Source organism: Mercurialis annua, linkage group LG7, assembly GCF_937616625.2.
Source record: "Mercurialis annua linkage group LG7, ddMerAnnu1.2, whole genome shotgun sequence".
Classification (NCBI taxonomy): domain Eukaryota; kingdom Viridiplantae; phylum Streptophyta; class Magnoliopsida; order Malpighiales; family Euphorbiaceae; genus Mercurialis; species Mercurialis annua.
The window spans coordinates 46,246,508-46,388,031 of NC_065576.1; the positions used below are offsets into that span (position 1 = coordinate 46,246,508).

At 33.1% G+C, this 141,524-nt stretch overlaps 17 protein-coding genes across 22 annotated transcripts in view; 9 read left to right on the forward strand and 8 right to left on the reverse strand.

The window, feature by feature from the left end:
* The window catches only part of LOC126656242 (type II inositol polyphosphate 5-phosphatase 15-like), an 8,519-nt gene extending 5,385 nt beyond the window's left edge, over positions 1-3,134 (forward strand). For both annotated transcript variants that reach the window (XM_050350754.2, XM_050350755.2), the window contains 3 exons: positions 388-511; positions 1,126-1,486; positions 2,240-3,134. In XM_050350754.2, coding sequence (XP_050206711.1) covers positions 388-511; positions 1,126-1,486; positions 2,240-2,599 — 845 coding nt within the window. In that variant the 3' untranslated portion in view covers positions 2,600-3,134. The remainder of the gene's footprint in view (positions 1-387; positions 512-1,125; positions 1,487-2,239) is intronic.
* Positions 3,135-3,432: 298 nt separating this feature from the next.
* On the forward strand, positions 3,433-6,177 carry LOC126656244 (2-alkenal reductase (NADP(+)-dependent)). The gene is made up of 5 exons (XM_050350757.2): positions 3,433-3,867; positions 3,972-4,152; positions 5,178-5,344; positions 5,450-5,532; positions 5,634-6,177. The coding sequence occupies exons 1-5, from the start codon at positions 3,634-3,636 to the stop codon at positions 6,010-6,012; spliced, it is 1,044 nt and encodes a 347-aa protein (XP_050206714.1). The 5' UTR covers positions 3,433-3,633; the 3' UTR covers positions 6,013-6,177.
* Positions 6,178-6,514: 337 nt separating this feature from the next.
* On the reverse strand, positions 6,515-12,368 carry LOC126656243 (acetolactate synthase small subunit 2, chloroplastic). The gene is made up of 12 exons (XM_050350756.2): positions 11,997-12,368; positions 11,512-11,725; positions 11,084-11,167; positions 10,779-10,847; positions 10,558-10,641; positions 10,062-10,232; positions 9,246-9,332; positions 8,785-8,889; positions 8,563-8,685; positions 7,978-8,130; positions 7,518-7,583; positions 6,515-6,884 (listed from the first exon to the last, which is right to left on the reverse strand). Exons 1-12 carry the CDS (start codon positions 12,260-12,262, stop codon positions 6,801-6,803), a joined length of 1,506 nt encoding a protein of 501 aa, XP_050206713.1. The 5' UTR covers positions 12,263-12,368; the 3' UTR covers positions 6,515-6,800.
* An 11,751-nt stretch (positions 12,369-24,119) lies between these two features.
* LOC126655464 (uncharacterized) lies at positions 24,120-33,412 on the forward strand. Its single transcript, XM_050349666.2, has 15 exons — positions 24,120-24,392; positions 24,799-25,462; positions 25,547-25,859; positions 27,079-27,225; positions 27,317-27,405; positions 27,525-27,617; positions 28,342-28,468; positions 29,130-29,194; positions 29,275-29,449; positions 30,034-30,228; positions 30,356-30,403; positions 31,098-31,244; positions 31,373-31,455; positions 31,905-32,020; positions 32,997-33,412. The coding sequence occupies exons 2-15, from the start codon at positions 24,888-24,890 to the stop codon at positions 33,080-33,082; spliced, it is 2,259 nt and encodes a 752-aa protein (XP_050205623.1). The 5' UTR covers positions 24,120-24,392; positions 24,799-24,887; the 3' UTR covers positions 33,083-33,412.
* A 1,674-nt stretch (positions 33,413-35,086) lies between these two features.
* Positions 35,087-45,619, forward strand: LOC126654901 (sister chromatid cohesion 1 protein 4). The gene is made up of 15 exons (XM_050348901.2): positions 35,087-35,786; positions 36,683-36,944; positions 37,457-37,554; positions 37,665-37,714; positions 38,149-38,198; positions 38,326-38,437; positions 38,596-39,466; positions 39,570-40,007; positions 40,191-40,335; positions 40,857-40,993; positions 41,265-42,376; positions 42,994-43,027; positions 43,895-44,000; positions 44,352-44,481; positions 45,220-45,619. The coding sequence occupies exons 1-15, from the start codon at positions 35,663-35,665 to the stop codon at positions 45,316-45,318; spliced, it is 3,768 nt and encodes a 1,255-aa protein (XP_050204858.1). The 5' UTR covers positions 35,087-35,662; the 3' UTR covers positions 45,319-45,619.
* Positions 45,620-50,175: 4,556 nt separating this feature from the next.
* Positions 50,176-52,007, forward strand: LOC126654508 (stearoyl-[acyl-carrier-protein] 9-desaturase, chloroplastic-like). Its single transcript, XM_050348396.2, has 3 exons — positions 50,176-50,405; positions 50,611-51,118; positions 51,203-52,007. Exons 1-3 carry the CDS (start codon positions 50,353-50,355, stop codon positions 51,761-51,763), a joined length of 1,122 nt encoding a protein of 373 aa, XP_050204353.1. The 5' UTR covers positions 50,176-50,352; the 3' UTR covers positions 51,764-52,007.
* Positions 52,008-53,291: 1,284 nt separating this feature from the next.
* On the forward strand, positions 53,292-55,988 carry LOC126657510 (pre-mRNA-splicing factor 38). The gene is made up of 6 exons (XM_050352209.2): positions 53,292-53,679; positions 53,784-53,905; positions 54,146-54,236; positions 54,321-54,450; positions 54,578-54,648; positions 55,410-55,988. Exons 1-6 carry the CDS (start codon positions 53,390-53,392, stop codon positions 55,852-55,854), a joined length of 1,149 nt encoding a protein of 382 aa, XP_050208166.1. The 5' UTR covers positions 53,292-53,389; the 3' UTR covers positions 55,855-55,988.
* An 822-nt stretch (positions 55,989-56,810) lies between these two features.
* On the forward strand, positions 56,811-61,803 carry LOC126657509 (beta-glucosidase 42). Its single transcript, XM_050352208.2, has 13 exons — positions 56,811-57,160; positions 57,255-57,321; positions 57,906-57,964; positions 58,062-58,137; positions 58,624-58,698; positions 58,774-58,861; positions 58,969-59,194; positions 59,692-59,807; positions 60,357-60,571; positions 60,650-60,684; positions 60,765-60,867; positions 61,030-61,135; positions 61,250-61,803. The coding sequence occupies exons 1-13, from the start codon at positions 57,035-57,037 to the stop codon at positions 61,470-61,472; spliced, it is 1,515 nt and encodes a 504-aa protein (XP_050208165.1). The 5' UTR covers positions 56,811-57,034; the 3' UTR covers positions 61,473-61,803.
* A 2,864-nt stretch (positions 61,804-64,667) lies between these two features.
* On the forward strand, positions 64,668-71,387 carry LOC126657511 (beta-glucosidase 42-like). 2 transcript variants are annotated; one of them, XR_008789578.1, is made up of 10 exons: positions 64,668-65,665; positions 66,172-66,238; positions 66,338-66,396; positions 66,492-66,567; positions 66,780-66,854; positions 66,925-67,012; positions 67,121-67,346; positions 67,573-67,688; positions 68,073-70,754; positions 70,839-71,387. XR_008789578.1 is itself a non-coding variant. In XM_050352210.2 (9 exons), the coding sequence occupies exons 1-9, from the start codon at positions 65,525-65,527 to the stop codon at positions 68,167-68,169; spliced, it is 945 nt and encodes a 314-aa protein (XP_050208167.1). In that variant the 5' UTR covers positions 64,668-65,524; the 3' UTR covers positions 68,170-71,387. The 2 variants fall into 2 exon arrangements, 1 of the variants encoding a protein (XP_050208167.1); XM_050352210.2 differs by having other exon boundaries at positions 68,073-71,387.
* On the reverse strand, positions 68,210-71,177 carry LOC126657508 (receptor-like protein EIX2). Its single transcript, XM_050352207.2, has one exon. The coding sequence runs from the start codon at positions 71,175-71,177 to the stop codon at positions 68,304-68,306; it is 2,874 nt and encodes a 957-aa protein (XP_050208164.1). The 3' UTR covers positions 68,210-68,303.
* Positions 71,388-71,978: 591 nt separating the features above from the next.
* On the reverse strand, positions 71,979-75,038 carry LOC126655186 (pentatricopeptide repeat-containing protein At3g02650, mitochondrial). Of its 4 annotated transcripts, none has more exons than XM_050349224.2 (2): positions 73,130-75,038; positions 71,979-72,436 (listed from the first exon to the last, which is right to left on the reverse strand). In XM_050349224.2, exon 1 carries the CDS (start codon positions 74,913-74,915, stop codon positions 73,158-73,160), a length of 1,758 nt encoding a protein of 585 aa, XP_050205181.1. In that variant the 5' UTR covers positions 74,916-75,038; the 3' UTR covers positions 71,979-72,436; positions 73,130-73,157. The 4 variants fall into 4 exon arrangements, with proteins under 4 accessions (XP_050205181.1, XP_050205180.1, XP_050205179.1 ...); XM_050349223.2 differs by having other exon boundaries at positions 71,979-72,457; XM_050349222.2 differs by having other exon boundaries at positions 73,119-75,038.
* A 195-nt stretch (positions 75,039-75,233) lies between these two features.
* LOC126655188 (uncharacterized) lies at positions 75,234-75,999 on the forward strand. Its single transcript, XM_050349226.2, has one exon. The coding sequence runs from the start codon at positions 75,303-75,305 to the stop codon at positions 75,849-75,851; it is 549 nt and encodes a 182-aa protein (XP_050205183.1). The 5' UTR covers positions 75,234-75,302; the 3' UTR covers positions 75,852-75,999.
* A 289-nt stretch (positions 76,000-76,288) lies between these two features.
* LOC126655187 (stearoyl-[acyl-carrier-protein] 9-desaturase, chloroplastic-like) lies at positions 76,289-78,918 on the reverse strand. The gene is made up of 3 exons (XM_050349225.2): positions 78,697-78,918; positions 77,673-78,177; positions 76,289-77,092 (listed from the first exon to the last, which is right to left on the reverse strand). Exons 1-3 carry the CDS (start codon positions 78,831-78,833, stop codon positions 76,532-76,534), a joined length of 1,203 nt encoding a protein of 400 aa, XP_050205182.1. The 5' UTR covers positions 78,834-78,918; the 3' UTR covers positions 76,289-76,531.
* Positions 78,919-85,939: 7,021 nt separating this feature from the next.
* Positions 85,940-88,418, reverse strand: LOC126657579 (acyl-[acyl-carrier-protein] desaturase, chloroplastic-like). The gene is made up of 3 exons (XM_050352287.2): positions 88,257-88,418; positions 87,647-88,154; positions 85,940-87,561 (listed from the first exon to the last, which is right to left on the reverse strand). Exons 1-3 carry the CDS (start codon positions 88,298-88,300, stop codon positions 87,001-87,003), a joined length of 1,113 nt encoding a protein of 370 aa, XP_050208244.1. The 5' UTR covers positions 88,301-88,418; the 3' UTR covers positions 85,940-87,000.
* Positions 88,419-96,352: 7,934 nt separating this feature from the next.
* On the reverse strand, positions 96,353-103,488 carry LOC126656555 (chromatin assembly factor 1 subunit FAS1). Its single transcript, XM_050351145.2, has 12 exons — positions 102,801-103,488; positions 102,290-102,389; positions 101,951-102,098; positions 101,747-101,870; positions 101,127-101,494; positions 100,720-101,028; positions 99,783-99,864; positions 99,564-99,701; positions 98,725-99,138; positions 98,419-98,556; positions 98,164-98,209; positions 96,353-96,704 (listed from the first exon to the last, which is right to left on the reverse strand). Exons 1-12 carry the CDS (start codon positions 103,272-103,274, stop codon positions 96,538-96,540), a joined length of 2,508 nt encoding a protein of 835 aa, XP_050207102.1. The 5' UTR covers positions 103,275-103,488; the 3' UTR covers positions 96,353-96,537.
* Positions 103,489-119,930: 16,442 nt separating this feature from the next.
* Positions 119,931-121,338, reverse strand: LOC126654952 (protein HEADING DATE 3A-like). The gene is made up of 4 exons (XM_050348956.2): positions 121,077-121,338; positions 120,859-120,920; positions 120,511-120,551; positions 119,931-120,433 (listed from the first exon to the last, which is right to left on the reverse strand). Exons 1-4 carry the CDS (start codon positions 121,335-121,337, stop codon positions 120,210-120,212), a joined length of 588 nt encoding a protein of 195 aa, XP_050204913.1. The 5' UTR covers position 121,338; the 3' UTR covers positions 119,931-120,209.
* Positions 121,339-137,018: 15,680 nt separating this feature from the next.
* LOC126657719 (protein FLOWERING LOCUS T-like) lies at positions 137,019-139,048 on the reverse strand. Its single transcript, XM_050352464.1, has 4 exons — positions 138,821-139,048; positions 138,171-138,232; positions 137,448-137,488; positions 137,019-137,350 (listed from the first exon to the last, which is right to left on the reverse strand). Exons 1-4 carry the CDS (start codon positions 139,025-139,027, stop codon positions 137,127-137,129), a joined length of 534 nt encoding a protein of 177 aa, XP_050208421.1. The 5' UTR covers positions 139,028-139,048; the 3' UTR covers positions 137,019-137,126.
* Positions 139,049-141,524: the final 2,476 nt, after the last annotated feature.

Here is a 141,524-nt window from a genome sequence, read left to right on the forward strand (position 1 = left end):
TCTGAAATAAAGTTATCTATTGACTGTTAATCCTTGTTTAACATTACAGAAGTTTTATTAATTCTAAAAAATGAAAGTAGACTATAAAAAAAATATGTTAATAGTTTACAAAGATAATTAGGACATTATATACTAATATATTTAAACACTGTCTGTGGAGTTTGGGTCGGGTATTGGTCTGCCAAACACTAAGCTATATTCTTGGGTATGATTACTCCTTTCCTGCTTTCGACTTTAAGCAGTAACGGGTAGCCCTTACCCAGTCAACGCGATTATTACCCTATTTGACTGGCTAGGGTACTTCTTGCTACCTTCTGATGAGGTTTTATGCAATTGACAACATGAGAAAATTGCAGAACTCCAATTAGAATGAATGATTTGTTGCAGGATATGATTCGGGTGAAAAAAAGCGTGTCCCCGCCTGGTGTGACAGAATACTTTACCGTGATAGCCGTTCAGCTAGAGTGTCTGAATGCAGTTTAGACTGTCCCGTTGTCTCTCTCATATTACAGTAAGTTTTTGGCAAGTTTGTTTTATCTGGCTTTGAGTTCAAATGATGCCTGCAAAAGATGTTGCCGTCATCAATCTACTTCTTTATTTGTGAATGCCATCTGCGTGCATTGTTAGTTGATTTATCATCATAGAGTATGTATGTGCTTAGGGGCGTAACTGAGTCGAGCAAACTCGCGGGCTACTCGGGATTGACTAAAAAATCAATCGAAATCGACTCCATTAATAATCGAGTTATCGAATTTGGCCTACTTGAGTTAATTACTAAGGCGGGCTTGAGTTTTAAAATACTCCACTCGATAAACTTGCAAGCCTAATCAAACTTTAGTTACTTTTCTACCCTTTCTAACTCTCTCTCTCTCTCTCTCTATATATATATATATATACAATAATATGTTTATTTTTATATTAAACTTTAATTTTTAAATATTTATACAGGTAATGGAGTCGAGTTCAAGTCTCGAATATTTTTAACGAGTTTGAGCTCTTAAAATAAAGCTCGATTGAGCTCGAGTTGAGTTTCGAGTTTTAGATTTAGAGTCGAGTCGAGCTTGGCGGTGTTTTGACTCGTTTACACCCCTAGATGTGCTCATATGTTTTCTGTTCATTGAATAGGTATGATGCTTGCATGGATGTGACCGATAGTGATCACAAGCCTGTACGTTGTACATTTAGTATTGATATTGCACGAGTTGATGAGTCAGTGAGGAGACAAGAGTTTGGTGACATTATCAAATCAAATGATAAAATTAGATGCATTCTTGAAGAACAGTGCAAGATTCCAGAAACTGTTGTGAGCACGAACAATATTATCCTTCAAAACCAGGATACAACCATTTTGCGTCTCACAAATAAATGTGGACAAAAGGATGCTCTATTTAAAATTATATGTGAAGGTCAGTATACCATTGATGAAGATGGACAAGCATCAGATCATCATGCAATAGGTTCATTTGGCTTTCCTCGGTGGCTTGAGGTAGACTCCCCTACCTGGAACATTTAGTTTTTAAGTATATGTGAATGAAAGCAAAAATCTCATGTTTGTTCTGGTAAAAGAATTTGAAATCAGCTGTCCATGGTTTTGAATAAAAGGCCATTACATTACATCAATGCCGTTTTTTAAAGGATTTTAAAAATTAAACATCCGCTACCGTTTTTAGTGCTATCTAGTTGTTATTACGTTTTTCACAGGTAACGGCTGTTATTGAAGCCATTACCTTCAAGTAACAGTGCTGCACATAAAAAAAAATGTTGATATTTTGTTTTTTCATATATTGTGTGATGAATATATTATATTCTAGTTATATTTTGTATTTCTATCATGGGCATATTTTATTTTATTTTGAAAACGATAATATATAATTTATTATACAGTAGAATAATGAATTAAGCATTTATATATTTTTTATAATTTTTTAATTAGATATTTGAATCACCAAACTTCATTCCACCGTTTAAAAATATGTTAATTCCACATACTTTACATTTTTGTTTTAAATTGCGCATTGGTTGACTGCTAACTAACATTACAGCCGTTACTGATACGCTTCCATAACATATGGCTGCGATCACGATTGCGGCTGTTACTGCGATTTAAATCCATGCAGCTGTCCTGCAAAAGACATCCACTTGACTTTTCATTATGTTTCTTGGATTTGTTAGACAAAAGAATTACAGAAGTAGTGCATTATTGTTGACAATAATTTGAAAAATGTGCTACTTGAATCAGGTCACTCCAGCAACTGGTGTAATAAAACCAGATCACATTGCAGAAGTGTCTGTTCATCTTGAGGATTTTCCTACAGTAGAAGAGTTTGTGGATGGCCTCCCTCGAAATTCTTGGTGCGAGGATACTAGAGACGAGGAAGCTATATTGGTGATTAAAGTGCGTGGTGCAAACAATACAGTGGACTGGAAAGACCATCGCATCCGTGTGCGCCACTGCCGTTCAGCGCGAACAGCTAAGGTTGACCCAAAGTCGAATGGCTCTGGACAAGTCCAAGGGAATCTTCTCCCTCGGTCCGATTATCAACAACTCAGCGGTGCCTACGACGTAGTTGACCGCCTTCGTAACTTGCATAGTCCTTGATTTGGCATGCAGTGGCTGAAGTGTTGATTGAAATATTGTCAACAAAGGATCATTCCGCTCCTAAAACTTGGAAAAAGGGATTAAAAGCGTTCAAATTTGTGGTTTTGGACAATTTGATGTCGGACTTGATGGTCAAAAGAGTAAACTGATCGAAAATTGACAAGTTGTGGGTGTTTTTGTCCAAAACTACAAACCTAGACCCTTTTGATCTGTTGTCTGAAGTTGAAGGGGCAAAAAGAATCTTTATTGATTCCAGATTGTATTTAAAAAAGGGCATTGGTACAAAATTGATGTAAATTTAGTAGCCATGTGGTGTGGTCTGTTGGTTATAGGTTTATATGTGAGTATGTGTAGTGCCTGTAGTTTTGCACCTGAGCAGTTTGTTCTGGGAGCAACTTTGCGAGTGTACAGTAAAAGGAATTGCACAGAGCTTCATTCTTTTTTAAGTAGACTGTATTTTTTTGCAAGAGCTTGTTGTTTCTGATTTGCTCCTCAAGTTGACGCATAAAGAAATTAGAATCTGGTTTTGTGTTGATGTGATTTTTTCTTTTGAGGAATGTTTATGTGATTATTTACTGCTACATTACTTTCAAATTCCCTTTTGAGCTCATGCAACTATGAACTAACTTTTCAGTTTTTGGTTACAGTATCATATTTTTTATAAAATTTTAAATCATATAGTTTTTAATTTTTAATTTTAAAATTTAAAAAATCCGAGCTAACCCAGTTGAATCGGTCCAACCATGAATTATTGATGAAGCCGGTTCGTTCTCCGGTCCGGTTTTAAAACATTGGTTTAAACGTATCATTATTCATTACAAATTAGGTGTAACTAGGCGGATTAAACCCGTATTGCTTATTTTTGCGTCCCATAAATGTATTGATGTGAACTTGTTTAAGCTGAATTCAGATCCATTTAACGTGTAGCGTTTAAACACCATTGGAGACAGACAGACTGATTTTCTTTAAATGCCAAATTATTTGATCACCAAATTGCCATAAACCAAACACATTACAGTTACAGTGAATCGTGAATGGAAGAAGAAATGGTAGAGAATAAGCAGGTGACATTCAAGGATTACATAGCAGAAGGTCCCCCAAAAGAGACGGACATGGAAGTTAGGGTTAGCAAAATAGAGCTGAAACCGCCGGAAAAAGGAAGCGGCGGTTTGTTAGTGAAGAATCTGTACCTGTCTTGTGATCCGTACATGAGAGGTCGTATGCGAGACTATCATTCCTCTTATATTCCTCCATTTCTTCCTGCTCAGGTTCTTCTTCTTCTTCTTATTATTATTATTATTATTATTTGATCTTGATGTTTAATTATGCTGTATTTTTGCTGATTTAATTTTATGTATTGAATAAAAGCTAGCCTATACAAGGATTTGGGATTTCGAAGGTGTTGGCTTCTGATAATCCTGATTATAAGGCTGGAGATTTGATTTCCGGATTTACCAGTTGGGAGGGGTACAGCTTTATTTACAGCTTCGATCGATTGAGAAAAATTGAGCAGGATGAACATATTCCTCTCTCTCTTCACCTCGGTCTTCTTGGTAATCATATTGTTATTGTACCTAGGGGTGTGCACCATTCCGGTGTAACCGAATTAACCGACCGAATCAAAATATTAATTTGATTCCATTTTTATTAATTTTGTTCGGTTACGGTTTTTAACTTTAATAAGTTTGGTAAATCGGTCCCGTTTGATATTTGGTATTAAAAAATTAATTTAACAATACCGAATTAACCGACTTGTATATATATTGAATGTAAATTAAGGTATTTTTACAATATTTTTAGGATATAGATATTAATTTCCCCTAAAGTTGTATATTAATTACAAACTAATACTAAAACGATTTTTTTTATTTTTTTAATAATTAATTTAATTGAAATTTGGTTGTTTGGTTAACCGAAACAACCTATTATTTTGGTTCAGTCATGGCTCGGTTTTCATATAATCACATTTCGGTCCGGTTATAAAAAAATGTACTATTAATTTTTTTTACAAGAAGTCCATGATTTTGCCAATTGTGCTCAATATATTCACATGGAAGTCTAATTGATAAAATAGAATATAATTTAATTCTTAAACTTTTTTTAATAAATTTATCTATGATTTTTAACTTTTTTTAGAAAAATGAATATATAAATGTTTCAAATATTTTTATTTTCTTTTTATAATTTATTCATTATTAACTAAAATTGTTATATTATGAATTAATTTAGTGTAAAAATAAATTTATACATTTAATTAAATTAAATTTTAACTAATTAGACTTTTTGATTAACAAGTGTATATATTACCAATGAGCTATAGCTTAAATGGTATAAGCCCTAAGCAGCAAATTGCTAGGTCGTGGGTTCGATTCCTCCCACAAGCGCTCCCCCCTCCCCAATTATCAAAAAAAAAAAACAAGTGTATATATTTGCCAAGATTCTCATAAATGAGAATTAAACTAATAATGTTTTTATTATAAAAAAAAAAGTTCTTAATACTATAAGCTACATGACAAACAACCTATAATCTTGATAGAAAAATACATTTTTTTTCTATTATTAATGTAGCTTCTTGCAGGCATGCCAGGTTTCACTGCTTATGCTGGATTTTATGAGGTTTGCTCCCCTAAGAAAGGAGATTATGTGTTTGTGTCTGCGGCTTCTGGAGCTGTCGGCCAGCTTGTTGGCCAATTTGCCAAGCTACATGGCTGCTATGTAGTCGGAAGCGCCGGGACAAACCTAAAGGTAAACTTTCTTTCGACGGTCATCAAACACATTTATATATGTATATATATTAAGTGAAAAAAGCATTAGTATTTAGAGGTGATGCAATAAAAAACAAAACATCAGGTTGATCTTCTGAAGAATAAGTTTGGATTCGATGAAGCTTTCAACTACAAACAAGAACCAAATCTTGATGCAGCTTTGAAAAGGTTAGTATGCTTTTGAAATTTCAAAGTAAATGATGTTTTTCTACCTTTTAGAGGTCTCAAAAGTTGTAGGATGTGATAGCAATTTTTCGGCTTCCGGGCAGGTATTTCCCACAAGGGATCGACATCTATTTCGATAATGTGGGCGGAGACATGCTCGATGCTGCATTGCTGAACATGAGGATTCATGGCAGGATCGCCGTCTGTGGAATGATTTCTGTGAACAGTTTGTCCGCTGCCCAAGGGATTCACAATTTGTTCAATCTTATAAGCAAACGAATTAAAATGCAGGGATTCTTGCAAAGTGATTACGTGCATTTGTATGAACCGTTCCTTAAACAAGTTAGCGACGACTACAAGCAAGGGAAGATTGTTTACCTTGAAGATATGACTGAGGGATTGGAAAACGGTCCGGCTGCTTTAGTCGGATTATTTTCCGGTAAAAATGTCGGTAAGCAAGTTATCCGTGTAGCTCGTGACTGATTATTTGTACAATAAAAATTCACTTTCGAGCCTCTTAACTTAATTTTAAAAATCAAAGGGTCCAAATTCGTAATTTTAGACCAGTTTAATCCTTAATATGATGTTTGCTTTAGATCAGTTGTACCAAATTAGAGGAGTGAAATAAATGTTTGTTGGATTCTTTTATTTGGTCAAGCTAGTTCCATTCTTGGACATGCCAAATCCTTCGTCTCAAGTCTGTTTGAGTGTACTGATATTTTTAATCCGATCTTGCGGAACAATATATTATTTTTCTTACACCAAATGAAAGTTCAATGACTACAAAAATTTAGTACTCATTATTATATAAGAAAAAATATGATGTGACAAGATTTAATTGTCATGCAGAGTTAATCTGACATGAAATTACTAAGGAACTTCACAGTACTTGTAATTTTAAAGTTCAGCACCTTCTTTCTTCTTTTCATGATTCAATCTTAGCGGTTTCGACTTCTCATAACAAATTAAAAAAAATTAACCAAAATGAAATAACAAGTGACTCTTAATACCCACATTTACACACTACAATTAAGTAGACAGAGACTGCAATTATGGCAAGTTACACATTACAGTTCCCTTTATAAGTTAGTTACACCCGGGAAGAATGAAGGGGAATTGCTATTCTAAATTTTCAACACAAGGAACATTCAATGGTACATTACAGAACTCGAACATGGGAAACTTGAGCTTTCCCTTATATCTATACGAGACGAAGCAAAGCAGAATAAAACAACCTACTTGTGATAGTCCCCTTTGAATGTCGTCGAATATCACAGTGGAAGAGGATATCCACGAAGGTATGCAGAATCCACCCCTGATTCTCGCACCAGAGCAATCCTTCCAGTTCGTGCCACCTTCAAGCACAGAGAGAGAAGAAACAAGATAAAATAAACAGAACACTAATAATCATACACAAGGCATAGACTATGTATCTTCATAGTACAAATTCATATGTTCGTTCCAATATTTTAAAAACTGAACCGCTGGCTGAACTTGTGAGGCTAGCGATTCCCAGTTGAACTGGTCAACTGTTGGTTGAGTAAAATCACGTAAAAAAATACTAAACCTAGCTTGTATGGTTTATGCCCCCCTTAGCAATTTTGGTCAAATATCAAGGAATCCAAGGTTAAATTGCCCAATAGCAAGAAACTTAAGGGATAGCTGGACCAGCCAGCTGGCAGGTTCCCGGTTCAACCGGTGAACTGGCCGATCCTGTTCTTTAGTCACTGGTCCGTACAACAAATTTAATAATTCTAATCAACTAGGAATTTATCTAAGAGGACTAGCATGCAGCTGCAACATAGTCTACAGAGCACATTTAGAAACTATCGTTTAGAAAGGAGATAAAGAAACCAACAAATGGAAGCACCAAATGGTTTAGAAAAATCTCCAAACTAGTTCTCAGGGAAGCTTAAGGAGCAAGAAAAAGGTTAAAATTTCCATATTCAATATAATGTAACTAGGGAAAGAAGAATTAGAGGACAGACCTCACAAATCCCAAATGGCTCTAATACTGTCTGCAGGGCAGCCATCTTGTTTAAATCTCCTGTAAGCTGGAACAGAACAAACAGTTTGATGACCAGTAACATGACAGAAATAGACAATAGTAGTAGCGGACTACAGCAACCGATTAAAACATGTACCCAAAAGTAAAGTAGAGCTTTTGCTAATAAGTGTTTCGACTGAGTAATTTTTAGTTTTTTTAAGAGCAATTTTGACTCTTTTTTTTTGAGTCGAGCAATTTTGACTTTAATCACCACAATTTGATCTAATTACCCCTTAAGCAGTTCAAATCCCTTTGTACACCTATTTATGCACCATAACAGAAACATAAAGTAAAAAAATCTCGAGCTCAAGCCAATTGACTTATCACCCAACTATTGATAAAAGCTGACAGATCACAAGTAAAAGGTGTAATATAAGATTGGTTATTTAAGGATCAATTACCTCGAGGGTAATTGTGTGATCAGAGACATCAACAGCTTTTGCCCGAAATATGCTAGCAATATCTAGGACTTCCCTCCTAGCAGCAGTGTTAACGGCTATTTTAATCAGCATCAACTCTCTTTCTGCAAATGGCAGATGTGTAATATCACATACCTGGAAAACCACCATGCATGCTGTGTCATCAATTTGCTTGATTGGTAGTTAAGTAAGTAGGTCAATGATAACCGTGGTAAATAATAGTAGCAGAAGTGTAATGGATAAAAGTCCATTCTAGCTAAGCTTCATTTGATTAACTAGTAATTAGCTCTACCAAATGATCTCTTGAGATTAAAAAACGCAAGATTCCCCAATATATAAATGAAGAATATTTTAAGGATGTGCTCATAAAATTGAGGAAGCTATCTCATCCAATAAGAATTCTCAATACGCTATTGTTTTTGTTTATAATTTGATTATTTTAGAATCTTGGCATACAAAACCTTCAATAGTATCAGCCAACCTGTGAATATAACTGCCCTTTTGCTCAATATGATTGCACATATTACCTGAATTTTCTCATAACAAGTTAAACTAACTGCCCTTTACCTCGTGCACATCTATCAACTTGTGAAGATAAAGGACCAACTTGCTAATTGACTCGTCAGTTCCAGGAACAACAGTTGTGATACGAGAAAGTTCCTCTCTTTCAGCAGGGCCCACAGCAAGACTCTGAGAATTGAAATGGGACAAGGAAATAACAATGATGATAAAAAGCGAGTAAGGATAAGTTAGAAAAGAAAGTTAAAGTTGAACAGAGACTTCACTGACCTGAATGTTATAACCTCTTCGGGATATAACCCCTGTGATCACATTGAGAACTCCAGGAAAGTCGTTCACAAGCATCGATAATGTATGTGATCGAAGTCCACTTGACTGAAATGTTGAATCAATGAAGAAAATGCAGTACTTATGAGGATGGAATTTAAGGCAACTACTGTTATACTGCCAATTGATAACACTAATTATGACAGCTTCATACTCGGATCATTGAAATTGGGTTAGTATTGCAAATGGCCAGCACATCTACCATTAAATAACTTAGGGAACTAAACGTTCACACACAGCATAAACTTCCAAGACGACCTTGCTTTTCAAAAGCTTGCATCTGATCTTAGTGGCATAAGCAAGTTATTTGTTTACTCAATTTATGCACCTTGCACATGCTAATACATGGTATCTCTTACAATGAAATAACCTGATAAGGATCTTTCAAGGAATCAGAGTCTTACATCTTGGTCATAAATAACACCCCAATGAGCATCAAGAACTTTATTCAACGAGAAGTCATCATAAGGCTCCACAGGATAAACATCGCCCTTCAGATGAAAAACAGAGGGAATAAACAAAAATGGAGTCTCAGTCAAAAAGAGAAAATTTAAAGATGGTATAGTAGACACGCAATATAAATTAAGATACAGTACAATGATATGGACCATCTTACAAACCAATATTCAAGTTCTTCCATAAGATAAAAGCGGAAAAAAATACAATACTTAGAATCAGAAATACATAACCATCCCTCGAACATTTTTCTTTTCCTTTCTCCCTCTTTTATCGTCAAAATTGGGACACCAAGTTCTGCAACTTTATATGAATATTAACAGAAAACTTCAACTTACAACCCAAAGGAAATTCATTCTGGGATGCATTCAAAGAGTATGAAAAAGTTGAAACTGCATCCTTAAAATAAACAAAGAATGAAGTTCAACCATGTGAGTAAATATTGAATCAGATATCACTGCTTCGGGATTTTCAGACTGTGGAGTTAATGATTTTTTTCTTGGATCAACAACAGCTACTTATCATCCTACCAAGGATGTTCTTACATGAAAATGATGTTTGATAAAAAAAAGCCGTCCTTCCCACAAACCAATGATGTTTTGAGATTAGTAGAACACAGATATTAGGCTAAAAAGTGCAGTAACAGTTTATTGTAAAGTGTAACATATTTAGGCATTATACTTGGACATAATTTGTTCGAATGTTGAGAAGGATTAAATGAGCATGTAATATTTATCCTGGTACTAGAATTAATACGTAAATACCTTTGAGGGGGAAATGGTAATTTTGTTAAGTGGTCGTCCACTTGATTTGTCGTCAGCGGGATTATTGGAAAAAGCATCTCCAGGCTGCATCCTTTCAAGATCAGGATATGAAGATGCGGAAAATCTCCAAAATGGAGCAGTCTCGCCCATCCTTTCCCGTCTCAAAGCAATCTACAATTAATACAAATTCAAACTTCATTAAAATATATCTTTGTCTTGGATTAGCTTATTCTGAACTTAAATACTAGGACATGAGGAATAGCCCCTTTTACATGCATAAATATCTTTCTAGATATTTTTTTTTCTAATTTCAGGTTATCTGTGGCCTAGAGACAACTCAGTATACACTTCCTTACAATTAGCCACCCTTGGTTTTGCTTATTAAATTAGAACCCAAAGAAAAAAAATATATTATCCCCTTCACTGTTGTTAGACTCATCCGATTTGGTTCATGTTCTATTTTCAAATTAATAGCATTTCAAGACAGATATTGTACCTTTCCAGTTCTACTAAGTTCTTGAATTCTGAACTTGCTCAGGTTCCTTAGAACAGCAGCCATCTTCCCAGGGTCTCCAGTTACCTGCAACGTCCAAAAGGGTGGCATAAGCAGACTACAAACAATCACAGCCCAAACAGATCCTAGTAAAGATAGTTCAATAATAAAGTTTACAGCTCCTCAAAACAATTAATATGCACTGCGGATCTAAATAAATTCACCTCAATGGTCAATGTGTGCTCTGAGGTATCAACAACTTTTGCTCTAAAGATGTCCACCAGCCACATGATCTAAAGTTCAAAACCAGTTACAAAAGAATCAGACACTTCAACGCAGAATTACTTAGAAGCGCCAAAAAAATGTATATTTAAATTACAATACATTCCCAATCCATAACTTGCAAGAAATTCATAGGCGGACATGCTCGATTTTCCATAAAGGATAGTACAATTGAACAGCTTATCTTATATTAGCGCAAGCACTCATTTTTCCAACAGCAAGAACAAACTAAATGCTACATTAGTACCTCGGGACGAGTAACTGGATCTGCATTGAGTTTGATTAGCATAAGTTCGCGTTCTACTTGCGATTCCTTCGAGATGTCTTCGACCTAATGCAATAACAAATGTCCACAATAAACAATCAGAAAGTAATGCTCATGAGAGGAAACTTGAATTATCCTTAAGGTCAGATTGACTGCAGTGAATAAGCTTTTAAGGTAGCACGGACATGGACACGAGGAAACGGAACACTTGGACACGGACACAGCGAAACGGTACTATTTTAAAGTTTTCTATGTAAAAATGAAGTTCCGTGTCTGAAATCTCAAGTGTGTACAATATTTCTGAAACAGGACACATTGATTGAATAAAGTGTAATTTTGGCCTTTATAGTAAAATTTTCAAAGCCCTCTACAAAAGTTAGAGGTTATCAGGGGATGGTTTAAGATTGAACCTTGATGACATTGACAAGCTTGTTAAGCTGCTCAACTACTTGTCTCAAAACATTATCAGTTCCACGAACAACTATAGTAAACAAAGCCTTGTCTTTGTTTAGACCGACTGCAAGAGACTCAATGTTGTAACCCCTTCTCGCAAAAACACCAGCAATCCGATTTATTATTCCGCTTTCATCGCCGACAAACACGGATATAGTGTGCCTCTGCGTCCTGAAATTCATCAGAAAATTAATTTATCAAGTAAAAATTACAACAATTCTTACTTAAAAGTTTAAACACTGAACCAGCATTCAGAAGAACACAGCTCTTTGTCCACACATAAACAAATTATAAACCAATAATTAATTTAATTACAGAAAAACAAACAGAAATATTCTTCCCTATGAAACTGCATTTAATTTACGAACAATAAAATAGAAGAATAAATTTAAAAAAAAAGTTAAAAAAAATACAGGTAAAAGATACAGAGAGAGTGACTGACTTGGAGGTTGTAGGGGCGGGAAGAGGAGCTGCATTTGCGATATGATGATGACTGTGATTGTTATCTCTACTAATAGTAGCTGAAACCTTGGGCGGAGCATAAGCATTCCCGGCGGCGGCGGTCGGAGTGAGGAGGCGGAGGTGTGGGAAATGTGAAGCGGTAGAAGAGGCATTTCTAGTAAAAATAAGTTTAAAAGAAGATGAATGTGAGTGGTGCTGAGTTGAAGTGAAATGATGAAGTGAGAGAGTTGTAGTGGCGGCTGCCATTTTCAGAGCTTAAACTGAGACTGTGACGGTGGCTACTACTACAGTTCTATCATCAACTCCGCCTCCAATCTCACGTGGCGTTTGGCGCACACACAAACTCAAATAAATTAGTTTTCTATTTATGTGTATAATTAATCTCGTTTTATTCTCTAATTTGATTAATCAAATGTTTTTGTTTTTATGTAATGAAGATAAACATATTTAATCAGACTCATGAGAAAATGATAAAATTGGCCCAAAATGTCGACCTACTAAAAAAACACAAAAATTTATAACAAACGGGTGACATGTCGCTCACATAACATTAGTCCAATAAAAAAAGAATTTTACTATATACCACCCCTATTTACTACTGCCCTTCCAAATCACTTATTTGCCCTTTTAATTAAAACATAATAATTTTTCCTTTTAACCTAATTCGAATACCGAAACAATAATAGCTGATTACGATTCCAATTTGTCGGAAAACGTCTCCTCTCAGGGGAGACAGATTCTGGAAATATCTTCATAAAAATATTGAAAAAAAGAATTAAAAATTTAAACAAAAATTTATCGTATGCTTTCTGCCTCTTTCTCAGTTAGATTCCGACATTTTCACTCGAAATTTTTGTTACTCATTTTTTGTGTTTGAATGTAAGTTGAAAAGGATTTAAATATGAATTTTAGAACTAGGGTAAGGTAAAAGGGTATTTAAATAAAATAAGGGGCGGTACCTAATAATTAAAGAGCGGTATTTAGTAGTACACTAAAGAAATCGAACAAAGGATAAAAACAAACCTCAATTGACACGAAATATCAAATAGGCCTAAGGTCGTGAAAAGGGACAAAAAATCCAATAGCTGCTAAAATGGATTAAAATATCTAAAGAGAGTCGGATCCCCCCCACCCCCAAACTATGCAAAAATCGGATCAAATCACCCTCTATTAATCGGAAACCACTTCACTCCAACCACTGACCGTCGCACTCACTGAAAATTTCCGATGTTTTTTTTATTTCTTTATAAAACAGGAGAGTTTATTGCACATGCAATGTGAAAGTGGGCGAGGGTGCATGAGGGGTGTGTTTGACCAGGTTTGACATGCGTGGGTTTTATTTTATCAAACCCTTAGAAGTTAGAAAACAAATGGAACATGGTCAAAAACGTTTGCAACTGTATTTGAGAGATCAAGGACGTATAATATGGAAATATGCACCGGAAAACAAGTTTAAAGATGGAAAAGAAGTTATAGACCGTAGGTATAAAATTTCAAGGAGAAAATGCTCCATATAAGTATAAAAAAGACAAGAAAGTGGGGAAACTTCCATTGAGTTGAAATGGAAGTTTTGGACGTGATACATGAAGCAATAATACGTGGAAAATGGTTGCAGCATGAAGGTTTACAGCACGACGTGGGTGTTGGAGTTCCATGATGGTGAAAGCTTCGTCAAGAGGTTCTAAGACAACCGCAAGGAGTTGGAAGAGGTTTTAACTACCACTATATTCTCTACAAATAGAAGAACACTTTATAATTTTCAACCCCTGAACAAATCCACAAAAAACATAGCCCAACGACAAAACACCCACAAACACTAGTGTTTTTTTTATTTTTCTAACAAACACATTCACGAGTTGAATTCAATCTATTTTCAACATTTTCATTCTTTTTTACTTAGCATAATTTGGAGTACTTGGTATAAGGTTAACTTAACCCCAATTGCTAGATACAAAGTCAAAATTAGATAAAAATTGGAATTCACTTCCTAGCACGCCTGCAATCCAACACATTGTTACGGTTTTTTTGTTAGAATTGAAAAACACCAATAATTTTGGCATGCCCAGTGAGACAAAATTATGTTTAAATGCCCATGTACGATTTTGAATAAGAAAAAAAATAGTTGTGTCTCCATAGTCATCTTATATCTCTAACGTTCGGTATAGTTTCATGAGAAAGAAAATCAATTCTATGTTCAAAGAGGTAATGCCTTTGAAGGACAGTATGTTCAAGATAAAGTACAAACGTATGAAAGAAAGATATTGGATGGTGCAGGTAAGGTTTCGATGAGAAAGAAAAATAGGTTAGGCAGCTAGGTATAAACCTTGTATTATTTCCCAAATAAAAAATAATTGGCCTGAATAATTTTCCATTATTCTTGTAAGAGTATTTATACAATTACATATTCCTATTTATAGTAGGACGGCTATTGAGAATGTTAAAGATATATGGTAAGATGGCCATATAAAAAATTAAATAGGAGGATTACTACTAGTATATCAACAACAACATATTCAATTCCCCTCGAAGGTTGCCACTAGGATTTCAATGGGTATCAGAGTTTAGTGCTCTTCTTTGTGCTCAATTATAAGAGCTATTTGATCAAATATAATAAACAAAAATTTGCCAATTTCTCTTTAACATTCTCTTGATGGAACTAAATGCACTAATTGGAGATATTATATAGAGAATTATCTCGATATGGAAGGAGTAAATATTTGAAGAATATAATCCATTTTAGCAACATTGTACATGTGCCAAACAAATGTGAAAAACTTTGGAAAACTATAACGAAGGAACTACTCAAATAAAAAAGAAAAAAATTCAAATGTTTCTCTAATATAATGCAAATAACGCGAGGAATTATTCATGATGACAACTCGACTTTTTGGCATAATTGCAAACCTTGTGAAGCTTAGAAAGTCTTTCAACCTTGCGGATATCAACGCCCAAATTCTAAAATCACTTCCTCTCCGAGAGTGGAAAGCAAAGATGACCGCAATTGAGGAAGCTCATGATTTGTACACTACTAGAAAACAGCTGATTAGCGACGGAATTTGGCGACGGATGCCAATTCCGTCGCTAATCAGCTGTTTAGCGACGGATTTAGCGACGGACTATGTCCGTCGCTAAATCCACCATGTTTAGCGACCGATTAATTCAATTCGGTCGCTACTTTTGGAGGGAACATGGCGGGAACGGAGGCGCCAATTTGCTTTGGTACATTAGCGACGGATTATTTACGTCCGTCGCTAATTTTGTAAATTACCGACGGATATAGAGTTCCGTCGGTAAATCATCCCTTAATGAAACGATGCGTTTCATTAAGGGTTATGTTTTTACCGACGGAATTACCGACGGACTAGTTCCGTCGGTAAAACCTTAACCTAACTTACCCACTTCCTTTTTTCTCACTCTCAGACTCTCTCTCTCTCTTTTTTTTTCCGCCGCTCTCCCTCTCCTTCTCTCCTTTTCCGGCGAAATCACTCTCCCTCTCCGCCCTCTGCCCTCTCTTTTCCGGCGAAATCCCTCTCCCTCTCCTTCCCTCTCTTTTTTCTTCACCGACCGCCTCCTCTCCTCCCTCTCTTTTTTCTCCGCCACCACTGCTCCTCTCCGGCGAAAGCATTCCGGCGCCATTTCTCTCCCTCCTCTTTCCGGTGAGTTAGTTTATATATTTTAATTGTTTTGTTATTTGTTTAATTATATAATAAAGTTGTATTTTTTTTAAATAGAAACCGCTGCCTGCCGCCCTCCGCCGCTGCTGACCTCCGGCCACCGGTTTTGTCCGCCGCTGCCAACCTCCGATCACCTCTGCTGTCCGCTGCCAACCTCCGATCACCTAGGTTAGTTTTTTTAACTTCAATTTTCAATTTTGATTATTATTAAGTTTAATTAGATTAGAAATTAGTGTTATAATTAAATTAGGTTATTCTAATTGTTTTAAATTAAATTACACTAGTTTATTTAGAGTAGTTAATTAAAGTAGAGATTAAATTATGTGTTTATTATAATTAAAAGAGATTAATTGAAATTATTAATATTTAATTTTGTTTAAAAAATATTAAGTTAGGTTTGTGAAAATTAGGTTAGTTTTAGTAAAGAAGGTTAATTTTTTTAAATGATTATATATTATTAGGCTAATTAAATTGTTGAATGGTGGGTTGAATAAATTATTATTTAGGTTAAATATTTTATTAGATTAATTAATTTGTTATAAAATTAAGTTAGTTTATAAAACTAAGGAACCTATAATTTTAATTTAGGTTAATTAATTATGTTAATTAAATAAAATTAGCGTAATTTATTATTAGCTAATATACTTAATTTGAAATAATTAAAATAAAATGATTTGTTGTTTATGTTGGAATCGAATATGTATTGTTTGCTTGCAGGATTTCCCTGAAAAATGGGTGATGCTCATTTTTAGGGGAAATGCTGCCGGATTTTCGTTAAAGATATTATATCTCTTAGAAAATTTAAAAAAACGTATCTTGATAAAGTATTAATTTGTATTGTTATGATAATCTGATCCAAAACTATTAATGTAGGTTTGTTTCTGACAATTGCTGATAGCCGCTGATCATAGCCATTGTTGTTTGTTTACATAGCTTATCTCCTATTTATTGCGGTTCTGCTCTTCAACAAGTAAGTATTACTGCATTTTTGTATTTCATTTTAATTAGTTAGAGTAAATTGAATAACTGTGCAATTTAATTAACAAAGATTTTATTCACACCGAATAAAATCTTACCTAGCCGTAGAAACCCGTCCCGTGTGTTCAAGAGATTGAACGACACGGGATTGTACGTGTGTACAGTTCGTAAAACTGCTGTCGTCTGCGTAATTTGATCACGAAAAAACATATATGTATGGATATGGTATAAAAATATTCGGTAGTTTTCTGGCGTATGTTCTCCGGGTGGCTATTTAATATAGGCTGTGTAACGCTTATTCCTTACGGAATATATAATTAGCGTTACACACCCTATATTATGTAATGCACCTGGGGAACGACGCCGGAAGGCTGCCGAATATTTTTTCCGTATTCATGCATATATCGTGATCGAATTATGGGGCGCCAGTTTTGCGAATGGGATAGGACCCTACCCTTTTAGCAGTCAATTACATTGACTTTGCTACTGAGCTTATGAACCAGTACCTAATTGTACGTCCTCCAGAAATGAATCCAGACCGCAGCTGGATGTATACGAGGCATGACAGAGGCTTCCTGCCGCCAGATTTTTTCCCTAATCTTGAAGAGTTCGTGAATTTTGCTGTGCAACATCCCGAGTGTATGAATGGAGAAGAGATAAAATGCCCCTGTTCTAGGACAAAATGTAGAAATACGAATTTTCGAGATGTCGAAGTTGTGAAACTACATGTCTTGCAGTCTGGGTTTGTTCCAGATTACTATGTCTGGATTCACCACGGTGAGGTGAATGTCCCTCCTGTTGTTCAGCAGCCGGTTAATGAATACGATTACTATAATGAGGGAGGGGGAGATTTAAACTCCGGTCAGAGAATGGTTATTGATGCTGCTGGTCCTGAAGTTTTTGAGGAAGAGACCCCGAATGAAGAAGCTCAGAAGTTTTTTGATATGATGAGTGCGGCAGAAGAAGAAATATGGCCCGGAAATAGCAGACACTCACCCCTGTCCGCATCTGTTGAAATTTTGGATATTAAGTGTCGACATCAGGGGTCGATATCTTTAATTGACGACACCTGCCGTTTATTACAAGAACTGCTTCCAGAGAACAACAAAATGCCGAAAAATTTTGCTAATATCAAGAAGCTGGTGAAAGGTCTCGGGTTGCCGGTTGAGGTTATTGAGTGCTGTTTGCACAACTGTATGATTTACTGGGGGGAGGACGAGGATTTAACCCACTGCAAAGTTTGCACATTTCCTCGGTGGAAACCTGTTACGAAAAGCAATTCGGCCAAAAGAAGGGCTAACGTTCCTTATAAAAAAATGTTTTATTTCCCTTTAACTCCGAGGCTGCAAAGGTTGTACGCTTCCAAAGCCACGGCTAAACATAAGACAGTTATGGTATGTTTTTAATATTAATAATCGTGTTAAATATTTTGTTTATCTATTAATTAATTTGTTCATTTCATATAATAGACTGAGGAGCTTGGTCGAGAGCCCACTTTGGCTGAGTTGCATGTTCGGTTGCACCTGACCAAAGCAGATCGGACTGTCTTTGTTGACAAGAGATCAAAGGATAAAAATGTAAGTTTATTTAACCTTAAGTGACTGTTTAATATGACTTATATATAACTTTAATTATATAGACGTTGTTTATAGGATGTTTACGTGTTTGTTGTGGGTGTTGTGATTGCTGTTACTTATAGTTGAACAGAGTGTCTGTAGTTTTTGCAGGATGTCCCTGAAAAATGGGTGATGATCAAATTATAGACAAAATGCTGCCCAATTTTAGTTAGAAATGTAGGTTTAACTAATTTAAAAATTTGTATTTTTTAAATCTCAGGACCGTTTTCAGGCAGAGCTTGCTGCAGCAACACAGTCTCAGGCAGCTGGAGAAGGGAGTTCGTCGACTCCAGAGCCGATCGACGAGAACGAGCTGTTTTTGTCTCTCGAGGCAGTCAAGAAGCAGCGAGTCTACGGTATTGGATCGGCTTCAGCATCCTACATCGGCCAGAGCAGCGCTAGCCGATTGCGCCGCGGCGGATCATCCCAGCAGGGGAACGTTAGTACTGAGGACATAGAGCAGCGTATTGCTAGGGAGGTTGAGGAGCGGCTCGAGCAGCGGATTCGTACTGTGGAGGCGGGTTTCGAAGAGCGGGTCGAGCAGCGGATCCGTACTGTGGAGGCGGGTTTCGACGAGCGGATCCGTACTGAGCTTGCGCGGCTGATGACTACACTCCCACCCGAGTTACGCCCGCAGTTCCCACCACCCCCACCCCCTCCTGCTGATGACACCACCAGTTTAGAGTAGGCTTCTGATACACTTGGACATATTTATGTTTTTTGTTCGTATACTTTAATATTAGTGTTTTTTGTATGCTTTTTGACGTTTATATATATATATATTACGGATTTGGTTATATATATTTATTGTTTCTTATGTATGTGAATGGTATATTTAACAGGTCTAACGAATAACAGAAAAAATATGAAAATAAGCCGTAAAAAAATAAAATTTTGCCAAAAATAGGTAATTTAGCGACTACCTGGTTTAACTTTAGCGACGGATTTTCCGTCGCTAATTAAACATGACACGACTGTTTCTTGCAGTTGGCGACGGAATTTTCCGTCGCCAATTGAAAGAAACAGCGACGGAATTGGCGACGGAATTTCCGTCGCTAACTTAGCGACGGAAATTCCGTCGCCAATTCCGTCGGGAAATTGGTCGGTTGGCCGACCAAATTCCCGACCTCCTGCCTCCAACTTACCGACGGAATATTCCGTCGGTAAGTTGGCGACAGACAGTCTTTTGGGTCGCTATTACAATTAGCGACCCAAAATTTACCGACGGACCGAGTCCGTCGGTAATCCGTCGCTAATTAGCGACGGATTTCAGGTGTTTAGCGACGGAAAAATCCGTCGCTAAACACCTGTTTTCTAGTAGTGGTATACCCTAAGAACCGATGACATGATCAACAAGTTACTCATCCATGACATGAGCTACGTCAAGATCAATCAAAAAGAGAAGTCAAGCAGGTATGGCATTGCTTTTAAAGCCTTTAAAAAGTGACTTCAACTTGAAGAGAATAAGATGGAAAGTGATGAACATGAGATTATGAGGCTCACGAGAATAATGAATGAGCTCAAGTGTGGAAGAAACATGCCAAAGGGCAATCACAAACGATCATCCTCCTCAAAAGGGAATGCTACAAGGGATTTAAAACATCATGGTATAGTGGTTCTCAATCCAAATATAAAAGTTAATGCGATGAAAGGTCAGCCTATGTTTTATGGCAATTAAGGTCACACGTCACACGAGGTGCAATCTACTCATTTTGTTAGTTGAGAAAATGTTGCTTTTGATGCCTGTATTGGGGATATTGATAATTATAATATAACATGTTTGATGAGCTTGCTGTAAAATGTGGTGATTATCATGCCGAGAGGATTTTTTTAAAAAAAAATGAAGGTTAAAACGCTAAAAATGAGATACTTATTTTGGAAAAGGAATTTAAATAGCGTAAACCCTCCAATGAAGCACTTAAATCCTTTTTAGAATCTATCTCTAAGAGAAATATAAATGTTGACATTTTGACTAAGGAAAATGAAACACAAAAGAATAAAATTCTTGATTTAAAAAAATCTATATCAAGATCTCAAAAAAGAAAGGAACGTTTGGATACAATTTTGTATCTCAAAGAAAATCGACCATATAATCTGGACTTGATTATAATCAAAATGCTTATATGTGACTAAATTTTATAAGCCTCTTTGCCTCAATTTTTTTTATAGAAGTCCCTACCAAGGTGGTCAGCCAAAAGGGGCAAAGAAAATACATGTTTCAACTTCCAAGCCTGAATTATCCTTCGTTAATAAGCATACGAGTAGCAAGGGTACAAAACCACGTAGACATGATTATGCTTCTCAATGTAATTATAAATGGAACAAGAAAGTCAAACAAGAACTTGCATGCTCATGCATCCTCACGTGCTTATAATTGTTCACATGTCTTTAATTGTTCGTATGAGCTCTCTAGAGCCAAATCACCTTAAATGTATTGACATGTGAGCCATATAATTCAATGTGTTTAATGTATAAAATTTGGTCATAAAAATGTTAATTGTTATGTGAGAAAAGTCCAATTGAGGTTGATTTCATTATAAAGTGTCCTTCCAAAAACCCAAAATTGTTTGGATATTCATGTGAACTGTATTTGTTGGCGTTCTTGATGTCCGGACTTGAGAAGGGATGCATCAAAAGAAAAATATTGGAAAGTGGCAAGATTAGTGACTTCATATGATTCTTATTTTTAAATTATATATCATCTTACCATTTTTTTCTAATTTTTTTAATTAGGAGTGGGTGGAGATTTCAAAATCAATTTATTTCTTATTTAACTTAGCTCTTATAGCATGTCGATGTATGTGTATAAAATGACCATATTGAGTTTTTGTTTAGTGTTCTAATGATCGAGACAAAAATGTTCGATCTTAGTGAAGCTAACAATTCTTTGATTGATTGAATGTTTATTGGTGATTTGATATCAGAGTTAAATTAATGGCTAAAAATATCAATGAACAAAGGATCACTTTACCCCTTGAACTTGACACAAAGTATCAAAAAGGTCCAAATTAGCAAAAAAGGTTCACTTTTACCCTGAAATTGTCAAATTTGGTAGAAACCTCCCCCCCACTCTCACCTAAGAGAGTGAGATACACTCTCTGGTTTTAGTGGTGGTTTTTTTTCTAAGTGGTTTTTAGTGGTAAAAGTTTTAAAATAATCCTAATTCTTTTACTATTGTATAAATTAGTCCATAATAATTAAAAAAAAAAACAATTTAATTTTAAAACTTTACATATCAAAATTATATTAATTAAAAATATAAAGGACCTTTTTGCTCTTTTTACAATTTTCTTTTTAAATTCTGATGAGCAGCTGTCAGAAATTTTTTCCGGCAACTGCTCATCTTCAAACGAACCCATATCTGGAAACCCAGATATGGGTTCGTGTTCGTCTCTCATCTGAGAGATGAACTGAGTTCGTCTCAAAAAGATGAAGTTCGTCTCTGAGTTCATTTTTTGGCGGGATGGCGTTTTGGGCGTTTATTGATGGGTTCGAGCGGTGGTTGATGGGTTTTTTGTGGTGGTTGATGGAGGAAGAGTGGTGGTGGAGGTAGAAGAAGAAGAAGATGAGTTTTAGATTGATTAGGGTTAAATATTTAATTAGATTAAGTTAATTAGGGTTAATTAGAGTTAATTATTTTAAATTTAGAATCTCACTCTCTAATTAAGGTGCCACATCAGCATAGGGGTGTCTTTGAACCGGTTTTGCCAAATTTAGAGTAAAAGTGGTACGGTTTTACTAATTTAGACGTTTTTGATATTTTGTGTCAAGTTCGAAGGGTAAAGTGATCATTTGTTAAAATATCAATCATTCTTTCGTTGTTTTTTTTGTTATTAATTATCTCACATTCTTTTTAGAAAAATAATTAAGAACAAAGGATCACTTTAGCCCCTGAACTTGGCACAAAGTATCAAAAACGTCAAAATTAGCAAAACGGGATCACTTTTACCCTGAACTTGTCAAAATTGGTACAAAAACCACCCTCCCCACTCTCACCTAAGAGAGTGAGATACACTCTCCAGCCCTAGGTGGTTTTTAAAGGCAAAAAGCTTAAAATGATCCTAACTTTATTAACTCATTTTAAATTAATACCAAATAATTAAAAAAAATACAAATAAATCCTTTTCATTTTAAAACATTATATATCAAATTAATGTTAATTAAAAACATAGAGGACCATTTTGTAATTTTTACAAAAAAAATTATTTTTTTTTTTAAAAAAGAATTACCTCCGGCGAGGAGGAGCAGCTCCTCCTCGCCTGAGAAGAGGAGCAGTGCTCCTCTTCTCAGGCGAGGAGGAACTGCTCCTCCTCGCCTGCTCCTCGCCTGAGGATTGCTCCTCAGGCTGAGGAGCAAGGAGCAGATCTGCTCCTCGAAAAAACGAGGAGCAGATCTGCTCCTCGTTAACGACCCACCGCGCGGTGGGTCGTTCAAAACAGACCCACCGGTGGGTCTGTTGTTAACAGACCCACCGGAGGGTCTGTTATTAACAGATCCGACGTCGGGTCTGCTGCAAACAGACCCGACGTCGGGTCTGAAGTTCACAGACCCTCCGGTGGGTCTGTTAACAACAGACCCACCGTCGAGTCTGTGTTTACAGACCCGACGGTGGGTCTGTTGTTAACAGACCCACCGGAGGGTCTGTTGGTGGGTCTGTAACAACAGACCCACCGGCGGCGGGTCAAGAACAGACCCGCCGGTGGGTCTGTTTTTGAAGAACAGACCCGCCGGTGGGTCTGTTCTCCTTCAACGGATTGGCCGGAAATTTTTCCGGCCAATCTGTTGAAGGAATTAAAAAAATTTGAAAATTTTGCTATTAGGGAAAAGATTCAAAAAGATCCCTGATGTTATTTACTTTAATTAAAATTTAATTAGAATTAATTAGTATTTAAGTGTGATTAATTAGAGTTAATTATGATTTTTAGTAAACTCACTCTCCAATTAAGTGCCACGTCAGCACCGAGGGGGATTTTGAGCCGGTTTTGCCAAGTTCAGGGTAAAAGTGATCCGGTTTTCGCAATTTGGACGTTTTTGATACTTTGTGCCAAGTTCAGGGGGTAAAGTGATCCTTTGTTCAAATAATTAATGTCGTATTTATAGCTTATATTTAGATTTCTAGGGTTAGGTTTAGGGGTTGTTAGGTTAATTGGATTAATTATTAATTTTTTTTTAACAGAAGGTTATTTTAGATTAATTATTAATTCATTCAAGTTAATTTTTGAACTATATGGCAAATCATTTTGGTCCAGAAAGGTAGCAAAAAGAGTTTTATGGGTTATAAACTTTTAATTTTTATATAATGTTATTTTCAATTCGACAAATTGACCCATATATCTATAAAGTTTTGTGATTAGTTCCATTTATCAGATTTTATAATTCAATCTTCCAAATCTGCCGCAACACATCAACTTGCTTGCTTAGTTTTTTCAAACAGACTAAAAACTCGTCACTCAGATAATTTATTTTTTGAAACATCTCGTTCTACATCAAATTAACAGAAACATATTCTAATATTTATAATTTGTTTGATATTGAGTTATATATTTTAAAAAATTCTTAGTCAAGATAAAAAAAATTACAAAAATTTTGTTCGTTTAAAATCTCACATCATAAATAAAATAAATCAAAATATATGTTTAAATTTTCACATCTTAAATGAAATAAATTAAAATAGATGTTTCAGTCAATATATTTTCTAATACTTTTTACTATTCTAAAATTATTTTGATATTTTTCTTATAATTTATTTTCAATTTATAGGGCAAAATTGTTTAAATTTACAATGTGCTTATAATTATATGATTAAAATGTTAAAGTTAGGGATTAGCCTAAAATAATAATACTAGTATATTCTGAAATGGTGCTCCAAACATAATCACGACTGAGAAGAGCATGTATGACCAATTCCACCAATCAGCATAATCAACACCGTACACAGCAATACTAGAGTTTAACCTTTACTTCCATCGGAACCGGAACTGGAATCGGAATCGGAATGCAACGGCAACGGCGGCAGACACACTTCTAATAATAATTATACTGATTATAATAAGGTGGGAGAAAGATTTGTTGAGAAGGGGACAACTCGCTCATTCCTGCAACTCAGCTGTATGTATCTTCATTTGTTTATTTTCCTGACTCAGTGAGTCACCGAATCACTCGGTTACCCCAATTGCTTGTTTTTTTTTTAATTTGTTTACATGTTAGTTACTTAAATTTTAATCCTTATCTGATTGCATTTTTGCCTATATATTTCAGACATGTAGTTCGTGTATGCAATTATACCAGTAACCCTTCATGTGTTTGGTTTGCACACTTTATAGAAATTGTTTTTAATGGCTTAATCAATCCCAACGTTGGACTTTGTCTCGTTTTTTTTTTGATAATTGGGTGAGGGAGAGCGCTTGTTGGAGGAATTAGGAATTGAACCCGACAATGCTGCCTTGCGCTTATGCCATTCGAGCTATAGCTTTAGACATTCTCTGGTTGCTGATTGTTTTTTTCCGTTTTGCAGAGGCTGGCTAGCTTTGCATCAGCAATGTCACTGTCTTCATTTCTTCTTAGAGACTAGAGTTTATAGTAATAGTATTGATACTAATAATAATGGCTTCCCGAGCAATCTTGGGGAGGAAGAGAAACCTCTTCAATTTTCTTAATCAACCTCAATCGACATGCCTGATTCGTAGCTTTTCAAGTTTCAAGCGTGGGCAGCCACCCGAGCTGAGCGGCTCACGGGCATCTGGATGCGTTGCCAGTGTCGCTCATCCACCTGGAAATACAGACACTAAATATGGCGAAGGGCCTCCACCTTCTGACACTCCAGCTATTTTAGGTTCTCTTAGGTACACCTCTGTTGGATTTTCGAATCTAACTCATAATACAACTGGGAGAGCGGATTTTACTTCTTCCTTGGGAATTAGGTGCTTTTTACAGTCTCTTCGGTTTTCCTCCACTGCCACAGCTGGTCAGCCTGAAGAGCAGGCTGCTTCTAAACAGAAGAAAGAAGCTTCACCAGAGGAGTGTGATGAAGCTGTTGAAGATTTGACTGAGGTTAAAGCCAAGGCAAAAGCTAAGCAGGTGCAAGAACCACAAAAGAGTTCTAAACCTATCTTGCACAGAATGTGGGCTATGCTTCTGGGTATTGGTCCTGCTTTGAGAGCTGTTGCTTCAATGAGCAGGTTCTAACTATATTCTTTCTTGATTTTTACTTTGAACCACTTCAAGTCATTGATTACTTATCCATCATTCTCATCATTCTCCAGGGAGGACTGGGCTAAGAAGCTGCGTCATTGGAAGGATGAGTTTAAGTCCATGATGCAACACTATTGGCTGGGCACAAAATTACTATGGGCTGATGTTAGAATAAGCTCAAGGCTACTGGTGAAACTTGCCGGTGGAAAGGGTCTTTCTAGAAGGGAAAGGAGACAACTTACGCGCACCACTGCTGATATATTTAGGCTAGTTCCTTTTGCTGTTTTCATCATAGTTCCATTTATGGAGTTTTTACTTCCCGTGTTTCTGAAACTATTCCCGAACATGTTGCCGTCGACCTTCCAGGACAAGATGAAAGAACAGGTAGCAACTCTCTCTCTAAGCAATGATATCCCTTCAAAGGCAATATCAACAGCTTTGCAGGAGAATCAGTGATCGAACATTTGAAGGAGAATCTATATTGATAAAACACACTGAACATTCATGATTAAGATTAACAGATATTATGTTCCCAAAGACAGTCCTGATTTTTTTCTAAATACCCAATGTCATGCTTTTAAAATCTAGGATTTAAGTATCTTGTCCATAGTTGTCAAATCGAGATTCAAATCGAGAATCGAAATGCTTGATTAGTGAATCGAGAATCGGGAATCGAATCGAACGAATCGTAAGATTCAGTTTATAACTTTAATATCATTTAAAAATTATTAACTTGCATAAATTATATGTAAAATTTTCTATATTTCTGAAAATATGAATTATCTAATTATTTAACACATGAAAGTCCTATTAATTTCAGCAAAAGTGTTTGACAAACTTACTATTCTAGTGTTTTTATTTGGAAGGGTTATTTTGATTTAAGAAAGTCAATGATAAGTCACATGAGAAACTCTTTGCATATATTAAAATTGTCTTGTTTTCTTTTATATATTATGGTGTATGAAAATGCATTATTTGAATAATTATTTTTCATCAATTTTTTTATTATTTTTTGTTTAATTTAATGACTTGTAGTAAATCGCACGAATTGTAGATTCATTAAGATTCATTACGGATTCGGTAGATTCGGCATAGATTCAGTTCAATTTGAGATTCACTCAGGGATTCGAATTGATTTAGGGGTGAATCGAATCAAATCGTACGATTTTGATAACAGTGATCTTGTCATTTCATAAGAGATGAGGCTACTGATTTACTACTTTATTTTCCCTTCTTTCTTGTTGTTTGTCGCTGTTACAATTATAATTTGCAGAATTATCCCAACTATGTTAACATAAGAAGTAAAGCAGGTCAGACTGGCATCATCTCTTCTTTTAATCCTTATTGGGTCAATTTTTTTGATTGTAAATGCTCTTAATTTTTCTATTTCTGTTTTTGGCTTATCAAGGAATTTGAGAAGGGCTATGCTTGCATTTTGAGAACATTTTAGCACATATTAATCGTCCAGATATACATATGTACAACATTTTGACATAAATTAATTGTGCAAATATACATCTAAGCATTCTTATATTTCTTTTGGGTGTATGGACATTCTTTTATGAGGAAGTGCGTTGGCCTCATGTAAATGCTTGACTTGTAGGAAGCACTGAAAAGGAAGCTAAATGCGAGAATAGAATATGCCAAGTTTCTTCAAGAAACTGTCAAGGAAATGGCAAAAGAAGTCCAGAATTCACGGAGTGGAGAAACCAAGCAAACCGCTGAAGATCTTGATGAATTTATGAACAAGGTAATTTTGTTCTGGTTCATTTGTCCCCAAAAGCTGGGATTTCTTTTTATGACAGAAGTTAATCTTAGGCTCCATTTTCCGATGTCAATAGGCTAGAACAGGTGCACGCGTCTCTAATGAAGAAATTTTAGGCTTTGCCAAGTTATTTAACGATGAGCTAACTTTGGATAACATCAGCAGGTTATTATGCGGCCACTTCCGTATTTTTAGATTTATTTTTTCCACTTACATGATCTTGTTTGCTCCAAGTATATTTGGGACTTGATAATCAATTTCTGAGTTATAATTGTTAAATACAGGCCTCGATTAGTAAACATGTGCAAATATATGGGTATAAGTCCATATGGAACAGATGCATATCTGCGTTATATGCTGCGGAGGAGACTGCAAGAGTAAGATGCATTTCTCTTAATTATCTTTTGATTGGATTTTTTATAAGGTTTGGGCACATTTAAGTTTCAGATTACTGAAAGATTCCAGATTATTTGATTGGTAATTAATTTATCAACGATTCTTCTGCCTTACATGTATATCTTTGTTTTGTGGTCAATGTAAGTTTGGCTGTTTAGTGTTTACACTTCTCTCTTTTTAATAAGTTTTTGTTTGTTTTTCTTCAATTAAATTATTTGCAGTTCAATTTCTATTTATCTTTTTTTATTATGGGCTTCAAAAGTGCTACAAGAAGTGGATAATGTGTACCCCTTTTGTGCCTTATGAACAAGTGGAAAATCCATGCGTGTACAATGAATAGGCCATGTTCAACCAAATTTTTATGCTCAAGGCAAAGTTTTGATTTCTCATGTGAAACAAACTAGTTACATCTTTGTATTTTCTTGCATGGAGATAATTTGCGTTTTACATCAAAAAATGGTGTGAAATGTTCGATGTTACCCGAATACCAAATGAAACTAACCAATATTAGAAGTAGACATTCTGGTCATTTCTTATATGATTTGGAATTGGTTTTGGTATTGATGGAACTCTGCTTGTTCTTGTCTTATTAGATTGGAATATTTAAATTTTAACAGGGTATTTTTGCTGCTTTCTTAGGGTTCTGGAAGTGTTACAAAATTGGGGAAGTCTTAATACCAGAAATTAAATAGTTTGAATTTGCAGGATTAAGAATGACGATAAGATGATACAAGCTGAGGGTGTGGAGTCCCTTTCAGAAGGTGAGCTTCGTCAAGCTTGTAGAGAGCGAGGATTACTTGGATTACTTTCTGTGGAGGAAATGCGGCAACAGGCTAGTATTTCTCAGTTATTATCATCTGTATCTTCCAACTTCCTCACTTAACCAAAGAGCTTGATTTTTGCACATTAAAAAGACGTGTGAAATTTTAATTAGAAAGTTGCGTCGAAAATGGAGGCCTGATTTTTAAAGCAATATGTTGATAAGCATACTTTTGCCTTATTTTCCAATGCTAGTTCTGACAAAATAAACTTGAGGCTGTAACCATTCTTCTATTAAGCAGTACATAACAGTTTAATATCTTGTTACAGAAAAAGAAAAATTATGGTACAACTTTCTTGCTTATTTAGGTACCTTGAACTTCTAACGTTCTCTGGTGGCCTTACTTTAAATTTTAATTGCTAATGAAATGCATTGTAATCTTGAAACATTCTTGAGAGTTCTTGCCAGAAAATGATCAAAGGTATCCCCTTTTCGTGCAATGAATATGCCAATCTACTAACAACTTCATAAAGCCTCAAGCGGTCAAGCTTATAACTGAAAGTAGACTGTTCACATGTGCATTTTGGAAGTGATGATCATAACTCAGTTTTATTAAATGCTATGCCCATAACAAGTAAACTTTATATCTTGCTATTATTATAATTTATTCGTCATGATGGATGGAGGTAGGGATTATTTTGTCATGGAATGTGATGAAAATCTGTTTTTGCAGCTGCGTGATTGGCTGGATTTGTCTCTAAATCATTCTGTTCCATCTTCCCTGTTGATTCTGTCTAGGTAACTCATTGTTTCACGTGCTCATTTCTGAACACATTGTAACACATCTTACTTTTTCTAATTTTATTTAATTTCTGCAGAGCCTTCTCTGTTTCTGGAAAAGTTAAGCCAGAAGAAGCTGTTCAGGCGACTCTCTCATCTCTTCCAGATGAAGTTGTGGATACTGTTCAAGTCACATCCCTGCCATCTGAAGATTCCGTTTCAGAAAGGAGAAGAAAATTGGAGTTCTTAGAAATGGAGGAAGAGTTAATCAAGGTTGATATGCTATATTTCGTTTGCTTGATCATTTTGTAGCCTATTCTTCTCAAGCAATCACATGCATGAAGTTTATTTTCTCCATTATAGGACTCCTTGGAGTTGTTACAGATATATGCATAGTCTTTGTGCGTCGGCACTAAGAGAATTCATTCTTTACATTGGCTCTATGCTGAATGCATTCCATCAATGCTCAAAAACTTTAGCTTTCTTTTCTGCTCCCCTTTACTTTGATCATTATCCTATATTTGCTCCTTTTCAAATCATTGGAATCTCAAACTTCAGCCTGTAAAAGCATTGATATTTCTATTAATGAGAAACAGAGAATGTCTATTATTCACTAAGATTTCACTTAGTAAAACTTGGAAGAGTACAGTCCTTTCCTCAAGAGCCATTGGCTATGAAATCTTGCTCTGAGATCTCGAATTAGCAGTTGAAGTTGCAAGATATCACTTTTTAGTTGTTACCATTATCTTGAGACTTGTTTATGCTGATTATTAAGCTTTTATGTTGCTTGTTGCATTCGTACATAATTTAGATGCTTCATTTCTCATTGATTACTGTTTCTAATTTTTATTATTTAGGAGGAGGAAGAGGAAGAAGAAGAGGAGCAGGCCAAGATGAAGGGATCTGTTGTTAGCCAAGAGGATGTGGCTTTGAAAGAAATGACTGTTCCAACAGCTAGAGAAGCAAGCGAACAAGCAAGAGCAAAAACATTGGAGAAGCATGAGCACCTTTGTGAGCTAAGTCGTGCGTTAGCTGTTCTAGCTTCTGCATCTGTAAGGACTGAAAATTTATTTAGTTATTTATGGTTTTCACTGTAATGAAGTTTATTTAGTTTTTTTTTCCGACAAAAATAAAATCTAGTCAGGCTCTTTACTTGTTTTTTTTTTCTACATAATGCAGTCTGTTAGCAGAGAGCGTGAAGAATTCTTGAAACTTGTTAAGAAGGAGGTATAATAACTAATTTATTTTGGTATTTGCATTTTAGTTTTAAAGTGCTTATAATGTGTTGGTTAATCTATTTCAATTGTTCTCTTGATTATTTTGATAAACTAAGGCTACATGGGTTGCTAAGATATGGTAGTATTCATATGTTTTAGCCAGTTCAAGATGCCATCTATATTTTCGATTGCATAATGTTTTATCTACGAGGACCTTTTTGTCCTCTCATTTTTGGAATCTACCATCACCTGTATGTTTCAGTTTGCAAATTTAGGTCCATAAATGTCGTGGTATCAAGTTGTTTATATTCTCTGGGAGTGAACCCCAGTGAATTATGCAAAAATATTTTCAAATCTCAACCATATTTGATGTTTTATGCTGGTTCTGGGAGATTTAGTGTTTGATGCTTCCGAGTAGTCTCCATAAAGGATATTGTCACTTCATATTGTCACTTCATGTTCTTACTAATGTTTTTGGTGCTAGCTTTGCAAGAGTAAACTTCATATTTTAAATTGTGTTAGGGGCATTGGGGTCATCTTTATGACTGACCAGAATAGTACTCGACAGATCAGTATTTATGGTTGTTGATATAGGCCACTGTTCAGTGAATATTTTGTTTTTTGTCATTTGTTTATCTACGCTAAGTCAATTGTATTTTCTATACCTGTTCTCTTTCTTCCCTGCTGTGTTTGTTCATATCCAGATTGACCTGTACAATAATATGGTGGACAAAGAAGGGACAGAAGACGAGGAAGAAGCCAAGAAGGCATACAGAGCTTCCAGAGAGGAGAGTGACCAAGCTGCTGAAACTCCCGTAGCTGATAAGGTTTCTTCGGCACTGATTAACAGGGTAAGCAACTCTTGATACATCTTTATTCTATTAATTGCTCTTTGCTTACTATTTTCATTTTTAATTATAAAATGCAATGCATTTATTCATCTGTAAACTGTAAATATATCTATTTGCATAAATTTCAGGTTGATGCTATGCTTCAAAAGCTTGAAAAAGAAATTGACGATGTGGATGCCAAAATTGGAGATCGGTGGCGCTTGCTTGATAGGTTTGTTTATGGCTTCTTGGTGTATTGATTGGTCATAGTCTTGTAGCAAAAGCCAAAATGTGCATGCTCAGGGAATTTGCACCTGGAAATATTGATAGACTAGTAAATACAGAAAATTTAGATGTCGATAATGTTATCAACAAAGGTTCATTTCACTCCTCCAACTTGGCAGAAAATATCAACAAATTTGCATTTTTTTGATAAAAAAACACCCCATCTTGTCAATTTTGGGTCGTTTTTTACTCCCTAATTTGACGTCTGTCTTGATGGTCAAAGGTGTAAATTGATCCAAAATTAACATGTGAATATTTTTGGGTTAAAAAATGCTAGTTTTGACATTTTTGATTTTTTGTGCCAAGTTGGAGAGGTCAAATGACCTTTGTTCATATGATGTTTTCTACCCCCCCTTTTCAGAATTCCATATCTTACTTGTTTCATTATGATGCCAGGGATTATGATGGAAAAGTGTCTCCTGAAGAGGTTGCATCTGCTGCTATGTACCTGAAAGACCATTTAGATAGGGATGGTATCCAAGAACTTATCAGCAGTCTCTCCAAAGATAGAGGTCAGTCACAAAATTCTCACTCTTGTTTGTACTTCTTGCTACTACTGTTGCCTATAACTTTGTGGGGAATTATATGGAGGGTCAATCATGAGCAGACCGGCAGACCCATAGGGAGGATAAATCATATTGTAAAGTTTGGTTCTGCATTTTCTTGCCAATTATTGGACATATTGCTTGATGTAACGTGAAGATGAGAACATTATTGATATATTACGGCTATAACTAATATACCAGTGCCTTTAAGAATGAGCAAAGGCTCACTCGTGCGCCAGGGTCAATTAACTTACATTTAGAAATTTATTCAATTAGGGGCAATACTTTCTAATATTAGATCAATTAATTCTCAAATTGAACAAAATGAATGTGTTCACAGGCCGCGATGACCTAATTTGGGTTAATTAATCTAAAATTATAGAAAATTGTCCCTAATTGATTCAAATTGCTGAGTTAATTGACCATGACTCACAAGTTTAAGGACCACGATAGTCCTTTATTCCTTTAAAAATTATCAAAATATAGTTGTGTAGTCTTCTTTTCCGAACAAAGGATCGATGCGTCCTTGAACCTGTGCATCAGGATCAATTAATTCACACTTAGCAATTTTAATCAATTAATGATAATACTCTCTAATCTTTATGTATTAACCCCCAAATTGGATCATCACATCACGTGAACACATTCATTTTGTATAGTTTAGAGGTTAATTGATCTAAACTTAGAGAGTATCGTCCCTAATTGATTAAAATTGCTAAGTGTGAGTTAATCGATCATGATGCACAAGTTCATGACCGCGATTTTGCTCCTTTTTTTATATCTTGTCCATAATGTAGAATATCAAAAAGATAAATTTCTTTGTATATAAAATGTTTGCTAAATTAAAAGTCCTAGTCTTCAGTTATTGACATCATTTATCTTTCTACTTTATAACCACTAAAAGCACAATTTGCTGTTGCTGGACTTTGTTTATGTTGAACAGAAGGGAAAATTCTGGTGGAAGATATTGTGAAATTAGGCAGTCTAATGGAAGAAGACGATGATAGAGCTGACGAAGGAAAAGCTTAGAGAGCAACTCGCTGAGTTGGTAATTATATAAAAAAAATAACTCGCTGAGTTGGTAATGTAGTATTTCCCATTCTTGCTTTGAACTGGGATTTTTAAAGATGTTGAAAGCAAGGAGGGAAAAAAAAAAAAAAAACAAAGTGCGCAAAATTGCGATATTAGCACTCACACACTGAGTCGACTCATTGTTAATATAGGGATGGTTTTTTGAGAGTAAAATTGTGCTGCAAGATTGTAATGTCATATTTAGTGAAAGAAAATCATATGGTAATAAGAGATCTTAATTGATTGGATAAATAAAAACATATACTTGCTGCTGCCCCTCAATAATAAGTTACTACTATATGTTTTCTTGTTATTTCCATATACAGACAATATAAAATTGGAATGCAGAAACTAAAATACACATTGGACACCCACCGGAAAGGCTGAAGTCAAAACATAATAAAAATTGAGAAAAACAAAACTGCATCTATTATTTTAGTTTTTGAATTTTTAAAATAGTATTTTAACTTTTAAAAAATATCCTCTCACATAAGTACTATTATTTATTATTCAATTATTGATGTACTAAATAAATAAATATAAATTATTTAAATTTTCTTGTCCTATTAATAAAGAATTTAATGATAGTATATATATTACTGACATATATTTATTTATTTAGGATTAAATTTATAAATTTAAAATTTATTAATTTATTGTGATCTAAAAAGAATTAAAAAAAAAACTCCTTTGATGTGTTTTTGAAAAATGACAAACTATTTTTAAATTCAAACATTTGCTTATTTTATTGATTACGACCATTATAATTTTATGGCCTAATGTCTTAAAAAAAACCCCGACCTTTTAGCCCCTTTTCAATCATATCCTGACGTTAAAAATTTGTCAATTTTACCCTATTTTGCATTTTTGTGTTTCAATTGTACCCTGAAAAATTAAATTAACGTCTTTTGCGTTTGGAATTTTTTTTAAAACATTCTCCATGTCTCGCATATATTGATTGTATATTTTTAAAATTTATTTAAATTTAGTTAAATTAATTAAGAATTTAAATTAGTGTTAATTTGATTATGGTTTTTAGTTAGTTTTTAAAAATAAAGGACTTATTCGTACTTTTTTGAATAAAAAAGAATTTAATTTCATGTTTAGACTTAATTAATTGAATGATTTCATCATTTAAGTAAAAAAATTAACAAAAATTAAAATATTGAGGTACAATTGAAAACGGAAAATTCAAAAGTGGGTAAAATTGACAAATTTTCAACGTCGGGGTGGAATTGAAAAAAAGTTTAAAGGTGAGGGGTTTTTGAGTGATTAGGCCTAATTTTATTCAGTTTAAAAGGTTTTTTTATAATTGTCCCAAGTTTTAAATTTCATTTTTAAATTCAAACATTTGCTTATTTTATTGATTACGACCATTATAATTTTATTCAGTTTAAAAGTTTTTCTTTTTATAATTATGTCCCAAGTTTTAAATTTCATTTTTAAATTCAAACATTTTTGTTTTTATTTATTGTGACCAAACTTTCATAATAACTCATTTTAAAAGTTAGACAATATTTTTAAAATTTGGTTGTAATTGATAAAAATATCAAAATTTGGATTTAAAAATAAATTTCAAAGTTTTGGATTGTAAAAATAAAAAAATGGTCATAATTAGTAAAAAAAAAACGCAAGAATTTAGGTTTTAGAAATAGTTATACATTCAAAAAAATAATATTAGTATAGACTAAAAAAAAAGTCGTTCGATATGCGTAAAGGTGGAGTTTAAGCCCCCGATTCTCCTCAACCAGTGGTTTGCTTGATTTAGTAAATGCATAATAATTTTCGTTAACTGCTAACCGCTAACAACTAACATGGAATATGTTTATCTCTGATTTGAAAAAAAAAAAAAGATTCCGACCGCATTTTTTTCTTGAAGAATATAGTTTAAGTGAGTTTATAGTATTTTTTTTATGAACAGTTGTTATAAATAAAAAAATTAAGACAACAGAAAGTACATTTATTTCAGACCCTTTTTGAAAATTAAACTCTCGTACTCGTACTCTCCCAAATTTTTAAGTTGGACGGCTTTTAGATTTGGCTTCCTTTTAATTCAAATCTAACTTCTTCTTCTTCTTCTTTAAATGTTTCAACAACATAAACCAAATTCTAATTCTATCTCCCTCGCATCGTTCCCGCTGCTATTCTAGGGTTTCATCTTTCAAATTTTCATTCCCTATCCACTAATTATACTCCACTATAACCAAATGTAATTTAGGGTTTCCCTCAATTCCCCCATTTCTGTCGAATTTTACTTTTCCTCTTAACTTAACTTACTGAATTTCGATTTTTCGTTCCGTTTCTATACCATACTTTCTAACTTAGGTTTTTTTTTTTGTAAAATTAATCATTATAGCAGGTCCCTAGGGTTTCTGTATTTGTTCAATTACCCCAATTTCTCTCGGTTTCTTCAAATCTTAGAGGTTTTGTTTTGGTGTTGTGAAGCTGGATTATCTAGCTTTATGTTGATTTACAGTTACTGGGTGTTAATTGTAGAAGTTTTTGTTGTACAAAAAGGAATTTTCCTATAAGGAAATAATGTTTTATTCCCAGTTCATATTGGCCAAGAAAGGGCCTTTAGGGACTATATGGATTGCAGCTCATTTGGAGAGAAAGCTTCGGAAGAATCAAGTTGCTGATACTGATATTGGTATCTCTGTAGGTCAGTTAATCTCTATAAAGCTTCTAGCTTTTCGCCCGTTTATTTATATTTTCCTCGTTCTCTATGGACTAAGTTTAGGAGTAGGTTAGGTCATTGATTGTATTGTGGAAATTTAAATTTTAATGCTGGTATTTTTACTGTTTAATTATGGTTAATTGGATAGAATAGAGAATAAATGGCGCATTTGCGAAATTTTTTAACTACAAGCAATGAAAATAATCTAACTTTATTAGTCAATTGAGGCAGTTTTATTTTGTTCTTGTTACCTCATTGCTGCTGGAGCTACCTACATAACTTTATGCGAGACTTCTGAAATTTGACTTTGAGGTTACTACTTTATTTACGTAAATACTGAGTAATTTACTATTGATGGCAAGCTTTAGACAATTTTATGGCTTTGACGATTTTGCCCTTTTCCCCTTCAATAACTAAGACCCTTCCATCGCAAATGTTAACATGATATATCTTTCCTGTATAACGTTGATGTCTCTGTCAGTAATGCATTATTTTAAAGTTACCGGCATTAAATCTTTTATACATAGAGACTCAACTTAACTAAGCCTTTTATTTCAAGTTATTCTGGATAAAAACTGTAAACACGGATACAACTATTATTATTATGTCACAAAATTAGTTTGTCCTATCTCATTGCTGTGGAACTCTATTCCTGAATACATTTTATGATCGTGATTTTTTTCCCTTTATTAAGTGTGAATTTTTTCTTCATTTTTTCAGTGTGATTTTTTTTATATTAGGCATTTTTCCACACATGTTAAAACATCTTGTTTGAATGTCTATTTGTTCTCTAACTAGTGCCTTTTCTTTTTGTGGTATTAATATTATTAAGTCTTCTCTTAACTTGTCTAATCCCGTTTTCTTTTTCCTTCTTTTCACAGATTCCATTCTTTTTCCTGACGTGCCAATTGCACTTAGGTTGTCCAGTCATCTTCTGCTTGGAGTGGTCAGGATATATTCTAGAAAGGTTAATTACCTTTTTGATGACTGCAGTGAGGCTTTGTTAAAAATAAAGCAAGCTTTTCGCTCCACTGCAGTTGATTTACCACCAGAAGAATCTACCGCTCCATATCACTCCATTACATTGCCTGAGACTTTTGATCTGGATGATTTTGAGCTTCCAGATAATGATATTTTTCAAGGGTTAGTTAAGAAATCAGAATTTTTTAGCCTTTAAAGCATGTTTTTTTTTTTGGATCATGCTTTCTATGTAGAGATGCCATTATTAGTGGTGGAACTAATCATTATCATGTGAACTAGTTTTGTCTTTGGCGTCGTAGATCACACTACATACTTACATAGAGGTTGTAGAGCTATCTCAAACACAATCTGATCACGCTTTAATCCTAGACTAGTTGAGATCAACTAATTGCTCATTCTCCCTCTTAACTTGTTATTTAGTGCTACATCTTTAGAAATGTATCCACTGTTTTGCAATTTTTCTGCATCATCGTATTTTTACACTCTGCAGTCTTTGCTCACCCTTTCCATATTAGATCATTATCTGATTTATCATGCAACTACCCCAAAATTATTTTATTTTTTCTTTGTGAGCTTTTTAGATTAGTTGCCACACCATAGAATTTCTGCTAGAAACTTTATGTTCATAGAAGATTATTTGCTCTTTTGCATGCTAATGTTTTGCTGTCCTGCAGTAACTATGTTGACCATCACGTCAGTACAAGGGAGCAGATTACACTTCAAGACACCATGGATGGTGTGGTTTACTCCACATCACAATTTGGTTTGGATGGTCAGTACAAGCTCTTTCATCTCCTTTATTGGTTGTGCATTGCAATATTTACTATTATCATACCACCACAGTTTCTGAATGCAATTCTAAGATATTAAATCTTTTTTCAGAGCGCTTTGGTGATGGTGACACTTCTCAAGTTGGATTGGACCTTGAAGAGGTAATTTTGTTGTACTGGCTATCTGGGAACTGGGTTGAAAATATATTTATAGATTCCTAGAATTGGCAAACATGGTTTTATTCATTGTTGCATATAGATGTCGCTAAATTGACCCCCTCATCCTGCCGCCTGCATGGGTGGCTTAAAGTCTTTAACTTTTTGTGATTAATTTGTTTAGAAGTTGTTGGAAAATCCAGTATCAATTTCTTTTCCTTGTTTAGTTAATGCATCCGTTTTCTTATCCAATAACAATCACTTAATTTAACTTTCGGCTATTATAGTCAGCTTCTTCTTTCCCGAAAGATTTTCGGCTTCTTAAGATTCTGTTCTTAAATTTGTTCTTTCTTGGCTTTCGCCAAGTTCCCATGTCATTAAATCATATAGTATAATATTATGACATCAGTTTATTCTCTTTTTTCGGCTGATCAAAACAGGACCTATTCCTAGACAAGGTGGAAGCAATGGATCATGTTGTGGTTTCTGGGTAAGACTTCAATATCTATGTTATTAATATTTGATTTGTCTCTTAGACTGCTTATTAATAGTGTGTTTATTTTCAATTTTACTTTTACCCTTTGTTATGAACCATTGGTCATCTTCTTTGGTTGCAGAAATGATGCTCAGACTTCTGCTGAGCTAATGGAGCTACCAAAAATAGATGCAAGTCATGAAAGGATGACTGAATATTTAGAAGACATGCCACTGAATGGTACTAGAAACAAGGTTGATATGGATATCCAATATGTCTTCTTGCTAAAAATCAATGAATCCCCTTCTTACTGTCTTCCTTTTGTTTTCTATTGATTTTTTGTTTAACCGGTGTTTTTGTTATGGCAAAATAGTTCTTCAGTCTGACAAAAGCGGTTTGCCATTGTGAATAGATTGAAGATCTTGCATCCAATTTGGAGGTCATTGACTATGCTCAGGCTCCATCTACTCCTGGATTAGTGGAAGAGCCTAATGTGTCTAGTTTTAAGGAGCGTCTGGTATGCAATGATCATTTAGAGTTAGAAGAGCACCTTGTAAGAGAATTAGGAGGGATGGAGATCTCAGAAAATGCCCCCAGTAAGTCGGATTATAATGGGAATGGTGTAATGGATTTGTCTCTGGCCGATCATCTAAATCATGATACTTCTGTGTGTACACCTGTTGAGGAGCACAGCTGTCTTGATGGTAAAATCAATTTAGAAGTTCTAGGGGGTGAATTATTTTCTACAGTAAAGAGTACCGAACTTAGCCCAGCAGATGAGGCTGTTAGAACACTTGACGAGTCACACAAGGTGGAAGATAAAGATAAAGTTACTTCATGCAATAACGAACAGACTGCAATGGATCTGACGGGTCGAATAAATAGAGACTGGGAGGAAGACTTTGAAGAAAATGATGTTGAATTTGCTAGTAAAATCGAAGAATCATTCTGTGATGGAGAAGCAGTCGTTTCGACTCCTATTCATTCATCAGATTTACCTAGTGCGCTGGAGTCTGTCAGTGTTAAATGTCAAGATCGCCTGGTAAACGAGGATACTGAAACATTAAATGGCCATGATAATAATGAGCCTACGGCATCTACTTACATAGGTGCGCTTCGGCCATGCAATTCTCACATGGGTCATCCTGATACATTATCAGGTGAAGTTAATCACTCTGTGGTTGCTTCTGATCTAGAAAAAGTGGATGATGCACCATTGTCATCAGAGATACTTCAAAGGGAGGAAAGTTTTCATGCTTCTGGAACCTCCACTATGGTGCAAGGTTAGTTTTGCAAAATACCAATGGACCTAGATTTAATTAGTATTAGGTGTATATTGATACTTACTATTTGGTTCTATCTATTTGAATTATTTTTTCTGGTTAGGTGGAGAGTGCCATGTGGTTGATGGCGTACAATCAAAGGAAAATCGGATATCTGAGCCCAATTTAAATGGAGAAATTCAAGCAGATGGGGAAAAGCATAATGACCAACCAGTTAATGCAACATCAAATGATAACCAATATGAACATTTGAATAGTTCGTCGACTTGTGAATTGCCTGCACCGGAAAAATTACTTTCTATACCTGAGATGCTAATAGAAGAACCACATGATTTGCTTGTTGAAATACCTGATAAAGATTTGCATGAAAGGAGTGATGGAAGTGGTGCTGGGACCAAAATTTCTGGAAAAAAGCGTAGTTTCGCTGAAAGTTCAGTAACTGTTCAGAGTTTAAATTCAGTTGAATCATTTGGACTGAGCAGATCAAAGAGAACTGTGGATTCTATTCCTGATGATGATGACTTGCTATCTTCTATATTAGGTATGGGATTCTATCCTGATTCTTTAAAACAAGCGCATAGCTTGTATTGAATGAACCAGGAAAGAAGAAAGAGAAGTTTCTTAATTCCCTTTTATGTAGATCTTATGTTACTAGCCATCTGCATTGTATAATAGGCCTCCAGAAATTAACAATATTATTCACCAAATGAAGTTTTTGTTTCAGTTGGTAGAAAGTCTTCAGTTTTGAAATTGAAGCCCACTCCATCTGCACTTGAGGTGCCATCTATGAAACGCGCTCGCTTGGCCTCTAGACCAAGTGCACTAAAGAGGAAGGTGCTTATAGATGACTCAATGGTTTTGCATGGCGAGTATGTGACACTTTACTTTTGTGTATATTACAATTTATCTCTATTTGAAATATTAAATATCTAAGTTAATAAGATAGAGTGTTGGTGGTCTAATTGGCTGGGAATGAAGAATGTTTCTTTCAAAAACCAAACTTTTGGAACTAATGTAATTGAAAGTTAGTACTTATTATAATGTTTATATATGTAGTGATTCCTTATTTCATTTATGTTATCATCAAATTTTAAATAGTTCTGTGCAATATGATTAGTTGTGGATGTCTTTGAAGAGGGTATGTGTCCCTTGCTGTGCCTTTTGGCTGCTAGTCTTACAATGTTTGTCTGTTCCAAGTATTAATTGATTTTGCTAGCGGGATCCAGCTGATTGCTATTTTTAAGTCTCCTTGGATTCCCTGCTATTTTTAGTACTGGTTTTCCTAATCAATCAATTTTGGCATGCCAATTTCGTTCCTATAGCATATTTTGTCTTAGATTTTATACTATGTGGAAAACGCTGATGAGATTTCCTTAATTCTTCCTTGAAGTACCATACGCCAACAATTGACAAGTACTGAAGACATACGCCGCTTACGTAAAAAGGCGCCTTGCACACGCAGTGAAATTTTGACGATTCAGAGACAGTTTCTAGAAGAAGAAATTTTTAGTAAACCAGTCCTAACTGGTGAGTTCATTATTCAAAGTTGGTTTGCTCGGTTGCCTCTTCTTTTCGTTTTTTTTGACCCAATGCCTTCTATTTTATTTTGTCATTCTGCTTACTGTATGAAATTTCTATAAGCTATTGGTCTTTGTGGTCAAAATTAACTTACTTCAACGATGATTTCATTCTTTTACATTCTCTTACATGTGATATTACCTTCGATTTTTTTTGATAGGTATGTTTCTTGACTACCTATAAAGTCGTAGAGCTAACAGAGGTCTTTGTGGTCTTTCAGGTATATCAGCAGATCTGACATGCTTGCATGGTGAACCATTTGATTTGAGTGGAATCAAGGTTTGTGAAAATGATGATAGTAACATGGCTTCTTTGGAAGTTGTAAATGGTGATCATTCTGCAAGGCCGGTGATTATGCAAGATTGTGAAATAGAAGGGGCAGAATCTGTTGGTTGCAGAACTGACATTGATGGACAAACCTTTGCAGTTCCCATTCAGAATGATAATAAGAAGGATGAAGGCCATGAAGGATCTTGTGCTGTTGATAATCAAGAGCAGATGAATGGTATCGCTGAAATAGTTGATTATGGAAATTCAGAACTTGAACATTTGAGTGAAACAAGAGATATGAATATACTGAATGCAGAAGTTTCTGGTGCTACAAATTATTCAATTCTGGGGGTTGAGCCGTCCCAGAATGAATCAGTTCCTGGAGATATTTGTGAAGTGCCATATGGTGTTGTTGATCAGTTAATCATCATGGAGAAGTCAATAGGCACGGATGAACTTATGCAGGTGGATCTTCTGACCACACCATCTGAGAAGATTGATGATCAATTGATTGAGGATGCTGCTTGCTTGAGGAATTTGAGCAATGATACAGGGCTCTGTGGTACTGAAGTTGTAGACAACTCTGCAGAGAATTTTTTTGCTGTTGAAACTGATATGGGGGCAGGGAAAGAACTTCTGTTGGGTGAAAGCAAAGTCGGTGCATCAGATGAAATTAGAGGAGATGAACTGGCAGATGGTTCTGCACCTACTGATGGCGCAGATACTTCTCTTGCTAATGCATTTCCTGAAAATGGGGGGTGCATTAATTTTAATGGTGTAAATATTGATCAATGTTTTGAAGAGATAGAAAATGAAAAGCATGATGTCCGTGGTGATGATGAGGGCCTGGGTGGGAGCACCTTAGGCAGTGATGAAAAGGACCAACCCTCCAATCATTTGTGTAGTAATGAAGCTAAAATAAATTCAGTAGAATTTGATAGGGATTTCAAGAATGCTTCAATGGGTGATGGAGATAATACACTGTGTCAACTAGTTGATCAGCCTAGCGACATGGATACACAAAATGCTCATCTCGGCCATTTTACTGCTGGAGAATGTGATGTAAGTGTCAGTTATCATGTTATTTTTCTTTCAAGTATCTTGCAATCCTTGGTGGGTTTATTTGATTTCTTTTTCACCCATATGTTCTTATTTCTCTGTCTTTCACAAGGTTCTCATGTAGTTTCTTTTATGTGTGCAAAGTATATCACATATATCTGCAGATGCAGCAATTGCATAAACCTTCGCCCATTTTATGCCTAGTTATTTTTTAGAGAGACATTTCACTTAATGGTAACTAAGGCTATTGATTTTATAATTGTTGATTCATGCATTGGCTTTTTTTTCCCCTTCTGCTAGTAGTTCTTTTGAAATACTTATGGTCCCGTGACTTCGTTTTTGTTCTGATTAAGCAACTGCAAAATGCTTTTCCATTTTTCTTTGGTTTACCTTTAGCTGAGATACTTATGGTACAAGGCTGCAACAAAAAAAATGATATTCATGACTCTTGTTTTTAAAGTTTAGTATTTGTGTCTAGTTGTTATTTGCTAAAAATAGAACTGTCATCAGAATGATAATGATTGCATCTACTGGTTATAGTTATTGCACTGATGTCTCATTCTGATGCTTGATGTGTATAATTCTTCCACATTGCCTAATATGTAGTTTGCATGGTGCAGGACATACAAAATGTTGGATTTGCAAATGACACAGGTTGGCACCTCTTATTGCTGTGTTTCTGACTTTGTTCTTTTTACCTTTTTCCTTGTAAACTGCTTGAATAAATTCCTCGCTGATTTTTTTTTAAATGAAAGGCTGCACCTTGAGCAATCTACTTATGGAAAGTGAAAATTCACCAGATACACCATGGTAGCTAGCTAGCAGTCTCATCTGGAAAATTACTTATTTTCTCACACACATTAGTTGTGTGCATTGTGGTGCCTGTTTAATTTTTTTTTGTAAAAGGACATACCCAAATGAGCTGCAAAAGAGTCTTGCCGCTTTATAACATTAATGCAAATGACATGGAATATCAATTAGGTCCTCTACCTATCTATCATAGTTGTCTCCGGTGATTCCTTGAATCAATAAACCACAATTCTTTTCTAGACGTTTATTAGAAGTGACGGTAGCGTTATATTGGATTTCTACGTCGTGTGAATATTTAATACACAGATCTGATTAGGTTCTAACAGTTGAAGTAGTGATAACAGTTGAAGCAGTGAGCGTTATCATTTTGTAGTCCAAGTTCATAGAAAATATGATTACTAAGGATCCCTCCTATAAGTCCTTCAATTGTATTGGTTGACTGCATTAACTGTGAAAACTATTTAATCAAATCACCCCATGTAATACTAATACCTGATTGAACAATAAGATTTAGTTCACAAACAAAAAAAGACAACTTGCAATGTTTTAACCCTGTCAGGCATGCAACTCTTCTCCTGCTTCAGATATGGTCACAAATGTTTTATCAGGACACAATTTAGTTTTTAATGGTTCATATAGAAAAGCCCATTTTCCTCCTTGATGTGTTCATTTGGAGATTTTAAAATTAATGTCCTTTTTATCCTGTTGCAGATTTTTTGAATGTAGACGATGATGAAGTAGGTGAAGATGATGAAGGATTGCCAGACGCCGAAGATAGTCGCCTGCTTGAAAATAGTGGGTGGTCTTCCCGAACCAGGTTTGTATGCTTAGAATTTACTTTACCTATTACAGCAAGTGGGTGAGCATGGTGTTAGAAGTCCCTTTTTTTTTACTTTTGGCCGACAGAGAGTGCAAGTATGTAATGGTATTTTAGTGATTGACTAGTTTGAGTTTTCTTGTCTGCTTCACCTACTTATCTTAAAAGTTAGAATAGAAATTGGAATCTGATTTTTAGATCCAAGGTGTTTTTATCCGTTCCGGTTTTCATTTCCAAGGCATGCACAAAGAGTCCAAATGTTCACAGTTGATTTTTTTTTTAATGATGCATTTAGTTTTCCTTGATATATAAAAGGCTGCATTAGACTGATCATAATTTTGTTTCTTGCAGAGCTGTTGCGAAGTACCTTCAAACTTTATTTGACAAGGAAGCAGAACATGGAAGAAAGGTTCTGTTAATGGATAACCTACTTACTGGCAAAACTCGCAAGGAAGCTTCAAGAATGTTTTTTGAAACTCTGGTACATTTCTTAATTATCTTTTAAGTTGTTTCTTTTTGAAGTCTGCAGTGGTAGCCCCCCCTAAAATTTAGTATAGGCTGTATTGTGAAGTTCTTACCTAGACCTGGCCCCATATGTACGTTTTTTATGGATCCAACCAATTAAATGTTAGAAAATCAGTAGTGACAAAAATATGTAAGGTTATCTAACATCCATTCGGTTGGGTCTAAGAATAACGTATGGACCAGGTGTAGGTAAAAATTTCCCTTTATGAACATAAGAATCATGTAGATGTGTTGATTAGAGTTGGAATGTACTACATCTGAGATATTCGAGATTGCAAGACGATTGGTGCTTAGCACCTTTATAGGACTTGACGGCCTGGTGGGATAAATATTTAAAGATCAACAAAGGTTCATTTCGCCCCTTCAACTTAGCACAGAAGATCAAAAGCGTCTAAGTTCGTGGTTATGACAAAAACACTTTTAGTTTGTCAATTTTGGATCTTGGTTTTTATCCTAATCTAATGTTAGTCTTGATGGTCAAAGGTGTAAACTGGTCCAAAATTGACAAGCTATGGGTGTTTTGTCTGAAACAACGAAATTGCACTTTTTGATCTTTTGGGCCAAGTCGCAGGAGCGAAATAAAACTTTATTGATATAAAGATTGTGCTGCTCTTAGCCATGATGGTCCGGTAATATATCCTTAATATTGCACGGCTATACCGTGTTTACAAAATAAATTCTCTGTAATTCGCAGGTTCTTAAAACAAAGGATTATGTCCATGTTGAACAAGCGAATCCTTTCGATAACATCAATGTAAAGCCACGAGCAAAGCTAATGAAATCAGACTTCTGACGGCCTTGTGTAGGAAAATTCAGATACATTCTGTAAAAGTTCTCCCATGTAGTGCATAGAGCTGGAGATTTGGTCTGTCATTAGATTTTTACATTTCTTCTTGAAATTGCTCTTATACTTCGATAATGTAACTGGTAGATTAATAGGGGCTAAGGTTGCAGATGCCACCATGTCAATTATAACCAACTTGTTGTAATGTAGAGAGCATTTGTGTAAATATTATGTGTAAAATATGATCCTCAGCAAGTATAGATGCTAATTTAAATCTTAATGTCTGTATAAGTAATAGTTATTTATCAAACTTCTGTCATTCTGTCTTGAATCAATTCGTGCTTAAATTTATATATTTATGCTTGAATTATTTAAAATCAATTATTTTTCCCCCAGTTGCCATAATAACCGGTTAGGCCTTAATACCTCAAGCTGAGAGTCAAACTATATCTTAATCTATATTTAAAGATGCTCTTTTCTTTCTCTATATAAATGACTGGTTGTCATTTAGTTAATATGGATGAATAACATTTTCACATTTAATATTTAATATAAGTAATATCGTATATAAGCGGATTCTATGGGGATGGAGATGGGATTTTTACGGGATGTAGACTACACTCTCTGTTTCCTACCCATCTCCGTCCGTGGATGGAACGTTGAACTTTCTCCACGAGGTTGATTAATGTGATTTCATGCCTCATTCGGGGTAGATTTTCGTGTCATTGTCATTTTTCGTGTCATTGCCACCATGTCAATTATAAAACATAAAATTTTCGTGTCATTGCCATTTTTAAGAGTGATGGACCAGGTGGTAATAATAAAGTTGAAATTCATCAACATGCTATTATAGTCTTCAAAACGACGTGCAGTAAGTGCTAATAGCGAGGTTTAATCTAAGTGGTTAAGGCTCCAGTGTATTTCTGAAGTTTCTGTTTCGAGTCTCAGTGGGGCCAGTGGTTTAAAATTAATTTAAAATCTGAAATTATAACCACTAACTGCTAAGTAATTAGATTCGATTTCTGTAAAAAAAACGCTTATTTTGTGTTGTAGTTGGAAATATGATACTGAAAAGGGTGTGAAGGCAAAATGAAGTCATGATTTGGAAGTTGAGTAGAGATGCAAATAGAGCATATCCAGGGTTTACTCAACTTCATATTTTACGTTTGTCCTGTCTACTCATTAGTTTACTTTGTTGCTGTCCTAGTTCATGCCCCTAAGAGAGTGTGTATCTTCTGAAGTTGGTGAGCCAAATATCTTTAATTGTCACCTGTTTTTGTACAATATCTTTTAAAAATTGAGTTCTTTATGTTAGACTATAGTCAATGGATTTAATGCATTTTTTAAAGCAGGATGGGGCAAGGTGGGGGTGCTGTCCCTTTCCAATTTCGAGATATCCAAAATCGACAAGTATTGAATAATTATTTTAAAGCCGATAGAATATCCTTTTTTACTGAGCCGTGTTATATGTTGCTTGGTTTAAAAAGAACTTAAAAAATGAAACAAACACGCCGTTCGGTCTAAAAAATAGTCAAACAACACAGTTCGACCGCAAACATTTCATGCTCCATATGAATAAAACTTAGTATAATTCTATCAGTGCCACTTAATATGAAAATAAATAATTTTATTATTTAGATGACATAGGAAATAGCTAGAATAGGAGAAATAATAGAATTAAATTCGAGTGTTTAATTATTCCATGTATTGATTGTGCCATGTCACATTTACAACAAACTAATGAACATTTGGAATTTTTTTAATTATTATTTAATTTTTTTATTATCAACTTTTTTACATGGCTAACGCATCAATGGTTTGTTGCACGAGTAATGTGACGCAATAGTTGCGTGTGATAATTTTTTCCTTAAATTCTGATTACTTTGTTGGTGGGAGGAAATTAATTAATGTAGCGTCAACGGAATTATGAGTTGGGAACTTGGGATTATTGGTCCATTTCTTTCTGGACCATGTTGTTCAATTGTTGGAATAATGTTTGAATCAAGTGGCGTACTTGACTCCATTTTTTGTTAGTTCATCATTAGTGTTTATGAATGTCAATGGAACTTTAATTCTTTTCCTGTGGCTGCTATATTTGAATTTTCTTGTATTGTATCTCTCCGTTCCGATACGGTTGTCTATTTTTAATAAATTATAATTCTTTATACTGTCCCTATATAGTGAATGAGTTATAATATTTAGTGAAGGGTATAACAAAAAAATAATAAATACTAATAAATTTATAAAAATCAAAAATATTAATTGCATTTTTTAAATTTGAATAAAAATAGTAAAATAGATAATTATTTTGAGACGAAATAAATATATAGCTTTGCTACGAACCACGGGAACTTTGAAAAGGTTACACTTTCTTGCTTCCAAAATGTTTCATACAGTTTGAAAATTGAAATCCTTAAATATTCATATAAAATGTTTCATATTGTTTTAGTATGAAACTAGACATTAATTTCCCATAAAAAAATATTTTTTATTCTAAAAAAAAGATCCTATAAAAAAATCTTAAAAATTATATAAATGAAAAAATATAGTCAGCTATTCATAAATTTTATTATTTATATTGCTCACAATAAAATTGTGCTTTTTATATTGGATTACCTTATAATTTCATAGTATTTATAATTACAATGTTTATTTCAATTATAATAAGAAAAGTTATAAATAATCCATTATTTTAGGAATTTAAATTTTGAATAATTTATTTAACAATTATTATAAAAGTATTATAAACACATCTAATATATACAAAATTTAATAATATTTATAAACACATATTATTATTTATAAATTTTATTTTTATATCGTTTCCGTTTCCGTACTACCTAACAACTTTATGGACGATCCAATAACAAAAAAAGTGGAATATTGAGAATATGAATTGTTGAATTGGATTTATTATTTTCTTGCATTGACTTGATCTAGTTAAGTTGCATACCTTCCTTTCCTAGTTGTTTCTAATTTATTGCTTCTCACTTTCTTTCTTTTTTCTTCCACTTGCTTTTCTCACTACCAAACACAAATTATGCTTTTTTTTTTAAATATTATTAAACATTCCATCAACTTACATCCTTCTCCTATAATTCAGCTTCTGCAGCCCCTAGTTTTAATTTTCTAATTATCACATATTGGTAGCCCTCAAATTTTTGTTAAAGATATTTGTATTCATAAACTCTAAATCGGTACAATTCGACCATTAAATTATAAAATCAATAAAAATTGCTCTTTCATACTAGATTTATTTACATATATGTTAACAAAGTAGTTGTTCTATGTTGATTTTACAAGTTTAAGAATCGAACTTTACCGAAATAAAATAAATATAATTATAGTTCAATTGATATAAATGTTGGACGACATACTGCTAGATCGTAAATTCAGTTTTTCCGACAAGTGCTCTTCCATTTCTATATACTTAAATTGATTACTAGGGATGGACGGGAGAAACTGAGGCCTCGCTTCGCTTGGTTCGTTTTATAGCAATTCCCGGGAAGTTAACTTCCTGGGAAATATAGTTTTTGGGAAGTTAACTTCTCAGCAAGTTGATAAATATTGTTTGTTTTGATTTTTACTTTCCGGGAAGTACGAAACTAATTTTTGATTAAAAGACAAAAATATCCTATGATAATTTTTATATAAATTTAAAAAGAAAAAAAAAAGAAAAAGTTAAGGTTAAATTAGGATAATACAACAAAAGTGCTAGGTAAGTTCTACTTCCTTGGATTTTGCTAGGGAAGTTACTTTCCTAGTTAAAGGGAAGTCAACTTCCCGGGAAGTAAAATGTATAAATTGAACCAAGTAAAAAATATTTGCTACTTCCCGAAAAGTACAACTTCCCTAGCCTATTTACCCCCAACCAAGCGAGGCCTGAATTTAATCATAAACATATTTATAGAGAAATTTGCAGAAAATACTCCGTTTTTCAAAATATTTGTAAAAATACTCCGTTTTTTGAAAAATTATTTGTCTACCTTTTTTTTCAAAAAATTTATTTTTTTACTCCGAAATTTATTTTTTTACTCTGAAAATTTTGTAAAAATACTCCGTTTTTTTTAAACTGTTTGAAACTGTATTATAAACGGTTTCAAAGATGTCAAAGTTTTTTAAAAATACTCTGTTATAAACCATTTGAAACTCTATTAGAGACTGTATTTGAAACCGTTTGAAACTCTATTTTTATAAAACCGTTATAAACCGTTTGAAACTCTATTAGAAACTCTATTTGAAACCGTTTGAAATTCTATTAGAAACTCTATTTGAAACGTTTTTATAAAACAGTTTCAAATTGTGTTTTTTGAAACTGTATTTGAAACCGTTTAAAACTCTATTTTTATGAAACCGTTATAAACCGTTTGAAACTCTATTATAAACTGTATTTGAAAACGTTTGAAACTGCGGAGTAAAAAAATAAATTGCGGAATAAAAAAATAAATATTTATTTTTTAGGTACGCTTATAAACTTTCAGTTTTTGAGGTAAATTTACAAATATTTTAGTTTTTTAGGTATTCTCCTAATTAGCCCTTATTTATATTGTCAAATGAGTATATCAAGACCGTAGCCTATTTATTTATCCCCAATCAAGCGAGGCCTGAATTTAATTATAAATATATTTATATTGTCAAATGAGTATATCAAGACCGTAATCTTAAATACATTTTAATTGGCAACTGAGCATTATGAAAACTTAATTAATCACAAACTGTCAAGTGACACTTATTTCTCAATTAATTTATAGTTATTTAGTAATAATATCTGGAGGATATTAATAATTCATTTCATTTATTTAAATGAAAGGAGTGTTGTGCGGCTGTCCCGACCAGCTGCCACGACCCCAGCCTGCGGGAATTTGCTGCTGCCAAATATTTAAATTTTCACAAGTTGACGGTAAATAAAACTCAAATTATATCTCATTTCTCAAACTACTTCCTTTAAATATTCATCATCCACCGCTTCTCTTCCTCTGCACTCACTGCCCTATTTATATATCATTTACATTTATTCATCACAAAGTCAAATCAAACTTAAAAATGCTGCTCAAGCTTCCCAAAATTTCCATGGCCTACTCCACTTCTGCTAGCAGGTTGATTACTCACTAATTTTTTCTATTCATCATTGCTTTAACTTTTTTCTAAAAGAATTTTCGGAAAAGAGGACGTTTGTGCGATGAATTGAACCCACCAACTTTAGCAGCGTTTATACCATTTGAGTTATAGCTGGTTGATTTATTGTTTTAACTTAATTAGTTTATGTTATTGTTTTAATTTTGAATTTGATTTTGATTTCAGGCCGGAAAGTTTGACGGCGGATAAGCGCTACCGCCCTGCCAAACAAGTGCATTTTCAGAAAACGCATTCCATGCCGCCGCACAAGGCGGAGGTTTTCAAATCCTTGGAGAGTTGGGCTGAGAATAATTTACTGGCTCATCTAAAACCTGTTGAAAAATGCTGGCAGCCGCAGGAATTTCTTCCGCAGCCTGATTCTGAAGGATTCTACGAGCAAGTGAAGGAATTACGGGAGAGATCAAATCAACTTTCCGATGATTATTTGGTGGTGCTGGTCGGTGATATGATTACAGAAGAGGCGGTTCCGACGTATCAGTCGATGCTGAACTCGCTGGACGGAGTAGAAGACGAGACAGGTGTCTCCCTTACTCCATGGGCTATCTGGACTCGAGCTTGGACTGCTGAGGAGAATAGACATGGTGACCTTCTCAACAAGTATCTCTACCTTACGGGTCGGGTTGACATGAAGAAGATTGAAAAAACTATTCAATATCTCATTTCCTCAGGAATGGTAATGTACTCTGTTCTTCAATTTAGCTGATTAAATCATTAATTCGATAAACTGAAATTAATTAGTTATTCGGTTAATTATCAGGATCCGAAATTTGAAAACAACCCGTATCTTGGATTTATGTACACCTCATTCCAGGAGAGAGCAACATTTATCTCACATGGCAACACTGCCAGATTGGCTAAACAGCAGGGAGACGTCAAACTAGCTCAGATTTGCGGGACCATCGCGGCAGATGAGAAACGACACGAGACCGCTTACGTGGAGATCGTCGAGAAGCTATTTGAGGTTGATCCGGACGCTACAGTTTTGGCATTCGCCGATATGATGAGAAAAAGAGTCCAGATGCCCGCGCACTTAGTGTACGACGGCGAAGATGATAACCTGTTTAAAAACTACTCAGGTGTGGCCCAGAGAATCGGAGTTTATACCGCGAGAGATTATGCGGATATTTTGGAGTTTCTGGTGAGAAGATGGAAGGTGGAGAAGCTGACAGGGCTATCCGGCGAGGGACGTAGAGCTCAGGATTTTGTATGCGGGTTAGGATCCAGATTCAGAAAATTGGAGGAAAGAGCTCAGGAAAGAGCAAATAAAGAAGTAACTGTTCCATTCAGTTGGATCTTTGGGAGACAACTCAAGGTTTGACGGGTCGGGTCACCCGGCTGTTGAAGATATAAATAGTTATTAAACATTTATAATGTACAATTTTAGTTGTTGCTTGTATGTAATTAATAATGCAGAGTACTGTTATGTTTGCTTTGAATCTGTAAAGAACTTACATATTAATTGTTGTATGTGTGCAGAAATTGGATTAGGCTGAATCTATGACTGAACTCATAGTGTTTTGTAGTATTAATATTGGTGATATAAAATTGATGATTTTGTTTGATCTGTATATAATTTAGTTAATTAAAATTTTTTCTTTTTTAATTATCTATGAAAATAGAAGATAGTTTATAAGTTAGACCGTCAAAAATAATAAACCGACCTATTAACTCCAAGAAAGTATAATAGGTAACATATTGATGTACTTTCCGTTTTTTGGTTGTTGTCCATTTAAGCAAAATTGTATTACGATAGTGTTTTTTTTGTCTTAAATTATATATAAAAAATACTACGCATTAAAAATGATACGGATATCAATCTAATCTGTTTTGTTTCAGGACTATTTATAACCATTTATGGAGTAGTATGTTTAGCAATAAATATACAATAAATGAAGCATTACTTTAAATTTTAAATACGAGCATTAGTTTTTGGACAGTGAAAAGTGGGGTAATTGATCTGGAGTATTTAAACTATCACATGAATTGTATGTTGATGGTCAAATTTTAATTCACTTTAATTTGATTATTAAAGTTTAATGTATTTTAATTAAATTATTAAGTTTTGATTTTATTTCAACGTAAAGAGTTCTGGCCAAAAAAGCCTTCTTGGCAGTCGAGTCTTATTTATTTTTTTATCTAAAAATTTGACATATATATAATTTAGTCAAAAAAAATTCCGCTTAATCGATATGATCTATAAATACCGTGATTTTTTTCTAAGAAAAGGGATTGCAATGTGGCGAAATTCGATTGCCACACTAGTATTTTAATCTCTATGGAATTAAAATTTAAGTTTAATAATCAAAATAAAACAATCAAATTTCGATCACTAAATTACAAAAATAATAGTTTACAGACACGGTGAAAATTATTTGTGAAAACAAAAAAAGTTACCCTAGCTAGTATGTCTATTTAGCAGAGTTGGTGAGGCATATAACATTCTCCCCCAAGCATTTCTTCAATTGGGTACACCATATATATATCAACTATAATATACCCTCTAATAAATAATACCAATGAATTAATAATTCTAATAATTAATAAAAATTTAGGGAAGCAATTTTAATATTACGTCTTACTTAATATTTAATAAATTTAATTAATAATTTTTTGATCCACCGTATATATTAATGATTAGAGGGTTGACTGTATAAACATCTTTTTTTTTTCTTAATTCATAAGATATTTGAGGATATTTAATGCAAAATTTTCATACTACAATTTTTTCTTCAAGAGAGTCACCGACTTTCATTTACTTAGGCCCTAGTCTTGGGCCTGGGTTTAGTCTTGGGCTTAAGGCTCTGGATTAGTCCCAGTTCCACCTACTATCTTTAATTTTGATTTCAGTCCCCTCCCTGCATCTCTTCGATTAGGGTTTCTCCCTCGTCCCTCTGAAGGACGAACTGAATTCAAAATTCGATAAAAAATTTGAATTGAATTAAATATGGCGAACAGGACCGATCCAACAGCGAGGAGTATAAGGGGAACTAATCCCCAAAACCTAGTGGAAAAAATTCTCAGATCAAAGATTTATCAGAACACCTACTGGAAGGAGCAATGCTTCGGATTAACCGCCGAGACGCTCGTCGACAAAGCCATGGAGCTCGACCATCTCGGCGGTACCTTCGGCGGCAACCGTAAACCCACACCTTTCATGTGCCTGGTCATGAAGATGCTCCAAATCCAGCCCGATAAGGAGATTGTCGTCGAGTTCATTAAAAACGACGATTATAAGTATGTTTTTATTCTGTTATATATTGTTTTTATTGTTTTTATTAATATATTCAAGCTATTTAAATTGAACTGTTATATAAATTGAACATTTATGGAAATGGCAGATACGTTCGCATACTAGGTGCTTTTTATTTGCGTTTGACGGGGACTGATGTTGATGTTTATCGTTACCTTGAACCTTTGTATAATGACTATCGAAAACTGAGGCAAAAATTTCCTGAAGGAAGTAAGTCTTTGCATATTCTGCTTATTGATTTAGTGACTAGGTAGCACTGACATGGGGAAACGGGACACGGACAATATGAAACAATGTTATTTCAAGGTTTCCTATGTAAAAAAATTGAAGTTTTGTGTCCGAAAAAGTGTCCAAAACATTTCTGTAATGTGTAGAAGGAAATGTCCGTGCTACCTAGTTTAGCGACTGTTGTAACACTTTAATTGCTAATTTTCTTTTATTTGCTGTCAGAATTTGCATTGACTCATGTTGATGAGTTTATTGATGAGCTTCTCACTAAAGAATATTCCTGCGATATTGCTCTTCCTCGTATTAAGAAAAGGTTATCATTTATTCTCTTACTTGTTTGCTTAATCCTTTATTTTTTTATTTTAAGTTTTTAAATTTTACTTGAATTTATGTATAGATGGACTCTAGAATCTCTTGGTACTCTTGAACCTCGAAAGAGTGTGTTGGAAGATGATTTTGAGGAGGAGGAAGAGAAAGATGACATTGACCAAACTGATGATGCTCTCGACAATGGGGCCGATGATAGGGTATGTGTATTGTGTTCTTCAATCTTCACCTCCCCTGCTTTCACTTTGTAGTTTTTCAATTCTCTTATCGTTTTCCCTCCTGTGCATTTTGGTACAATTTGATGACATGCTTGTGACTTTTTGACAGGACTATTACCATGGGAGAAGTCCCACGCGAGAAAGGGATAGGGACAGAAGGCGTGACAGCCATAGACACAGGTACTATGTTCATCTTCTTCAGATTTCAAATTTCATCATAGCATATCATGTCATGTGAAGTCTATCCGGATTAAAGAATTTTCTACAATTTTCTTCTAATGGGCATTTATTCCGGTCTTGTGATAGAATATATTGTTTGTATGTAGTGATTAAAATTTAAAGACGGCTTTTATAAGTCTTGTTATTAGTTAACAAAAAATGATAGGATAAAGCCTGATAGAATACATATTATAGTCTGTTTATTTGTCCATAGGAGATCTTGGTATAAAATCATTAAGTGACTTTTTCCTACATGTATGAGTTCCTCATATATTGTTTCGACTGCAAGATTTAATCATTATTTTCCAATTTTGGTTCTCAAGGTATTTTCTGCCATCTTAAACTGTGAGAAGATTGGGTAGAATCGCTTGTTAGAACTGTTGAAAAACCAAGTTACTTTTTCCTTTTCTATGTTTCCAAGAGTGGTAAAAGATCTTGGTGGAAGCTATTGTGCTGATTTTTGTTTATTTATGTAATTCATATATCATGTTTCAATCGTGGCATTTATAGCCATTGATGGTTCAAATAGCTTCCTATATCGATATCTAGTGATCCTGCCAGGTTTCTCTGTACTGGCAGTGTGCAGTGAGAAGTATGATGGATCAAACAATCTTATGTTATCTGTAGTTTCTGTTCATTAGTGTTCACATTGGCCTTTCAGGCTAAAATGATCCTCTGTGAAATGAGAAAGTTTATGTTTCTGGCTTTGCGTCTTTACGCAGGGATCGGGATTACGATAGGGACTACGAGCGTGACTACGACAGGGATCGAGGACGGGGACGTGATAGGGATAGAGATAGGGGCAGGGATAGGGAAAGGGATAGAGACAGGGACAGAGACCGATATTATGTGAGAGATGAAAAGGATTACGGTCGTGATAGGGAACGAGAAAGAGAGAGGGAAGGTAGAGAGCGTGAGAGGCGGGATAGGGATCGTGGTAGACGAAGGAGTTACTCGAGGAGTCGAAGTAGAAGTAGGGATCGGAAGAGACGTGAGCATAGCAGCAGTCCGAGGAGGAGGGGAGATGGAGCAGAAGAGCCAAAGAAAAAGAAGGAAAAGAAGGAGAAGAAGGAGAAGAAAGAGGATGGTACCGACCACCCGGATCCTGAGATTGCAGAAGCTAATAGGGTTAGGGCCTCGCTCGGGTTGAAACCTCTCAAGTTATAAATTTTTACTGGTGGCTGGGGTGAAAATGGGGGGAAGCGTGTAATTGTTGTGTGGTGTAGTAACTTTATGCTGAAACTACAGCTTCTGTTGTACATACATATTTTGAGGGAGTGTCGACTGATTGCTTCTTTTCATAGCTGAGTTTGATAGGAGTAACACATCATCTACTATAAATGTGCATGTTTAAAGTTTTTTTTGTACTAACAAGTTTGTTTCTCATAAAATTTGGAATTAGGTATGTTTTTTAAAAAAAAAAAGAACTTTTAATCTAAATAGTATAATAAATTTATTCTATTTAATTTACACTGTCAATGTATTGTAATGTCAATCTATGCTAAAAAAATAATTCATGAAACTACCAAAATAGTAATTTAATTTTTTTTGGAAAATGAATAATTCATTAATCGGAAATGACTACAAGAATTTCACATATTATGTATATAAATTATATCTTTAGATATGTTAGATATTGTGGCAATTGTTTCACTGAAAACTATAATACTCCCCATATCTTTACGTATATAAGACTTGTTCCTTATAGTACATATCTCATAAGGTATTTTTGGAGCGGATTTAGTTGGAATTCGATTCAAACTGCAGCAAAAAATGCATTACGGTATACTCATGGAGTCATTAATTAAAGGGATAAATTTGATAAATAATAACTAAAATCACATTAAAATTTTAAATGGAGTCGTTAATTAAAGGGATAAATTTGAAAAATAATAGCTAAAATCACATTAAAATTCTAAATGAAAAACTAATTAGAGACAAATAAGTTTTGCTAAATGGACAATTAAAAAAGAACGGAGGGAGTATATAAAAACATTAGAAAACGTATTATGTAAAACAATTTACGTAATTAAATAATATCTAAGTTGTTTTAACATTAATTACATCCACTAATTATATAATCACATATGATAATTATATATTGCAAATGCAAAAAAGGCTTTTCGATGAGATGAGAAGTTATTAACTTATTACATTACATCACATTTACACAGCATAGCAGTGCGGTTGTTGGTTGATCTGCCACCGAGTCTGCGACTGCGACTCCTGAAGAAGACGACATAAAATAATCACTTTCAGTCGCAGTAACAGAAAAACAAATTTGAAGGATCAATTTGTCATTTGTCCATCGCCAACAACCGCAGTTCCTCATTCATCGGAGAAGACAATGACGAGTGAGTGTAAGAAAGAGCTGCTGAGTGAGATTCAATATCTGGAAGAGAAGCAGAAACTACTCACTCGCTCTCATTTTCCTCCTGATTTTGTGTTTGGAGTTGCCACGTCTGCTTATCAGGTTAGCTTCTCTACTTATTTGATCAACATCAGTACTTTTTTTTCGTTTCTCAGTTATTATTTAATCACTACTGTGCTGTGATTTTTGTAAACAGATTGAAGGCGGTTGCAAGGATGGCGGTAGGGGTCCTAGTATTTGGGATTCTTTTTCACATACCAAAGGTTTAAATCTTTTTCTTTCTAATCCATCTATTATTTTTATAGTTATTAGAGTCAAACGCAAATTAAATCGTGAACTTTAGCGTGTTTTGTAGTTACAATTTGAACTTTAAATTTAGTTTTGGATTTTTCGATGAAAAATACTGATGTTCGCACTAGAATATACACCGTTCCGACAATTTTTATCGGAATATGGCTCGGTCTTCTGAATTTCTAAAATGTGATAGTTCTTGTTTGATATTGCCAAGATCGGAACACTGAGCAATTTTTCATGACAATTGCCGATGTCTGCACTAGAATATATACCAAAATCAGCATTTTTTAACGAAATGTTGTTCGGTGTTCTGAATTTCAAAAATGTGAAAGTTCGTGTTTGATATTGTCAAGATTTAAGTTGGTGTTGTAATTGCAAACACATTAAAATTCATGTTTTCTGTTACAATTAACTCTTATTCGTTCCCTCTTTTTCTTATGTAATTAAGCTTGTTATATTACGTACATTTTCTGTCTTTCTTTTAATATAGCATATTAGGAATGAAGATGCTCTTACCCCAATCATCTCATTTCAGCAACTTTGATTATTTCAGGAAAGATTCTCGATGGAAGCAATGGTGATATAGCTGTCGATCATTTCCATCGTTACTTGGTCTACATCCTTGCCTGCACTATATTAATGCTCCTCTTTTGTAAAAATTAGTTACTATACAAACATTGCTGTTTACGAACCCATGATTATTATGCAGGAGGATATTGATCTCATTGCTAACTTGGGTTTTGATGCTTATCGATTCTCTTTGTCATGGTCTCGCATCTTTCCTGGTATGTCACTGTCTTTCAAATTGGATTGTTTTTTTCTGTGCTTGGTTCGGACTTTACACAACACTACTCATTATTATAAGATGTCAGCTTCTATGAATTTTAACTTTAGGCATGATATATGAAGTGAATTGCACCTACGCACTTCAGTTTAGCAAATTCTGTGTTCTTAGGGGGTGATTATTCATTAATGCTCAACATCAGGAAATAGTTTATTTGAATCTCACATACTACTCAGTCCTACCGCAAGTTATAAAAATATAGGTGATGGCTGTAAGTTTTTCTTAAAGGAATGATTAGTTAGTATTAGCCTGTAAGGCTTAATTATCCTGTTTGTTTAGTTTCAAGGTATTCCAACTTCCAAGCTAATTGTTTTTTTTCCTTTTTATTCGTTTATCATTTTAGTTCCATCTTTATTTTCTCATGTTTCTTACTTGTATATTCATTACTGATTTCTTTCATTGATATGTGAATTTTCCCGTCTAACAGATGGTTCGGCAACCAAAGCCAATGATGAAGGAATTGCATTCTATAACAGTATCATTAATGCTCTTCTTGAAAAGGGTATGAAACCTGCGGCCTGCTTTGTTTAATGTCTGTCTCTGTGCAGCTTAATCCATTGGTAACTATTTTGTGTAGGTATTCAGCCGTATGTAACTTTGTACCATTGGGATCTTCCTTTGCATCTTCAGGAGTCGATTGGAGGATGGTTGAATAAGGAAATTGTGTAAGTATCATTCAAGTGTACGCTGCTGCTGCTGTGATATAAGAAAAAACAAATTCAATTAGGATTAAGCATTAATAATCCATATGGCTTCCTTTTTCTTTGTCCAGAAAATACTTTGCAGTCTATGCAGAAACTTGCTTTGCAAGTTTTGGCGATAGAGTTAAGAATTGGATTACACTAAATGAACCCCTTCAAACATCAGTTAATGGATATGATACTGGGATTTTTGCCCCTGGAAGACATGAGGAATCAGAAACAGAACCATATTTGGCTGCACACCACCAGATCTTGGCTCATTCTGCAGCTGTTTCTATTTACCGGAGCAAATACAAGGTATGATATCTAACTGTTTCGTTCATTAATTTTCATCTTAAAGATAAGATGATGTAAGTTGTTGTAAGATGTTCTCGGATTCCACAAAGCTTATATACGAATGTTTTGCCAACTAGTCTTTAATAGGATGCATTGCACCACTTTCAGTGTCTTTGTCAAACTAACTCGTACCACCTTTACATTGTCCACCAATGAGTAGTTCCTTCTTTTTTGTTTCTATTTTTAAAAATTTACCTTGAGTATTTGGGATGCTGAATTAGATGTCTAGATAGTGAAGTTGCATTACTCTTACAATTAAGTTATTCGCCAGGGCACCAGTTTTTGACCCATCTTAATCTGAGCACCAGTGATTGTGTTTGCCACAGGCAGTGAAATGCCTAATCAGTTTGAGGAAAGAATCAATGAGAATTGTAATGTTAATGACCACTCTGTTATTTGGATCATTTAAGGGATAATAACACCGGCTTTCTTGGTGCTGTTGCTATGTTTGTTTTCAGGAAAATCAAGGAGGACAGATTGGTTTAGTGGTAGACTGTGAATGGGCAGAACCTAATTCAGACAAAATTGAAGATAAAATTGCTGCTGGAAGGCGACTTGAGTTTCAGATTGGATGGTACTTCTCCTGGCACTTTTTTGAACAGCAGTCTAAAAATTTGCCTCTCACAAATTGATATCCTGATCATATATCTTCGTGGTTATATAGTTTATTTTTCCATGGATTTATTTATTTTATTTATTTGGGAGTTCTGGAGGGCCTAGACGAAGATTTTGGGATTTTCTTTGCCAAGGGATAGAAGATAAATAATATGAGCTATAAAGTAGTAATTCTTCCACCTACATGTTTTGCAATTTTAATTACTATCCCATAATAAGTTAAGCTTTTGGTTCTGTATCACTTTATGCTTTTGTTAAGTTAGAGAATCCAGCTTAAAAGTTTAGGCTGGTGAGCAGAGTCCTATGAACTATGAGCAATTTTTAGGCTAATAGAGTGTAACAAGCCACGCAAATTCTCATAACACTCCCTGTAATAATTCATGCTCCGGCCTCTGTTAAGTTTTTTCAACCTGATTACAGGTAGTATACGAGATCTTTAAAAATATTCTTATAGCATTTGTAGTGCCTTACTGATTTCTATCTACTATCGCCACCGTTTCTGATGCAGGTACTTGCATCCAATATATTATGGAGAATATCCTGAAGTTATGCGCAAAATACTTGGAGATAGACTCCCAAAATTCTCAGAGGAAGATAAGGAGTTACTCAGGAATCCAATTGATTTTCTAGGCTTAAATCATTATACGTCAAGATTCATAAGTCATGTTGTGGATAGCAAAGCAGAAACTTATTACTATAGGGCACAATCAGCTGACATACTTGGTAAATCTGTTAGTGCTGCTACATCCTATTTCATAATCTTCTCTTCTCTTTTTATTGACTATATTTTTTATCGATCAGCTCAATGGGAAGGAGGTGAACCAATTGGGGAAAAGGTATAACCGTATCTTTGTCCAAATTCTGCACATATTGATGTTTAACACTCCTCATGTGATGATGAAATATTTGATTTCAGGCAGCATCAGAATGGCTGTATGTCTGTCCTTGGGGAATTCGCAAGGTTATCAATCACATAGCACAGAGATACAACAATCCTAGAATTTATATTACTGAGAATGGTATTTGATGCTATTTTTTATTCATGAGTTAGAGTTCGGTAGTCTCAGTTTTGTTTTATGGATTTAGTTCTCGGTTTGAACCACAATGTGCTCAATCCAAATGAATTTTTCAGTTATGACAGTTTTTATGACCATCATCTGATTTGCACACCATTTTTACAGGAATGGATGATGAAGAATCCGATGCTCCGCTCCACGAAATGCTAGAAGATAAACTGAGAGTTCGTTATTTCAAAGGATACCTTGCTTCTGTTGCAGAGGCAATCAAGTGAGTTTCTTCACTATTGATGCAATGTAATGAATATATGGTTCATTTATGATGCAAGGAAGGAATATTGATGTTCATTTTCGTTGGTTATATATATGGAATTGGAATGCGTAGAGATGGAGCAGATGTGAGGGGATACTTCGCATGGTCATTGTTGGACAATTTTGAGTGGGCTCAAGGTTATACGAAGCGTTTTGGTTTGGTGTACGTGGATTACAAGAATGGTCTCACCCGGCACCCAAAATCTTCAGCATATTGGTTCATGCACTTCTTAAAACAAGGCAGAGAAGGAAATATAGAGTTTCAAAGAAGAGTGGGAAACTTGCTGCTAGCATAGTAACCAAAGAGAGATTCTGAGTTATCTCCAATTCAGCAAAGGTTTGATACTAATACAACTAAAATGTTTTTTTAGGCTGTATGCTTGTGGTTTGATACCTTTATAAAAAAATATTGTGATTGGCAATGCTTTGAATTTGATCCAACGTTTTAAGCCACTAACCTTTTTTTGAAAAGGGTCATCTTTTGTATTTTGTGCTTTGAATTGGAACCAGGTAGGCTGACATCTATTACTGCCTTGTGTTTAGTTGTATTCGTGAATGTGCCCCATTATTATATGTATCGATGAAAATACTATAGTCCTACATATGATGGAAAGAAAAGTTGTGCTATTGGTGTCCCAGTTTTAAGGCTTAATCATTTAAAAATATTTTACTTTTTCAACTTTTTTCGCTTAAAGTTCAAACTTTTAAAATCCACAATTTTAACCAATTTTTCAAATGTTCAAATATATCCTTCATATTTCTTCATATTTGTATTTTGTCTATGACAAAAATGCAAATTGGAACAACATGAATCGATATAGAAGATAGGCAGAAGGTTTAAAAAAGCTCTCGAGATTTTCTCAAAAGTGCAGATCAGTCCTTTTACTTTATTTGGGCACAGTTAAACCCCTGTGTTTTTAAAATTGAACAATTAAACCCTTATTATTTTAAAATCAAACAAATAAACTCTTTTAGTTTACTTTTGGGACAATTACCCCCTCAAATTTTTGGTAAATATTTTAAATATTAAAAATATTTTTGAACTTTTTTCCTATATGATTATGAGAGACATGTCAGCCATTAACAAGTGTTTCTAATGATGTTGGATGAAAGGGGTTATTTGTTCTATTTTAAAACAAAGAGGGCTTAATTATACCCAAAAAAGTAAAAGGGTTGATTTGTACTTTTGTGAAAACTACGAGGTTTTTTTGTACCTTTTGCCTAAAAGATATATTTGAATTTTTTTTTTTCATTCTAATTTAAACAAATAGTTAAAATTGAAACTGAAAATTGAAAATTTTGATAGTTTGAGTTATAAATGGAAAAAAATCAAAAAGATGAAATATTTTTGAATGATTAAACCTGGTTTTAATTATTTTAAGATTGTTGGAGATAAAAAAACTACTTTTTTTTTCAAAGAAGTCATTTTCTTCGTGAAAATTTAATGTCAGCAACTTACAAATACCACATCAAAATGCATTTGACTCTTTAAATCATTTTGAGATAAATTATATGGAAAATTACATTACAAGAAAAAAACATAATAATTAATTTTTTTTTTTAATATTTGTATAAAATAAAATGAGACTTTTTAAATGGGATGAATAGAGCATTTATTTTCGAACAATTATACTCCCGCATTAATGAATGATAAAGGAACAAGAAATACCCTTCCGGCTCATTTTATTTATCACTTTTTCCTTTTCACACATATTAAGGATATATCAAATACATCATTAATTTTATTCAGTAATCTATATAAAAAATATGTATAAATAAACACAAAATTAACTTCTTTTCGGAACATTAAAAAGTAAAAAATGACAAATAAATTGGGACGAAGAGAGTAGTTTAAATGCTAAGTTTTGTTCTTAACAAAATAAAAAAAAGCATCGTTTTGTTTAAAACGATGCCATTTTTCGATAGTTTTTTTTAAATGAAAGCAACATCATTTCGTATTGTGCCGCACAGTCAGTGACATGTCATTCTGTGATGTGTCTCCTGTTTTTCACTTAGATTTTGAACAGCCGAAAAATAGAAACGGACTATACAATGCCAAACTTAAAAAAGAACAAAGGATCAATTCACCCCCTTAACTTGGCACGAAATATCAAAAAAGTCATTTTGTAGGTTTTTGGGTCAAATACATCCGCAACTTAGCACTTTAGCATCAAAAAAAGCCCTTTTTTAGCACTGACCCAGTCGCACTCCTCAAGTGTGTTACACTCTCTACTTACAAAATGGTAAAAAAATTAAAAGAACCCTTAACATTTTATTTAATTTCAAATTGATACCTAATTATTTTCAAATTTCAATTAATAAATTATAATTCTGAAAAATTAAAAATTAATTTTGTTTTTAATTAACATTTTAGGGACTATTATTGCCCCTTTCCCAATTCTAACCATATGTCCTAAAAAATTCAAAACCTAAAACTACCCAGCCGTCATCCCTATCCTTGCCACCACCACCCTTCAACTCCAGCCCCGCCTTTGTCGATTTCTCTTACGTTGCTGATGTTGCTTCTTCGTCTGGTTCTTCGCCGCTGCTTCTACTTCTCCGTCGTTGCTTCAGTTTCCGCCGTTCCATTTTTCCCTTCCTTCTTTCATTTCTCCGCCGGCAACGTCCCCTGCCCTCAAATCCTTTGTCATCTGTTCTCAAAGTAACAGATGAACAAACATATTTGTTTATCATTGAAGTCTTTACGGATTTCAATTTGGGTTTGAATTTTCCGTTGGAGCTCCGGTTTGGATAGGTTACAACAACAATGAAATATGAATGGTGGGGGACAAGAACAATTCTTGCAAGAACAGACCGGCAGGGATGGTGGAAATGAATAGAGTGCCGGCGGTGGAAACAAATTTGGTGCCGATGGTTTGCTTCTCTACATTTTGTGGTTGGATTGTGAGAGATTTACTGAGATTTTAAATTTGTTAATGAATTTCGAAAGGAATTTGTTAATGAGGGATTTTGTGAGAATTAAAATTTGTTAATGAGGGATTTTGTGAGAATTTGAATTTGTTAATGAATGGAGCAGATGGTGAGTTTTGATTTAATTAGGTTGGATTTATGTTTAATTAGGTTAGTTAATTAGATCTAATTAGTTTAATTAAAATTTCAACTAGGATTTCAATTAGAATATAAAAAAATTCCGGTGGAATCCGGCGGAGTTGGCGACGGTCTGCGGTGAAATGGAGCGGTTTCCGGTGAAAATTGAGGGGAGAATTGATCCGGTTTTATATAGTTTAGGGGGATGTTATCCCACTCTCTTTGGGTGGGTGTTTTTGATACAAAAACATAAGTTACGGGTTATTTTGATCCAAAAGTCTCCAAAATGACTTTTTTGATATTTCGTGCCAAGTTGAGGGGGTGAACTGATCATTTGTTCCTTAAAAAATATGAGAATGGGATATAATATTTTAAACGATGTGATCAAATCATTATAAATATAAAAGGTGATACGTTAATATGCAAATAATTTTTTTATTTTTATTGGGTCTTTTTTATAATTTGAAAGAGGGATCGCTTGTGGAAGAATTTGAACCCACGACCTTAACAAGTTACTTTTGGCCAAATATTGTAAAAAGGTCAAACATTTCACAAAAGTTTCACAAAAGTCCTGACCTTTCAATTTTGTTGATTTTGGCCAAAAACTGATTATTTGGTTTCACAAAAGTCCGGACCTTTCAATTTTGTTGATTTTGACCAAAAATGAATTATTTGGTTTCACAAAAGTCCTGACCTTTCAATATTTGACATGTCACATAGACGTCACATAGGCAAATTGAAATCAAATTGAGAGTTGACCACAATTGAAATCAAATAATTTATTTTTGGCCAAAATCGACAAAATTGAAAGATCAGGACTTTTGTGAAACTTTTATAAAAGGTTTGACATTTTTACGACATTTGGCTTTTACTTTACTATCCAGCGTTTAAACCATTTAAGTTAGAGCTCGTTGGTTATTTTTATTGGGTTTAATACCCCATATGTGACATATAATGTGATAATTAATTAATGTGATGGAAGAGAATATCACATGTTCATTACTTATGGCAATATGTATAAGTTATATATACTACAATTAATTTAATACCTTGAAGATGCTTCTGCAAGTTGAGCCCTTTTGTATTCTTTTGTAGTCTAAAAAGCTGAATATATTCTTTAATTATTTGATAAAGAAAAAAGATAATGAGGCAACTAAACCATAAACAAAGCCTACATTAAACAAAGCAAAAAGGGCTTTGAGATGAGATGAGAAGTTAGTTCATTACATAACAGTATAGTTTTTCAGACCAGGAGTAGGGTTGTTGGTTGATCTGTGACTGCAACTCCTGAAGAAAAAGAATGGAGAAGAAGACAATGATGAGTGATTGTAAGAAAAAGCTGTTGAATGAGATTAATTCCTTGGAAGAGAAGCAACAGTTTCTCTCTCGCTCTCATTTCCCTCCTCACTTTGTCTTTGGAGTTGCCACTTCTGCTTATCAGGTTACTTTTTCTAACATTACATCACCATTTTTTTTTTCTGTCCTCCATTATTTGTTGGCTAGGTAGCACGGACACGGATACACGAGACACTTGGAGACGAACACGGTATTACTTTCTGATTTAGACGTAAAAAAATATGAAGTTTCGTGTCTGAAACGGGACACTTTGATAGAATGAAGTGTCTGTGCTAACTAGTTTGCTGACAATGTTATAAACTGAAACAAAATTGTGGCTTTTATAGCCAATACAAAACAAAACCACTCATATTAAGCCAACTGCAGAGTGATTCATTTAAACAGAAAATCTATCCCTTATTGACAAGCTAGACTAATTAAAACAGAATTAAAAAGACTGTCATTATGAAATCCACACACACATTCTATACATTACTTTACTTTACATTCTTTTCTTTTTTCCAAAAGTAATAATCATAATTAAGATTTACATGATATTTTTGTTTTTGATCTTTGATATAATCACTACTATGCTATAATTTATGTTAAAAGATTGAAGGCGGCTGCAAGGATGGCGGTAGGGGTCCTAGTATTTGGGACTCTTTTTCACACACCAAAGGTCTAAACATTTTTCTTTCCTGTACATTTATTATCATTGCTATTATTCCCACTTTTTCTTTCACAAATCATCTCATTTCATCAACCTTTATTCTTTCAGGAAAGATTCTCCATGGAAGCAATGGCGATGTAGCTGTCGATCATTTCCATCGTTACCTGGTCTTCATCCTTGCCTACACTATACTAATGCACCTTTTTTGTGAAAATTATTTACTACACAAACTTGCTGTTTACAAATTATGATTATTATGCAGGAGGATATTGATCTCATTGCTAAGTTGGGATTTGATGCTTATCGATTCTCTTTGTCATGGTCTCGCGTGTTTCCTGGTATGTCACAGTTCCTTTCAAAATGGATGTTCTGGTTTTATTGCTTGTTTTGCACTTTAAACAATACTATTCTGTTAATTTAAAGAGTTGAACACAATTTTCTTAAAGTAATGATTTGCTAGTGTAAGACTTAATGATCTTTTTGGTTTACTTTCGAGGTATTCGATCCAAGTTAATTTCATTTTTTCCTTTTTATATTTTTTATCTGGCAGATGGTTTGGGAACCAAAGCCAATGATGAAGGGATCGCATTCTATAACAGTATCATTAATGCTCTTCTTGAAAAGGGTACGAAGCCTGCCCTGTTTGATTTCTGACTCTGTGCGCGGCTTAATCCATCCGTGACCACTTTCCGTAGGTATTCAGCCGTATGTAACTTTGTACCATTGGGATCTTCCTTTGCATCTTCAGGAGTCAATTGGAGGATGGTTAAATAAGGAAATTGTGTAAGTATCACTCAAGAGTACGCTGCTCATTCAAGTGTATGCTTTGAATAACAAATTCAATTAGGATTTATTCATTAATAATCCATATGGCTTCCTTTCCTTGTCCAGAAAATACTTTGCAGTCTATGCAGAAACTTGCTTTGCAAGTTTTGGCGATAGAGTTAAGAATTGGATTACATTAAATGAACCCCTCCAAACATCAGTTAAAGGATATGATACTGGGAGTTTTGCTCCTGGAAGACATGAGGAGTCGGAAACAGAACCATATTTGGTTGCGCACCACCAGATCTTGGCTCATTCCGCAGCTGTTTCCATATACCGGAGCAAATACAAGGTATGCTATCTAACTTCTTCAAAATTTCCTCTTTGAGATGTCTAGAGAATGAAGCTGCATTACTCTTACAATTAAGTTATTCGCCAGTGGCACCAGTTCGAGTACAAAACTTGTCAATAGGAGAGGATCCATGAGAACTGTAGTGTTAATGACCACTGTGTTACTTGTATCATCCAAGGGATAATAACACCGAGTTTCTTGCTGTTGTTGCTATGTTTGTTTACAGGAAAATCAAGGAGGACAGATTGGTTTTGTGGTAGACTGTGAATGGGCAGAACCTAATTCAGATAAAATTGAAGACAAAATTGCTGCTGCAAGGCGACTTGAGTTTCAGATTGGATGGTACTTCTCCTTGCATTTCTTTCAACTACAGTCTGTTCTGAAAATTTTCTTTTCAAAAATGTATTTACCGATCATATATCTTCATGGTTATATAGTTTATTTCTCTCTTGGTTCTGTATCACTTTATGCTCTCGTTAAGTTAGAGAACCCAGGTTAAAAGTTTAGGCAGGTGAGCTAGAGTCCTTTGAACTATGAGCGATTGTTAGGCTAATAATGTGTAACAAGCCATGTGAAGTCCCACATGTAACAATGAAAGTCTCCCAGACCTCTGTTAAGTTTTTTCAACCTGATTGCATGTAGTATACGAGTTTTTTAAAAGTATTCTTATAGCATTTGCAGTGCCATACTGATTTCTGTCTACTATTGTCGCTGTTTCTGATGCAGGTACTTGCATCCAATATATTATGGGGAATATCCCGAAGTTATGCGCGAAATACTTGGAGATAGACTCCCAAAATTCTCAGAGTTATTTTACTGTTAAAAGATTCTGATATATTCTAGCTATGAACTAAAATTTAAAAAAAGGCGACTAAACATATGGTATGTTCTACTACTATTAAACATATGGTGTGTTCCATTAAGAAAAGGCGACTGTTACAGATATTAGGATTTTCTTTATTTGGTGAGAACCGAGTAGACTGAATCTTTCATGTTGTCTACAAACTGAAAATAAGCATTCCTCCATGCCTTCTTCAGTATCAGAGTTCCAACAACCACCCAAAAACCTACCACATATCCTGGTGCCAACCCCGTGAAGAACCATACCATTTCAAAGCCATCTTCGTCCTCACTCTCTTCATCCACATGCTTATCCTTCTGTGAGAAGCAGCTGTTCGGCAATGGAAACCCGCAAAGTCCAGGGTTACCCTCGTAAATTGAGGGATTAACAAAGGTTTGGAACTGGTTGGCTAATGGAATCGCTCCTGACAGGCTATTGTGCGATAGATTTAAGTAGTTCAAGCCCGTCATGGAAGGCATGCTCATGGGAATTGGACCTGAAAGTTGGTTGCAAGAGAGGTCGAGAGTTTCTAGAAGTTTCAGGTTTCCGATATTTTCTGGTATTTCTCCTGTCAGTCGGTTCCATGATACATTAAGCGTACCCAAATACGACAGCTTTGATATCTCATCTGGGATCAGTCCTTGTAGATTATTCACAGACATATCTATCACATTCACCACAGCAACTATCTTGGTGTAGTCAACTTGTCTCCCCTTCACATTTAACTGCACTTCCTGTATATAGGTGACACGATTAGTTACGACACTGTATGGTCTGAAGGATTTCAGACCACTGAGATTGCCCAAACATGTCGGGAGTGACCCTGATAAATTGTTATGAGCAAAGTCCAAGATGTGGAGATCCGGAATACCGCAAAGACTTTCAGGAACAATTCCATTCAGATTGTTAGCTCTCAGAATTAGTATTTCCATGGACGCTAGCCTTTCGCCAATCCAACTCGGTATGCTTCCAACGAACTGGTTGTGTCCAAGATCAAGAGACGATACATGCGTGCAATTTTTCAGGGATTCAGACAGCAGTCCTGAAAGATTGTTCCTAGATAGTTTCAACACCTGAAGCTTAGGTAGTGAGCACATAGATCCCGGGATGCCGCCAGATAGATTGTTCTGCGAAAAATCTATAGTATCCGTGTCTTCCATACCTTGCCAATTCTCAGGAATAACCCCGGACAGCTGATTGTTTGAAAGATCAAGGATGTTTAATTTCTTCATCTCACTCATGGAAGATGGTATTTCACCACTTAAAGAGTTCCCAGCAAGTTCCAACACCACCGATGATGACATATTTTGGCCGATCGTTGACGGAATTGATCCAGAAAACAAGTTACTACTCAGAGACACAGATTGAACATCAGAACACATTGGCACGACGCCCTCTAAATGATTAGAACTTACATCCAGTCTAATCATCCCTGGCGTAAAGCGCAACGACTCTGGAACTGTTCCGCGTATCTCGTTATTTTGAAGCTCCAACCACCTAATTTGTGGACTCAACTTCCAGAGCCAAGCAGGTATTGTGTCTGAAATTGCATCATCAATGAGGGATATTCTAGCCAGTTCCTTCTGAGTCTCGAGCCATTCCGGGAACTTAGGACCAAGCTGACAATCTCGGACTAAGATCACTTGCAGACTAAACGGAGGAATCCAGTCTTGTCTAACATCAAATGCCAAGGATTTGTTGACAGAGGATAAAGAAAAAACTTTCAGATTTTTTAGTGACATAAAATGAGACTCTGTGATGTTCCCCACCCAATAATTCCCAAAGAGATCGAGATAAGTTAACGACTTAAGCCGGCCGATGATTTCCGGGATGGTTCCGCTCAATTTATTAGCAGAAAGGTCTAAATCCTGCAGCAAAGACAGCCCTTCAACAGATTCCGGGATCGTACCTGATATCGAGTTGCCGAAGATTCTAAGCGATCTCAAGCTTTGGAATTTTCCTAATGACTCAGGAATCAGACCAGTGAACTGGTTATAACCCAAGTGCAGAACCTCTAAGCTAAAGTTATTACACTCAGAAAAACTATCTAAAAGCTGACCTACTTCACCACTAAAGCCATTGTAAGTCAAGTCTAAAGCTTTCAAATTACAGAGATGTCCCCAACCATAACTCGATATCGGACCGGTTAATTCTGAATTCATCAGGTTAAGCTCAACAAGAGTAGTAATATTAAACAGCCATTGAGGTATTGAGGAATTGAAAAAATTATTATGAAGATGAAGAAGCTGCAAAGAATTGAAACTCAGAGATGAAACAGATTGAGGGAAAAAAACAAGATCACATGCAGACAAACGTAATTCTACTAGAGAATTAAGTTTACTTAAAGATTGAGCCCAAGTGTTTGATATTAAGCTAAGATTAACATTTCCTAAGTTTAGGTACTTAAGCTGAGATAAACCAGAAATCCAGGTGGCTTCAGACACCCAAAGTTTTTCAGGAAATGGTATAAGGTACGAGTATGTGAAGAGATCCAAACTTTCCAGATTTTGTAGGTTTCCGATCTCTGGAGGAACGTTTCCGGCGAAGGAAGCGTGAGAAAGGTTCAGGTATCTGAGTTCAGTAAGGTTAGAAATGAAACTCGGAATGGGCACGTGTTGAAAATTGTTAACACTCAAGTCTAAATATTGCAGATGTTTTAACTGAAGCAGAGACGGATGAAGTTGACCCGACAAGCAAGAGCGATTAAAAGCATCGGCTTCAGTTCCAGACATGAGATATTCAGGATGAGTAAGGTTATAAGGGTTTCTGAGATGGAGCTGGATGACATTACCTGTGTCCGCGCTGCATACGACGCCGTTCCATTTGCAGCAGTCGGGGCCAGTCCAAGACGAAAGGCGAGCTGATGGATCTATAAGAGCGTTTTTGAACGTAAGAAGCGCCTCCCTCTCGGTCGGAATGCAACCTGTAGTAAAGTTAAAGAAGAGGAAAAGAAGGAGGAGGTGCGAACAGATGTGTATATTATTGGCCATCAAGAAAGTGAAATAGTTTGCAAGAGAATTGTGATCTGTAAAATAGATGCAGACATTGAGGTATTCAATTTCATTGCATTATGGAGTAAAGATTTTGGGACTGAGTGGAGAGTCAAGTCTAGTTACTGTCATAAATACCAAAACAAGTTTTTGTAAACGGGTCTGTGTAGCCCCTAATACAAGTTACAAAAGTCAAACATTAAACCATCATTGGCGTCTGCTAGTGCGTTAAAGACTTTGAATTATTTTATTGCAACGGTTGCGCCACGTCATCACAAACCCACGTGTGAATATTACAATCTGTTGTACCACATCATTCATGCAACAAATTTATAGTATGAGATCTAGAATACTAAAATATTTAATACTTTTCTAATATTTCATTGAATATTCTAACATTACAAATATCCCGTTTAATTGTGGCACGAATGACGTGATACAACCGTTGCGTTTAATAATTATTCAACGGATTTTGCTTTAGCCCGCCGCCCCTTACAGACTCTATAGTTATGATTTCTTCATTTTCTATTTCTAGAAACTTACTATTTTCACTTGATCTAATGAGACAATGACTTCAAGAAGGGATGATGCTGTCTCATCAACAACCAACCGCTTCTATACGCATTTATTGTCAATAATCAAAACAAAAAATGCTACCACTCTTTTAAAGCTCAATTTAATAGGAACTAGTAATATTAAGCGAATGATCTCATTAGACCTACCAAATAAATGTATAGCTCATTTTGAAACAAGCTAATTGCTTCACTTCTTCAATAAACCAAAACCAATGGAGTTATACAATGAGTACTAACATGCCCCTCCTTCTCATATTTCAGACCATTAATGTTCAACAAAATGTTGAGGCATCTCTGTATGCATCAGTGTATATCAATTTTCAGATTAAATGTTTCAAGAGTACACACCCTACTGCAACACCAAGGCCGGAGATCAGATAACAACCAAAAAAGGGTAAGAATCTATTCATTTGATTCGATTGGCATCGAAAGATAAAACATAGTGCACCTTTCTTCGTTTTTAACATAAAAGAATCTCAAACAAGGCACCAATCACTACATACTCGACAGCAGCCTTTAGCTTTATCCTTCAAGAACCATTCCACTCAATAAGTATTGACCCAATGGCGGTTATGTTTAACACGACACGACTTGGTATCTCAGCTTCATACGGATTGATTGATCATGTAGCTTACTACGCTTTCCAAGAAACCGCATCATTGCGCCTGATTTCATCCTCTCAAGCTGCATAACAGCATCAAAAACCTATCACACAGAAACTTGGCTCATCAAAACTCAAATGTATACGCTATAGGCCTTCAAGCCTAAACACGTCACTAAAAGCAGATTCATGGAACCCAAAGGGGGGGAATCTTAAGACAATAGTTCAAAGAACATATGTACCATTTCTAAAAACAACAATAATGTCAAATTGTATTGCATTCTTTACACAGATCAGTAAAAGTAGAAAGGGTATGGCCTTTTTGATAGAGAACGCAAAGATGATAACTACGTCAAAATTATAAAGTTGCAAGCTACTATCTTTGTCTGCATAATCTATCTCTAGTCTCTAATCCCAGAACAAAAATAGTTCAAAATGACACTGGTAGACAGTTCAATCCAAAAAGGATAAGCTAACAACTAAATTTGACATAGCATGTCATATGAATATGTATTCTATTGCCAGTCTAAAAAGGATCGACAAAGATCTATATTGATGAAAGAACCATCTATTTGTTGTTCCTACTAGTAATGCACATCTGCTAGCTTATATGAAAAGCCAATAATTCATTCTCATATCATGAGATAGCATCAAAGAAATGAATAAAATTTTCAAAGTTAATCTTCTCTTCAGTATATCAACAGAATATTTCAAGACTTCCATTATTATACTAGGCAGAATAGTTTATTGAAAAGAAAAACCTACTGCTTTATTACTTAAACATCTGTAAGCTGAATCCACACTTTAAGCTTCGACACTTGATTCTTTCTCAATTCCCTCCAACTCCAGCTCTTTAACTGCTCTTATAAGGCCTCGGGTGATTCCATTTAGGTGCAATCCGTCCTCCTTCATTTTCTCCAACAACTTCTCTGATGTTTCCCAATCTAAGGCCTTTAAGCATAGAGATTGTATCAGCTTATTGTACTCATCTGAATTGACCTGAACCCCAAATTTCTTCATCTCTTCTAACAAACTCAAGGCCTTGTCGAACTGTTCAAGTTTGGAATACCCTCGAACCAGTGTATGGTAAATCACAGGGCTGAGCTTAGAGTGCTTCTTTTTGGCTTCTGATAGTAATTTTGAAGCCTCTTCCATCTGGCCACCACTAGCATAACCACTCATTATCACAGTATAAGTGAACAGATCTGGTTTCAACCCCCTCTTTTCCATCAATTTTTTCATCTCTAATGCCTCATTCATATCTCCGCTCTTGGAATAGGCATTGATGATGGAATTGAACACTGCATTACTAGGCGGTGGTCCCTCATCAATCATCTTAGAAAGCAATAATTTTGCCCCATCCAAATCTTTGATCCTACACAAACCGTGAATAACAGACGAAAAAGGCTTGATTGCATACTTCCGTGTTGAACCAGAGAAATCATCCAACATTTCCACAGCTAACTTGACTGTGTCATCCTTCTTGCAGAGCAAACTAATCAAGAAATTAACCGAAGACTGAGGTGGATACTGGTTCTTCTCTTTGGCCAACATATACACCATGTGGGCATCATTTGCCTTATCTCCTTTACAGAACCAGCATATGATCTTACCAATTTTCTCAGAGTCGGGCAAGGCTTCTGCACTGAGCATCTTTTCACCAACAGATGCAGCCCAATCAAAAAAGGATCGCCTACAAAGTGCTTCAATAGTAAAATAATAGGTCTCCAAATCAGGAACGCACCCGAAGTCCTCAAACTTGTTGAATACCTCAAAAGCCGCTTTCCCTTTACCCAACTTAGAAAACAAAGCAATCAACTGATTAAGCATGTCGACATTAAGCACAGAATTTTCCTTCTCACCGATATCCTTAACTAAATCCCACAAGGCATACGCATCCCGCTTCCTAAGCTCGCTACATATAGCTCGAACAAGGGCATCAACTAAAGTCGTAGAGACAGTAATATCCGAGTTCTTCATAGCCCAATTAAAAAACTTAATCAAATTATCCCCCAAAACAAGAGGCGTTTGAAGCACTTTAAGAACAAAATCTTCATGTAAAATCAAACCCATTTGATCAAGAGTAGACTCCAATGTCGCATCGGTACTACTTTGCAACAAAGACAGCACATTCTCTAACTTAACAGAATCAATTTGATAACTACCAACATCTTCAGGTAAACTCATTGTGAGCGGACGAGAAAGATCATCACTTTCCAACTGGGTATCGCCATTTTCGCTAAAATTGGAAGGAATTTCTAACTGAGTATCAATTTTTTCCAAATGGGTGTGAGTAAAATTGGTTTCATCATTATCATTAGGGTTTAAAGAAGAACGAGAAACTAGTGAGGAGTGGTCAGTGTCAGTGTCCGTAGCAGCAGCAGTGGTGTATTGAGATGAATTAGACAGAAAACGAATATTAAGGGTTTGAATATGATGATTGGGAAATAATGGAATTTGATTGGAGAATTGAGATTGAGTTACCTTGCCGGAGGCGGTTAGGGTTCCTGTTAAATTACATGCTACCCGTCTGTGTAATTTCACAGTTATAGATCTCCACATTTTTCTGTTTATCTCGGTGTTTGTTGGTCGGCACCGGAGTACTGCAGTGAATGAAGAAGAAGAGCGCGACCCAGAAGGCCAAAACCCTAATTTACAGAGGGGTTTTGATTTTGATGGTCAACAGCAAAGTGAAATGAAGATTGACCCGACCCGATCTTTGTTTATGGGCCTATGATGGGCTTTAGGCCCATCTTATGATCTTGAAAAAATTTGTTTAAATATGTTATGGGAAAGTAGCCGTTAGAGCAGAGCGATTCCACTGGCTGGCTGGCGTAACGGCTACTTTTTTGTATGTTTAAATATCTATCTTCTCCTTTTCTCTACTCAGTTTACTAATTCTAGAAAGCAATTCTTTGAGATAAAAATTATACTAAAAACAGCTTTGAAATGGGAGGCACCATCACTCTAGGCAACCCGGCTTCTCATGATCACACTCACAAAATCTTCTTCTTTTCGAACTACATGTTAATGGGTGCAGCCTCTAGTTGCATTTTCTTAACCCTTTCGCTCCGTCTGCTGCCGTCCGTATGCGGCTTCTTCCTCATTCTCCTCCACATTCTTACCATAGCCGGAGCTGTTTCCGGATGTACCGCTGCTTCCTCCGGGGCCACGACATGGTATGCCGCCCACATGGTTACGACTGTGCTCACTGCCATTTTTCAAGGCTCGGTCTCTGTCTTGATCTTTACGAGGACCCCCGATTTTCTAGGGCAGCTCAAGTCGTATGTTAGGGAAGACGACGGGGAGGTGATTTTGAAGCTAGCGGGCGGGTTGTGCGTGTTGATATTCTGCCTCGAATGGGTGGTGCTTACTCTTGCATTTTGCTTCAATTATAATGACTATGTAGAGGGTGATGCTAATATTGGTGTGAGGAAGAGTGTTGAAGTGCAGCAACAAGAGGAACTCAAGGATTGGCCATGGCCTTTCCAAGTTTGAATTGATTTTTTTTTGTATGGAATGTTTTAATTCTTTAATTCAAATGCTAGAGTATATATAATATATTGTTATTTAACTCTATATATACTAATTCCAGTTTTAAGATTTTTAGTGAGCTTAAAGTAATAAAGAAATCGACAGTTTTATATATGTTCAATCTTTCAATCATTTAGAGCAGCTAGACATGGTTGTTCCCAGTCACAACAACAATAAAATGAGCAAAGAGTTACTGCGGTTCTCTGAGCTTACGAGTCGAGTTCAATTAACTCACATTTTGCTATTTTAATCAATTACAGATACTACTCTTACATTTTATGTTAATTAACCTTTAAATTTAGTCATCGTAGCCCATGAACGCTTTCAATTTTAGTTGACATAAAATTAGAGAGGTATTGTTTCTAATTGATTAAAATTGCCAAGTGCGAGTTAATTGATCCTAACATACAAATTTGGGACCGTGATGACCCTTTGCTAACAATAGAACTTTAACAATATGCAGTAAACACCAACCTCTTGATTTTATTTTCTGATAAGAGAGGCCAATGAGCAGACATACACAACTATAGTTCTGCTGTTCTATTAACCATCTGTTCTTATTTTGGTATCTAATGCCACTCTGAGAATAAGCGTGCATATCTACAAATACCATTAAAATGGTACTACATTCGCAGCATTTTCGCTCAAAGCTTCAGTTCTCTGCCGAAAATCCAGCTAAATGGCGCAGAAGACGCTTGCTTGACTCTTCCCTGTGCTCGCTCCTCCAACCTTCTAATTCTCGAAGGTAACCCGCATACAAAATCCTGTGCGCTACACCCTTCGCCAGAAAGACCAGTTAGATTTTCTACCTTCCATCTTCCCACCAGAAATTCCAGAATATCGGCATAGTCCTTGGCGGTGTACACCCCAATCCTCTGAGCCACAGTGGAATAGTGTTCGAAAAGGTTAATATCCTGCCCATCAAACATCAAGTGAGCAGGCATTGAAATCTTTTTCCTCATCATGTCAGCTAAAGCCATGATAGTGCCATCAGGGTCAATCTCGAAAAGCTTCTCCACTATCTTTGTGTAAGCAGTTTCGTGACGCTTTTCATCGGCAGCAATGATGCCACATATTTGTGCCAACTTCATGTCACCATGCTCCTTGGCCAGTCTAGCTGTGTTCCCATGGGATATGAATGTTGCTCTCTCCTGAAATGAAGTGTAGATGAAACCCAAGTATGGATTGTTTTCCGTTTTAGGATCCTGCAGACACACACACATGGAAAGATAATCAATGAGAGTTGTACAAGTAGGACCAAATGATCACATTAGATTGAATGAGTCTAACATGTAGTACATTCACTTCCCGTAAATTTCCGATGTTCAAACCATCCTCACATTTTTAAAATGGGATGTGACCTTTTTAAATTTACGACGTTCAATCCATCCTCACATTTTCAATATGGAATGTTAGATCAACTCCCCTTAAACTCGCAATGTTCAAACCATCGTCACATTTTCAATATAAAAATGCTACATTCGCTCCTCTTACATTCGCGAGGTTCAAACCATCCTCATATTTTTAATATGAAATTCTCAATATGCAACGTTACATTCGCTCCCCTTATATTCAGAGAGTTCAAATCATTCTCACATTTTCAATTTGGATGGTACATGATAGTAGAATCTTAGCATTATAAGCCACTCAAAACTATTGTATGACACACATTATGTTATAGAGTACTAGAGATAAACTCAAAGAAATGAGTAAAATTGTTTCAGAGGAAATTATAACCAAACATGATGATAATATCAAATCAGGCAATAAGTAGAAAGATTTTACCATTCCTGAACCAATCAGATACTGAATTGTCTTCTCAATTTGCCTCATATCCACTCTTCCAGAGAGGTAAAGGTACTTATTAAGAAGGTCCCCGTGCCTATTCTCTTCAGCAGTCCATGCCCGTGTCCAAATTGCCCAAGGCGTAAGGCTTGCGCCAGTCTCATCTCGAACTCCATCGAGGGTGTTAAGCATTGTCTGGTAAGTTGGAAGTGCTTCTTCAGTGATCATATCTCCAACCAGCACCACAAAATAGTCATCAGGAAGTTCCCTTGCCCTTCCCCTCAATTCCGCCACTTGCTCGAAAAAGCCTGCTGATTCCGGGTCTGGAAGAAAATCTTGTGGCTGCCAACATTTCTCTACGGGTTTTAGGTGCACCAAGATGTTGTCCTCAGCCCAAACCTCCATGGATTTGAATATCTCCAGTTTTTGTGGAGACATTATACGAGTCCCTGGAACATGTACCTCCCTCGGAGGACAACCGGGCTTCTTTAGATTTGAAACCTCCCTGTGACCAATGAAAGAATTGGAGTTAGATGCACAAAGCTCCCCAGTTCATTATATTAGACAATGTCATCTCAGACATGAGAAAAATTTAACTATTACTAGGGCCACATAATAACAACATTGAAACCAGTGAACCAACAGGATCTAGTTGAGAGGGAATAAGCTAACCTGGAATCAAACCTAACTCTGAACAAAAAGCCCCACATGCATACCTCAGACCAGGGAGACGATTAAATCAAATATAATAATAAAATTAAGGAATCAAGCTCTAAAATATAAACATATATAGCAAATTGCCAGCAATGTCTAGCTCAAGTGGCTAATCTCTCCAAGCACATTCATAAGGTCTCAAAACTCTCCGTTTCGAGACTCCGTGGGGATGGTAGTTTCGACTGATTTAATTAACGCTAACAACTAACGTTACTTCTGATTAAAAGGAACATACAGAGTAAACATCATACAAGAGGACAAGAAAAAAAAAAGAACATGAACGGAGAAAACAGAGTAAACGGAGAGTTACTTGGTGGAGAAGGCAACAGTACTGGCGGCCATGGAAACTCCATCAGGACACCTCCGCAAGAGAGATTGAGAGGAGAATGTATGCCGTAACGGCGGCGACGACGACGGAAAGGTAGTTCCGGTGAGTTTTAAAGGCATTATAAGTTTTTCTGAACTTTGTGTTGCTGTTTTGAATGTATTTTATAGAATGAGCAGAGCAAAGAGAAAGCGAAACGCATCACAAAGAAGCAGTTGGTATGGCGTTTGTCTTGTGAGAAAAACACGTAACTGAATAGGAAGGAGCTTATAACACTCCCAAGTCCCATGTGCCTTTTTAGTTTGGCTTAATACATCTGTGTGTCCCTACACTTTTCTGTTTTTGTATATAAGGTCCCTACACTAAAGTACCCTATTATTAAATTCCTGCACTTTAACTTTCATCATCCCAAGGTCCCTCTGTTAAGGTTCTGTTAGCACGTGCAGTACACGCGCCGTTAATGAGACTAGTATTCAGTTTTGTAGTTTAATATATACAAATAAGGTCCCTGCACTTTTAATTTATACAAATAAAGTCCCTACACTTTAATTTTATATAAACAAAGTCCTTGTAATTGTTTTCATATAAAAATTTATTTTAATATATATTTTTTAAAAAATATATAATTTTAATTAATAATATAAGATGTTAATGTAATTTAATTAATTTTTTATAATATTTAAATTAACAATAAAAATATTTTTTAAATTAATAAAAATATTATTATTATTTTTTTATTAAAAATAGAAACAGTCAGCTTTGTCTTGTTAGTTTATATAACACGCTCAAATTCGAAATTGACATATATGAGGATCGACGTCTGTTTTTTTTTTAGAATACTTATGTTTACTTCTGTAAGTGCAATGTTGTTATATATTATTTAAAAAAAATCATTGGTATAAAATATAATTTTAATAATTTAATAAACAATATTAAAATTAGTTTTATTTATGTTAGTTAATATTTACTTTTAAAAATAATAAATCTAGTTCACTTTTTTTAATATAATTAAAAAAATTTAAAAATTTATTTTTTATTTAAAGCTAAGTAATTTATATTTTAATGATTTAATAAAATTATATTAACGATCATTTTATAAAATAAATATGATTTAAGTGTAAAAGTACATTTCGTGAATGAGGCCCTTATTCAAGAAATATTCAAAATTAGTTTAAAAAAAATAAAGGTAACATAAAAAGTTATTAAGAAATTAAAAATTTATTCAGACTTCCGCTTGATATGTCTACTCAACTTTGAAATTGACGTATATCAAGATCAACGTCCGTTTACACCTCTAAGTGCGATGTTATCATATTATTTAAAAAATAAAATTTATCGGTATAGAATATTATTTTATTTATTTAATAAATATTAAAATTCGTTTTATTTCTCTAAGTTATTGTTTATTTGTTAAAATAAAAATTAAATTCACTTTTATTTTCAACGTAATAAAATAAATAAATAAATTATATTTTTTTATTTATAAATGAATAATAATACATTAAACATTTAGTGAGAATGAATGAAATTTTCAATAAAATAATAGCTAAAAGATATAATTTTTGACATTATTATTATTTGAATATGTTAAATTCATACCCTTTAAAAAATATTTTTAGTTTTAATATTTTATACTTAAATTTAGTTTTATTAAACTAAAAAATTAATACATATTTATACATAATTTCAACATTTAAAAGTGCGGGGACGTAATATTAAAAAATTAAAAGTGCAGGGATCTAAAATTAAGAAAACTGAAAGTGCGTTAACGGCGTCAACACTCGCCTTAACAGAGGGACCACGGGATGATGGAAGTTAAAGTGCAGGGATTCAATGATGGATATTTTAGTGCAGGGATCTTATGTGCAAAAACAGAAAAGTGCAGGGACACGCAGATGTATTAAGCCTTTTAGTTTTTTCCATTTTCCTATCTTTTTCTTTCTTTATTAGGGTTATCCCCTTAAAAAAACCTCACCTTTTACCCCCAATTCGTTTACACCCTCACATTGCAAAACCACCAAATATACTCAAATTACGACCTTTCATTTTCAATTGCACCCTCAAACATTAAATTGATCTCTTTTCACTTGAAAAAATAGGTTTATTTTTGTTTTAAATAAAATATTAAATCCTATTTTAAAATATATGCTAAAATTTAAAGTATTGATTTGAACATTTTTCAAGTGAAAAGAGGTCAATTTAATGCTTGAGGGTGCAATTGAAAGTGAAAAGTCGTAATTTGGGTATATTTGATGGTTTTATAACGTAAGGGTGCAAATGAATTGGAGGTAAAAGGTGGGGGATTTTAAGGGGATAAGCCTCTTTATTACAATTTTTTTTTATCTTAGTTTGATAGATATCATAATTGGTTATAGCATTGTAAAAAATCTAGCACTATGGTATATTTATATTACTTTATTAATTTTTAAAAATAAAATAATATTATTTAAAATATTTTTATTTTTATATTTTTAATTTGAACCCTCTCTGAAATAAAAGTCTGTATCATAATATACTTTGTGATAACCGTATCATAATATACTGTCATAAATATAATGGAGGTTACCAATTCAAATTTGGCCATAAAATTGACGAAAACTTGTCATGCCGTCATGAATGATGACTCTCGTAAGCTGGATGAGTCATGGGTGTGTGAATGCAACTGCAACAACTTGATATGCTATTTGCATAATGATCTGGTTTTGTTCTGTATAAGCAGCGGGCGGAATCAAAACAAAACGTTTAATATTTTAGTACGAAAAATAAAACAACTTCAATAACTAAAATATTTAATATTTATAAATTTTAATTAATAAAAAATAAAAAATAAAATTATTAATCGATAGAAAAACTTTGTGCAGGGAACCAAAAATTGATTCCCTGCATAATGTTTAAAGTGACCCGCGAAGTCTACAAACTTAAAAATGGAGAACTTGAAGAAAGCCCCCTCTTTTCACATGAAAAAAAATTAATATATTTTTTTATTTTTAATCTATATTCTAATTAAACACTATTATTATCAATAATGTAAAAAATTATTCTTCCTAAAATTATATCCAATAACTTTTTAAAATTAAAACCATAAATTTTTTAATTTAGGGTACAATTGAAAAAAAATCTAAAAGTGGGGGGATTTTGAAAGGTTTTTCATACGTCAGGGTGCAATTGGAATGGAATTTAAAGGTGGGAGGGTTTTGAGAGAGTTTTTCAACATCATGGTGCAATTAAAAAATTATTTAAAAGTGGAAGGTTTTTGAGTGATTAGACCCTTGAAGAAACACTTCTGCGAGTCACTTTGAAAATGTCCCAACTTACAAAATAGTTCTACAGCTTGTATAGAGATTTAGGCATAAATTTGTTAATTTTCTCATGCATTGATTAATATAAGAATTTTTACTAATTAAGTGACTAAATACGTTATTAACCCCATAAAATTTTGATAATTGACAAAAAAATATAAAAAAATATAATATTAAAAATGTAAGTTAATTAAATCACATATTTAATTTTATATTGATAATATTATTATAAAATCTAGATTTATAAAACAAATAATTGTGTGTCATGTGTTCTATATAAATCTACAAACTGCATGATAGATAGTGATTTATTTTTATATGTTATTATAAAAATAAAAAATAATCTAAATAAACAAATATAATTATGTCGAAGTTCAAATTAACATATGTTGAGATTTGGTTGAATTTAAAAAGAATTTAAAAAAAAATGAAAAGTGTCATGTGTGTGAATAGAAACATCATTTGTTTGTGTGTGAGAGAGTGGAAATCCCACATTGGTAAGGACAAGTCTTTCATTGGGTTTTATAACGGTGAGCTTAACTTTTTTAATTTGGACCCCAAAAAGTACCTAATTTTATGACTAGGGTAGGAGTTAAATCCTTCCCTATTTATCACACGTGCGCGTTGTCCGTCGGCCGGCTGGTGTATCTCGATCGTTTGGGCACTTATTACTGCTGTTTTAGTTTTTTGAAATATTAAATAATTTTTTAACGTTTTAGTCAAAGCAATTAAACTTGAATTTATTTATAAAAATGTTTTTTGATTTGTATTAATTTTAACAACTCTTTTTTCTCTCTATTAATACCGCACTATTCTCATTTCAAAAAAAAAACAGTCTCGCTGCGCTTTTGAACAACTTTTGCTAATTATGCAAACAACTTCTGCTGAATAATTTTTGACAATTTCTTGCGCAATATTTAGGGGTATATTTTGAACGGTAATGCACAATGCAGTGATTATCGTATTCAATTTCGAGTGGCTGTTTTATCATGTGGAAACATGGTTGATAGGTTTTTTTACATCTTTAGGCAGAGCTGCGAAACAACTTAAACAGAGTGACCTAGTCTGTGACTCAATCAGATTTACCATTGATAATTCGTTTCAATTTATCATAAAATGTTCTAACAAATTATCTAACTATATTGTTATTTGTTTGAATATTTACAACAATATTTTTAATAATTATTGTTAAGATAAAAATATGAATTAGATGATGTATACTAATTTTTTTAATAGAGATATAATTAATGGAGGATTAGCGGGTATTTATTAATTTTTTTTAATATAGATACATTTTAAATCAGCTTGAAGGCATGGGTCGAAACACAATCTTTGAGCGATGCACTATAGAATTTTTTTTTTAATTCATCGGATCTCATTAAATTGAATATGAAACAGTTACATTTATAAGAAACCCGGGATAATTTGAAAACTAAACCCGATAACCTGACATGGAACAGACAACATGTTGTCTGATTCGCAGAACTTACTTACGAAAATAAAAATAAATAATTTAAAATTAAATAAAATATTTTAAACGTATCCAATTTAGTTAAATAAATAAATAACAGACAACATGCTGTCTGATGCACTGTAGAACTTAGCCAACTAAGTTAGAGCTGCCAATGTGGGCCTAGTCTGAATGGTTAAGGCGTCTCTAAGTGCATCGAGAGGTTGTGGATTCGAACCACGCCTCGGTAACTAACAACTAACATGAGACTCTAAAGAGTCGATTTCCATCTTTGATAAAAAAGAAAATAAATTAGAGCTATCTGGCTCTACATTAATTTATTTGTATGCATAACAAGTTATAAAATATAATATATAGTTTTCTTGCACATTTAGTGCAACTTATATATAAAAAAACCAGAGACGTGTTCGATTAAATTTATAAATCAGAAGCAATCTCTCATATAAAGAGAGCACGTAGTGGTAGTGGGTTGCTTTTGTCTCTGCATACAGACAAACCATTGACCCTTTACCCAATTCATAATCAATTTATTCAAACTTATAAATATAAACTGGCAAAAGGGCTCAAAAACTACCGAGCTTTCAATTTTTTTTCAATAACACCCTCACCTTGTAATTTTGTCAATAGCACCCTATTTCGTATTTTTCAATTTCAATAGCACCCTAATTGAGAAAATTAGATGATTTGATTACTATAAGGATGAAAATTTTCAAAAGAACTAAATTTAAAGGTGAAATTATACTTTTTTCTACTTGAACACATTTAAACAAGTCCTTTTAACTTAAAAAAAATTCAAATAAGTCCTCGATAAATGAGTTTAATTTGATGATTTAGGGTGCTATTGAAATCGAAAAATACGAAATAGGGTGCTATTGACAAAATTACAAGGTCGGGGTGCTATTGAAATCCAAAAATACGAAATAGGGTGCTATTGAAAAAATTACAAGGTCAGGGTGCTATTGAAAAAAAAATGAAAGGTGGGTAGTTTTTGAGCCCTTTTGCCATATAAACTTTTTTTTGTTATAACTTATAAATATAATATAGCAATAGTAATAGTTAGAATTCAAATCATAACAACTAATTTATATATGTATTATTTGATTTGATTTGATTATACAACAGATAAATATAAAATCGATTTATATGAAAAAATGGTTTTTATTAATAAATAAATTCTATTTTTTTTCATAACTCTCCCGATTTATAATATCGTTTAAATTATTATATTTAAATTAAAATAATAATAAATATGTCTTATTTTATTTATATTTTCATTAAATTGCTTTAGTTATTACTATTATTTTTATGTATAACTAATTTTTAATTTTATAAAATAATTTATTAATAAAATAAATTTAAAAAATAACAATAAATATTATTTTAATAGTTTAAAATAATAAATATTACTTTCTCCGTTTATATTTAGTTGTCCATTTAATTAAAATTGTACATCTTAAAATAGTGGATTTTTTTATCTTAAATTATAAAAGTAAATATAAACATAATCTTATTAGTTAATAAATATAGTTTAAATTAACTTATATAGTCATTTATTAAGAAGGGATAAATTTGAAAAATAATATTTAAAGTCATATTAAAATTTTAAATGAACAATTAGTTAGAAATAAATAATATATTTTATTAAATGGACAACTCAAAAAATGAAAGGAGTATGAACTAATAAAAAAGTTTAAAAATTATTTGTAAATATTTTTTCTGGTTTATAATTTTATCGTCTTTTAGAAAAATTAATTTATTAGAAAAATTAATTTAGGACTAATAAAAAGTAATTCCATTTTCGTTTTGTTCCAAAATTTAGTCAACCACACCAATCTGCATCAATTTCAGTAAAGTCTTGGTAAGTCTTCAAATTTTCTGACATTTTAATATCTACACAAAATTGATTTTGCAACTTCCAACCAGCTAGCCTGCCATCTCAGAAAAGAAATTTAAAACCTTTCGACAACAAAATAAAATAAAAAATTGCAACTATCTTCCATGCAATACGCACTCATGAAGTACTATATCCAGGGTCTGTAATATAACTATCAGTTGTAATTTGATCTTTCTATCTAATCTACTGCTATGTTAACAAAAAAAAAAACATGCAATATATTTTGTCTGGAGAAAAAAAAATATATATAAACATATAACATCATTTACAATTAATCAATTTAAAGAGAAACAAAACAAGAATTTAAAAACTTGGGGCTGACTGAGGTATGAGACAAAATTTGCACATGTAACCTTATTATTTATTGTTTCCTCACATGGCATGCATTTATATAAAGAAATAAAAATTAATTAATTAATCATAATTCAAATGGTACGTGTGCTAAGTGAATTTTTACCAAAATAGGTGATTAATTTCACCCAATATGTTAAACTCTTTTTCTTTTATAATAAAAAGAATAGAAGGAATTGAATTCACGATACTATTTATGTTATACTTCATTCATTGATAACGTTAAACTCTTTTTTATAATACCATTAAAAATAAACCCGATTTTTATGCTTTATTAGTCATATTTAGAACCAACTGCATATTAAGTGCTGGCTAGCTAGCTATACACATGTATACATTCAGATTAAATATTGTTTTACGGTTATTGAATTATACACTTTTTATAAAACTGTTATCAACGTTTCACTTTATATAATTTAATAAACATATTTTTTAAAAATACGACATGATGGAGTCTGCCTTCTGAACCGGTGAGTGAACCTGCAAAACAGGGTAGAAGCTAACCGGACGGTGGTTGTCCGATTAACTCCCCGATGCTAAAGTCAGTTTAGAGCTTTGAGCAGCGTTTGGAGTATATGAATGTAATTGTGATTCTAGGCATACCTCGTGCTCCTTTTATAGTAGTCGAATATACCTAGTAGAGTTGTATTAGGCAGGTGAATCCTACTTTGTAGGGATTCGGCCATATCGTAGATATTCTCCTGATTTGTCGGGATCTACCTTAATCTGATAAGAGTCCTATTTAGGAACGTCTTCCTAAATAGTCTTATCTTCCTAAAGTAGAGCTTATCTTTCCATATGTAGTGTTTGTGTCCGAATAGGACAATATTTCCATACTTAGTCGTTTACCCGAATCCCGGACCTGACGCGCTCTTGGCGGATCATATGGGATTCGGTCTTTATTAGCGTGTTACCGAATCTTAGTGATTCGGTATTTCCTTCATATCTTTCGGTCTTCAGGGGGAGTCCGGTATCGTCTGAGAGTGGATCTCCTGCGACTCGGCTCCATTATATTTACAATAGGATTCGGTATCCATCACGACATATACTCAATCAATTACGGCCTATAACTGTCTAAATGGGCGACATATTGCTTATGTATGTAAAACAAGATATCCAGCAATACATCGACTATATAGACAATCAATGATCGTAATTAATTAAATAACCTTCGGTTTAAAAAAAATGAAAGTTTGATAGAAACGTCGATAATTATTTTATAGAGAAGTGTATAGTTCAGTTACCGCAATATATTTTAACCCTACACATACCCGTCAAACTTTAAGTTGTCTGCCAAAGATCCAACTGAATGGAACAGTTACTTCTTTGCTTGCTCTTTCCTGAGCTCTTTCCTCCAATTTTCTGAATCTAGGTCCTAACCCGCATACAAAATCCTGAGCTCTACGTCCCTCACCGGACAGCCCTGTCAGCGCCTCCACCTTCCATCTCCGCACCAGAAACTCCAAAATGTCCGCATAATCTTTCGCGGTATAAACTCCGATTCTCTGGGCCACACCTGAGTAGTGTTTGAAAAGATTATCATCTTCCCCGTCGTACACTAAGTGCGCCGGCATCTGAACTCTTTTTCTCATCATATCGGCGAATGCCAACACCGTAGCATCCGGATCAATCTCGAATAGCTTGTCGACGATCTCCACATAAGCAGTCTCGTGTCGTTTCTCGTCGGCAGCGATGGTCCCGCAAATCTGAGCTAGTTTGACGTCTCCCTGCTGTTTAGCCAATCTGGCAGTGTTGCCATGTGAGATAAAAGTTGCTCTCTCCTGGAATGAGGTGTACATAAATCCAAGATACGGGTTGTTTTCGAATTTCGGATCCTGATAATTAACCGAAAAAATTAATTAACTTCAATTTATCGAATTAATGATTTAATTGGCTAAATTGAAGAACAGAGTACATTACCATTCCTGAGGAAATGAGATATTGAATAGTTTTTTCAATCTTCTTCATGTCGACCCGACCCGTGAGGTAGAGATACTTGTTCAGAAGATCACCATGTCTGTTCTCCTCAGCAGTCCAAGCTCGAGTCCAGATAGCCCATGGAGTAAGAGAGGCGCCTGTCTCGTCTTTTACTCCGTCCAGCGAGTTCAGCATCGACTGGTACGTCGGAACCGCCTCTTCTGTGATCATATCACCGACCAGAACCACCAGATAATCATCGGAAAGTTGGTTTGATCTTTCCCGTAATTCTTTCACCTGCTCGTAGAAGCCTTCAGAATCAGGCTGCGGAAGAAAATCCTGCGGCTGCCAGCATTTTTCTACAGGTTTTAGATGAGCTAGTAGATTATTCTCAGCCCAACTCTCCAAGGATTTGAATATCTCCGCCTTGTGCGGCGGCATGGAATGCGTTTTCTGAAAATGCACTTGTTTTGCAGGGCGATAGCGCTTATCCACCGTTATATTTTCCGGCCTGAAATCAAAATCAAAATCAAAATTAAAACGATAAGCTGTGTAAATATAACAATTCAATTAAAGTAACGACGATGAACGGAAGATTTAGAGAGTGACAGACCTGGTTGGAGAAGTGGAGTAGGCCATGGAGATTTTGAGCAGCATTGTTTTGTTTGACTTTTGATGAACAGCTGCTTAATTTTGAACTGTAAATGAAATAGATCGGCCCTGCAAATACAAGTGGGACGACGAATATTAAAAGGGTGTTGGTTTGGAATTGAGCTACGATTTCAGTTGTAATTACATGGTTATACCATCATATCCATATCATATGCACATAAATTATTTATTTATATATAATTTATTTTTATTAAAATGACTCATTAATTAGAGAGAGGGGGCGTTTACGGAATAAATTGACAATCTAGCAGAATGCTGCCTAATTTTTACTCTATTTGAACTACAACCCATTAGTTGCTAAATAAATTAATTTATAAATAAAATAAATAATAGAATTGAATTGCACCAAATAAGAATTTTTTTTTTTATAATTGGTGCTGGAGAGTAGTTATAGAAGAAATTAAACCCACCACTTAGTAGAATGCTACTCAATGTTTATACTCTTCAAACTACAACTTATTAGTTGTTAAAAAAATTGGTTTGTAAGTAAGATGAATACTATAATTTAATTACACTAAATAAGGAATTTTTTTATTATATTTGGACTTCGGTGGTGGAGCCACTCTGATATGGATTATGCGCCAGTTTTGATCGGAATTGATTTGAAAATATAAATAGTTTTAAAAACATAATTTATATTCTAAATTTTGCGTTACTCGATATGATATGTTTGTCTTAACTCTTAATTGTCGATTATAACACCTTTTTTTTTACAATTCATTTCACAAAAGTGATGTGTAATGATGCATTTTGAGAATGAATGCATTATTGATTATGTAAATCTTACCTTTTTTTTATTGAAATGATGTAAATCTTACTTAAAGCTATTATATGTGAATTAATCCAAAGCCGAATTCATAAGACATTTGACTTTGGGGGACGAATGATGACAAGAAAATATATAGAGTCGGAAAAGCTATCTCTAGAATGAACATTTATTTCGTTTAAAAGAGAAACATGGAGTACTAATATAAAAATATAAAGGGACGGAAAAACATTAAAATTTAGAATTTGAATATTTAAAACTTTCCTTTTTTATTTTAAACAAAAAAGAGGCTTAACCCGGGACGGACAAGAGGATCGAGGAGGGTCGCCAGATTTTTTTTTAAAATACAGATATAAGGATGTTTTCTTGTAGGGGCGATAATTATTAATTAGTGCTAGTGGCGGTTTTTTTCTTGTAGGGGGCGCTCTTACAAGTGCAAATTATCACATCTATACTGTGTTTACTGTCATTTGATGTTTTTAAATAGGCAACACAAAATTTGATCTTTCTAAATGGGAAACCTGTTTTAGGGATGGGCAAAAAAATCGGTCAATCAGACTAACCGAACCAAAACTAAAAAAAGAACCAAAAAATGTGGTTAACCGGTCCAAAAGTTTAAGTTAAGTTTTTAATTTTTAATTTTTATGATAAATGGTTTAGGTTTAGGTTTTGGAGTTTTAAAAAACCGCGGTTAACCGGTTTACAAATAATATATATTTTTTAAAATTATATACATATATATACATATGTTTTTATCTATTTAAATATAATATATTTTATAATCTACATACATAAAATTCTACAACATAAAAATATATTTAGAAAATATTTTATTTAGAAATATATTTTTATTTTAAGAATACAGGGAAACTAGCACTTTTACTAAATAGCCTTAACTAATTTATCGCTAATTGATTATATAAAAAAGGTTTTATTGTAATTTGTTAATTTTTGATTGGTGTAAAATTTATTGCATAAAAGCACAGATAGTATGGGGACAAACACTTTTATTAAATAGCCCATATAAAAAAGGCTTTATAGTAATTTATTAATTAAATATAGTTAAATATAAAATTTCAATATTATTTGATTAGTGTAGAATTCTATTGCAATAAGGAATGTACTATAAACTTTAGCACACTAAACGGATTTAAACACTTCTAATACATTATATAATTATGAATTTAGCCATCTATTTAATTTAGAGTATCAATACCTGTAGAATACTCACCTTTCTATAATTAAAGCTTTAGATATTAATTTAAAGTCTATCCCACTGTAGTTAAAGGTGTTAGGCGCACTCAAGGTGATATAGCCATTATTGTCCGAGGTGAAATACGCAAAAGAAAAAAAAAACACTCGCCTGAGCGAAATAAAGTGCCTACATTTAAAAAATATTACTCCATCCGTTCCAAAATAATAGTCCACTTTCCTTATTTTTTTGTTCCAAAACAATAGTTCACTTTCCTTGTAAATCACAACTTAAAGTGTTTATTTTCCATATTGTCCTTATTTAAAGTGTATCATTTATTGTTATTAGCCTATAGTCATAATATTTAATAAGGATATGATAGGAAAAATGAAGATAAATTTGTGAAAAGTTAGAGTATTAATTGTGTTTCTTAAACATTGTGAAAATCAGAAAGTGGACTATTATTTTGGGACGGACGGAGTATATATTTATATATACTAGCATCGTTTTACGTGTTTCACACGTGGCTCGTAGTGTGACTCGTCAAATTATCAAATAAAATTTAAAATAATAGTTAATTTGAAATAGTTTATCTTATTAAATATTTTAAATGATTGTTTTAATTGATTAAAGAAATTTAATTGGTACTCAAATTTTATAGTTATAGATAATTTTAATAGAAAATATAAAGTAAAAATTAAAAGTGTAGTTCATTGAAATAGTTTACGTTATTTAGAATTTCATACAATCAAAAAATAATTAAAATAATTATTAAATAGCCAAAGTAGTATATTTTAATTAGTAATTTATACAGTTATCTTAACATTGTAGTTTATATTAGTTAGTACTCTAACTTATCTTAACAGAATAGTTTATTTTAGTTAATATTCTAATTTAAATGATTATTTTAATAATTTTTAATTAATAATTAAATTTTATAAGTGAAAAGGATATTAATGCGTCCCCCACCTCCCCCCCCCCCCTCCCCCCCCACACAAATTCTTGCTTCTATATATAGTATAGATCTATTTAATAAAAAAAATCATAAAACACAAATCTAAAATTCTTAATTTTTAAAATTTAAGTCATAATAATAAAGTTAATAAATCTATAATAGTCTTAAATACTTGGGTCTTTAGGATTTTGCAAGTAGTCGCATTTCCATCTGAATCCTTCTTCTTTTTTGGTGGGGTTGGAACCATTAGTGCACTGTTGAAGTTGGCTATCCATGGCGTGAGAATGAAGAAATAAAAGTCTACTCTTTTTTTTTATCGTATATTTTAATTTAAAATTACTATGTTTTACTTACCTAAACACTTAAATAGAAACTTGTCTTTTAAACTTCCTAAAAGACTTTTGAACTTCCTAAACTAAATCCGTTTAAGGCTCTAATTTAGGCTATCAAATAGGAAGTACCGTAAGTTTAAAATAAAACTTACTAATTAAGCTATTAAATAGAAATGTCTAGCTTAGAATAAAAATCACCTAAAAACGTAAAAAAAAATCAAAAAAACATGCTTTTTTATATTTCCAGGGGAGCGCTAAAGTGCTTGCATGACTGAAGGTACCTCGATTGGGTGGTCTAGAAGCGCCATCAGTCTTTGGCGCGTCGCCTAAGCGCTTTAGGCGCCCAGACGAGCGCCTTTAACTACACGGGTCTATCGAAATAGTAAGTGATACGAATTTTCATTTAAAGTTATATTTGTTGTATGTCATAAATTGTACTGATTAATCATAGCCTTATTTTAAAATTCTGAGCTGCTATGATTCCGAAATGATCCATTTGAAATTTATTGTAGGTTATATTATATGTCCTGTATTCTTAAAAATTAGATAAAAAATCTTTTATACTATAATTAAAGAGAAGTAATTGATTTTTAGCTATTCTATTACGTTTAGATTATTGAAGTTAAATGAAATTGCAATCGATGAATTCATGTGGATGAATAAGGATATTTTTAAATACAATTTTAAATAATAATATTTATTATTTAAAAAAATTAATGAATAATAAAATATATATTGACGAGTCACATTACGAGTCACGTGTGAAAACGTAAAGCGACATTAATATATATAATATTTTGACAAAACTACATTTTTCGTAATAAAATATTTACCTAATTGAAATAGGAATATATAAGATTTATATTTTAATAATTAAATAGAATGGAAATTAAAATTTACTTATTAGACTATATTTAAAAGTGTATTTTTTTGTGTCTAATTTTTTTAATGATTATATGGTTTAAAACCGCAAAACCAAACACCAAAATGTTTTAAATGGTTAACCGATTTAATGGTTGACCATTTAAAAAATTTAGGTTTAGATTTTTAATTTTAAAAACCGTATTATTATAGACTGGTTTACAGATTATCTCGGTCTTATCTGGTTTCGCCCAGGGGCTTAACGATTCTCAATTCCTTAGAACAAATGGAATTATACTAGATAATTGAATAATTATTATTTGCAGATAGATATATATTATATCATTTACAAAATTTAGATAACTATTTTTTTTATCATGGGATAGATATTTATTCTATGTTAGTTGTTAGCGGAGAGTTAGTATATATTTTTAAAAATTAAATAAGGCAAAAATAAAATATATTTCACCTATATTGAAAATTTATTTATAAAAATATAAATCTTATTGTACCGCTTAAACTTCTTTGATTTACTTCTACTTGTTATTTATAAATTGAGCAAATTACACTAAGATTTCTGAGTTATACCATAATTAACAGTTTAGTACCTCTTGTTTTAAAAGTCTACTTAATGGTGTCTCAGTTTTAATTCCGTTAACTATTAGGTCCCTCCGTTAATTTCGACACTTATTTTCAAACGATTTGATACCCACCTTTAGTTTTACGAACGATTTGGTCCCTCACTTTTAATTTTACTAAACGATTTGGTCCTTCACTTTTAAACGATTTAGTATCCGAATTTTAATCTGTTAAACGATTTAGTCCCTCAAATTAACAGAAGAATCTCTCAAATAACGGAATTAAAACTGAGAGACCATTAAGTAGACTTTTAAAACAAAGGGTACCAAACTATTAATTATGGTATATTTCAGGAGCCTCTAAATAATTTGTTCTTATAAATTTACTAACAATGGCGAGGGTGATAGTTTGGAGTACAGCAGATGGTAGTCCGCAACAGCGACCGGTCACAAAAGTTCAGTGACCTATGGCCAAATTTTTTACCGGCCGTCGAAGGTTAATGGCGGTCAACGGCAGTCAATAATGATTGATTGTTGACTGTTTCACCAGTTGAATGTTGATCAAATATTAACTTCTAGCAAATTATCAGTATGTTGCTTTTGCTTATTAGTTTATACAATTCTAAATTTGTCAAACTAATAGTAGTTTTGTTTTTCAAATTTACATCTTTTCTTATTATTATTTTTATTCTATTTTATGTTAATATATTATGTGATCTAAGTATGAAAAATTAGACTAATTATAATATCATAAAAGTTTGTTGGTTAATTTGTAGGTTTGATGGACTAAATTGTCCAAAACTTTATCTTAGGAACTCTAAAGATTTGTTTGACATTTTTAAAGATCAAAAATAATTTGTTGCCACTTTTTCAATGGCATCGTATTTAATCTAAATATAATATTTATCTAATCTAGATTTAAAGGGAGGGGCACATAATTAATACACAGACTCTAATTGCACACACAAATCCTAATTTTCATCACCGTAGCCAAATTTTCCAGCCCCTAAACAAAGAGTTTCCAGCCACTTTTAGTCAATCAAACAAAAGCTATTAAACATCGATTTCTCAAAAACAACTACTGCAACAGGAATTTAAACTGGATTCGGATCACGAAAAAACGACCCCTTGACGTGGTAATAAAATAGTGGATGGATTAAAAATTAAGAAAAAAATAGAAAAATTAACTAAATGTATTAAAATGGTGGGTTAGAGAGCATTTTTCATTAAGAGTATAAATTGCGGTCTTTAGTGTGTCACCTCATATGTCTAATTTTTTATGCATAAATTTTCGAACTTTGAATTTTTGGCCATTTTTATAGCCTTCTAATATATTTCATTCATCAAAACGAAATAAACATTTCACTAGATGCAAATAAAGAGAAATGCAGTGTATATTATATTTATTTAGTTTAACAAATTCAATTTCTCTATTAATTTTACAATTATAAAAGTTAGTTTTCTTTATTAATGGAAAATAAACAGTAAAGGTTAGGCTATTAAAATTAAGGAACATATTATAGTTATCTCATAGTATTAATTTTTAATTACTAGTTTCTTTATGTTTTTTTATAAAGCTAACAGTTCTTTTTCTAACATTTGATCATAATTAATTAAAATGGCATAAGCGCTTGGCATCAATTTTCTAGCTCGTGGGATCGATTTTTCTTACAAGCGTTTCTCCTTTCCTTATAAATTATAAAAGAAACAACTAAAATTTCATTATGCCAGTTAAAGGGTTTTACTGGCAAAATATTATCTACTTTTGGCCCCAAAAATAGTCAAATAATTGCACGCTTTTTTTCCGTTCTCACAAGTTAAGTACTATTAAGTCGTTTATAATTGTAGCATAGATTTTTTTTTAATCAAACCATCCAAATTTATTCTGATTCTTACTATAACTCTTTTTATTTTTAAATTAATGCAAAAATTATCAATGCCAATTTTCTTTTTAAGTTTAAGCTAATAAATTGCAATTTAATATGTGAAGGTTAATGTTGAACAAAGGAATCAGCGAGTTATAATTCAAATAGTATAAGTGTCGGGGTAGCAAGTTTATTAGTTTAATTCTTCACATAAACATATACTTATCTGATTACCAAATAGAAAAAAATGTAGAACAGATGAAATCAAATGTCTTGGAAGCAAGTTGCTTACACATGCATGGCCCTCTCTTTAAATTGCATGAATAATTGTGATGCAGAGAGACTATAATACTAATAGAAATAAATTAATTATTTAGTTTAATATTGTCATGAAATGAAATTATGGAAATGTTGGCCATGCAGCAGACAGAGACCTTCACACCAATTTATTATGAAATGGAATCTGCCACAAGTACACCATTTTGTTTGTTTTTTTAATCAAATTACAGTTGAAATTGCATCTGCAAAATTTAAAGCACGTCCCAATTCCAATCCTACATTAAAAATAATATTCTTGCATTAAATACATCAAACGATATAAAATCCTAATAAGAATAAAATTGAAAAAATAATAGTACTAACAAGTTGTGAAAGGTGAGATAATTGGAAAGAAATTTAAAGTAGAAAAAGAAAAGGGACAGGCAGTAATTGAATTCTTAAAAAGAAGGTATGAAAGTTACAAATATTTTCAAAATAGGTTATGAAAGATATACTACTATTGTCTATTGAAAATTAACTCCAGATGTAAGTTCACCAACATTAAAGTTGTGGTGACTTTTTATTTTTTTTTAGATGCCACATCAGCGTCTGTTTACGTCATCGTCCAAAAATTAGAAAGAGATAGTTTAAGATCGAAACTCAAGGAGTTTACAGGTTGAAAAATGAAAGTTAAAGACGTCAGTAATAACATGCCCTAAAATCAGGAACAATAGATGAAAATAAGCCTGTAATTAATAAATACAATCTCAGTGTTCTAAAATTTCCATTCAGAATGTATATCGGGTCAATTTGTTCACATGGCGGCTGTTAAAATATGTAGTCAGCAACCAATGGGAGTTGGTCCAAGTGGTAAACGGCTTGGTATCGCTTAAGCAAGGTCTCGGGTTCGAGTCCTTGTGAATGCAGAAAATTCTCACTGGAAGACTCACCCACCATGCCAAGTGTGCGACACGGGTCGGATCCGGATTAGTCAGGGCGAAGCGTTGGAAACCGGATGGGCTTACCAAAAAAAAAATATATATAGTCAGCAATTGTGTTTGTGAGGATGAAAACTGAAGTTAGTATTAAGTGTGGTCTAAAATCAATTTATAGATAATATATTTATTCACAATTATAAACAATACCATTTATATAAATTTAATAATATAGTTTTACCCGCATGTCTTCATTTTTATAAAATAATAATTATATTTTCTCAACAACTAAATATTTTCAACTATGAAATTGCCTTGAATTTTTTCTTCATAATCCAAACCAAAAAGGAGATTCCTGGTCCGACAGAAATCTTCAAACTACAATACAAAAACAAAATTACTAGGATTTGAGTCAGTGTGCAGATATTATACACTAGACTGAATATTTATGGTATATTAGCAAAAACCAAAAACCGAAAACTATGGATGACCATAAGTGGAAGCATGTTGTTGCCGCACCGCTGTAGAACCGGATTTTGTCGACGGCTCCGGCGAAGTCTCATTCGGATTAATGGTTTTACCAGATGGAGGCATGCACCTTTTTGAGAAAAATGTTGAAATGTTCTGCATTCTTCCTCTCCCCTTTTCTGCCATAGTTAAAAAAAATTGTCATTGCATTTAGATTTGAAGTAAGGTTGGACTTCTTTTAAACAAAAAACAAAAAAAAGTAAGGTTGGACTTTAAGAAACGGAAACGTAAGAGAAACGTGTAAATAATTAAAAAATTAGGGATAAATTTATAAATATTTTATTTTATTGGCCAAATGCATTGTGCCTTCAAACTTTAGTCACTTGCACACTCATCACTTAAATTTGGTATTGCCTTCAAACTTTAGTCACTTGCACACTCATCAATTAAATTTGGTATTGCTTTTTAAGTTCATGCACCTCTATCTCATGGGTGAAACTTTCTTACTTGAAGAAAAAGTTGATTAGCTCCCTAAACTTTAAAGCTCAAAGTTGCTGAAATTTTAATTCTGCTAACAAATTAACCTAGATATTTTTTAATTATATCTCACATCTAATTTCTATAATGTTTCGACAATTTTTTTTATTGTATTTACAAAATAATTAATTCTTTTATTTTCTATTTATAATTAAAATCATTTAAAAATTATTAAGAAACAGAAATTTGACATCAATAACTACTTATATTAACTTATTTTTTGAAAGATACTTTAATATATTATAATTGATGAAGTGTTTATAAATTATAATTATTTATGTATACTAATTATTTCATTAATTTTTACAAAATCTTAAATTATTTTTAGTTTTGAAATATGTGATTAATTTTTTCTTTTGAAATGCAATTTTACAATAATTTAAACTCTTAAAATTGCATTTTTTTTTTAATTATCAGTTAAAAAATTAGCTATTAAGTAATAATTTTAAATTAATTTATCAAAAAATTAAAATTTAGCTAATTTAATAAGTTGATAAAACTTAAGAGTCTAGGCTGAGCCTTTGTTTTTGGCAAATATGAGGAAGTGACATAGCATGAGTGTGTACAAACTCCTTTTGCTAATTATGACAAAAAGTGCTTAAATGTAAAGTAGTTATTAACTTTTAAGTGTTAAAATGATTATCACTTAGAGTGTGCAAGTGACTAAAGACTTAAAGTTTAGGAGCACAGCAGTGCATTTGGCCAGTTTTATCTATAAAAAGCTATATTTTCATGTAAATAAATTATTTATTTAATTATTTATGAAAGTTAGTAAAATAATTTATTTGAATATAATCAAAATTTCGATTCATAATAATTAATAAAAAAATAGTAAAATATTATCTGAAATATTATGTGTTTTAGGAAGAAGAAAAAAATTTGTCTGCAGATTAAAGGTTATGGATAACATAAAAAAATAAGGTTTGTTAGTAACTAATTAAATTTTTTTATGGCTCTTAAAAAAATTTATTGATGGAAACAACCCCAAAACATTTACTGTGAGTTTCCGAGTTAAACATTTCTGTAACAGGAAAACGCATCTTCCTCTCAAGGTTTCAGTGCATTGGAGGCTAAAATTAATGCTTTATTAACATAGGGTACCTGGTGAAATTGATATGCCAGCCTTATCCAGAATTTCTTTCTTGACCTGCAGTATAACAATAGCATTTATAATTTAGTTATTATCCATCTCTATATATCAATGATTTACCATAGTGATGGTTCAGTCTCACACAAATACCTTCTAAATGTCATATTCATTATTAATCCAATTCAACAAAATCCATTAAAAACTATGGATAGAGGGATATTAATATCAACATCCTAGTTGTGCAAATAAGATATAGCTCGACTAACCTGCCAACGGTTCTCCACAAAATCTGATATTTCACGAACTTTATTTCTTAATTGAGACTTCGATACCGTAGGAAACTTAGATTGCAAGGATTCCACTGCTTTACTGATGCTCTGTGAGTGAGACTGAATAGCAGAAACCTGTTCGCAAGATTGCAGTCAGCATAAAATCATTGACGTTGTCATAATAACTATCAAGTAAAGGAAAAATAAGCATTCAGAGAATTTCAATAGATCCCTTAGGAAAACAGTGCAATAAATTCCAGGGGGAGATGAAATTTTAAACCCAGTATCAAATGTGCAACTTACAATTTTAGGCATGTCTGAGTCTTGTATGGCTGTCGCAGATGAGATAGGTGTACTACTGGCCTTGGCACTGGACGTGCAAGTATCTTGATCGTTAGCTTGGTTGTCAACCCTAGAAATTTCTATTGGCGGCCCAGCAGGAAAATATCGCATGCTAAGAGCTTCCAAACACATCTTTTCCATCTTAGAGTTACTTGTTGCATCTTCTGACACTAACAAAAGGTCCTTCTCGTGCATTAAATTTAGTATAATGGAGGGCTGGTTTTTCCGCAATGCATGGTCTGTCAAATCTTTTATATGCTTTTGCTGTTGGAGCAATGTATAAAATTCCTCACTCTCCAAGTCTTGCTTGCCACTGGGTGCATCTTTGGCCTCCTCGACTGAGAGGTCAGTTTCCATTCTGTCAACGTGTGCTCCCTGAATTTAAAAAAGCAAAGTTTGAAAAATAAGCCAACTGGTTGGCTATAGTAATAAGTAGACTGAGAGATAAGTATTCTCTGAGCAACTTGTAGATGTCTCAACCCTGCATGCTTCAAAATCTTGACATGGTTCCTAAAAGATAAGGTGGAACTGAATATGCACAAAAGTATCAAACTCTCTCAAAAAGCTAGCTTGTGGGACAACAAATAAAGAGGAAAAATTCATGTTCAATTAATACCATGATAGCTAAATCGATCTGGCATGTTAGAACTAAGAAGAAATGAAAAGCTGTGGACGCAAGAAACAGCTTTCAGTTATCCTCTTACTAAATTTAACTGAATCTCTGCTTAATTCCTTATGTGTCGAACAACATATACATCAAATTGCAGCATGATAATTGATTGACTATCTCATTTGCTTACCTCATTTTCTGAGAGATACCCATCAGGAACAAAAAAGCCATCTTCACTATCTTCTTCATCTTCTTTTGAACATCCTTCCTCTAAATTTTGCTCCTCATCATCCTTGTCACAATCTGAAAGACTTTCACCAGGATCCTCCTATAAAATATCAATTAATTTAAGAAATACTTTTTTTAATGACAAATTGTATTTGAATAAATAACAAACTAAAGGCTGCACCTCTTCCCATTCTTCATCACTGTCAACATCATAATCCAAGTCGGGTTCCTTTCGAAAAGGGTGGCGTGGCCCAACAACAAGACTGAAAAACCAGCACATAACGAGATAAGTTTCACAGATTCATTCACATTGTTATTAAATATTCTAGATGCTTTTGACATTCTAATCGAGCACAAAATGCAGAAGCATGCCTGAATAGATTACACGTTTTCAGATATGCAGGTCACTTAAAGAAACAATAACCTTAAAAACTTAAACTGTAAGTGTTATAGAAGTATAAATAAAAACAGATCATACATTGAACAAATACTAATGACTTAACAAATAAAAGTTACTCCTTGATTATGTTTGATCAAGGACCGCAGGCTAAAATGATGCATATTTCATTAGAAATAGAAAAAAAGAATGCATATCTCATGCAAAGAACCAAAGCAAGTGGTTTATGCATCTATTGCACTCCCTTATAACAAGCTTTGCCTGATTAAAGTGAGCTTTTTCATCACCTGTTCTGGCTTTTAACAAGTCCAGACTCTATGTAGGATTTAACCTCAAAATATTTAAATACATGTCCTTTGTTTATAAACCAACTTATCAGGCTATATGCATCAATTTATAAATTTTAAGTAACATGATAACTAGAAAAGACTGATCAAAAAGTGAGGTCTTGTGTCCATAATCACAAGAATATTATATTTCAACAGATGTGAATAGTTGAAAAAAAAGTATCCTAGGTGCACTAGACACCCAATTTTTTAAGGACCTGAGGAGATTTATCTACCATGCACAACCTTCCTTCTGTAATTTTTGCAGAAAGGCTGTTTCCAGGACTTGAAAACATGACCTTTCGGCCATATACACCCTAACTACAATTCCAGAAAAAGTATAGCAAGTTTTGTTTATGGATATTAATATTATAGGTTGTCAAAGCAAAGTTCACCTTTTCTTAGGCCAAATTCCATAAAATGCAGGTCTATGACTCTTATCAAACTGCAAGAGCTGCTTGCTCCTTTTGCACCTACTGTCAGGACTCTTTAAATTTTCTGTATGTAATCTATCATCAGAAGGCTGTCCTTCATCCCCGTTTACACTCTTATGTACATTCAGCTCATCCTCATGGCTACATTCCCTGGGCGTTAGCTTAAGTTCCTTGAATAGTTCAATCTTGGGCGTCCGACGAGTGCTCCAATGCTGTTTTCCATTTGAGAAAATAGTCTGACCCAAATGACGCCAAGAAGACAAGTGAAACCTGCAAACAGCATCAATCTTAAATCTCAGTACCAAAGCAAAGAGTTGCGCGTCCTAATACAGATAAAAGGTGCACTTGGCGGGGATGGTGGAACCTACTTGCGAATATTGTCAATTTCAATATCATCATTTGATAATAGAGTGTAGTCCATAGCCAGAGTAACAGCCTCCAGAGTCTTTACATTCTGCTGCATCGGCAAATCAGACACGGTTCCTTTAGTTGAGGTCTCATCACTTGGGCAGGGTGGACTAGCTTTACTTCTTTTGAGAAAGCGTTCCATAATTGAAGCTTGTTTCTTTATTGCAGTTTTCCTTTTCAGTTCAGCCTCTTCTTTCTCCTTACGGAGTAGTTCCTTCTCGGCTTCCTCTTGCTGCTTTCTTAGTTGCTTCCTCATTTCAGACTCCTCTTTATCACGACGCTTTTCATTCTTTTCTGCCTCCTCCTGCAGCCTCTTAAGCTCTTTTTCCTGAAATGAAAAGAGTAATTAATATAAATGCCATTTGCAATTGCTAGATTGGTGAATATGCTAGTAAATATAGATTAACACACACATATGCAGCCCTCACATGTGAGACCTACTATCTAACCATGTATATAAGATTTTAAATTTCCAAACCAATCTGTATCCATAAGCAAAAAGTAAATTCTGTAGTAAATGCTATCAATTTTATGACATTTCTTAGCATTACTTGTATGATCTAATGAGATATGCACATACATTAAGCCTCTTTTCCTTTTGAAGCTCAAGATCCATCCTCTTTTTCTCCTTTTCAGCTTCTTGCTTGTCTTTCTTTAGTTGTTTAAGTAGCAATTTCTGCTCTCGTTTTGCTTCCTTATCACCCCTACAATGATGCTCAAATAATTTTACAGACAATTATGAAATTCACGAAACCAACTAGAAAAAGGCCAATACTAAACATACATCTCTGCACCATTCTTCTGCCGCATGCCATCAACTAATAAACGAATATCTGCCTCTTGTAATGCTTTACGTAGCTTCTCTGACGCCTTCATTAAATCAAATTCACAATTTTGATCAGTCTCCGACTTTTGTAGTGCAGCTACCATTCCTGTAACGAGCCAAATTCATGACGAGGTTAATAGGAAATCGGTGTAAGATAAGGTTATGAACTGAAATGTACCATCATGTCCAAGTTCATCATAACTGTTGTTCAGTAACAGCAAAGCCATACAATATTCTTGCTCTACAACAGCTCAAAGAATTTCTTTAAAAACGCCTATTAAAGAAACAATTGCTTACCAGAAACAGCAATTATTCTCTCTTGAATCTTTCTTCGACACGTACGACGAATTTTAAGGTCACCCCGCAAGGAACTAGGCATCAGCTTTAGGTCTCTTGTCTACAATAGTAATACTAATATTATTAAAATACATTGCTAACTAACAAGATGAAAGACATCGAATACAATAGAGGAAATTACTGAAGGACAAACAATGGTCACAAGATACCAATAAAACCAGAGTGGCCTCGCCATGTCGAATAAAGCATGCCCTCTCATCGATATTGACAGCATAACAACATTAACAATAAATGATATGCATAAACAAACATAATCTAAGCAAACTGTAACACATATATACGGAAGTACTGATCATCAATCATATTGGACACAACATACACCTAGGCCTAATATGTAACTGTAATTAAATCTGGACGATAACAAATAAAATTGATATTTTATAAAATTAAATAACTAAACAAATAAAAAAAAACGGAAGATGATTAAATGAATAATTAAAAACATAATTACCTCCCAACACCAGAGAGAAGACGGGGCATCATCCTCCAAAACATCAGCATCCACATTAGGCACTCCATACATTACTCTCTGCCCAACGAACAACACTGCACTTTTCACCGTCGCCGCCGTAGCACCGCCGCCGTCCTTATTATTTGACAGCTTTGCATGTATCTCCTCCACCAGCTTCGACAACCCCAATTCACTCTCTTCCATCAACAACCCAACTGTTCCGTTCAACGAATTATTACCAGCAAAATTGCCATCCTCCCCACCCAAACCAAACCCGTCTCTTTTATTCATCATGTCCCTGTAATACCCAAAAAGCCCCTCAGTTTCTTTCTTCAATATTTCCAATTGGGTTTCCTTCTGCTCCGGTGAGAGTAACGTAGAGTTAGATGACCGCTTTCTTTTCTTCAGGGTTTTGTTGGGTTTGGGCGCGTGATCTTCAACGTCTATTACCATCATTTCTGCTTCTTCCGTCATTTCTTTCACCAAGAAACCCTAACCCAAACACAACAGAGACAGATGAATCAAGAAATTATAATTTTCTAAAGAATTTGAGAAAAAGTGAGTGGTGAAATTAAAAAAATTCAGAATCTGTTGATTTGATTAATTTTAATGTGAAAATGGAGGGATGAATTTGGATCAAAAAATAAATTTTTATGTTTTTTCCCGCCAAGTGATTGGCTCCAAACTAAAATTAATTTGGTATAGTTCCCTCTCTAATTTTGGCGCGTTTAGTTTTTGTTTGATGATTCCATACTAAGCTACTGCTGTCCTATTCTAAGCTCGCTACGTCTCACTTGATGCAGCTGACACGTTGCATTTTAAGGGTACATTATTATTGGGGATATGTTACAAAAATAACCCTAATGTTTACCTAAATTTTCAGTTGGCTGCTTTATGCTTTTCCGGATCTCAATTAAGACCCTCATTTTCTTTTCGTTAATAAAAAATCACACGACTTAATGGGAAACACACCAACGTGACATACTTTTTTAATAAAAATGTACAAAAATGACCTTAATGTTTACTTCGATTTTTATTTAACTGCTTAATGTTTTTCGAATTTCGATTATAACCTTGATATTTTTCGAGTTGGATGTCTCCATTAAAAAATATTACATGCATCAATTTAAGGACTTTATGGGCATGTAATATCATAATTTAATAAAAAATAGTGGGTTTTATTTTATATACACAACGGAACAACTATAAATCAACTCGACTAAAAATTCTTCTTATCGGAATAAAATTATAGTTTAACTGTTAAATAAAATAAATTATAGTATAGTAATTAAATCGGGATTTTTCCATAAATCTTTAAATTACTAATTTTTTTGTCATCTAATTTTGTGATATATTAGTAATATAAATTTATTATTTCAATTACCGTACTTCAGTTTTTTTTATTTTATTGAGTAAATTATGATTTTATTTCAACAAGAATAATTTTTTATCAAATTAATTTTAAATAATTTATTTGTGTACTAAAATAAAATCCCGATTTAGTAAAAATTACTAGTATATAAAAATACGAGCACTTTTTATATTATACAGAACTTTTTATTAACGGTATTTGAAATTTTTTACTCTATCTAGCACGATGTTGAAACTTTAATTCACTGCAATATAACATGCACAAACTATAATTTTATAGCAGTCAAATAATTATCAATAAATCTTTGTTTGCATTAACATTATACTTGGTATTTATTATTTGAAGCTCGTATGTCTACTAGTTATTGGTATTAAACAATCTCGGATTAATTTTGAACCATCATAAGTGCACTATGGTCATCATAAGTTAATTTTGAAGTATCGCAAGTGAATCACGAACATACCCTGAAAAATTTGCACATTATCACGAGAATTATGAACCATTTCATAAAAATTTGAAATAAATTTTTAAATTTTCAAATCGCACTTCTAATGAAAAATATAAAATGTACTATATGAAGCCGTCATTGATTCTAAAGCCAAATACATCAAAGAGTGTGGATTCACCAAAAAAAAAACTTAATAATGAACAAAGTCAAATTTTTACGACTTATTGCAAATTAGACTTTTAAATTTTTGTAATAATAATCAAATTAGTTTTTTTTTTTTTGCAATATTGTCAAATTTTAGATTTTTTGTTGCAAATTTGGCCACCAGTTTGGCTATTATTGCAATAAAAAAATTCAATTTGACTATTAATTAAAATTATAAAAAATAAAAATTTAATTTAAATTATAATAAGTCATAAAAATTTGCTTTTATTCACCATCAGACAAACAAAAAATTGAATGCATGCGAGTCTTCACCATTGAATATAAGGTTGTTGGAACAATTGAATGGTTCTAAACAAGACTTCTAAGTTCTAACCAATAGATGCACTCAAACTACCGATTACATGGGATATTTCCAAGAGTAGCCATAACATAATCAACTAGTTCAAATTTTAATATAATTGACAATAAACCTTAAACGGGATTTGCGAGAATGTGACGTGAATAATGTCTACATTGAATATTAAGTATAATTGAAAAATCCATATTGAAAAGATACGAGTAACTTGTGGAAACATATAAGATAAATTTTTATGTAGGTTCAGTCTATCACGTCATCCGTAGACTAAACTAATCATATCATAACACCTCATTAAAATGAGGGTATTCTTGTAATTTTATTTGTTATTTGCATATACTTTTGAATAATAATATTACAAGAATATCCTTATTTTAATAAGGTGTTATAATATGATTGGTTTAGTCTACGGATGACGTGTTGGACTGAGTCTACCTAAGAATTTCTCAACATATAAATAGAATAAATTATCTAACTCATTATCTTATATTTTTAGTAGTGTAGTGCCCGGCCCACAGTTACATAATTCCTATTATGGGCCTCGAGAAAAAATAAAAGTGCAGTAATTAAAAATAAAATAACTAAAATTTAACTAAAAGATAATACTAAAATTGTTAATAATTTTTTTTAAATATATTATTTAAATTTTAAATTAATAGTTTTTGGGTTAAGACTTTATATGTACAGTGTACTTAACAGTAGTATTTCTAATTTTAATTTAACAGGAATATATAAAAAAAAACAATAATTGAAAATTTAGTATTTTTAAGTTAATTTGGTAAATGGTATTTTAACAAGTCTAGTATTGTTTGTAATAAATTTTAAAATGAAATTAGAGACATTTTAATGTTCTAAGTAACATCATAATAACTTTTTTGATAATTTAAAAAGGGGGACGCTTGAGGACACGATCTTAACAGAGATAGATGACTAATACTTCTTAATAATTTTCAAATTAATAAAAAAAAATCAATATTTACCAATAGATCATTAAATAGAATGAAAAAAATTTAACTAATCTTTTTAATTTATTAGCAATAAGAGTATTATCTTTTATAGCTTTTAGATATTTATTAATAAATTTAGTTAACTTTCATGAAATATTTAATTTTATCAAAAATTAATAATTATTTATATACAAAATAATCATAAAACTAATAATATAGATTTTTTGATTATTTTATAGACTTTATTAGATATTTTATGAACTATATTATATATAATTCAATTTATCGTAAAATTAAATTAAGAGATTAAAAGATATTTTATTTTTTATTAATTAGACCGACCATTTTAAATGAATTCGATAGATTGATACCAACGACAAACATATTGGAGTAATTCAGTATATTTGTTATTCGATAAAAAAAAAAGAGTATATTTTTTATTAATATTAATTAATAAACTATCAGTCAAGATCATCACTCATGCTATGTGATTCTTTTTATAGTATACATTCCTTTTTTATATATAATTTATAGTATACATTCTTAAAGAATCTGTTCAACAAACATGAAAAAAGAAATGGAGAACTAGAAACCTAAAACTTTCAAAATCATATAATTCATTTCTCTGGTTGGCTAAAATAATTTCCACTGTACAATATGACAAATATATGATGTGGTCCCTCATTTAATCTTGAATATGGAACCTTTCATTGAAAGAAAATAGTCTTTACGAACTACCACTAATTTTAATTGAAAAAAAAGCAAAAAATATTCTTAAATTTGATACTATTCTTATCTTTTTTTATATGTCCATTATTGATGTATAAAAACACACCGTATAATTAGTTTTGGAAACTGAACTCGACTCTCTTGACCCGAGTACTCGAATTTCAATATAAATAAAATAACTGAGGTGATCAGTATGAGAACGTTTTCACTGTAATTTTATACTAAATATAGCATTAAAAGTAATAAAATATAATATTTAGTATTAAGTTTAATTTATTTTCTGTCATTAATGATTTTACTTAACCTTATGTTTAGAGCTCTATAAATGTATTTTTTTTCTTCTTCTTTTTTGAGAATAATAATAGACATTCTATTTAATATATTGTTAAGAGTGCAAAAGAAAACACTATGTTAAATACTAAATATTTAAAAAATTAATGGAAAAATTATAATTAAATGATAAATCATTTTGAGTGTCAAACTTTGGTACTGTGGATTGTCAAATTTAACACCAAATATAACATTATAGACTTGGTTTCATAAAAAAAAATAAAAATAGATCTGGTACTAGTTAGAGTACGATTAAAGTTAGATTATAATATTAACATTCGTATTTAATAAAGCATTACATTAGTCATACTCTAATAAATCAAAAATTTGAAATCACTACAACTTCGAATTTCTTGCAATAAATTAGTGTAACCTATAGGTATTTTATTTTAGTTTTGTTGTTGGTGAAGATACTTATATATTGGTAACAGAAGGCTTTATAAAGAGCAATCTCACTCACATTATTAAGACTGACAAAAGAAACCTTCTAGACTTCATGAAGTTTTTTTCATAAGATATTTTCATTACAAAGCCCAAAGAAAAAGGAGGATACAAACTGATTTTTTTAAAATTTTAAAAATTATGTTATTTTACTAGGTTAAAGTGGGGTAACTTTAATATATAATATTATCAATAGTGGTCCCTCTTTTTTTTGGGTGGAATCTCATAATTGACGGGGAATAGTCTTTATGCACTACCACTAATTCCGGTTGAAAAAAAAAGTGATTAAAATTCACACCATTAAAACCATTCTTGCATTTTTTTTATTCCTACTTTAAATATATGAAGACACATCAAAAATCTAATTTCCGGGATGTGAAATTTCTTTCAATCCGAATGCTATAATATAAATTAATGAGCTAATTAAGATGTTCAATATATGTAATATCCCAAAATATTTTAGAATAATTAAGTTGGGCCACGTGTCGTGAATTCCGATAAATTAAGTTAAGATGGATTTAATTTAATGATATCGGGAATTTAAAGTAATAAATATTGAGTGGATTAGAAGGAATTCAGAAAATAACTTCGGAAATTAATATAAAATAAATTATAAATTCCGAGATAAGAATTATTTTGCCAAGATCCGCGAAATATTTTATAGTAGTCGTGATAAAAGTTTCGGGTCAATTGGAGACCTTTTAAAATTTGGACGCGGATGCGTTTTGGGTTAATTTGCAATTTTTAAGAAGTTTAAGGGCTAAAATGTAAATTAGCCAATTAAGCCTCAAGAATAGAAATTAGAGGATTATTGACGGGATATAATAATTTTAGAATCGTATTATTCATTTGGATATAAATAATACGTACGTAATTGAGTTAAAGTAAGGGTTAAATTAAAATAGAAAGTTTAATATAGGATTGGTTTAAGTTAAAGAGTTCAAGGATTAAAAGTGACATTTGGCCAAATATATATATCATTTCCTTCAGATGAAGGAATCGCCAGAAACATCTTCTCATTTCCTTCTCTCTCGCCGTTTCGTACGGTTCGTCGCGCGGTTTCCGTTTCTCGTCCGTTTCCGACGTTTAATAGCTCGAATTGATCGTATTCCAGAGACGAATCACGGTATGCTTGACGTTTTCTCGTTTAAACGGATATATTTTGAGTTATATCGATTCAAAGTTTTAGGCCACGAAATGAATATATCGTTTTAATCGATATTAGAATTGAATTAAAGTGTTTTGGAGTTAGATTATATGTTATACGTGTGTTAAGAGCGTTTTTGGATCGAAAGCACGTCGGAAAATCGTCCGGGACGGTGTGTGCGGACGCCCGCGAAGCGGGGCGTGCGCCCGCGTATGGCGGCGGCGCGCCCGCATAGCGGGGCGATGCGCCCGCATAGGCGGGCGATGCGCCCGCATATGCGGGGCGTGCGCCCGCATACTACGCGGGCGATGCGCCCGCATAGACGGGCGACGCGCCCGCATAGATGGGCGACGCGCCCGCATAGGCGAGGCGTGCGCCCGCATAGGCGGGCGACGCACCCGCATATGCGGGGCGTGCGTCCGCAGCCCGCCCGAGTCGGCGACTCGCCCGCACTGTAATTTTGCCGATTGACTCGTGTTAAGAAAAATTTACCATACACGCATATCGAGATTTGAAATCAATTAGTAATTGATTAATTATCGATTAGTTTGAGCCGTTAACCTAAAGAGGTTAAACGGGAATTGATCTAGAGATGATATTCGATCTGTAAACGAGTTAGAAATCGTTTATCAGAATATACGTGAGAAGCACGACGGTTAATATAAGTAGTATGTCGTGTCTCGAGTCTAGAGTCAATCTTAGAATAGGATTCTAATACAAGTCAATTATTTTTAAAATAGTTTTAGATCCGGCGAGGCAAGAAGCCGCTGGACCAGGAGCTCGGGAAGCTAGACGTTTCTGAGCGCCAGAGTATTTTTGAAATAAGCGGTCACTGTGAGTTTATACAATTTGCTTTTAAAGTATTTACTTAAGCAATTGTTTTATATTGCTTATTATTTGAACTGCATGTTTTATATGCGAAATTTTATATATGAATTGTGCATATGCTTGACTTGAAACCAGTATTGATCCGATGAAACGTGCTACCTATTGGGCGACAATAGGACTGTGTGATCACCAGTTTTGATATAACTCAGCTGGGAGCTGATGATGAATATGAAATTTATGATTGGGTTATGATTTCGATACGCAGAGTGAACTCGGCTACGGTGTAGCCTGGAAGTCCCCGTATCTAGTGGCTGGGCCACCAGCGAGTTGGACTCGCAATTAATATTTGTGATTGGGTTGATTGATTGATTATTAGTATGTTTGAGGATTAAGGTTTCATTCGGATCCTGTACTTGGCTGCACGAGGTTTGAACGTTATTGCATTGTTTTACGCTTTATGGTTTATATGGATACTTATTAGTAAATGTATAAACTCACTCAGTATATCCCCATATACTGACCCCTCACAGTCTTTCTTTCAGGTCAAAGCGATTTAAAAGACGGACTTCCTTTCCTTCTTCCGGAAGTCTATGATAGTGAAAGAGTATGTCAAAGGATGTTTTCCTCGTAGAGCTGCAGTAGTCGGTAGATGTCTGTATGTAATGTCAGGTTTAAATTCAAACGGTATATTTAAATGGGCAACTCTGATTTGAGATAAAAGTATATATATATATCATAATTGTTTATAAAGAACGTATTTTAACCGTTTGATTTCGGTAACCAATTTCCATGAGTGGAATTGGTCAAGATGTTGATTAGAGACAGGGCAGTGCTGGACATGAGATGTCGCTCAGTAAGACCCTAGTCTATAAAAGTGACTCGCGATAGTTTTCAGAAAGCAATGAAGATATTTTGATATTTATAATAATAATGTTTAAAAAGGTTTTCTGAAAACGTTTTATACAAAATAATATATTTAATTCGCGAAAAATTTATAGTGGTTTTAGGCTTGCTACGGGTTCCGGAGCTACCACTCCCGTTCCCTAGCGCCGGTCTCGGCTCAATAAATTGGGTCGTGACAATCGAGCAATCGTGGTATCAGAGCAGTTGGTCCAGTTACCTCTGCTAATATGTGATTTCAAACAGTTGGTTCAGGATACCACTGTTTTATGTGTGAGTCTACCTAGGAACTACTGCAGCACATAGAGATTCGAGTCATGTCTTGATCAGTTTTCGTTTGATCTTAAGATTTTAACTCTCCTCCCTACGATCTGAGTTTGTTAGTATGATAGATAGGATTGCTATACGATACACATAAGCGAAAGTATTCTGCTTACGTAAGGATGATCGATATATTATATGATCGTTGCATATGATCACGTACGAGGTGGACAGTCGACGTTATGCAACGCGATGATGAGGCTAGCGTGCTAAGTATCATTTGATATTGCGATAACATCAGAGTTATGCGATATAAGCGCTAATAGATGATCGATAATGAAACGTGGATTCAGAGGAATGGAAGAATTTCCCAAGTTACAGAGTTTAAGGTTTAGAAAACTTACAAGGTGAAAGACTTGTGATTTACAAAGATTAATTGTTTTAATGATTTTGAAAGTATAATTGTGCCTAGATTCGATATAGTAATATACTATTGCCATGACATGAATAGAATTGCATCACTACATACACATTAAATGAAAAGAATAGAACTGAATTCATACATTAGTAGGACATGCATCATATGCATTTTATTCATATGAAAGGTAAGTTATGGCAACTCTTTGGGGATGAGAGACGTCATCGCCCTAGTGCACAATTATACTAATGCTTAAAGAATTTGAATATGAATTTTACAAAAGAGCTAATTTCTTTGGATTTCAAAGATTTTGAGATGGTTGCAACCATAATTGTTTTGATGTGAGTAGACCTAAACTAGAACTCTGTAACGAAGGGGAAATGTTCGAGATCTACCTATAAGCGACTCTTGAAAATACAGCGAACGCGTATAAGAAGTTATACTTTAGGAAGATACGAAGATAGTCGTAGGTCTAAGACCTATTATAACATAGAAAGACAAGATACGCTTGAATGAGGAAGTGAAATTCATTGACTAGTGAACTAAGATGTCTTTATCTTGAACGAGGTAATTAGAACTTTATATGTTATAAGACGATAGAAGTATGGAAGAGGATGATTGAACTTAGAAAACTATTATTGGTTGAACATTAAAGATGTGGAGACAATCTCTATGTATGGATAACGCAAGTTTTACGCGACGTCAGAAGATTGTTAAACCAATATATCTTTTGATTGAACCGTCAGATCGGTTTAATATCGGAGTACAATATTCCTAACAAGATTGATTAGGAATTGACCGCTGCGATCGTTGAATGGAGGATTAAGCAACAACTTTCATATGAATGCTGACGGAGGATTAATACAATTAGAAAAGGCCAACCTAGTTAACATACTGTGAGAGTATAGTAAGTAAGAATGTAAGATATGTATCAGATGTGGATAGGGTGACATATAAGATGAATAAAGTCAAAGGATGGATTGCGTATTGCGTGACTATGTTAAAAAAAAAAAAAAAAAAAAAATTGGAAATTCGTGTAGCGAGCTGTGCGGTTGTACATTCTGACCAACAAATTAAAGGGATAAAGACAGGTATACGAAGTATAAGGTCACGAGATGAGGATAAGAAGGATGAAGCGCAAAGAGTATAGTACGATAGCTATACGATGTTGATAATGACAACTTTCAAAGAAAGACATGAACGCTGCATGTGAAAGAAGGGCACATGTTTCATGACGAAGATGGTACTAGGCATATACGAATTAAGAGTTCCATATTTTAGGACTGGCGAATAGATCGAAGTAAGTAACACTTAGAATACGTAATATGTTACGAACAAAGATGCCTAAACAAGGATGTTATGATAAACGAAGAAAACTATATAGTCAATACAGAAAAACATATCCTGAAGTTTGATACGAGAAATGACGACGAATGAGGAATGTTACGATGGATTAAGTACACGGTTATAGGAATACCTCCCATTGGATATAAATGAGCAAGTAGATGGAAAGATGTATATAATGAAAAAGTTAAAAGAAGAAGAACATGAACAGTTAAGATTAAAATGTCGAGAGTGAAGTCGTAATTCAAGGACATTGATTAAAGTTCAAGGTATACTAGTTAAATACAAAAGAGGACATCGTATCCACAGGCGAAATGATGAGTTGACATCATGTATGCTATAAATCATTTTGGAGTATGATCAAAAGATTATTAACGACTTATAAGTATTTAGAACGAAAAGAAACGATACGTGGAACATTAATGATTAGTATTTCAACTTTTAAGAGACATCTAGGACGAATCAAAGCGATTAAATAGACAAGTGACTAGTATGAGGAAAAGATACAAAAGTGTTACGAAGATCGAGTATAAGATTCAATACGGACTTTACTCGAAGAATCGAGAAGTTTTAAAGGAATGTAAAAAATAGAAGGTTGAAACTAGTCTCACTGACATAACGAATGTCAGTAATGGATGCATCTCATAAGTATAAGTGAATACAAATGTATTGAATGTTAGTGTGATCCAGCAGAAGTAACGTTTAAGGTTTTCATTGATGATTGGAAGGATAAAAATGAAAAGTGAGAACGGCAATAAAGGAACATGTGGAAGAAATTACGAAAATTACACAAGGGATAGTATTAATGAATGAAATTAAGAGATATGAAAAGAAGTACTGAGTTGCAATAAGAATGAATCGTAAGTATAAGTATTTATACAGAGTGCGAGTACAAGGAAAAGTACAAGAAGGAAACGAAAGGTTATCATAAAAGTTTATAAACGTCATTTTTATGATTTCAAGCATAAAGCTATCTACGGATTCATAAATCGACGTGAGGTGAATGGTTTTAATAAAGGACGTGTAATGAAGGGGAGGCAAAGCATCTATCGAAAATGATAGAGAGTTGGATAGTAAGATGGACTAGTTAAGTTTAGTGTCCTCTAAGAACCAAAGAGCTAATGAAGGATCGAACTAGGATTATTCAAGAATCTATAAGAACAGTAATGACATGAGAGATAACAATGTGAAGATTAGGATCAGATTAACGTTAAGTGTCATTAGATAAGGAATGTCTAATGAAAACAATAAGTTATAAAGATAAAAAGTTGTTGAAAGAATATGAAAGGATAACAATACCTCGAGAGGTAGATTAAAGAAGCATGAAGAATGCTTGTAACTATTGACAAGGATAAGCTACAAAACTAATTTACGAATTTGGAAATTTGAAATAGAATCTCAAATGAAGAGAAAGTAATACTAACCAGAGAAGTGAATAGAATCGAAAGATCGAGAAATAAGATACATCAGAGAAGGCAGATGTTAAATATATCAAGTGATACTAAGAGTGCACTCAACTTCATGAGATAAAGAAATCATGAAGTGTGAAAAGGAAATAAGGATTTAGATGATACAAGTTTGAGAAAACGTATACAGACATCACAATAAAGACAAACATTCAAAAGAAATTTGACTTATGATAAAAGATCATGAAGTCAATAAGCTAACCAACCAGAGTATTGATAAGAAACAAGGACATAGTATCATTTTCTCTCTACGATCAACTTGGGTGAAGTTATACATCATAATAAGATACATCATAATAAGAGAAAGGATATAAGAGTAAGATTAGCAGAGATATGGAAGATAATTACCTTGGAATAAGTAATGTAAACAAAGAACCTTGCTACATGCAAGTAAGTAGTAAGTCGTTAAGAAACAACAAACACACAAGTTTAAAGAACATGAGAGGTTAAAAGGACGACAATTTGTAGTATCCACAAGAGATTAAGTGCCGGAACCTGCGAGTAAAGTAATAAGATAATAAAGAACAAGATTTTTAGTAATTCCAGTAAAAGAACGACCGCGGTACGCCAAAAAGATTAGTGATAGTCATATTCAAACGACGTCAAATACATGGAAAAGGAGGTAAGCGTGCAATGCAACGGAAAACATAACGTTTGAACACAACTCCGCTATCAGAAGATTTATCAAGTTATCCCGAGAAGGATGTATCTAGTCCTTCTCGAACGATTCAACTGCAAGCGGTGGAGATGATTCTCAAACGATTCAACTGCAAGCGGTAGAGATGACCGAAGAATTATCGTACGAAGAAAAACCAGTAAAGAGCATTAGTATACAAGTATGAAAGTTGCGGATAAAGAAGGAACCTATGGCAATAGTTCCATGAACGAGTTAGTTCGTAAGAAGAGTACACGTAAATAACAGAAGAGGATGTGAAGTGGAAATAATTGTACTAGTTTACCCTTATTACGTGGCTAAATTTTAAATTCGAGGACGAATTTATTTTAAGGGGGGGTGAATGTAATATCCCAAAATATTTTAGAATAATTAAGTTGGGCCACGTGTCGTGAATTCCGATAAATTAAGTTAAGATGGATTTAATTTAATGATATCGGGAATTTAAAGTAATAAATATTGAGTGGATTAGAAGGAATTCAGAAAATAACTTCGGAAATTAATATAAAATAAATTATAAATTCCGAGATAAGAATTATTTTGCCAAGATCCGCGAAATATTTTATAGTAGTCGTGATAAAAGTTTCGGGTCAATTGGAGACCTTTTAAAATTTGGACGCGGATGCGTTTTGGGTTAATTTGCAATTTTTAAGAAGTTTAAGGGCTAAAATGTAAATTAGCCAATTAAGCCTCAAGAATAGAAATTAGAGGATTATTGACGGGATATAATAATTTTAGAATCGTATTATTCATTTGGATATAAATAATACGTACGTAATTGAGTTAAAGTAAGGGTTAAATTAAAATAGAAAGTTTAATATAGGATTGGTTTAAGTTAAAGAGTTCAAGGATTAAAAGTGACATTTGGCCAAATATATATATCATTTCCTTCAGATGAAGGAATCGCCAGAAACATCTTCTCATTTCCTTCTCTCTCGCCGTTTCGTACGGTTCGTCGCGCGGTTTCCGTTTCTCGTCCGTTTCCGACGTTTAATAGCTCGAATTGATCGTATTCCAGAGACGAATCACGGTATGCTTGACGTTTTCTCGTTTAAACGGATATATTTTGAGTTATATCGATTCAAAGTTTTAGGCCACGAAATGAATATATCGTTTTAATCGATATTAGAATTGAATTAAAGTGTTTTGGAGTTAGATTATATGTTATACGTGTGTTAAGAGCGTTTTTGGATCGAAAGCACGTCGGAAAATCGTCCGGGACGGTGTGTGCGGACGCCCGCGAAGCGGGGCGTGCGCCCGCGTATGGCGGCGGCGCGCCCGCATAGCGGGGCGATGCGCCCGCATAGGCGGGCGATGCGCCCGCATATGCGGGGCGTGCGCCCGCATACTACGCGGGCGATGCGCCCGCATAGACGGGCGACGCGCCCGCATAGACGGGCGACGCGCCCGCATAGACGGGCGACGCGCCCGCATAGGCGAGGCGTGCGCCCGCATAGGCGGGCGACGCGCCCGCATATGCGGGGCGTGCGTCCGCAGCCCGCCCGAGTCGGCGACTCGCCCGCACTGTAATTTTGCCGATTGACTCGTGTTAAGAAAAATTTACCATACACGCATATCGAGATTTGAAATCAATTAGTAATTGATTAATTATCGATTAGTTTGAGCCGTTAACCTAAAGAGGTTAAACGGGAATTGATCTAGAGATGATATTCGATCTGTAAACGAGTTAGAAATCGTTTATCAGAATATACGTGAGAAGCACGACGGTTAATATAAGTAGTATGTCGTGTCTCGAGTCTAGAGTCAATCTTAGAATAGGATTCTAATACAAGTCAATTATTTTTAAAATAGTTTTAGATCCGGCGAGGCAAGAAGCCGCTGGACCAGGAGCTCGGGAAGCTAGACGTTTCTGAGCGCCAGAGTATTTTTGAAATAAGCGGTCACTGTGAGTTTATACAATTTGCTTTTAAAGTATTTACTTAAGCAATTGTTTTATATTGCTTATTATTTGAACTGCATGTTTTATATGCGAAATTTTATATATGAATTGTGCATATGCTTGACTTGAAACCAGTATTGATCCGATGAAACGTGCTACCTATTGGGCGACAATAGGACTGTGTGATCACCAGTTTTGATATAACTCAGCTGGGAGCTGATGATGAATATGAAATTTATGATTGGGTTATGATTTCGATACGCAGAGTGAACTCGGCTACGGTGTAGCCTGGAAGTCCCCGTATCTAGTGGCTGGGCCACCAGCGAGTTGGACTCGCAATTAATATTTGTGATTGGGTTGATTGATTGATTATTAGTATGTTTGAGGATTAAGGTTTCATTCGGATCCTGTACTTGGCTGCACGAGGTTTGAACGTTATTGCATTGTTTTACGCTTTATGGTTTATATGGATACTTATTAGTAAATGTATAAACTCACTCAGTATATCCCCATATACTGACCCCTCACAGTCTTTCTTTCAGGTCAAAGCGATTTAAAAGACGGACTTCCTTTCCTTCTTCCGGAAGTCTATGATAGTGAAAGAGTATGTCAAAGGATGTTTTCCTCGTAGAGCTGCAGTAGTCGGTAGATGTCTGTATGTAATGTCAGGTTTAAATTCAAACGGTATATTTAAATGGGCAACTCTGATTTGAGATAAAAGTATATATATATATCATAATTGTTTATAAAGAACGTATTTTAACCGTTTGATTTCGGTAACCAATTTCCATGAGTGGAATTGGTCAAGATGTTGATTAGAGACAGGGCAGTGCTGGACATGAGATGTCGCTCAGTAAGACCCTAGTCTATAAAAGTGACTCGCGATAGTTTTCAGAAAGCAATGAAGATATTTTGATATTTATAATAATAATGTTTAAAAAGGTTTTCTGAAAACGTTTTATACAAAATAATATATTTAATTCGCGAAAAATTTATAGTGGTTTTAGGCTTGCTACGGGTTCCGGAGCTACCACTCCCGTTCCCTAGCGCCGGTCTCGGCTCAATAAATTGGGTCGTGACAATATAGTAATGAAATATAAAAAATAATTTATAAATTAAGTACATTAAATCAAATTACCTTTTAAACTAAATTGTTTAGACATAAATTATATAGTGAGTACAATTTATACTTAAGCAGCAATTTGCCCCTTCAACTTGTAAGCAATGGGCAATTAATACATAAATTAATTTTGTTAGCAAATCAATACACGAACTTGATGATTATGAGCAATTAGCCCATTTTGGCAAATTAATTTGCAAGTTAAGGGGCAAATTGCCGATTTAAGAGACAATTAACTTACAAATTGAGGGGGCAAATTGCCAAAATGGGGCAAATTGTCTATAATCACCAAGTTCGTGTACTGATTTTTCCATAAAGTTAATATATATATTAATTGCCCATTACCTGCAAGTTCAGGGGCATATTGTCACTTAAGTCGTACAATTTACATTGCGGAAAAACATATTCTCTAAAGAGCAATTTCACATGATTGGGAGTGAAAATTATCAAGAGAAGTAAAGCTTTATACAAAGCTTGTTATCCTTTTTTTTTGTCAAAGTGTTATCCTTTGTTTTCAGTCACATTTTTATGGCTTATATTTATAAGGGTTAATTACATATAAAATCACCACTTTTACACGAATTTTCAAAAATAACACGACCTTTAAAACGTGTCAATTCATGGCATCACCTTTCATTTTTTTTCAAAAACAACATGGGCACTTTTTTTGATAAAATTTTGCTGACTTGGACAGCCGATGAGAGTGCCACGTGTCACGCCACGTCAGCAAAAATGCCACTAAAAATGTGCCCGTGTTATTTTTGAAAAGAAATGAAAGGTGGTGCCCTGAATTGCCACGTTTTAAAGGTCGTGTTATTTTTGCAATTTCGTGTAAAGGTTGTGATTTTATATGTAATTAACCCTATTTATAATGCATTTACTCCCCAATTTTCACTCATTGAATATTTGAATTTCAAAATTCAATTAAATTAGTATTATGCAATGAGTGAGTAAAATAATTTTAACCTTATAAAATTATATTAATATAAAAAAGACATAAATTTCAAATGTATAAACTATGGATAAATACATTAATCAAATGCAATGGTATAGATGCGCATGTGCGGAGCTAGAAATTTAAAAAAGAGGGGCATTTTACTTAATATATAAAAGACAGAAAAATTATTTACAATTAATAATAGGTAGAAGAAAACAAATTAGTTAATAATAATAGTGGTTTAATGAGCAAATGTAGGCGATTTAATAGAAATAAATTTATATTGGATATTTCCCTAGTGATTGAATTTGTTATATAGTTTAATTCCTAATATATTCCTATATAAAATAGGAAAGAATGTTATAAATATATAGTATTTTAATGAAAAAACTTAATTATAGGAACATGTTAATGAAAAAATAAAAAAAATAATAGAATTAATATTAGATTGAATATCTCTTTTATAATTTTAAAAGTATTTTATAGTTTATTGTATATTTATATACGAAAATTAATAATAAATTATCTGAATCAAATTGAAACCAAAAATCAAATTAAATTTTATTCAAATATTTTTGTTCGATTAATTCAGTTGATTAATTCGTTTTCACCGACACACCCATAATTGATCTTACAATTTTTTTACAAGTTGTGAGTTCAAATATTTAACATTAAGAAAAAAAAACTTAAGGTAATCCATATTCTGATATTCTATGATGGAAGTTTTGATGTTATCCTTTTAATGTTTCAGTATTATTCTTGTATAATTTATTGTTGCAGCGATGGTTTCAAATTGAAAAAAAATCGAACTTATATTTTTCAACGAAGGATTAATTATCAAAAATGCCTAAACTTTTAAAATTGCTACTTTTAACCCTTTTTAGTTTAACATTCTGATGAATTATTTTAGTAAATTGATCTGATATGAGGCACATGGTTCATTTTTTTATTTAAAAAATAAAGTAATTATGAGGCTCACCACAATCAATAATTTAGTATTTAAAAATAAGAAATCTTTTTGAATTGTTTTAATTCTAACCATTTGTATTTAGTTATTTAATTATAATGTACTTGTCAAAATCATACTACAATTGATGGATTTAAAATTTGGTTATAATTAAGAAAAAGCTGCTTTTTTGAACGAATAGGCATTTAAATTAAATAGTTTACTACAAAAAAAAGCCTTAAAATAACGATTAAAGTTGATAATTTATTTTGGTAATTGGGGCATTAAGGAAAGGGCAAATTATTCCTTGGACTTGATTGTCACAATCTCTAGTGATCATGATGTACTGTACTTGAAAAAAAAAAGTGAGAGGGTCAAAAATATTTAGTAACAAGAATAAATATATATGCAGTCTCTATCTGCAATAATTTTTTTTTTTGATAATTCTATCTGCAATAAATTAACTTACACCGTTACAAACTTCACCAAACCTTAATTAACAACATTAATATATTTCCATTAGGAAATGTTTATTGTATAGTATATAATTAGTATATATACATATAATTTTATAAACATGTATGTATACCAATTATATCCGTAACTTAAAACACGCATCATTACACATTATTAATGATATCTTAATATGTGAATAAATATAATTATTATTTATTTTTTCATGTTATGACCTCCTTCCACCGGAGCCAGACTCCCGCTGGCAATTAAAATAGACGGCAGCCACAGGTGAGCCCAAATTGTAAAGCTCAGCAAATTCTTTCGAACAGAAACTCTGGCGCCACCCGGGTGCGTACACTGTTTGTCTACCGAGCTGCCGGTACAATATGAATACGTAGCGATGAATTCCGACCGATGGTCGAGGACTCTCGTAGCACACCACCTCTTGCCCTACATATATAATATATATCATATAATATAGTCAATATTTCATAATTAATGTAAATATATTAGTCATATATACTCACCAAAAGTAGCTCCTGTTGTTGCTGGTATATCAGTCACCAGCCTGCAATTGTACCATGCACCCAAAACTTAAATATTCTACAAAGCTAGAAGCAAAATTTAGTTTTTATTTTTGCTTTATTCATTGAAGGCCCAATGGGCCTGCATGGTAACTACACAATAGAATAAAGAGTAGCTTATTCTCATGCATGCATGAGAAATTTTCAACGTGCTCGTGTGAAGATTCGAACTTGGAATTTTTATAAATTCTCGCATTATAAAGTGAGAACATCAATCAGAACACTTATTGATCGGTAAATCTCGACTTTTATTAGTCAAATATTAATTAAAGGACATGTTTTAAAACAAACCAATGCAAGTATTCTCTCAGGTAAGGATCACTTGGGCTAGGCGCATCAGGATCCACCATAACCTACAAATTAAGAAATCTATCAAACGAGACATCGAGTTATATCAAACGGTAAGAGCGTTCCACCTAAAATCGATAAATCCCGAGTTTTCGAGAAAAATACTTTAATCTTCTTTTAAAAGAAAATGAAACACAATGAAGATTAAATGAATAGAATACCAAAGTATAGAAGGTCCGAAGATCATCACCACCAACATTAACCCTAGGCTGGCTCACAACTTGAGAAGGTTTGAATTCACAGCCATTGCTAACACCTTTAATGGCGTAAACAACTTGCAGAGAAATCGACCTTATAAAAGGGTCCAATACATCTCCTACGACACGCCCTACAACCAGAGGGTCTCTGTCCCTTGGCATTACAAATTCAGTGCACACTTTGAACACACTTACACTGTTTTTTTTTATGATAAAAATATACATGACTTACAAACACTACTACTTCTTATATAACGGTTCTGAAGTATCTTACTTTTCCTTTTCGCTCAATTCATGAAAATAACAGAATCAATTGAATGTGGATATAATTGAAATCTATCACAATTTTTTTTATTCCGGGAAAAAGTTAAAAAAGTTCCAAATTTATTTGTTTGTGTGTTTACATGCTAATCACGATAATGGATTTTAAAAAGACGAAACTGATGTGACACGATGTTATAAACATCAAACATGATAAAATTTATATATGTAGACATATAATATTGCGCCATATCTGTTATAAACGAGTTTTCAGGTCATGTATTTGACATAATTAAAAAAATTATGAATCAAACTGGTAAAATTTAAAAATTATGATATATATAGAAAATAAGCTTTGTTTGTGGTACAATTCATTTTTCCTTAAGTATTTATTTGGTTCACTATAGTTTAGATGAATTTTCATGATATTCATTACAAGAAAATCGAATTATAACAAGGGGATTTAATTTCATTGTTAAAAATTAATTTTCTGTTGCTAAAACGTTTTAATGATGAAAATCATTCAATGACGTGAGAATAATATTGTGGTTGTATAAAAGACTTTATTTTTTGTGTGTGTAGTCTCTAGTGAGAGAGATATCATACTAAATATTGGATGATGACACTACCAAAATAAAGTGAAAGATTCAATATAAAAAAATGTAAAAGAAAAATGGTAAGTATCAAAAAATGTAGCACCACAAACTCAAAGGGAGAATAATGTGGTTGGCTTATTTGGATGATCAGTCAATTTTCACTTGGTTATATATGATGGAGCCAGCTAACAACTGAATTTATACAAGAGCTTCAATTCATAAAAAAAAGGTGCAAAAATGATCATTATATATATAATATATCCCGTATTTTTTATTGGCACATCATATATTTCGAATTTCAAATATAACCTTAATATCGTGAAAAGAATATCAAAAAAAAACATAAAAAATGGATGGCCGTGTACGGCATCAACCAGAAATATTAATGGAAGTCATTTTTGATACTTTTTCAAGATGTTAGGGTCATTTTTAAAATCCGAAATACTTGAGGTGCCAACATGAGACGCGAACTATATATTAGGGTCATTTTTTAAACTTTTTCCCTACAAAAAATGCTTAACACATTCTTAGGTCTCTATTTTTTTTAATTTTGTAATTTACCTGGTCTCTGTTATATTTTGTTTTTTTAATTAGTTTTTATATTTTTCACCTTTTATGTGCTTAGTCACTTTACAATCAAATTTCGCAATGATTTAGTCTTTAAAAAGTAGATTAGGGACGGAGTAAATAAAAAATAAAACTTTAAAAAGGACTAAGTAAATAGCAAATTTACAAAGGATTTAAACAAAAAGATTAGTACATAGACTAAATAAACTAAAAGTTAAAAGTACATAATTAAAAAAGCAAAGTAGATCAGAGACCAAGTATGTCTAAAAAAACTAAGATGTAATGGTATTAAAAGTTCAATTGTTTTGTATTCTTTTAAAATTTTATTTGAATTTTTTAAAAATTATAAATCTATCTCAACTTGGTCAAATCCTGAAAAATCTATTTAATTTTTCAAAATCAATTTAATTGGGCCTACGTGATAATTGAATGTAATATATTTTAAAATTTCAGCTTCTAGCTTATTAAAATCTCCTTTGCAGGGTGAACATTTTATCTGGCAGACCAACACTTTCAAATCTAAGTTGGACCGATGTTTCAAATCTAGGTTGGAGTTGGTTGGTTGAATTGCGGTTGGTTGGGTTAGGATTGTCTAATTAGGGGTATTTTAAATATTTTTTGGACAAAAATATTTGTAGTGATCGTCAAATCAAAGATCAAGAAATTTACATGCCGAAAATAAAATTTAAGAAGACCAATGATAAAAATTTCAAATAAAAAAAAATCTAGAAAATTATGTTTACTCTTCCACCGGCATTCAAGTTTTTTAGATAAAGAATTTTAACTTTAACTGTGGATGACTCTCAAAAGCAGCTTTATATCCGAATTTGATTGTTTTTTTAATTTCTCCCTTTAATTAAGTATTATTATATAATATCTACACACTGTTCTCACTTATATGATATTCTTTTTGCATTGATATGGATGAATTATTTTGGACGAACAACTAGGAATAGTTTCTAAAACTATATTTGTTGCTAGCTTGACGAGGTCGATCGACAAGGATTACAATTGAAGCAGATTTTGATTTAGACAGTCAGCAATAGCGCTGGCCAACATATTGTATTATGGCTAAAACTCCATCTTAGACCCTCACGTTTGATTCAATTTTAAATTTGAACATTCATGGACTTTATTTTCTGATGGACATAATTAACGTTATAACAAAAATTTATATTGACTCTCCAAATTTAAAATATCACATGTCAGTCAGTTACTGGCCAATATGAACCATCGAACCTAATACGTCAGTGCTGAATTGGCCAATCCCTAACGGACATGTGGTATTTTAGGTTCGGAGGGTCCGATGTGAATTTTTTTTATAAATGTTATCTACCTTCGTCGAAAAAAAAACTTTATTAAAGTTCAAATTCAAAACCGAACTAAACGAGAGAGTCTGATCCATACATTTGGTCTTGTATTATTCATTTTACTCCTTTTGCTCCGTCCGTCTAAAAAGGAACAATACCGAATATTTTTTAGAACAAAACCAAAATTAATAATAAACACATCACTTTATTTTTTTTCTATTAATTAATTATTGGAATCACATCCAATAATAAACAACTATATTATAAATTAAAGTTTAGTTAATGTATATTTAAAATTAGAGATATTAGCAAAATAAATCCTATCTCAAGTAGCAATTTGTTAAAAACATTACAAACAAATTCAAACCTTTTCATTTTATAGCCTAAACCGTTTTACGGGAATTTTATGCATATATGACAACCTATAAGATACATGTATTGACATATTAAATCCTAACGTTTTAAAAACATTACAAATAAAACTATTTTCTTGCGTTTTTGCACTATATAGGCTAAAAAGGGGGACAAAATTGCCGAAAAACGAATTTAGGCTGCAAAATATAAAAACTGGAAATGTTAAAATTTATTTTGTAATATTTTGAATAATAAGATTAAATCGCTATAAAATTGAAACATTAAAATTTGGATTGTCAATACCCCTTAAAATTTCTAATGAGATAAAATAAATATTCAATACCAATTGACATGAAAATATGGTATAAACTTCTTAAACGGATCATTTGAAAAGGAGATAATTTCTTCTACTGTATCTTTTGGACACATTAAATAGTGATGCTTTTTATATGTAATTATGTGCGTTTAAACAGATTTATTAAATTACCATGTTCTTCAAATTAAACATCAGAAAGAACATATAAATTTTTTATGGACTAGATTTTGGCAAAAAAAATCCTTAATTTATTTATACTTACAGAATTATATATAGTTATGAAAAGTTAATCTCATGTAGCGATTACTGCTGAACTTGTTGAATCATTGTCAATACTGCTTCTAGTCATCAATAAAATCTAGTCATCAATGATAGAGTTATTGATGAAAATGATGGCCTGAGAGTGGTAGTATGGATGTGGGTATCATTTGTGAGGGATGAACTTAGGCAGGTGGTGCAAGCAAGACAGCTTGGCTTCGGAGGTGATTTTGGCCTGAGAGTGGTAGAGCTTATGGGCATTCATGAAGTTTTAAGTTAGCTAAAGGATAGAGACAAGTTTGTTATAGAGTCGGATGTTATGGAGGCTATTCTTGATATCCGTAATCCAAATTCGGTTGTTGGGGATACACTAGTTGGTGTATTGAACTAGAGAAACAATTTCATAATTTATCTTTTGTGTTTGTAAGACGGTCTGCGAATCAAACTGCGCATTTATTAGCACATGATGTTTGTTTTTTTTATCACATCATAGACTCATAGGAATTGGTTTTTATACTTTCTAAGTTCTTACATTTGTAACTGTTTTTATCTTTAAGTAATGAAGTTGCTTGATTTTTTTAAACAAAAAGCATATAATGGCTAGTTAATTAATAAATTAATAGAATAAATGTACCAACACGGATTCTGCCCATTTTTTTATCACTCTTTTATGGTGAATGGGACCACCTACTCTTCCAAATCCACTAATTAATTGATTTGTTTAAGTGATAAGCGGCTTGATATCGTTTAAGCAAGGTCTCCGGTTCGAGTTTTATGAATGTAGAAAATTTTCGCTGGCAGACTCACCCACCATGCCAAGTGCGCGACGCGTCGGATCCGGATTAGTCAGGGCGAAGCCCTGTAAACCGGATGGACAACCAAAAAAAAAAGTTAATAGAATAAATGTATAATTCACCCTAAATTTATATATTTTTATCTATTTGATCCTTAACCTACTAATTTAACCTATTGCACTTCCGAACATTTATCACTTATCAATTTAACCTCTAATCTCTTTAGGTTTGTAATAAATAGACATATATATCTTTTTATAAGATGAAGTATAAATAAATAAATTCAATTTCACCCTCAACCTTTAACACTTATCTCTTACACCCTTTAACGTCTATCATTGTTTAGTTTCACTTATGAACTTATCTTTTCTATTTTGATTAAACAAATAACATGCCAATTGAAAGTAATATTTTTATTTTTATGTCAATTAGGAATTATAAAATAGATTCATATAATGCAAGCATATCATAGGTTCAAATCATGATTCTTACACAATTTTATCATAACTATCTTTCTTTTATTGAAATGGACTAAGACTCATGATATGTCAACATAGTAGGTCACTGGTGAACTTATAAAAAACTTGTGCAATTCACGCTTAAAAAATGGCGAATTATTTATTAAAAATATGCCACATAACTGAATTTTTTTTAATGGAGATTATTGAAGAACTTGAAGATATACTTTTTCTGCATTCAAAAATCAGAAAAAAGATAAAATTTAATTTAGTAATTAGATAGTTAAAAAAATGTGTAATTTAGTAACCTACTCCCTCCAGTCATAATATTTGTCGCATTTAGTTTTAATACAAGAATTAAAAAAATAATTAATATGTCTTAATTTGTAGACTTTTACTAAGTTAATCTTACGTTGAAATTTGTTTATATTTATGACTACTATTTTTATTTATTTATTATATTTTTTCAATAAATTAATGGGGGGAAACATGAAAAAGAGCAATTAATGCTCTCTTGATTTCCTAAATGCGACAAATATTATGGACTAATTTTTTTTTCCAAATGCGACAAATATTATGGATCAGAGGGAGTATCACATAATATTCCGTGTAGCGAAAGACAGACAAGACTTACTAATGGTGGACGTCAACAAGCATGTAGGGGTATGCACTCGGTTTTTATATTCGGCTGGGAAGTGGAATTAGTAAAACCGATCGGTTTTTAATTTTTTTTAAAACCGGTCGGAACTTTGACCCAAAAAATAGGCTCGGTTCGGTTTTACCAAAATAGGAAAATAATTCTTTTTTTTTTTGAATTTTACTCATAAAAAATTAAAATTAAAATTAATAAATTAACAAAATTAATTCTAAAATTTAAATCTAAGTCAGTTGTAATGGTTTACACACAATAACATTTAAATATGAAAGAAAATAGTTTTTTTTTTAAATAGTAATATTTCTATAAAAAAATAATAAATTTTTAAAAAAGTCATTTTTTCCGGTTTTTAAAAATCTAAAACCAAACCGAATCAAAATGTATAAAAAAAATCTTAATTTTAAAACCGAACTGGCAATTTTCGGTTCGATTCAATTCGATTTCGGTTCAGTTTTATACACCCCCTAGAAGCATGATTTTGAGGGCAGTTTAGGAGCCGGAGGAAGGAGAGACAAAAGAGTTGAAATGCCAGTGGTTATCTAATTATCCGTTTGTAAGGATATTTTAATTTTATTTGGCTTTATGCACAAACAAAACGAATTTTTCTGTATTATAAAGAAAATGAATTCTTTTGAGTACCTCTGTAGTTTTTAAAAAAGAATTTGTAGCTTCAATTTGTCTTGTAGGTTAGATTGTCAAAAAATAAGTGCATAGATACAATAGTTAAATTTAGTAATTTGTAGATCAAATGGATGAAAATATAAAAGTTTGAGGGTTAAATGATACTCCCTCCGTCCCACAAAGATAGGCCGTTTGGACAAATACGAGAATTAAGAAAAAAGTAGTTATGTTAGTTAAAATTAGTTTATTTGTGCACTTTTCCATTTTTAGCCTTTAATATTTTTTTAAATAAATAAATAGTGTATTGATGACTAATTTTTGTATTGGTGTATTTTGCATAGGTATTAAAAAATGACATTTATTCCATATTGGAACATGGAGCAATTAATTAATTGGGAAAAGGTGCAAAAATGACCCTCATGTATAGTCCATGTCTCTTGTTGGCACCTCATGTATTTCGGATCTCAAATATGACCCTAACGTCATAAAAAAGTACCAAAAAAACACTACAAATTAACAGAGGTTAATTTTGCTGTTAAGTGTGTGATGTGGCAATACATTTGCACAGGTAAGCTTTTTAATAGATATGACACATCATCATCTACATACAATTAATACATTCTTCTTCATCTTTTTCCTCTCAAAATTTCTAGATTTCTTTCTTGAAAATTAGAACTGGAAAGTCAAAGAAACAGGGCAATGAATTGTTATACCAAGCTTGGCCTAGATTACATCAGAGGAGCAATTCCAAGAAGAGCTTTCATCAACTTCCATATTTTTAAGAGGAGAGTTCAGTTTGAAAAAGACCAACACTGTTCTTCGTGCCCGCCTGCTGAACTTACTCCAGAAATGTGCTTGCTTGTATGCTTTCTCAAAGAGTATTGAAATTTTGGATGATTATTAAGCATTTAAATTTACTAAAGTTTAATGGGTGTTTTTATTTTCCTTCATTTGGTATCTTTTTGAATTTGGTATCTTCTTAAATCGTTTGCTGCAATTTAACTGAATAAACAGCTAAAATAAGAAGATAAAAAAATGATAGTTTAATTAAAACTAAAATAGGTATTGAAATCCACCTTTGTTCCATAATAATGCTCTCAATTAATAGCTGTTTGACAAGGTTCTTGAAGTTTTGAGGAAGCTTAGCTCAGTGGCTGATGATCTTCTTGCAACCAGAATTGTGGCCAATTCGCGGATATAGTTTTTGGATGTGTGGAGGTGCTGAACTAGAGCAAGGACCATTTGAAGATCTTTGGCTAGCAGTTTAATACATTTTTCTGCTTGCCTTTTAGCCGTTTAATAATGAAAGAAGAAAGGTGTGTAGATTTGGTGTAGATGAAGTGGAGAGGAAGAAGAATAAGATGAGGCCATGTATTTGAAGGTTTATGTTTTAGGGTTTTTAATTTTGAAAAAAGAATTTTGGGGATTTTGAGAGGAAGAAGAAGACGCCATTAATTGAAGTGAGGTGACGACGTGTTATGTCTATCAAAAGCTTACCTGTGCAAATGTATTGCCACATCATATACTTAACAGCAAAATTAACCTCTGTTAATTTATTGTGTTTTTTTGACACTTTTTTAAGACGTTAAGGTTATATTTGAGATTCGAAATACATAAAGTGCCAATAAGAGACGCGGGCTATACATGAGGGTCATTTTTGTACCTTTTCCCTAATTAATTTGAAGATAACAATGTACATTTATTAGGGGTAACACTACAACAAAAGTCACCTCTAGGGGCGGTTTTTGTTCTATGTAGGGGCGGTTATAACCGCCCCTATAAGCTGTAACTGCGTTTCATCAAACTGCCCCTAAACCGTCGTTTTCCCCGGCGCCACTACGTCATAGGGGCGGTTTTAACACCTGCCGGGATAAGTATTTATTAGGGGTGAAGAAGTAGGAGGCGGTTAAGACTGCCCCTACATATAAGAATTTTAAAGAGTGTTGGGGCGGTTAAAACCGCCCCTACATCGAATATTTTTTAAAAAAAATTTGGGGCAGTTTAAACTGCCCTACAGAAGTTACATTTACCTACTAATTATAAACTGAAGCATCCGGAAACTCCATTAAGCCAAAAAAAAAACAGTAATTTATAAGCAAAAAATTAATTTCAATTACAGGTTAACATCAAAGTAAAGTTAGCTTCAATGTTGATGAATATCCTTGTAATGATCTTGATTCCCAACGAAAGCAAGCAAACTTGGATTCGAACAATTGGTTTGAAGCTGCTTCTAAATACTTGATCCTCACTTTAGTTGATTGTCTCTCTAGTCCACATCCAACATGATAACTCCGTATATCCAGTTAAATTCAATTAAAAAGCTGCACTTTCAAATTCTCAAAAAACAGAGCATAATAAACCAAAAACAGAGTCAAAAAGAACAAACCTGCCCAAGAAGATGCCGAAATTGCAGCACCAACAATGAGAATGTAAAACATATACTACGAATCAAAAAAGAAAGAAAATTTGTTGTTAGCTTCATAATTTGGTTAGGTTAAAAATAATAAAAATGGGTTTCTTGAGTTATCTTCAAAACTTCTTGCATCATCTTATCCGTATCTTTATAGCATAAGAACCAAAAGACTTAACAAGATCATCAAAAAACTGAAGCAAAAGAGTCAAAGAACATAAACTAATGCACCAACACACCCAATTGCCATTAAAACATAATCTAAGGCATCAGCAAAACCAAGTGTAGCTGCTTCTCCTTGCTTTTCTCCATTAGAACTACTAGATTGCAATTTAGATTGCAATCAATCAATGTTCTTCTTTATGTAATTCATGCAAAAAACAGGACCTAGATAACAAATTGATTATAAAACTAATTAACAGAAAAAAATCTGACCTCCATTAGGACCCAGAGAATGCTGCGCCATAAACAGAATCCAAACTGATGGCATCGACCTTCCTGCATCAAACTGAAAATATAATACGAAGAAACATTAAGAAAAAAATTAAAATGTGAAGTGTAAATTTTAAATAACACCTCTCAATGAGATTGAGAAACTGAGACATGTGGTATAACAAAGTTTAAATAATACACCTCCCAATGAGATTGAGAAAGTGAGGTTGAGAAAATTTGTTTATAATGCTCAAACATATAACCAAATTTTGAACCTACATCCTTATGGTTGAAATGCACTGAGCAATAGCCATAATATATATTAGGCAAAAATGATGATAATGAATGAAATGAAGGATGAAGCAAGTTTAACAGTAGCACCTTTAACAACACAGGTTATAGAAACTGAATAGTCACAAGTTTCGATGTCAATAGTTTCAGTTTGCTGTTTAAGATAGAAGAAAAGCTAATTAGCACCTCTTAAGAAACAAAAGAAGCAAAGATCCTACATACAGCAGTTCAAGACAAATTGCTAAATACAACAGTTCAAGAAAAGAACATAGAAACAGGATCTCACTAAATGAACTATCATTATTTAGCAATTGCATTAGTTGTATCTTAAAGGTCTCCAACTGTAGATATGTAAAAAAAACGCCTTTTTTCAGCTGAGCTATAATGAAACTACAAGTACAAATACAACTTTCATAAAGCAACAAATGAGTCAGCAACTGCCTGTAGTCAAGAAATAAAGACAGAAATGAAGGCAGAAAAACTCACAGGGGACTCCATATTCTTCAGATTTTTTAAAGATAAGATGACTAAAACATTTCTCCAGCTTCAATGATGACATCATTTGCTAGCTTTCAGTTCGGAAAACCGACATACATATCTATTATAAAGTTAATGGAAAAAACAAATAAATACGGGACATAAAAGTAAATGCATAAGATGGTACATCTTGGAGATGGTCCTGATCCAAAAAAATATCATCCAGGAAAATGAAACAATGAACAAAAACAATAATGCAGTAATGAATTTTTCAAAAACAAAATCCATAGATAAATTTGGGTTATTGGCGATAGGCATGAATATCAAAAAAGGCATAAAGCAACTTACTTATATTAAATATAGATAGATAACATATTGGCGAGCTTCATTCTTCTATAATCTGTCAACAACTTAGGAAAGAATAAGAGCATCCTGCAACAAGGTGACAAAAGAAACTCAAAAGACCATAGGAAACTTGCAGTTATTACTATGAAAGAAATGATCACTCATTTGCAGCCCCGCACATCTAACAAGATATGTCCGATTAAGTCAGTACAGATACTGATGTACTGACCAATGCGTTGCGAATTAAAGAAGATTCTACAAGCCTCGATATCAGACGCCTGCGATTATAATACAAGCAGAGTTGAGCAAGGTGTAAGTACCTCATGATTTAAGTTTATGTAATCTTTGCACAAGTACATGCTATGGGAGACATTTGTAAATATAAATATCTAGGACTTTTTGCATATAAAATGTAAGCAGGTTGAATTTCTTACTTTCACAAAATTCCAAAGATGAGGAAATAAACAGGAAGAGAATCAATAAATTGCAAAAACTGCATAAATAAGCATAAGCTCAAGTAATAGCACATGTAATATAAGTGGAAACAACATAAAATCACAAAAAAGTCAAAATTTACCATCTCAGTTGGAAGAAATCCTACAACTGTGGATTAGTGCCTGGTCAAAAGCTCCTAGAATAAACATTTTGTAGGATTTCTTTGAATTACATAAATTCATGAAAAAATATCATGTACTTGATTTATCATCTCAGTTCAAAATAATTTGAACTGAATGCAGTTTTATTGCAAATACAGAAATACAAATATCACTCATATGCAAGATTACCCCGCAAAATATGCAGTAGAATCCCTAATATAAGTGATATATACGCAATATAAATTATTAATTATTCCTTTAAATGTTAGTCTCCAACAAATAGAAAAACAATTAGTGTTAAGAAGTGGAAAATGATCATACCAGAGAGAGCAACGAATCACGATTATGAGATCATACAAAATATGCAGTAGAATCCCTAATATAAGCTTTCCTCACCAGAAAATAATCCATTGATATCAGTTCTTCTACGCAAAATTATTGAAATCAGAAACCCTAAGAAGAAAATGAGAAGATAATCGTGATTTGGAGAAGAAAAGAAAACTGATTAGGGAAATTATGCGCGAAGAGAAAACTGATTAGGGAATTTACGCGCGAAGAGAATCGTGATTTGGAGAAGATGAAAAAATTGGCTCTCTAAAAGATTACCACATCGTGATTTGAAAAAGAGAAGAAGGAAAAAAGGTTAAAAAATGGATTGGTTTTCATTAATTAGGGGCATTTATGAGATCCGCCTCTGTAAAAGCATTATTTTTGAAAAAGTTTAAACTGCAGGGGCGTTTTCAAACATTGTCCTTAACAAACCGCCGCCAGAAGCTGTTTTTCGTGTAGTGTAAGTAAGACTTTTAAGTTTAAAATTATTAACCAAAAATAAAAGATGGCCTATAATTTGGAACGCCCAAAATAGAAAGGTGACCTATCTTTGTGGAACGGAGGGAGTACATTAAATAATAATACATGTCATCTAATTTAATCCTTGCCAAATATTTTAGTAACATCACATCGATTGTTGCTCACTCTTTAAATTAGATGTTAAATTGATAAAAATATTTTTTAAATGTTTACAGGTACAATAAGTTAGGTGAAAATGTATAAATTAAAAATTAACTTATGTGTTAAGCCTAAGTTAATATGCCTATAATTATAATAAAAATGGTAAACATGTTTTCTATAAAAATGCCATCTATTCTGTCTAATAATTTTGTAATTTATGACAACAACAAATTAAAAAGTTGGATCATCTGATTGATAAGAATAAAAAAAAATTAAGGCTTTAATTTATTTTTATAATAAACTAATCCATCTTCGATGACAATGTATATATGTTGGGTTTTCTAGGTTCATTGCGCAGCGGAATTTCAAAAATTTATCTAAAACCCTTAATTTTTGAATAGGATTAGTAAACTGTTTACCAAGATCCATGTAATTCGAATAAATAGATTAACTACAGAATTAATACTTACTTGTATGTCGAATTCAACAGCAATGTAGGAAGGAAGGAGGTGGTTCACTTTGTTGATACCTGGCTTCGGATCAGAAACGCCTCCAAAAGAATGCGTCCTCTACGAGTATCCACACGAACAGACCTTAGCCAAAACTAGTGCTTGTGTGCTAGTACTATTACTTCACAAGCAATTTCGAATTCTAGTGATTTAGTGAATAATGGATTTCGTAATTCTCAAACCAATTGCTTAATGTGTATTTATAGTGATACAACAACACTAGGGTTTGAGACAAATTCGAATTTCAATCTCATTGCAATTCTACAAGTTTATGTTTATCAAAAATTCCTTTTTTGATAATCATCCATATATATTAATTACTATATTTATTATCTTCCAAAAAATAATAAATTAAGGAAAACACTTATCTTTAAATTACGAATTATATATATATATATATATATATATATATATATATATATATATATATATATATATATATATATGTAATAATTAATCACTTAATCACATTGGGCTTGTACAACCCATAACTGTTTTGGGCCTGTTCTTAGTGTGCGACCCTGTAGGTTCATATAACGTTGGCAGTAGGCTCGAAATCCCTATTTCAGCCCACAAGTCATAAGTGGCCTCTAGCAAGACATCATGACTACCCAAGTTATACGAATATCGACAATCCGATTTAACCATTTACAATAATATTTTAATCCATTTGTCTCTCGATATCCAGATTGAATATAAGGCATAGTCCTGTCATCCTTATAATATTCAATCATTAGTTTTTTGACTCTAAGTAGACTGAAAATGATAACTCTTTATCAATTCATTTAGCATGGCCATGCATTTCCTTCAGTCTATCTTCTTCAAAGGGCCCATAGATATCTTACTCAAATAAATGAGAGACAAATTCCTTCTCAGTCACTCACATTTCTCACATAGTTACTTTCATATCCAATGACAATCTATTCCATTATCCTGTTAAAGATAATGTAAGACTGTATCAAAATATGAAATAGCTATGTAGAAATCCATGATGATTTCAAGGTCAAAGGATTATACTAATAGAACTGCAATGAGAATTACTTATGACAGTGATCTATGTAGTATTCTCACAGTGGGTCATTCAGTGCCTTATTTCTCAAATAGCATCTATGATTTGACTTAATATCTCATATACATGATTAGTAAAACATGATCATCAGTCAACATCATACTAGTCTCAATGTTCTATTAAGACTAGGGATAGATGGTATATAATTCTTTTATTAAACCTAAAGGTTCTACTATCAAGTCACATACTTGATGACCTTAGAAAGAATTAACCATTCAAGTATTTTAATCATTAATATAAAATGATAAAAACTGCCAATCAATAAATAACAAAATGATAAAATCAAAACATGGTCAAACATGATTGACCTACTGCATATCACTAACAATACAAGCATAAAAATTATCAAATACTTTATTTAAAAGAAATACGTTTTTCTTAAAGTTGCTATGAACTTTTATATTGCTGATGGAGTCTGCCTTCTGATCCGGTTTACGTGACCTGAAAAATAAGGTAGAAACTAATCGGACAGTGGTTGTCCGATTAACTCTCCGATGCCAAAGTCAGTATTGAGCTTTGAGCTTTGAGCAGAGTTTTGTGTATATATTGTAGTTGCGTGTTTAGGCATTTCTCAAACTCCTTTTATAGTAGATGATAATATACCTTATAAAGTTATAATAGGAAGGTGAATCCTATTTTGTAGGGCCTGATTAGAAGTGATATTCCTTATTCAGACATGAGTCATATTTAGGAACATTTTCCTAAATAGTCTCGTCTTTCTAAGTAGGATGATATCTTTCTAAGTTGGAGTTTTTATCCAAATAGAAAAGATATTCGAGAATATATAGCAGATCTGGCAATCTGTCAGAATCTCAGGGTCGACGCGCTTTGTCCGAGTCCTCAGGGATTCGGTCTTCTTCCTGTCGGATGATATGATATTCCAGTCGAGGCAGATTCTATGGATTCGGCCGTCTATTTCGTCTAGTTTGCTCTTTTAGGCGGGAGTCCGGTATCGTCTAAAAATGGATTTCCTGCGATTTAACTCCATTGTGCTTAAAATAGGATTCGATATTCATCAATTATTATAAAAATAAGGACTTTTTACAGATATTAATTAATTAATTCTTGTCAAAGATCCATGATGTTTTGATAATATGAATCTGGAATACTACAAACGTGCAACATTTTTGGACTGATAAATTGTGTGTTGTGCCTAGGTGTATGCATGAGTTAATTCGGTTTGAAAATCTGTCAAATCGACCAATTGAAAATTTGATAAATTTTAAACTAAACCAAATCAATTTTTAGGTTAAGATATATTAAACCGACCCAAAGATTGATTTGATTCAATTAAAAACCAAAATTATGTTTTTTTGTCTTTTAATTTTAAAATTAACTAAAAAATTGTTGTCCAAGAATTTTGGATTTATAGTGCAAAAAAATTGAACCTTTTTAACTTTTTAAAAATCTATCTAAATTTTAAAAAAATTATAATAAATCTATCTCAATTTTGTCTATTTGTTGGGTATCTATAAATTTTTTCAAAGTCGATGTACTGTTTTTCAATATTAATTTATCTGAATCATGTGCTATCTCAATTGACAACTATTTTTTTTTCCAATTATTTTTCAAATTATACATCCAATTACAATATAGTCCCGATTAAATCAATTCAGAAAAATTGAATAGATTTTTAGTGAATTAATTTACAATATTTAAAAAGTTTTGGATATATAAAAAATCATAAAGGTTTAGATTTTCACTATTAGGTCTATAACTTGTTTTTTTATATTTATTAATATATACTATCATCTACCATATCAATGTTATATTCACTTGTTAGATATAGTTAAGAAATAAAATCTAAAAAAAATGAGTAAATGTATTTAAATTAATTTTAAAAAGTTAGTTTTTCGGTTATCTCAACTTTTAAAATGACAAAAGTGAAAACAAATTTTATATATAAATACAAATTAAACCAAGTTGTATTAACCAAATAATCAAATAATTATTAAAATTTTAGTTCCGTTCAATTTTACAGTCTAATTCTTCGCACGCCACTATATCTATTTTTTTTATGGAAACCACTATCTAGTTATGTTATGCCCTCAATTCCTCAAATGGTCCAGACCATAATTTAACATAGAAACAAAAAATAAAGGTCTAATGTCTTAAAAAACCCCGACCTTTTAGCCCCTTTTCAATCATACCCTGACGTTGAAAATTTGTCAATTTTACCCTATTTTGCATTTTTGTGTTTCAATTGTACCCTGAAAAATTAAATTAACGTCTTTTACGTTTGGAAATTTGTTTAAAACATTCTCCATGTCTCGCATATATTGATTGCATATTTTTAAAATTTATTTAAATTTAGTTAAATTAATTAAGAATTTAAATTAGTGTTAATTTGATTATGGTTTTTAGTTAGTTTTTAAAAATAAAGGACTTATTTGTACTTTTTTGAATAAAAAAGAATTTAATTTCATGTTTAGACTTAATTAATTGAATGATTTCATCATTTAAGTAAAAAAATTAACAAAAATTAAAATATTGGGGTACAATTGAAAACGGAAAATTCAAAAGTGGGTAAAATTGACAAATTTTCAACGTCGGGGTGGAATTGAAAAAAAGTTTAAAGGTGAGGGGTTTTTGAGTGATTAGGCCAAAAATAAAATACCAACTTAAACAAAACATATTTAATTTTTTTTCCTTTCGTTAATGTTTATTACATTAAGCTGAGGCGACTGATAATTAGTAATGTAAAACATAAAAGTAGAAGCGGAAATAAACTATATAAGGCAACGTTAAAGGCGGCGACCACCGCAGCCATTCTGACGCTGGCAGTTAAAATAAAGAGCGGCCACCGGTAAACCCAAGTTGTAAAGCTCAGCAAAGTCTCTGGTGTTGAAGTTCTGACGCCACCCTGGTGCATACACTGTCTGTCTTCCCAATTGCCTGAACAACACGAACACGAACCGATGAATCCCTATGATCGGTCTCGGGCTCTCGTAGCACACTATCTCTTGCCCTGTCATATTTTAAAATTTTAACAATTTTGTTACATCATTAATTTTAACTAAAACTTTTAAAACAAATACTAGTATTATATATTATGTAGTACTCACCGAAGCTTGCCCCTGTAGTTGCTGGAATATCAGTCACCATCCTACACACACCCATAAGTTATATATCAAAAACAAACATTGAGTGTAGTTTTATATCCAATTTGGTCCTTTCAAAGTAATAGTTTTCCTTAGCTAGCTAGTTAAAACAGTTTTAGCGGTTATTAAACTATATACTTGTTAGAAAATAGTTTTATTTGTTATAATTTAGTGACCGAACTTCTAGTTTTCTAACACCGGAAGGTTACCGATTCAATTCCGGCCGGTATTCGCCTATGTGGCCGATAAATTGCCAACATGGAAAAGTCGGATATGTAGCATTCCGTCGGTCACATACTGGCCGGAATTTATTAGTAACCTTTCGTTTATGTAAAAATAAAAAGTCGGGTATCCAGCATTGTGTTTAAACTGCACAACTTGGTTCAGCAGCAGCTGCATTATGTGTTTTGTATTATTGAAACCTGCTCCACTGTTTCATCCCAAAAGGGAAGAACATTTTGCATGTTATTTCGAAAACTTTAATGCCAATCCACCGTTCATTATATTCCGCCCAGTTGATCGTGCATCAGTATATGTATCACTATATATATGTGTGTGTATATATATGCAAGTGTACGTGTGTGTATATATGCAAATGTGTGTATGATAATTAAAGAACTAAAGAAGCAAAAGATATAGGTAGTGAGTGGTAGTATGATTCGGTGGTAAGCTAGGCTATATACGTACCAATGCAAGTATTCTCTGAGATTCGGGTCACTTGGGCTAGGCGCGTCTGGATCTACCATTACCTACAATTAACAAAAATTCAGACACAATCTCATCATATATAACGAATAACCCTAATAAATACAAAAAGAGAATTTAAAATATCTTGCGGAAACTGAATATTGTATACATTTTACAGAACAGTCGATCGGCAGTCGGAATTTTTCAAAAGAATGAGAGGATTCATATTTTATACTCTAAGTTCAAATGGAGGTCAAACTCGAACTGTCGAGAAGTCAGAAGTGAACTAAAAATTAAGTCGAGCTGAAATAAAATTCTGATTCCATCACTAACTTTTTTTGTTATATTTTAAAACTAAACTTTTATTTTACATCAACGGGAGATTACTATAACAATTTAGATTAAAAGATTATTTGCCCAGACACAAAAATATGCATGGTTATCCAACGCGTTCGTAGCCATATGAGCATTTTTTTCATCCGCATTGCTGTTGTAATATGCAGAAAGAAAAGTTTAGTTATCGCAAATAATAAATAAAACGATGATAATCATTCCGTAAAACACATATAGTCGAGTAAACATATAAAACTTTAACCAACACAACAAAGTACCCAAGAAACAAGAATTAGAATGAAGAAGAAGAACTATACCAAAGTAAAGAAGGTTCTTAAATCATGACCACCAACATCAACCCTAGGCTGGCTGATGAGTTGAGATGGTTTCAGTTCATAGCCATTGTTAACCTCTTTGTTGCAGTAACGAACACACAGAGAGATGGAGCGGCTAAAGGGGTCAACTACATCTCCTATCACACGCCCAACTGTAAGAGGGTCTCTTAATCTTGAAATCACATTCATTTTCTTTATTTTTGCACTCAACCTTTTCTGTTTTTTCTTGCTATACTTACCTAACGACACCCCCCTTTATATAGTGTTCTATCATACTCTTTTGGACTTGATTTGTACTTTGCATAAGTTATTGGTATTATATTGTGGAAAGATTATTACTCTTTATGTAAAACTTGCCTATTATAAATGTATATTCTTACATGGAGTTTATTCCACATTTACTTTTGAATGCTTTTGATGTGAGGCAAGTTGGGTGAGCATGGTTTCGGTTCGGTTTGATTTGCAAACGACCAAAATCGAATCAACCTACTCCTGTAAAAATCAAAATCAAACTTCATTAATTTAGTTTATGGTCCGGTTCAATTTAGTTCAAGCAGTCTACCATTTCAAAAAATAATTCCAATGTTTAATCCACCATCATTAATTTTAAAGTTTAATTAACATATTTTAAATACTAAACTAATAATTAATTTTTTTATATTAAATGTAATGATTATTAGTTATGATTTACAATTAATTTTTTAGTAAAAGTCTAATGAATAATAAATACAGTAATTTAATTTATTTAACTTATACTCCATCCGCCCCAATTGATAGACACTATTTCAAGTTTTTTTTTTATTCCAAATTATAGGCATTAAATATTTATCTTATTAAGTAATTGTCAAACATACACTCATTAATTATACGGAATATCTTGAAAAAACAATAAAAATCATTAAAAAACAAAAGTTGTCACTATATTAAATAGAGGATAAATGTGTATCTAGAAAATTTAAATTTTTTAGTATTCGAAATTGCCTATTAATATGGAAAGGAGGGAGTATTGTTTGGGAAGTTTGATTTTTTTTTGTCTGATTTGGAGAATTGAGTTGAAACCAAACCAAAATCAAAAGCCATAATTTTTATAAATTTTAAACTAAATCATAACATATTAACAACTGTAATTAATCCACTCTTCAATTCGGTGGAGTTCGGTTTAATTTGCAGTTTGATTTAGTTTTTGCTCGCTCCAAAAGACAAGTGACTTTTACTTTATAAATAAACGAGAAAATTACTCTGATGCCCTCCTCATATGTCATAATTCATACTTTCGTCTCCATATTTAAAAATCAAATGATATGTCATCCACTTTTGATCCCGTCTACAATTTTATCATTTCGTTCATTTTTGGTGTCAGTCAACTGAGTCAAAAGGATTAAATATATTTTGAAAATTTAAATTTAAATTTAATTCTTAAATTTATATTGTTAATATGTGAGTTAATAACTTCAATTAATTTTTTAATATTTATTAATGATTTAATTTTTTGAAAAAAATATTTTTTTTAGTTTTAAAAACTAGATAAAGTAAAAAAAAAAATTAAAAGTAAGAGAAGTAAAAGTTAAATAATTAAAATTTATCAGACCATTGAATTTCATACATTTATAATTTTTATTTATGTCAAAAATAAGTTTAAGAATCAAGTTGAAATTTAAAATTTTCTAGTTAAGTCGTTTGACTCAATTGACTAACACTAAAAATGGACGGAGGAACTAATTCATTAACAAAAATAAAAATAAAGGATCATAATATTTGATTTTCACACAAGAGGGATAAAAGTGTAAATTTTACATGAAAATGTTAAGTTAGTTATAAATGAAGATTAATAATATATTTTTTTATCATTAGGAAGAAAGAATGTTTGTGGAAAAATTGAACTCGTGGCCTTAGTAAAATATTGCTCCGCACTTATATCACTTGAGATATAGTTCGTTAGTATGATTAATAATACTTTATAAATAAAATGATTATACTTAGCTATAATTATCTTTTGAAAAATATGTAATTTTAAAAAATAAATATTTCTATCTATTAATTAGACGAGTGAGACAATTAGATACGAATTTCAACTTAATTAAAATTATGTAATTTCTTTTTTCTAATCGGACTAATAAAGTACATTCACATAATCAATTCACGTCGGACCAGGCACGTTCTCGATATGATTTATTCAATTCACAAAATTAAACGGATCAAATTGCTCATTTTATAAGGTTATATATCTCAAAACAACTAAAGTTATGGATATATATATATATATATATATATATATATATATATATATATATATATATATATATATATATATATATATATATATATATATATATATATATATATATATGTACGGATATATATATGCAAAAAGATGATTTTATATCTATAATTTTTACTGTTTTAACTGATTTATTTTAAAGTGTCTTCATCAGATTTCAGTTATATCTTTCAGAATTTTTCACATAAACATAAAAGGAAATGAAGTGGTGGATTTGATTGCTAGTAAGGAGATTCTTCTAACTCGTTTTTTTGGTAGGATTCGGCTCCCTCTCGTTGTATGTATTTAATTTAAAGAGATTTTAATTAACTCGCAGGAATCCTATAAATTCTGGTAGTTTTCAGTAGTTTTTTTTTGTTTGACATTTGTTTTTTATTATTATTTATGGTACTTCTAATTGTCAGAAGC

Coding starts and splice junctions, on each gene's coding strand:
- LOC126656244 (XM_050350757.2), top strand. CDS start 3,634: ATGGAAGAAGAAATGGTAGAGAATAAGCAGGTGACATTCAAGGATTAC. Junction 3,868..3,971: donor CTCCATTTCTTCCTGCTCAG/GTTCTTCTTCTT, acceptor AATAAAAGCTAG/CCTATACAAGGATTTGGGAT. Junction 5,533..5,633: donor CTTGATGCAGCTTTGAAAAG/GTTAGTATGCTT, acceptor GCTTCCGGGCAG/GTATTTCCCACAAGGGATCG.
- LOC126656243 (XM_050350756.2), bottom strand. CDS start 12,262: ATGGCAGCCGCCACTACAACTCTCTCACTTCATCATTTCACTTCAACT. Junction 11,726..11,996: donor CCCGCCCCTACAACCTCCAA/GTCAGTCACTCT, acceptor GATGAATTTCAG/GACGCAGAGGCACACTATAT. Junction 7,584..7,977: donor ATCACACAATTACCCTCGAG/GTAATTGATCCT, acceptor GTTCTGTTCCAG/CTTACAGGAGATTTAAACAA.
- LOC126655464 (XM_050349666.2), top strand. CDS start 24,888: ATGGCTTCCCGAGCAATCTTGGGGAGGAAGAGAAACCTCTTCAATTTT. Junction 29,195..29,274: donor TCCCTGTTGATTCTGTCTAG/GTAACTCATTGT, acceptor TAATTTCTGCAG/AGCCTTCTCTGTTTCTGGAA. Junction 31,456..31,904: donor CGGTGGCGCTTGCTTGATAG/GTTTGTTTATGG, acceptor TTATGATGCCAG/GGATTATGATGGAAAAGTGT.
- LOC126654901 (XM_050348901.2), top strand. CDS start 35,663: ATGTTTTATTCCCAGTTCATATTGGCCAAGAAAGGGCCTTTAGGGACT. Junction 37,555..37,664: donor ATCACAATTTGGTTTGGATG/GTCAGTACAAGC, acceptor ATCTTTTTTCAG/AGCGCTTTGGTGATGGTGAC. Junction 40,336..40,856: donor TCAATGGTTTTGCATGGCGA/GTATGTGACACT, acceptor TCTTCCTTGAAG/TACCATACGCCAACAATTGA.
- LOC126654508 (XM_050348396.2), top strand. CDS start 50,353: ATGCTGCTCAAGCTTCCCAAAATTTCCATGGCCTACTCCACTTCTGCT. Junction 50,406..50,610: donor TACTCCACTTCTGCTAGCAG/GTTGATTACTCA, acceptor TTTTGATTTCAG/GCCGGAAAGTTTGACGGCGG. Junction 51,119..51,202: donor ATCTCATTTCCTCAGGAATG/GTAATGTACTCT, acceptor GTTAATTATCAG/GATCCGAAATTTGAAAACAA.
- LOC126657510 (XM_050352209.2), top strand. CDS start 53,390: ATGGCGAACAGGACCGATCCAACAGCGAGGAGTATAAGGGGAACTAAT. Junction 53,906..54,145: donor GCAAAAATTTCCTGAAGGAA/GTAAGTCTTTGC, acceptor ATTTGCTGTCAG/AATTTGCATTGACTCATGTT. Junction 54,451..54,577: donor ACAATGGGGCCGATGATAGG/GTATGTGTATTG, acceptor ACTTTTTGACAG/GACTATTACCATGGGAGAAG.
- LOC126657509 (XM_050352208.2), top strand. CDS start 57,035: ATGACGAGTGAGTGTAAGAAAGAGCTGCTGAGTGAGATTCAATATCTG. Junction 57,322..57,905: donor TTCTTTTTCACATACCAAAG/GTTTAAATCTTT, acceptor TGATTATTTCAG/GAAAGATTCTCGATGGAAGC. Junction 59,195..59,691: donor TTTACCGGAGCAAATACAAG/GTATGATATCTA, acceptor GTTTGTTTTCAG/GAAAATCAAGGAGGACAGAT.
- LOC126657511 (XM_050352210.2), top strand. CDS start 65,525: ATGGAGAAGAAGACAATGATGAGTGATTGTAAGAAAAAGCTGTTGAAT. Junction 66,239..66,337: donor CTCTTTTTCACACACCAAAG/GTCTAAACATTT, acceptor TTATTCTTTCAG/GAAAGATTCTCCATGGAAGC. Junction 67,013..67,120: donor TGGTTAAATAAGGAAATTGT/GTAAGTATCACT, acceptor TTCCTTGTCCAG/AAAATACTTTGCAGTCTATG.
- LOC126657508 (XM_050352207.2), bottom strand. CDS start 71,177: ATGGCCAATAATATACACATCTGTTCGCACCTCCTCCTTCTTTTCCTC.
- LOC126655186 (XM_050349224.2), bottom strand. CDS start 74,915: ATGTGGAGATCTATAACTGTGAAATTACACAGACGGGTAGCATGTAAT.
- LOC126655188 (XM_050349226.2), top strand. CDS start 75,303: ATGGGAGGCACCATCACTCTAGGCAACCCGGCTTCTCATGATCACACT.
- LOC126655187 (XM_050349225.2), bottom strand. CDS start 78,833: ATGCCTTTAAAACTCACCGGAACTACCTTTCCGTCGTCGTCGCCGCCG. Junction 78,178..78,696: donor ACTGTTGCCTTCTCCACCAA/GTAACTCTCCGT, acceptor CATTGGTCACAG/GGAGGTTTCAAATCTAAAGA. Junction 77,093..77,672: donor ATCTGATTGGTTCAGGAATG/GTAAAATCTTTC, acceptor GTGTGTCTGCAG/GATCCTAAAACGGAAAACAA.
- LOC126657579 (XM_050352287.2), bottom strand. CDS start 88,300: ATGCTGCTCAAAATCTCCATGGCCTACTCCACTTCTCCAACCAG. Junction 88,155..88,256: donor TACTCCACTTCTCCAACCAG/GTCTGTCACTCT, acceptor TTTTGATTTCAG/GCCGGAAAATATAACGGTGG. Junction 87,562..87,646: donor ATCTCATTTCCTCAGGAATG/GTAATGTACTCT, acceptor GTTAATTATCAG/GATCCGAAATTCGAAAACAA.
- LOC126656555 (XM_050351145.2), bottom strand. CDS start 103,274: ATGACGGAAGAAGCAGAAATGATGGTAATAGACGTTGAAGATCACGCG. Junction 99,702..99,782: donor GTGATGAAGAATGGGAAGAG/GTGCAGCCTTTA, acceptor GATATTTTATAG/GAGGATCCTGGTGAAAGTCT. Junction 98,557..98,724: donor ACTCAGACATGCCTAAAATT/GTAAGTTGCACA, acceptor TCTTGCGAACAG/GTTTCTGCTATTCAGTCTCA.
- LOC126654952 (XM_050348956.2), bottom strand. CDS start 121,337: ATGTATATTTTTATCATAAAAAAAAACAGTGTAAGTGTGTTCAAAGTG. Junction 120,552..120,858: donor CTGAGAGAATACTTGCATTG/GTTTGTTTTAAA, acceptor GTACAATTGCAG/GCTGGTGACTGATATACCAG. Junction 120,434..120,510: donor AACAACAGGAGCTACTTTTG/GTGAGTATATAT, acceptor TTATATATGTAG/GGCAAGAGGTGGTGTGCTAC.
- LOC126657719 (XM_050352464.1), bottom strand. CDS start 139,027: ATGAATGTGATTTCAAGATTAAGAGACCCTCTTACAGTTGGGCGTGTG. Junction 138,233..138,820: donor TAAGAACCTTCTTTACTTTG/GTATAGTTCTTC, acceptor TGTTAATTGTAG/GTAATGGTAGATCCAGACGC. Junction 137,489..138,170: donor CTCAGAGAATACTTGCATTG/GTACGTATATAG, acceptor GGGTGTGTGTAG/GATGGTGACTGATATTCCAG.